This window comes from Squalius cephalus (assembly GCF_949319135.1).
Source record: "Squalius cephalus genome assembly, chromosome: 6".
NCBI classification, from domain to species: domain Eukaryota; kingdom Metazoa; phylum Chordata; class Actinopteri; order Cypriniformes; family Leuciscidae; genus Squalius; species Squalius cephalus.
The window spans coordinates 11,872,732-12,006,955 of NC_137127.1; the positions used below are offsets into that span (position 1 = coordinate 11,872,732).

Sequence of the window (134,224 nt, forward strand, 5' to 3'; positions counted from 1 at the left end):
TCTATAATGAATTGGAAATCATGTTCTGTTCCATTGAAGTCCTGACAAAATATTGCCTGTTTTATCTAATTGTGCTTGCATGGGTTGTTTATTATTTTTAAAGGCATGTGACCATGCCAAAGGAATAGTCTCCAGAAAAATTAAACAGTAGCCCAGATGATAAGAGCCCTTCTGGAAGTAACTCACCTGTGACCCTTACCAAAGTTGATTTCGTATAGGACATCAAATGTCTTGGTTTAACCTCATTCCCCTACACATGCATGATCCTTCATAAATCATTTGAATATGCTGATTTGGTGCAAGAAACTTTTCTTATTATCATAGTTGTGCTGCTTCACATTTTTATGGAAACCTTGACACAATGTCTTTTTTCAGGATTCTTTTTTTTTAAGATTTATTTTTGGTGATATTTGACTTTTTATTGTAATAGGACAGTATAGAGTGGACAGGAAGCTAGGGGGATGGGATCAGGAAAGGTCCACAAGCCGGGACTCGAGCTCGAGCCACCCGAAGCGCAACAGCGCTATATGTTGGCGCGCTGCCCACGAGGCTATTGGCGCTGACTTTTTTCAGGATTCTTTGAGGAACAAAAAGTACATTTATTTGAAACAGAATTAATTTGTAAAGAATGTCTTTAAAGGGTTAGTCATCATTTATTCACCCTCCTGGCATTCCATACCCGTAAGACTTTCGTTCATCTTTGAAATGAAGATATTTTAAATGAAATCTGGGAGATTTCTGTCCCTCCATTGACAGTCCATGCAACTACCGCTGTCGCTTTAAAAACTTTTTTTATGGTCATGTTTAGGTATAAGTTTATAGCTTTATGCTCATCTTCTCATGCTATACTACTTCAACCACTTAGTATAAGGGGTGATTATTTATCTTACTCTTTTTGCACTGCACGGTGTCACTAATCACTGGTGTTTATAAAGCTGTTAGCAAGAGTTTCATTGCCTCTTTATGCGATATGTAGGGCCTTGGGTACAACACTTTTTACACAGTAGTTAAACAAAGAACATTTTCCCTCTCTCTACAATGATTGCTGGTAATCGTAGTAATTGTAACTTCAATATGGAGTCAGATTATTAGTTAAAAATTAGTGAACTGCTTTTCATTCTTAAGTAATAGTTCGAAAGTGCAAGAAGTCATTAAAAGCCTGCCATTACAATTAGACAAGGTATGGTCTGATTCAAGAGAGCCATTACATTACTGGGCTTCCATGGCAACTTATCTCCTTTTCTCTATTATTGGCACACATATGGCTTCCACCTTCTTTGATTAGGCCTGGTGGTAGGGTGCAGTGCTGCTGATTCAGAGAAAAATCCACTAAATGATAGATGATGGGTGCAATGGTGCCAGTGCCGGAAGTCAGCACGTACAGAGACATGATTGGCCATGTCAGGGTTGGAACAGCTCCCTGCTGAGAGACGTGTTAACTGATGTGTCAGGTATTTGCGTCCTGTCTACGAGCTCACATTAGTTCAGCCCCGTCACCCCCAAGAGCCATCCTAAGTCCAAAAAGACAACCCCCTCTGCAGTGCTTTTATGACATTAGCGATTGTGCCAGCATGCTGTTGGGTCTTTGTGGGCTGCTGCTAGCATTTTGTGAGGAGACTTTAATGAAAATAAAAATGAAAACTGTGACAGAATGCCGCCAGGAGCAAACAAATAATGAGAGAGTTTTTTTTTTTTTCTGGGGTGGTGGTGAAGTGTATGTTTACTGGAAGATTAGACTGTCCGCTGTGATCTTGTATATCTCCGTATCTCGCATCAGTGCTGGAATGCACTCTGAATTCAAACAGTTGTAGCATGCTAAAAAACACTGAGCTTTAAATACTATTATTATTCCCAGAATTTCTTCTTATCATCTCTTTATGAACATTTTGAACTGTCAGAGTTTTGGGTGAATAGACTTTCAATGGAGGGACAGAAATATTTCAGATTTCATTAAAAATATCTTCATTTGAGTTCTAAAGATGAACGAAAGTCTTATAGGTTTGGAACGACATGAGGACGAGTAATTGATGACAGAATTACATTTTTTGGGGAACTAGCCCTTTAAATTTTGCATAAAATTTTATTGAGAAAATATGTTAAGATGTTTCTGGGTATTGCCCATTGAATTTATTGGAAATGCCTTTGTTCTTTCAGTCAATTTACTTCTCAAGTGCAGTTTTCCATTGATGGAGACATACTGTTAAATGAATCTGGAGGAAATTGCCCTAAACCTTATCGCAATGAGGAGAGAGAAGTAATTACTGAGTGAAGCCAGAATAAAATTGCTATCTTACACCAAGCACTACCACAAACTCACATTCTTATTCACAAACAGACACAGTTTCTTGTCAATGTTCGTACTGCAGCTGCTGTGAAAGACTTACTTCCTGTGATTTTATGAAGACAACACTAAATGCTGCCATATGAGCAATTCTGCAGCTCTAGGCTCCCACTGGCTGGAATGTCCAGACTTGAGTAGGTCTAATATTCATTTTTCATTTAATTGCTGCTTCATTTGATCGATCCCCATAACGTTTCATAAAGTACAAGGCTGATCTTTTACTCTATGCTATCCTTTTTTATGTCGCTGCGTTCTGTTGAATTAACTTAAGCAAATGCATAGTTTAGGTTAATTTTTTTTCATAATGTACCATGTTGAAAGGTTCCCTATATTCCCTGACATAATTCAGAGCCATGATGAAAGAATACATATTTGTGACCGCAAGTTTGCATTGAGTGTGATGTAATAAAACCCCCTCAAAACTATTTTACACCAAAAGCCAATAAACATGGCACTGAAAGTCAGCTTAAAACTTCAATTCAAAAGGTCACAGGGTTTGATTAAACACTCCACATCTATGTTTGTTGACATTTAGGCAAGCCTCCTTAAAGGAAAAGCCTATGATCTGATGTTGATGCACTATGGTGACTGAAGATCTAACTAATTCATGCATTGCTTTTAGAAAGTTTTGTGGGGGTTTGAAGTTGAGCTGAAAACAGATATCTGCCTATAAAAGCCTATAATCTGATGTGAGTTGATGCACTATGGTGACTGAAGATCTAACTAATTCATGCATTGCTTTTAGAAAGTTTTTTGAGGGTTTGAATTTAAGCTGAAAACAGATATCTGTTACCACCACATCATGACCACACTGTTCAGTAGCAAATAAGTGTTTTTTTGTTGTTGTTTATGGTGTTTTTTTCATCATATCACACAAGGTCAGTTGATCTGAGAGACTTGAACAGCAATGACATTAAAATTAACTCCAATAGCAAAGTAATATGCAAATCAGGCCTCAAAGATCAGAGGAAATTACAGTAGCCAATGACACAAATAGAACAGAAGCATACCAATGCCATTGTTTTGAACTGCAATCTATGCAAGTAGTGAACTAAGTAAAAAAAAAAAAAGAATGTTTTATTCTTCAGGCAAAACCCCATGGCAAGAATTATTTAAAGCAGAGCTCATTAGAAAGCCAGCAAAGATGACAAGACAGCTGCAAGGACATCTACTAACACTGAATATTACTAACACTATAGCTGCTAACGCAGATTTTTCAACTACAGATGTCTTTTTTCCTCTCAGACAAACTCGAATCTGTTCACAGCACCTCCCTGTTCAGCAAATGTGTCTGCAGCAAACAAGCTAACTTGAGGTTTGGAGAAGATAAGTCTACCACCCTCAAGTAAAACGGCTCCCTTTACTTTGTAACCTCATCACAGCAGCGACAGAAAAAATTGCACACTGGGTGGGTAAGTGATCATCATGATTGCTCCTATAGAGTGTTTCACATGGCTGCCTACCATAGCTAATGCTTACTTGACCACCACAGGCGTAGCACAGTGCAATACCGCATTCATCATGTTGACATTTCATGCCAAGTTATGATATAAAATGCTAGACATACTTAACCGCCATTGTTAAATTAAACAAATGGATTAATGTTGAAGCAGTGGTAAACTGTGTAGCGCATGTGCTCATGGGAACGCAGGTTTGAATCTGGACTGAATCAGGTCCTGATCTCTCCTTATCTATGTCATGCAGGTAAAAATTCAGTGAATTAAACTGGATTGATTGCATATTTGGTAAGATGGTTGCGCACATTAATTTTTACATCTGAACATTAACACGTTAACATTTGTAAGATTTATTCCATCTGAATATTTTTTTGAGGTTAAAAATGTACTTTTGTTATTGTATAGTGGTGATCTGTGAATTTTCTTGTTGGATATCAGTTTTATGTCTATTTGTTAATTTGTAGACTCCGTAATTCATTGAGATTTGTACAGGGTTATTTATTTGTTTGTTAGTTTGCTTATTTATTACTGCAGTACCTATTTCAAACACTAGCTGTCAATATTAAATACTGCGCCTTTAATATTTCCATGATCTAGAAGTACATTTGAAACATTTATTTATCATTACCTATGAGCCAGCTGAGTTAAATCATTCATTCTGAATTGCTATTATGTCAATGACTTTCATGAATAATATATGCTTATATGTATTTCACAGAGTAGTGTAATTCATATGTGTTTCTTTGACTTGGATTCTGTCATTGGAATCAAATTAATTCAAACTAAATACTATATATTCTGTAAAGATTTTATAACAGTTGGGAGAATGGAGGTAAATTTTCCTTAATTATTTTTTATTAACTTTTAAATAATATGTTGGATAGCCCTAAATCATTTTTAAATATGCAGTTTAGCAGTAAATGCGCACTCGAGGGGGGCACTTCCATGCTACACTATATAATGGGACCAATTTTATAGTCAATTGCAGTAATAATGTCAAATTATACCCCCTAATTTCTGTGAAAGAGAGAATATTATGTCAGTTTTCATGAAAAATAAAAACATTTGACACAAATATTCAATCAAGTTTTGAACATTATACACAGTCTTTGTGTGTGTCATGTCTCACAAAGCTCTTAAAGCTGTTCATAGCTGATAGAGGGATTTTAATTGCTTTCCGTGTGTTTAATTAGGTCTGTTTGTTTGGATTCAGCTTTGAGAAGACGAAACAAAAGATAGTGCTGGAATTCAGCAAAGAAATGCCATTTTCTCATGTTTGGGTGGGGGTGGGGGTGGGGGGGGGGGGGGGGTTGGGGTAGTGGATTTGGAATAACATGAGGGAAATTTCTATTAGACTTTCTGTCTATCGCTATCAACCTTTCAAGGGCAAAACTCCCATCGTCAGAGAGCATGGGGGCCGCCAGAGCTGCTGTGTTGTCTTGCTTCCTAACTCTGCATGGAAGAAAACAATAGAGTTCAAAGTCAGCTATCATCCTGGGCGAGTCCCATCCATCATGCAAGAGCACACGTGACGTTCACTTTTCTCCATTTCCTCTTGACTGAGCCCTGTCTGTCTACTGTTTATATTAGATCAAGATCATGCTGAAGATGTAGTTCTCAACTGGTTTTGCTTTAGGTCCTAGATTTTACATCAAGTGGCGATCCAACATAGTGCCAACATTTATTTAGCATACAAAAGAACACAAAGGGCCCTATCTTGCACCCAGCGCAATTGACTTTGTACACCGACGCATGTATCATTCCTATTTTGCACCCACGCACAGTGGACTTTTCCCTCCACAGACGCACGTCGGTAAACTAGGGAATGAACTTGCGCTCCCCGGGGTGGTTCAGCGCAAAGAGGAGGCGTGTTCCGGCGCAAACGTTCCCTCATGCTATTTTGCAGGTTTAGAAAACAATTCCGCCACTAACCGGAAAAAAATAGTTTAAAGTCAGTGGTGCATTGCGCATGTTATTCATATGCTATTTTAAGGGCGCATGCGCTTGGCCATAAACAATGTAGCGTGTGCACAACGCGTATACACTTTGATTCTCTAATCTACACATAAGCAGCAGTTTTCATTTTTGCAAATCATACATTATTACAATAGATAGATAGATAGATAGATAGATAGATAGACAGACAATTTATTATAAAAGCATAAATCTAGCTTACACATTTACCCAAATTATCATACGCCTGTTTAACCGAAGTTAATTTGGGTGGGTTTCTCCATCCCTAATGTCACTTCTCTGTGTTTTACGGCCCTGACGAGAACGTCGGTCTCCTCGGCTGTGAACCGCTCCTGGCGTGCGTCTGGCAAATCCGCCGTTACAATACCAATCCGCCATGGAAAAAGCGCGTCTGCTCTTAAAGGGAATGTGAGATGTCGCACTGATTGGTTTATTTCACGTTACGCCCAAACCACACCTATGAATAATGAAGCTACTTCAGACCAACCCATTTTAGATTTGCGTCGGGCGCAAGAGTCATTTATCCCGCCGGTATAATAGCAACAGCGCCCAAGACCCGCCCACAAAGTTACTTGCGTTTTGCGCTTGATACTTGCGTTTCAGATCGTTAAAATAGGGCCCAAAGTCTTATTTAAATCAAACACTGAATTTTATTTCCATGAACACATATAGGCCCAGTAATATGCTAAATTACTACCGTTTTGGCTATTATTAATGCATAAACAACAGCAGTAGTGTGATTTTTATCAGCCTAGCCAACGCTATTCCACGACCAATTCATACGAATTCGTACCGAGTGATAAAAAGGTGGCTTATGAGTGAGGTCGTACGAATTCGTACGATTTGTCTAAACCCACGTGATGGGTAGGTTTAGGGGCGGGGTCAGGGGACCCCGTACGAATTCATACGGATTGGGCAATTCGTAAAATATGTACAATTTAGCAAAAATCGTACGAATTGCCGTGAGATCAGGCTGGCCTAGCACATAGAACAAACTCTGTATTAGCCATATTACCAAGTGACAAAATTAATTTGACGTCAACAGTAAAATATCTAGTTGATAAGCCTATAAATTTAGATATTTTCACTATGGACATTTATATGGTTACTTGCATTTTATTGTTTGCATTTAGCATTGTTTTCCCAACCACTACCAGTTGAGAATCACAGTGCTAGCAGTGCAACACCTTCACAGCATTTATTTCCATTTAATGTCAGTTATACAGACTGAAATAGATGCATAAAGGATATACACCCCCCAACACACACACACACACACACACACACACACACACACACACACACACACACACACACACACACACACACACACACACACATATCTCAAAGGAGATGGTTTAAAAATATCCTATAACAAAGCACAACATAATCTTGAAAGAGACCTGAAAAATCAGCTTAATAATTTCCCATTCTGTTGGATACGACAGAAGGACATAAATGTGAATAACAGGAAAATCTACACAGTTTCCCATGTCTGTTTGTCTCCTCACTCTCCCTTTAGCAGGCCACATACACAGCAGGCAGAGGCAACACTGTCTCTTCTTTTTAACTTCAAAACACCTTACTTCAAAAAGAGAAAGCAAAAAAAAAAAAAAGAAGGTATTTCAGGTTATTTCTTTAAAGATGCTGATACGCATCTCTTTTCTGAGTCTCAGTGAGTCTGTCATGTGAAAAATAGAGAGAAGAAGGGGAAGTTTTGCTTTGATATCTGTAATATTCTTTGAAATTTGAGGAAGATAGTAAAAGAGCTTGAGATGGTGCATAATATTATGTAAATAATGGCCAATCCTCAGAACAACCACACTGTTGTTGTACATTTAACTTCACCACAAGTGAAAAAAACAAGAATGTGCTAAATATTATTAAGGAATCAAAACAGCATGATTGTGAGTATGACATGGCTTATAGCAGACATTAATGTTGATTATACATTTTTGATACAATATTGCAATCTGTTTTTGCTTCACCAAAGCAAAAAGTTCTCAACAAAAAAGCAGCAGATCCTTCATGCTTCATTGAGCAACACAGCGTATACTGTTTCATTCCTGACAGAATCAGTGTTTCTGATTCAATGATTCACACACTTGATTCGTTCCTGAAAGAAATCAGTGTTTTTAAATGAATCAGTTGAATGAGTGAGGCAATGACTCATTCACTCATTTTGTGTTTTTGACTGAAACAGTTGAATGACTCATTTTGTTCATTTTTGGATGAATCGTTTGAATGGGTGTTTCATTGACTCACTTGTTTTTGGATGAATCAATTCTTTTTAAATGAATCTGCCAAACAAATTACTCCCTCATAAAGTCATTTATGTAACTTGCAGAAAGAGTAAACATGCAACTGTAAAACTGTAGAAGTTCTCACCAAACACAGAATTATATAATATATTATATAGTATACTGACATCCTGTGTAAATTTAGAATGAGAAAAAATGAACTATAAAAAATAGTGACGTGTGAGGAAAATTCAGCTGAATTCAGCACACCAATCAATTAGGCAGATAAAATTGCACAGGGTTTATCCAAGAGAGTAGAAACTTAATGACAACAGAGATTTCTGGCAATTAAGACAATTAGTTCATTTGATTTACATTACTGCAGAGCACAGATGGGCATGCTGAATTGGCTTGGGCAACATGGAGTTGAGTCAAGGAACTTTGACAAACAAATATCTGGCATGAAATCGTCCCTGTTGGCGGGAGAGATAAAGTGAGACAAAATAATTTTGATAGTTAGCTTGTTGTTCTAAGTGAGAATGTTATGTGAGTTCACTTCAAAATGAAAAAAAGCAGCAGTCTATCCCATTAGAGACAAATGTGCAAGCAGCAAGATAAGCGTTTGGCTTATTTGTTAGGCACTGTTGTCATTAAACCCTATTTACAGATGTTTCACCTTCATTGTTCTCACTATATATATAATCTCCTAAAGCCTGAACTTCTCATTGCATACATATCTGCAGATTTCCCCATATTGCATCCCTGTTTAATTAATGCTATAGAGAATAAAACTCTAAGCACGCATACTTGGCACTTAGCACGCGTTTGAACTCGGGCTTGTGACTGATCTATATAATGACAAGCAAATGATGGTTCCAGGTCTCTCCTCCACGATTCAATGCAAATGCATTCAGAGAGCATATCAACCTCAAAGGACAAGCGTAAACACTTTAAGAGCGTATCGATCTCCCTGTATCACTGGATTTAATAGGCTTTGTGTTTCTGACCAAATCCTGAAAATTTCTACCTTCATCTTCAAGCCCGCCGAGAACAGGGTTAGATAAACCCGAATCGATGTGACCTAGTACACTCAGATTTTTTTTTAGACCTAAATAAGGATGATGATTCTGCAGAGTCTGTGGTTTGCTACAGCAGAAGTGATCAGCAGTAAAAACTATAACCTCTTTAAAGCAGTTAAGTGCCTATAAATGTACTGCGGTTGTTCACAAGCTAAAACATCCAATAATGTTGTGTTACAACTCCCCCCAATAAAATCCAGCATGAGATCTGTGACATTTTTAGAGAACACACACTGACAGACAATAACATCAGTGAGGTGTCTTGATTGCTGTATAACTGTGATTAGAAAACAAGATTTTCCTTGTAAAGTTAGTGAAAACACTATTTCTCACTCCCTAAAAAATGTTTTCACTGCTTGACTAATTTAAAGCCTCACAGCTCCCCTTGACTGGGTGAAAATGAAGATCTGCATCACTTATAATAAACAACCCCACTTGTCAGAAAATTATGTGTAATTTCGCTTGTCTGTGTGTCACAATTTTCATGTTTTTAAAGTAATTATAGTGCGCATTGTAACATGATACTTCCTCTATCCAGCTGCACCTCTGTGCAAAGCGATGGCTGTGAAGAATCAATACGAGCTGCATATCTCAAATAAAATTGCCCTCTAGTGGGATACGCTCACCACTGTAGGTTTTACGTTCTTAGAGATTTATCATGTATTCATTAGCTTTCTAAATATGCTGGGAAATCCTGCCCAGACAGGCGTATATACAAACACATACCCTTGGGAACATGAGCTCATTGGGTTTGTTGTCATGGAATGTTGTGGACTACAGAGCATCAATGACAATCTCCAAGATGAACTACATAGAGTGCTAAAACCTCTTGGATTCTACTATTATAGCACATATTCACACTCCTTTCAATGGTTTTCCTCTGGGATCAATTCTTTCTGGTTCCTTTACTCTGTCAAGGTTGTGGGTGATGTTTTGAAAGAGCTTTTCAACCTCTGCGTCTTGTTAATTTTAGAAACAGTTGTTATTTTCCTTTTGAGCTGCAGACATATCTGTACCTGAACTTTATAGCTGCACTGTCTCGTAGAACATTCTAGAGTATAAACTGAATCTTGTTCCATTTAACAACACATAAACTGTTAGCTGATCACAAATTAATAGTGTCATCCTTCAGAGTGTACATGTTTTTAAGCTGTATTAGAGGACAAAGGGACTAAACTGAATTAATTTCACTATGACATTGTATAGAGTGATTTGCCATGTGCTTTTGAAGCCACGCATTATGTTAGACAGATAATGTAAACATTTAACATGTTAACATGAGTTGTCATAATTATGATGTACATTTATGAATTATGAAGTTTTGGTTAGTTAATCTGTGACCAAGTGAACAATTAGGAGACACAAACACACTTATGTATGTATACTGTATAAATTACTGAAACTTTTTTTTTAAAGATATTAATCCTTCTATCCAGCTAGGATGCATTAAATTGATCAACAGTCAGGACTGTTGTTTTGCACATTGTTTAAAAAAAATGGTCAGTTTCCACAATAATATTAATCAGTACATGGATCATGTGACACTGAAGATGACTACTGAAAATTCAGCTTTGCCATTTTAAAATGTATTTAAATATTAAAGTTATTTTTAATTGTAATAATATTTCACAATATTAGTATTTTTTACTGTATTTTTGATCAAATAAATGCAGCCTTGATGAAACAGACTTACCAACCCCAACCGGTAGTTTTCAATAGTTCCAGTCTTCAGTGTTTCTGTCGGTATATACGTGTATTTCAATCCAAAAACGAGATGTGTGATGCAGAATGCAAAAAAAACAGGAGCGTACCTCAATTAGAAACCATGGTAAGCAACTAATATATGAACAAGAACTGGGAAAATGATTCAAACTAAACTAAACTGAACATGACAATGAAGCTATTAACAAAACAAGATATGAACACACTACAGTTACACACACTATATAGCATATAAACAGCGCTAGCTTTTTTTCATTATAGTATAAATTTCTCTGTTTTCTGTATAGCAAGTTGGTCTTAAGGAACATTTCTAAAGCAGTTTTGCACGAGTCTGGTTGTTTGTTTTGACAGCAGCATGGTTATCAAAAGCCAAAGGGTTTGTCCTTTGCCTTCCCTTCTCTCTGTAATTTGTAGGCATTGCACAAATAGGCCAATTATCTTCATACCCATGATTTCAGCACAACCTTTGACCCCAACCTTCCCAACACCCATTCCCCGCTGTGGGTGACACGCACAAGTGTACGAGGTGACAAGGGAGCAGTTCGACCTGCTAGCACTGCGGTTACAGTCATTAAAAATGTTGTCTTCATCAACATTAGAGTCATTTGGAGTGCATGGGGTTATTGAAGGATACGAAATGCACAAGCAGATGATGGATGTGCTTTTCCAAATTAAACTTCAGACTTTCAAAAGTTTGAGTCCTTGGTTTACATAATTGGAAAGCAAATTGCAAATTCAGTAGAAAGGCAATGGAAAAGACAATATCCTGGCAATGGTTACAGATCATTAAATACTTAGATTAAAATCGCAAAACTGAACAAAACATACCTGTGTAAAAACAAAGAGGCTGTGATCAAAACATCCCTATAATAATAGCACATTGTTCTCAAGTAGATGAAGAAAATGTTCCAAAAATAAAACCTGCAACAAACTTCTTTTCTTTTAAAAACCCCATTGGGATTAATATGAATTGGGTTTAAATACTCAAGGGACAAAGATACTTTGAACATGGTCTCGTGGGAGAATCCATGCCATTTTTACTTCCCTGACTGTTCGTAAGCAAGTAGAGGTTCAAACATATTCTTTCCATAGCTTTCTGGGCGAATATAAACCAAATCAAGACAACATCAAATAAACAAACAGCAAAGTTTTGCTGAAAAACTCGTGGAAAGGGAACATGGTATTGGAAAGTGGCTTTGAAGCTGATAAAAAATTGTCATAAAAAGAATGTTTATTTTTATCAACTGATAATTTGTTGACTCAAATTATTTCCAGCAAAGCATACTTGCATTCTTAAAATGACCAAAGTTGCCCTATGTTCAGATTATGTACTTGAATTTGAACTTTCAGTGTTATAGTACATTCTTTAGGTGTAGTACTTACTCTGGTGTTGTTAAATAAGCAACAAGGTACAACTTGTATGTTACCTAAAGTGCTTAGACTTGAAAAGAGATGCTCAGCTCACAGTTCTCTGGCATTTTTTTTTTTTTTTGTATTTTTTAAATCTGACAGCTTCTCTACACCTGTGGCCTTATGGGAGAATGGGGGGAATGGGGCCGGGGCCGGGGTGGTGGTGATGGTGGTTTTGGTGGTGGTGGGTTGAGGGTATATCAAACCTCAACATATGCAAACAATTTTGAGTTTTTAGTCTCTTCATATTATGTCTATGATTTCAGAGCATGACAATGTTTATTATCCAGAAGATTATCAATCACTGAGAACGTACTATAATACATTATCACAATGAGGTCATTATGCAAATACATTGTCAATGTACTGCAATATTTGAAAATGAGCTATCAGTTGACAAAACTCCAATCTGAAGCTTATTCTTGCCAAAAACTGCACACTTTGACAGGGAACGCATATATGTTAGCCAACTATCATCTAAAAACAGCAAGAATAAGGTGCTTTGCATTTAAACAAGACTGAGAAAAATTCACGCAATCATAACCAGCAGGGTGGACTACTGCAACGGACTTCTTAGCGGCTTTCCCAAAAAGACAATTAGACATCTGCAGTTCACAACATGCTCTGGTGACATTTTGCTCTGATCTCTGAAATCAACCACAAGTAGTGCAGTTCATCACTTAAACAGTCATGTGACTGAGGACATTCATGTTCCATACAGGGCACACAAAATGAAAACCTTAAAAAAAAAAATGTTTTCAGACAAACATTTCAACACTTTCCAAACATTCATCCGTTTTCGTTGCGCACTTGAAAATACTGCTTCATTTTACTATAATTAATAATAAAGGTTTACAGTTTTACTATAAAATATTAAATTATTATGATACAAATTTGTGATGGTAATTCATAAATGTCTGTCAGGAAATTTTGTGCATTCACTAAGAGAAAAACACCTTTCTGTACTTCTCTACACTGGAGAAAAACTTGTGGATTTGCATATGTTTACTTAAAATTTCTTTAGAGAGAAGTATTATTTTTCTTATTTTTACCCAAAATAGAGTGTTGTTAGCATTATTGTATTATAATCTCTGTTTCATTTATAGGCTACTCGTAGCCAGAGGGCGCCCTCGCGCAGAAAGTCCACAAGTGAGATGCAAAGAATTCATAAAACTTATGACGTTTCAGGAAATTCATAACATATAAGAATAAAGTATATTGAATGCAATGCTAACATAGCCTTTATCACTGTATAGAATACTATAAAAATACAATTTATACCTCATTCTGTGAAATAAAGCCACGTAACAAAATTAAGTTATTATTTTAAACACTCGACTGACCTTGGAGTGAAAACGTCATTAAATGTTCTCTATTGTTTCTCATTTAAGTTTGGAAAGATGTTGCGTGTTGCTTTTTCAAATGCACCACGATCTAAGAGACTCAAACTCAGTGCTTGTATAACAGCATTTTTAGCGAACTGATCTATCTGTTAAGATCACAGTTCTGCGCTTCACCATGAATCACCCAGCCAGCGCATTCTACTTATTTCATTAAAACGTTGGAATTTTTTGATAATCGAACTAAACCAAATCGCAATTTCTGTTAATCGTGCAGCCCTAGATTAACCTCACACGCTACTAATGTAGGCTAAATGTAGCCTATTCATCGCACAGACCAATTTTTTTTTCGTACCAGCGAAATTGTGTCGCACACATCTCTAATAGGCCTATATATATATATATATATATATATATATATATATATATATATATATATATATATATATAGTTTTCCTGTATTTATTCTTTTAAATGATTTTTAAAAAAAATCTTTTACATGTTTAGGCTATTTTTTTTTATTTCTACTCCTTATGTGTAAATCACTTTGAATTAACGCTGTAAATGTGCTCGCCTTTGCCTCACCTTTGAGTATGTAAGTATGCTGTCATGTCACTGGGTGAAACGACCAAACAGCCTGTTGTTTTCAGTATTTCGCTCACTTTATAGTAGGCTCATCACATTGAGTGACTGCTCTAGGCTGCCTCGGGTCGCACCACGATCGAGCATCTCGGCGGCTGGGCTCACATCCTCAGTCGGCATGAGAGGAAGGACACGGCGGCTGCGGAGAACCGACTGCGCCGCGACAATTACAATTCGCACCAGATATCTACCGACGTAGTCAACAGCACCGGTTTTTTTTTTGACGTCAGACTATCTAGTGAGCTGCCTACCTAGACAGATTTTTTTGGGGCATCATACCGCTTTCGTGCGCGCTCCGGGCAGCAGTCATTCACAGTCGCTGTCCACACACACATGTACAGTAGGCTATGTGTGAACGTGCCGAGAAGTTGAAGATGCCACTCTGAATCATTTGTGCTCTTGGATCGACGGTAAGAACACGTATTTATTATGGGAGAATTCAAATACTGTTACCAACTTGATTTTGTTAAGGATAATATAAGGACTCGCACCTACATGTAACCTCTTCCTATCAAAACAATTTACCACATTCTCCGTCGTTTTCACGAGTCTATTGTTGTGTTTCATGCCCAAAGCCTCAAAGTTGTCAGACGTCTTTTCCTCAGCACGCTGTTGACTTCTGGGATATTTTAAGAGAAATAAAAGGTGACTCAACTGGCATAAAGTAAGGACAGATATAACCTACATGTGTCATATTGCCCTCAAGGCATTTGAAGCTTGGTATGGCTAATATGTGAGATTTATTTAGAGAATGGGAACTTAATGGAACGTCGTGGCTCTGTATAGTAGCCTACCGTTTATTTATATCTAATTGCACGTTTTAGATGCTGGAAAGTGTATTTTCTCTTTGTGGAAACTGAAGTGTCAGAGAAGTGCTTGCTTCAGTAATGGATGTTTTAGAAGATTTCAGACAAACATCTGGCTGGGAATGATGTGAATGTGATTTAACAGGGGCTTAACTTCCATGTGGTTAGTTAAAGATTTTACTGAATAGATCAGAAGTTAAAATTACTGTAGTTTGGGTAGTTCGTTTGTCACACTGCAGGACCATTTAAAATGAACTAGTGAAAGCAAAATATTGATGTTGAATAAAAATAAATTCATGGAGATGTTTTACGTGAGCTAGGCTACCCAATTACAGTCTTAAACTTATAATAAACCCGGCTTTCACGGTAGCCTATCTGTAGGTAATGCCCTAACCTCAGATCAGTGTCTGTAATACTTTGAGCCTTTTGGACCAGTAGTTCCTCCCCTAGTGGGGTAAATCATTCATTGCAACAGATACAATCATACCGTGAAGGCTTTCTATATTTGAGTAAATTCAAGATATCTCATGTGTCAGGTATTCTTTTTTAAAAGTACAGTCAATACTTTTAAATTAAATTATGCTACAAGATGTAAGGTAAGCATTTTGCATTTTGACCTTTATATCTAATCATAAAATCTGAAATGATTATTAAGATATTATGATTTGTTTGTAAACATCAGCACTGTGATAAATGATATCATTAAAGGAAAGGATGGGATTCGCAAGACATGTCCTCTGTGGACTCTCAATTCTGTCCTCAGTACTTTTGACCTGTGGGCAGTATTACCAATTCAGACATAAAGAAGCACTCCGTGCACTTTAGATTGGGAACCAGTGCCCATGTTTAATGCATATCTACCCTAGACTGTTGAATGTGGAGAAGTGGCTCAGAGAGAACATTTCTAATGAGAATAGTAGATGCAGTAAAGCCCTTTTGTGAGAGGAAAAGTCTCAGAGAGACTGAGATTAAATAAAAGAAGGGTTTATATAGGGAGTAAATCCCCCCCTGTATTTTATTTTAGACAGAAATATAGCTCACTTTTGTCAAAAAGGTCTATCAAAGCTTCAAAGCCTTTATTAATAGTATACAGTGATGTTGTGTACCAAATTTTATCATTGTTTTATTTATTTTTTTAGATGCTTTTGGATGTGTAACTATAAGTTTTAATGTTCAATATGTGGCATGGAAGTGTGTGGATGGAACTTGTAGGTTATTAATGCCACTGTTACATCCAAAGCCTTTTGAGAAAAAATACTCCATGTATATTTCAGATGTACTTCTGTGTTAAACTCGGGGCCTGTGCTGTACTTTTTGGATTTAAACCTTTAATCATAGCGAATCAGCACATTGAGCTACACAACGATGCTCTAGCTCTTATATATGACGGATTTTCTTTTGCTAAGAGGAACAGTGTTTTCAGGAAAGTCTAAAAAACATACGTATATGATTACCTTGTAGCAAAGTTCAACATTAATTGTACCGGTGGGACTCCTGAGGGAGTTTAATAAACTACTTTTCACGCAGTAAGTGGGACCCGCACCAGCACTTGGCATTAGTGTTTCTCGAAAGGCTTAAGCTGCAGCATCCCGCTTATCAACTCATGAGTGTCTTTTCATGAGTGAGTGAGCCAAGTCAGATATAAGGAGCGTGGGTCGGCATTATTCAACTGACAATTACACGCATTAAGAAAGCTAGAATCCCAACATCCAGCCATGATCCTGCTGAGGTAAATGGTAATTAGCTGTCCTATTTTAATCCACTATAGATGTGCTCTGACATGAGGATGCCAGGCTTTGACTGTGGCAGAGGATTAAGGTGCCCGTGAATAAGTGTAGCAGGTGGAAAAGGTGTGTCAACGTTATCTCACCCTGCTCTCGGGAGTATCCACATTTTTCATCGCTGTTCTAGCACTGACCTCTGATTGGCCACTTCAGTGTTAAGAACGCTCACCTGGAGCAGCTGTTGTCCTGCGACTAAAGGTGCGGTCACATTGGGCTTCGAGCATGCAAATTTGGACCTGAATATCGCCAACATGAGATGATGTCACACTATAGGGCTTCTGTTTGAAATAAAAAATATATCACAAATAATTATATAATTATTAATGCTACTACTACTAATTATTATTCATAATTTGAATTAAGTATAATTATCAGCAACAGACTATTATGTCATGCTCTAGGGCTTCTGTTTTAAATAAATAATAAATCAAATACTACTACTACTAATTATTATTATTGTTCTAATATTATTATCCATTTATGACTACCACTGCTAACAATAATTCATATTATAAATTAATGGTAATTAAAAATGGAGAAATATAACATCTGCTCCACTTTCCTGCAATAATTATCAGCAGAATATGAAGTCATGCTGTAGGACTTCTGTTTTAAATAAATAATAAATCACAAAATATTATATAACTATCTCTCATAATTGTTATTATTAATTCTATAATATTTGAGATTAATAATAAATGAATAATAATAGTAATAAAAATACTAGTAATATTATTATTATTTAATATTATTATTATTTATATGACTACTGCTGACTATGACTTATATGACTACTGTAAAATACTGAATCTACTTTGTCGCAACATTGCAAGCCATGAAGCATGAAGTTATTTTTAGCCTTTTATTTCTTTATTAGATAGTATAGTGTATATGAGACAGGAAGCAATAGGGAGGAGAGAAAGGAGAACACGACAGGCAAAGGAACTCAAGCCAGGACTCGGGTCAGTGCTGCCCACAAGGCTATTGCTCATCAAGTTATGAAGAAAATATATAAACAAAGATCTTTGAGCCAGGAGGTCAGCTGGTGATGTTTGCATCCTGTCATGTTAAAATCTTTTTTTTTTCTATAAAAATTCACATATCAGAATACACCAAACACAGACGAGACTTCCTCGCATGAGCTTGCGATTCTGTTCTCCAGCATATGTGTGTAAATGAAAGTGAAGGGAGCACAAAGTCCAGTTTGACCACAACTTTACTTTTACAGATCACAAATGCGGGTTATCACTCAACGAGGCCTTTATTAAACCTTGAACTGTTTTTCTGTTTAAGAGTGTGATTTAACAAGGTTAAGGTGTTGCTTGGGTGCAAAATGTTCAGTTGAACTGAAAGACTACCGATGTGATGCATGTGCAGGCGCTAATTGTGTCTGTCTTCCACTCTGTGAAAGGTGAAATTACTCTCAGGACAGGTGAATTTAATTTTCCTCGCATGGGGAGGACGAAGCAGGGTTTCGGCTCGGTGGTTTTGATGAATGCAGGCTGAGAGAGGGTGAGGAAGAGGCAGAGTCACTGTATAGTCATAAGAGGAGGAAAGTGGGAGGAATCTGGGCCATCTGTTAGACTTAGCAAGTGATATTTTGTGGGCAATGATGACGTCATTGAACCACACAAACAGGCTTTGTTGTGAAACTTGAAGCCAAAGCCTGATTTGTTAGTGACAGAGGTGCTTTGGCTTCACAATCTGTCTCTGCTTTTTAAGACAAAGTCAGATTTAATCCAGTAACCTGCTTTCTCTGTTTGATTTGCAAGCATAGTGATGATATTGAAATTGTGGCTAATAAGATTAATTATTTGAATGTTTTAGCTGATAACTGGCAGTTACAGCTTAGCCTTGTTGTGGTTGCACCATTAAACTTAGTTGAATTCCAACTGGTGATTAATCGTATTTGACCGTAGTTATTCTGTCTAATCACAATTATTTGAGATAATACCAATTTAAAATTTAAGTTCTTAAAGAAATGGCATCAATTAGCGAGAAAATCATAATCGGCCAGGGAGTAAAGAATAAAGAATATAATTTTTTTTTTTAACACTGTTATAAACTACAAAAATAGTCATAGATCTTTCTTCTTAAGAAATTAAGAATTATGTGTTTAGTCAGACTGCATTATATATACAGTATATTATAAATGCTATTAATTTTTACAGCATTGAAGTTTATCATATGGGCCTATTTTATTATTATTATATATATTATAGGCCTATATAATTCCAAGTAAAAAAATGATGTATTACACTATAAGTGACATGAACAAAACAGAATTAAACCATGAATCACAATTATTTGTATGACAATTAATCGTTAGCACAAAATTCATGATCATGACAGTCCTACATACAGTATTTGATAATGTTAACATTTAATGAGATAAAACTATGAGTGAAGAACTGACTTCTGTGATGATGATACCAATCTAAACACTGCACCTTTTTCATCTAAATTAAAAATTAAAAATATGTCTGTTTTTCCAGTTTGTTTAATATTTATTTATTGCCCCTGATTAATTTTAGATACAGCTCCTGAATATTTATTATTTACATATTTAACTGCATCAATATTTAAACAGACTTTGCAACAGTATTTTTGTTTGCGGATTTGAAGGCTGCTTATTGGATAACTAAATGTAAACATCATCTGCGACTATGTTACTATTATTAGAGCTTATGACCTACAAACTAGGTCTTGCTGTAGGAACAAATGTTGCTGGCAAATTAGGTATAAGGTTAACTGCAAATTAGCTAGCTGCAACTGAGCCACTAATGTGAACTTTGTCGCAATTTAAGACTTGGTTAGTCCCTGGTTAGTTATGCTGTCCTTGAAAACAGGTAACTCTGGTTAGACAGTTAACACCAGTGGATTTTAATGATAAGTTGGGTATTATACAAAATAACATTTGTACTGTTGAGATAAGCACAGCAAATAAGTTTAACGCATGTTAGCTGAAAGGCAACAGAGAGGATAGGTTAAATCATCCACAAATATCTGTTTTCAGGCGATGAATTATGCAGCACTGTAGTTATGTTGTCTTAACCAGTGCAGTTCTTGAATTGGTTTGGTATAGCCTGAAAAAAAAGCTGTGCTTTGTGATGTTTTACAATGTTATTGTTTCTTGAGCATGGGTAATAATTAAGACCTTGATTATTTTGTTAATCATGATTATCTTGTTTTCAGAGTTGAATGCCAACACGAGGGGCAATTATTAAGTGATGATAATGTTTATTTTATTAGTGTAAGGGAATTAATCGTTTTGCACATTAAGGGATCTTGATTAGATCAAATTAGATCTGAGTTAGATTAGAAGTCAGATACTATCGGCTGTCCTAAAGTTAGACAATGGAGAATTGAGGTGGGTGGTAGAATTTTAACCTGGTTTCACTGACACAAATCACGGTAATAAATTATAATATTTTATGGAAGGCTCAGTGCTACAGAAATGTGTTTTATTAAAAGTACACTATGTGACTTTTGCAGTTAATACCTGTAAATAAAACTGCATGCTTCTTGCGAAAGAACATTGTAGCCGGAGCTACTTCTCTCTGTTTTATTTTATTATGTTATTATATTATGTACGAGTCATGCAGGTACATGGGCTACTCCGCCCGGTCTAACATAGTCTGAATATAAACACTTATTATAGGCGTACTGTAGTGATTGAGGATAAGACAAAAACACTGTTTGGAAGATAGATTCATGATGTACTCGCTAATTTGATCAATTTTGAACAAAAAAGTCACATGGTGTACCTTTAAACAATGGAACCAGTTTATTTTAGCACTTTATTTTACAGTCCTGTTCCCCATATACTTAACTGTGTAATAACTAGGTACTATGAACCAACCCCTAAACCTAACCTTAACTCATGTAGTTACCTTATATTACCCAGTACTTTAAGTACACATACGTAAAATAATGTAAAATAAAATGCATCAGTGGCTCTTTCATATGTGGTTTATAGTAAGTGTTGCGGAAGGAAAAAGACAGCCAGATGTTGTGGTCAAACGCTGTAGTGTCCTGCTTTAGGTGACTCATTGTATCTGACTCATCATGACTTATTTTCTGTTGCTCATGTGAGTGACAAGACATGACGTCCCTCTGTTATTGGCTCGTTCGCTATAAGCATTATATCAAATCAACAATCCCTGGTTGGCTGGGTTTATACCTATGTATGCAACTATTTGTTGGCATGGATATACTGTTGACAATTTATTTATTAACTAGCGTATGGGTCAGGGGATAAATAAGCAATTTTGGCAACACTTTACAATATGGTTACATTTGTTAACATTAGTTAACTAAATTGATTAACTAACAATGAGCAATGCATCTACAGCATTTATTATTCTTAGCTAATATTCATTTCTTGATTTACCAATACATTTTTAAAATCAAAAGTTGTATTTGGCATTAGTTAATGCACTATGTGAACTAACATGAACAAACAATAAACCATCATTATATTACTAACATTAAAGGGGTGGTTCAGGATTTTGGACATCGGACCTCATTTCCAAGTTAGCCTGGGTGTTATTTATCAGTGGAGACAGTTTTCAAAAATCTTCACCCAGTCCTCCCAGTTGCATAGTTCGCCGGTGCTAGGCTAGCGCGAGTCAACGGTAACTGCTAGCCTGCCATTAAAACAGTTTTACCCACTCCACAGTACAACAAAAGCAAATAAATTATAACGCCAGACTAAATAATATAACGCCAGAGTAAATGTCTGTTGATAATGTTAGAAATCAAACTACCCTTTCATCGCATTGCAATAGTTATACTTTGTTCCCTGTATTTATTAGCACAGTCTACAGCAGCGGCGGAGTGATATTAAGTTACCTAGGCAACCGAGACTAGTACTAGTTAGCTAGACGTCCCGACTGTAGTCCGCTTCTGTTCTGTGTTTACTTTTCAGCGCAGTACTAACCGGAGCAAAGTAAAATTCCGCCGCTGCTGAGAAACTAGTTCCTGTAAATGTAATGCGATCATTGAGATGCAAGAGTAGTTTGATTTCTAACATTATTCTCTCAACAGACATTTACATCGATAGTCTGGCGTTATAATTTATTTGCTTTTGGTGTACTGTGGAGTGGGTAAAACTGTTTTAATGGCAGGCTAGCAGTTACCGTTGACTCGCGCTAGCCTAGCACCGGCGAACTATGCAACTGGAAGGGCTGGGTGAAAATTTTTGAAAACTGTCTCCACTGATAAATAACACCCAGGCTAACTTGGAAATGAGGTCCGATGTCCAAAATCCTGAACCACCCCTTTAACTCAATTGCTTAATGACAAAATCATTGTTTATATGGTCACATAATATGGCACAAAAGTATCAATGAACTTGTAACTCTTAAAAATGTAAGTCTTAAGAATTTCATCCGAGGTTCGGTATTATAGACCTCTTGTTTTCATCTCAAACATGTACAAAACTTACAATAATCCTCTCATTTTGTGTTACTCGTTTACACTGCATGCTAATGTACAGTATGTTTATGTAGCTCCAGTTTCTAAACGATTTTGCTTTCATTACTGCCTGCATCATGTGAAAATATTTTTATTTGAATGATCAGGAAAAATGTATTCTGACTACAAAAGGTAGCCCATTACAGAGCACATTAATTCCATGCATTACTCTCTCCAGCCTTCAGGGGTTTGGGGTATTGGCACTTGCATGAAAGGAAAAGGTGAGCATGCCCAGAGAGCTCTCTCATTTCCAACCCTCCTGCATCCCAGCATGTGTGCCTGTAGGTAACAGTCAGCAGAAGCGACACAACATATCCCCAAGATGTGCTTGCTTTTTCACTAAAAACTCCTCATCTTGTCAGTACTAAATCAGTAGCCAAATTATTTAAGCTAATGTAATGAAAAACGCTAGTATATCATTTGTCGCACAGAGACATTTCATTACTATTTTATTGCTACTTCATTACCTTCACAAAAACAAGTTAATGCATGTGAATCTGGAGCAGAGAGATGTTCCGAGCGATGGGGACAGTGGAGATTGTAATGTCTGGTAATAGGCAGCCTGTCAGCTTGGAGCCGTCTTCTCAACTGAAAGGAAGCACGCAGAAGTTCTCCATGAAATATGCATCAATCGAAGTGAAAGAAAGAACAAGGGCAAAACTGTGTCTTTGTTGTGGGGGGTGGGATATTGGAAACTGTTATTTAATGAAGAGCCAACTCTCTTGCAACAGCTGTTTAGATTCCAGCACCGTAGACAAGGCTTCGGAAATAAACGCATCATCATGGACAGATGAGAGGCAGGATATAAGTTACCTGAAATGGCGGAGATCCATGTGTCTCCTTCAAGACAGATTTTTTTTTTTTTTTTTTTCTAAAAGAATTTACATTTACAGAAAATAGAGCGTATACACACTACCATTCAAAAGTATGGGGTCAGTAAGATTTTAAAAAAAAAATTAAAAGAAATTAATATACTTTTATTCAGGAGTGATGCGGTCAATTGATCAAAAGTAACAGTAAAGACATTTAAAATGTTACAAAAGATTTCAGTTTCAAGTAAATGCAAATCCTGAAAAAAATTATCAAAAATATTAAGCAGTACAACATTGATACACAGAAGACTGCAGTAATATTGGATCTCTCTCTTTTTACTGATTATTTTTCACTTTATTTTAGCATTTTATTTTACAGTCCAGTTCCCCATGTACTTATTATAGTAATTACAATAACTATGTAATAACTAGTTACTAACTGTAACCTATGTAGTTACCTTATATTTTAGTTTATAATTTTAAATTAATATATATTGTATATCAACTAAATTTTAAGATACTACTATAAACTAAATGTTACTATTGGAACCATTTCTTTTGGATTTAGGACAGTGACAGTATGAAAAGACTGTTCTTTAATTTTGGAAAAAAACATGTTTTTTTTATCATCACTTAATATGTTTCTCACTCAGTATTAATGGCTCTTTTATACATTTAATTATGAAGCTGCCTTCTTAAAGGGTTAGTTCACCCAAAAATGAAAATTCTGTCAGTAATTACTCACCCTCATGTTGTTCCAACCCCGTAAGACCTTCGTTCATCTTCGGAACACAAATTAAGATATTTTTGATTAAATCTGAGAGCTGGATCACTCCTCCATAGGCTTCTAAGGGACTGAAACTTGCTGGCCCAGAAAATGTATTAAAGACGTCGTTAATATAGTCCAAGTGACTCCAGTGGCTCAATCTTAAGTTTATAAAGCGACGAGAATACTTTTTGTGCGCAAAACAACAACAAAAATAACGACTTTATTCCACTATTCATTTCATTCTCTCTGGGCCTCGAGTCTTTTCACGTAGTATAACTGCGTAGCGCATCTGTGTTGTTTGTCACACGTAGGCTCACTATTGGCCGACGCTGGTCATGTGTGTGATGCGTGTGACGTATTCAGTATGTGTTCTACCAAAAGAGATTTATTGATTAATTGATTGTAGTTTGCATGCCTAACTATCAGTCTTCCTCTTCTTTTTATTTAGTTATGATTTGCATGGAAACAAAACATTCAGTGGATAAGTTAACTTTGCACAAGTAAACCGGCTATCTACTTGATGTAGTTTAATGGTTCAAATCTGTAATATTTCTTGTTCAAATTGGCCCTTCATCTCAAAAAGATTGCTGACCCCTATTCTAGACACTCATTTGTCAGTGCTTAAATGAATCCTGTGAATTATTGATATCAATTAGGCACATAGTGTTCAGAGTCTCATCGGGGTTAATTCTAAAATCCACAGGGGCCAGATGAGCACTGTTTCTTTAAGACCACATGAAGTGCTATAGGAGGAAAGCCAATGAAGAGCAGGGCTTACACACATGTCAGAGAGACAGAAAGAGTGCATATTAGAGAGAAAGACGGGGGAGAGAGACCGAGAGAAGAGTGTCTGCTCGCTTCAGCAGGCCATTGCCATTATGATGAATGTTTGCTGCACATTTTTGTGAGCCAATTATCTGCTCCTGTGTGAGTCATGGAGATCATTTAGGCAGGTGTGGAGCTCCACACACACACACACACACACACACACACACACGCACACGTACACGTACACGCACACTCACTCATACAGGAGAGAATATAGATTATAAGCATTCATGTTCCTGTATTCTGACCATTTCATATGTTACCCCCACTCGTTTACTCCATCACTCTGTTTGATACACAAACCCCAGTTCTTGGAAACACTTCTCTCTTTCTTGTTCTCTGTGATGGAATAAATGTTATGGGTTTCCTGTGTGTTCACAGTTCAGGCTGTGATGCTGTTAAGCTCTGAATGGGAAATCTTCCCCTCTCACTTTCACCCATTTCACAGCCTCTCTTCTGCGTTCTTTTTCTGTACTATTTTGCTTAAAGGAACAGTTCAACCAAAAATGTTTCAATTGTTATAACATTTTTTAAATTTACTCTCCCTGATGTCATTTCAGATATTTTCCCCCCGTTGGACACAAAAGGAGAAATTTGAAGAATCAACATGTAGTTCTTTTCCATATTACAACATTGTGACCATGACTGTCAAGCTCCAATAAAGGTACCACAAAAGTAGTTTATATGACTTTTGCACTATATTCTGAATCTTTAGAAGATTTCATGTTCATTTTAACTATACATTTAGATGTATGTGGTGTAACAGCCAGTTGTTGCAAAGTGTGAGCTTTACTCACTGTTAGGTAGCCTACTCTTTAGCTTTAGGTTAGCTGTTTTTAGGCGTGTGGGGGTCCGATGTTGGATCAGGGTGTAGCTGATGGCTGTTATCGGAAATCTGGAGAGATTGATGACACCCGGGGCAAAGCGCTGTCTGCGGGGCAGGCCACCACCATAAATCAGTGAGAAGTGGGTTACGCCAGGTCAGCTTTTCTCCACCTGCCACAATTTTCCACACATCTCTATTTTACACATAGCAGTGAATGCTTAAGAGTGGGGCTGATAAAACTAAAACACACACTCTCAGAAAAAAAGGTACAAAGCTGTCACAGGGCAGTACAAAAGCTAAAAGTTACTAATATGTGCACTTAAGGTACTAATATGTACTTTTACAGTACTAATATGTAACTTTAAGGTAGTATTATGTACCATGTATGGGTAAATAAGGTACAAAGATACCTTTTTGCTTTTGTATACCTACAGTATATGTGTATTTTATTTCAGTCTTTTGATAATTGTCAGTATATATGTCATTATTTGTATATTTCCTCTGAGGTGGCATAGAAATATGATCCATCCCTTAACATAATTTCAACCAATATATGATTTAAAATGTTTATTGCAATATGTAAAATTCTTTTAAATAAACTGCTTTAAAAAATAACAAAGGCATGTTTTCCTATTAAGACTTTTTCACTAAATGAACACAAAGAAGAATATTTACATAACAGAAAAGCAATTTATGTTTCTAAAATAGAATTAAAGCATTGCTTTTTCATGTATTAAACTATTCATTAAATATGCCATTTGAACTAATTCATGAAAATATATTTGGTTTAAGCCAAACCAAAAATACAATAAAATGATCTCAATATTACAAATGTTTAATATCACTTGTAAAACTATCATTGTGTGTATTTAAAATATTGCCACCCTTATCATTTTTTGAATTTTCACTTTTGAAATGGGTTTTATACTTCATTCTTTTGGCCATAGGTATTTAAGACCACCTCTATACATTAACTATAAGTTGCCGTTTTCCATGTACAAAGACATACATTTTGCAGAAGGGAGTGCAAGGGAGTCTTGTTTTCTCTTAATTGGACAGCTGGCAGAATGTCTTTGTCTATGTGAGGAATAGTGTTCATCCCTGGGGTTTGTGAGGTCTAGTGCAGCCTATAGTTTGCTTTCTCTAGTGCTGCTAGTTAAGCAATACTGGACTTCACATTCATTATATATTAAGGCACAGGAAGCCTCTTTTGGTCTGTTTTGCTGACATGTTCTTAAGTAGTTGTCCTTATGGTTGTCCTGGGAATCTTAAATTTGTTACAAAATCTCATCTCTTAAAATATGCAGTAGGCCACGATGTTCTGTGCTAATGTGGATTATAATTACAGTAACTTATTTGTTATTGAACTTTATAGATTCTTTGTTCTAACTGTATCGTCAGCTTTCAGGGAAATGACAACTATAATTTCATGCACCATTGACCATCCATCACGCCTTTCTATATGCTCCTGTGCAAATGGCTTTTCTGAGTTGAGTGCTAACTAATGTGTATTTTTCAGGCTGTATACATCTGATGTAAAATGCAGCTGTTGTGTGGGTGGGTGCGGGGTATAGAGGTCTAAGACATCTCATAGACAGGTTGATATTTGTCTTTCTGTATAACCGAAAACAGCACAGTGAGTGAAAAGAGCAATGACCTTTCAGAGTGAAATGCTAATTTATCTGCGGTATAAAAAGCTTGTACGGTTGCTGAATGCTGAACATGTAAATGTTAGTGGTTCCCACTGACTGGGGCTGTTTACATGTGGATTAGGTACAGTTCAGTGGCCACTAAGCGCATATTTGCTTCAGCCTCTGGTGTTATTTTTCATTTATTGGTGGGTACAGAATATAAATTACACATAAACTCCTTGGGACAGGATATATACTTTCTGGAAATCTTTTTATCCACCAATTTTCCATAACCTTTATATGCACTTTCTATGGTGGTCTGTTTTTGCTTGCATCTTGCTTTATATCCGTTTCATGCTGTAATTCATTGTGTTTCTATCCATCCATCCATCCATCCGTCTGTCTGTAATGACAAATGTTGCTTTTCTAGATATAAGATAGTTATACATTAATATTATAATAATAGTTATTAAAATTCATAGAATTCCTCACATTCAAATTTGAATTGCGATTCTGCGTCATGTTTGTTACCTTATTTAAAATTTAGGAATTGAACTGAAATTTAAAAGGCTTTCACAACCCTGGAGGTTGAGTAGATGATGACAATATTTTCATTTTTGTGAACTGTATCTTTGCAACCATATTTTGGCTTCTATTTACTTTAATGAAACAATGTGCGATAATAATTTATATTTGCTGCATGAATAAATTCTAGATCGGCATGGTGCGCTGATTACATGTAAAATCAAAACGGAACATTAATATATTGAAACTCATCATTGCATGAATTTAATCGTTGTATCATCAGCCATTCTACAGCTTTATTTTAATGCATGAATAAGGCTCAGTTTCTCTGAAACTTGTATTTGTCAGGTGGTTATTTTGGGGCAAGTACATAGTATTAGCAGTGTAACTCCCTGCTGGATAACCTCAGTGAATTGGTTCACCCTGACACAGGTTATCACAGTGGTATTGTATGTGTATGCGTGTGTAAATGCTTTGTAAGTGTATATTGAATTGCACTTGTGAGTGAAAAGTGGTAGGAAATGAAAAATGGTGTGTTTTAAGCTTTTACATTCACAGAACTTGCAGATCAATAGACCTGGATTTTTTTATCAGGTTGTACAATGTATTTGCTGATGTGTAATATATCAGCTGAAACAACCAGCCAATTTCATTCTCAGCAAACACAGTCTTTATGAGAGGAATGTTACACCGGTGAGATATTGATCCCTCTTTCTTAGCCATTTGCAAAAACTTTTTATCTATAGATCTGTTTGGTGGCTGGTAAAAGTTCAAGATTCGCACCTAGTGTCCACTCTGGGAATCTAGAGCTGTGAAAAATCTTTGCTTAAAAGATTTTTACAACATGATTTTTCCCTTCAGATATTTTTATTGTGTATTCTTAAAGGGATAGTCCACCCAAATTATTTACTCACCCGCATTTCGTTCCAAACCGGTATGAATTTTTTCCCGTGGAACACATAAGCAGATATTTTTAAGAATGTTGGGAACCAAAGAGTTTCAGTTCCCATTGACTTCCATTATATGGACAAAAAATACAATGAAAGTCGATGGGAACCGAAACGTATTTGGTTACCAACATTTTTCAAAATATCTGCTTTTGTGTTCCACAGGAAAAAAAGTGATAACAGTTTTGGAACAACATGAGGGTGAGGAAATGATGACAGAATTTAAATTTTATGGTGGACTATTCCTTTAATTTGACCTTTTGGAGTGTTTTTGTGAGGCTGCAGTGTCACAAACCACACAATTCCACTAAACTTTGGCTACAAACTTGTCTAGAGAAAGTGTAGCTGTTTCTCTAGCTCTGTTCCATCTACTTTCGGGTGTACAAGGCTACAGAATTAATGGGCGGGGAATGGGAGGGCCTAGGTGGACCAGAGAGATTAGCTGTAAAATTGACACTGACAAATCTCATACATTATAGCTTCATGGGAGGCAGCCATCGCCACAGGAATTGTTGGAGGAATAGAGGAAAAAAGCGAATCACAATATAAAAGGCCTAAAGTGTCCCATCCAGTTTTGTGGTGGAATTTACAGAGCCTCACCACTCCAAATATAATGTACCACAATCTCATAAGGTCACTTTTTCTCTTTACTTTCAACTCACTTTCAACTTCCTGATTCACATTCTTGGCATATAATGTTACAGGTAACATGCATACACATATTTATGTAAACAAGACAGAATAATTCATATGAGTCACGGCTGCTTAATAAAATGGGCAGAAGTGTTTTGTTTCTCCATGAATTTGGCTTCTGTTTTCCCCCTGTTTGTGCTTATTATTTTAAACCAGCCTGTTAGGGATTTCAAATCTTCTTATTGCGTTCTCTAAATTGGTCTTTGGTGTTTGATGTTTACAGAGGGTGATTTAAAACCCAAATTAATTAATTATTGAAATTAATGGAGAAAATAGGGTAGATTACTAAACTGCAAAGCAATAGCCTTATGTGATTGCACTCATTTCAGCATTCGGGATTTTGTTTAAACTTGATTGCTTTCAAGCCCATGAAATTTGGCATTGGTGATATTCCTAAGAAAATACATTTAAATATTTTTATTAATATTCAGTATACAATACAATAAATGTAATATATATATATATATATATATATATATATATATATATATATATATATATATATATGCACAAACTTTTAATCTTAATGGTTAAAAGCTCTTTTTTTCCCCCCGGTCATACTCAGATGTAATGATATTTGTAATGTACATGTACCAATAGCGTCATATACAGTTTGTTTAATTATATATGGCTTGAATCATTTCATATCACAGACAATTTGAAATGATTCACAAAAATTCACACTTTTTTTTGCTACTGAAGTTTAGACGAGAGACCCTATAAAACACTTTCACGCTTGTGATGCAAAGAAGGGTCATGAAACCTTGTCTTCTGACATGCTCTTTAGAATACTGGTTGAGGCAAACAAGGTATTGACCATGTTTTTTTATCGCAAGAAAATCATTGCGAATATATCATGAATATTCAATATATCACCCAGCCTAGTCAGCCCTATATTGACCTGCATAGTATTTTGCTGCCTTATGTTGTGTTCTAGTTAGAATCTTTCCGTAATGAATGGAGATATATTGCATTTCTTTCATTTCTGAAGTCCTAGCTACAGGGTATTACCTCGCAGGCTTAAAAAAATGCTTATAATCATCCGCTTATTGATCCGAATCCTGTTGCTGAAGCTTTGATAGATACAGCACATAGACTATATGAAACTTAATTGATGCGGCACATAATTATTGCCATTTCATGAGCAGGAGATGGATTAGACATAGAAGGATCTTGAATTTACCCAATGAAATAAACTCGGTTAATGGTTGCCGCTCTCATCTCCGTGTGTGTTTTTCATGCCTAGGGCTCCTTATGCTCAGCTGATGAGAAAAAGATGTATGATTGTCCCATCTGATGAGAATTTTACATAATTGCAGTTCAAATGTGTTCCTGCCCAGCCCCCATATTCATCTACATTGCTAATTTGATTGAAAGCTTGTGTTTTCTTATGATGCACCCAATTACGGAGTGTGGGTTCACCATTACTCGTGTGCTTGTGTATCTTCCTGTTTTGTGTGGTCTAGTAAATGATGGTACATTCCTGTTCTGAAGTCTTTGTGAAAATGATCGATAATACTCTTTTCCATGGACCATTAATAGGATAAAGCTCTTGATGGTTCATCAACAACATGTGCTGTTGAAAATTCTTGACAAATGTAATGCTCTTAAAATATAACTCATTATCACTCTTGGCATCTCCAGAGTTTCTCAGCGCCATTTCACACCCTTCAAGAGGTTCGTGAAGTAAGATCTTTGCCATGTTAACTATGTAGTGTCACATTGCACTTTGGTAGAGATGGGAATTTATTCAGAAGTACATTTAGCCTTTTTAACAGGGGAATTAATGCTGTTTTTGGTATACTGTAGATTTCTTTGAATAATTGTAAGTTCTTTAATATGTCAAATGTAAAATTAACATGGTTTATATTTTCTCAAAAAGAAAAACAACATTGCCACAAATTTGTTTAGAGTGGTTGCCAGTTCGGTGCAGTTCCCTATAGGGAGTTGTTTACTGGCCCAAATCCAAATATCATATCTTATGTAAGAATTTTTTATTCCATTTTTGTCTTCTGTATTTATGTCCGTAGAGTTATACACCTAAGCGCCACTATAATTCATATCTTCATTTTACCCTCACATCAGATTCAACTACATCTACAGGTATTATATGTCTGTGTATGACATCTGAAATACACTACTGTTCAAAAGTTTGATGTTAGTAAGATAAAAAAAAAAACACTTTTATTCAGCAAACATGCATTAAATTAATCAAGAGTGACAGTAAAGACATTTATAATGTTACTAAAGATTTCTTTTTCAAATAAATTGTGTTATTTTAAACTTTTTATTCATCAATAAATCCTGAAAAAAATGCAGCACATCCAAATCTGCATTTTATATTAATAATTTTCTAATAAAAGTCTTTGCAAGCATTTTTTTTACATTACATTACAAAATATTATGCCTGGTTCAGATTACACGATTTTTTTGTCTGTTACGATAGTCACTGTGTCAGATTACATGATTTTGACTCCTAAAAATCTTGTCATGTCGTGGACAAGAAACATGTCAGACTACATGTTGCTTTACGACCAGTCATCGCGAGCCGTCTCACACACACATTCACTCGCACATATATGTACACACGCACGCACTCACATACACGCGCAGACACACACACACACACACGCGCAGACACACACACACACACACACGCACGCACACACACACACACACACACACACACACTCGCTTACTGGCGCACACACACTCTCACTGTTGCTCGCACTCTCACTCACTCGCGCACACTTGACGGAACCCGTCGTGGAGGACCGTTAAAAAATTAAACATGCTAGTCTTTCTGTCGTGATGTCATGAAGCATCGCAGACGCGACGTAGGTTGTCGCCCACTATGACCAGAGCCGTCGCATAGACTGTGCGAACTGTGCAACCGCACAGGGCCTCGTGCCACTAGGGGGCCTCGCAATCCTGCTGTTTTTATTTTATTTTTTTTATTTTTTTACATATTTTTTTTTTGTCCCCACCACTTTTTAAAACATCTCGCGGCACGAATATAATAATTCTACAAATAAAACATCTCCAGTTAACTGGCAGAGCATTCATTTTGTTCGTTTTTTTAAATAAGAGACGATCTAGCGCTGAAATGTTTTTTAAATCAAGTGATCAAAGTGCTCGTTGCCGCTGCGATCAGTGGCGCGGATACAGTGTTTTCTCGTGTGGCTCGCGCACACACCGCACTAACTTCACTCGGACGCGCGCTTCAATCCGTTGTATTCGTTCTGGTGAAATCACCAAACATAATGCACACAAATGTGTCCCTGCTTGATATACAACCACTGATGAACATAATCGGTTTTGATGAGGAAAAAAAACTATACGATAAAAAAAAAAAAAAAAAAACTATACGAGGGCGGATTAACCGAGAACCTTTTACACGATAGGCGAAAGTTCTACCACTGGACCATTAAGAAACACGTTACAATCTTAGGCGGTTTAATCTTAATCTTAATCTTATTTACACTCTAAAAAATGTTGGGTTGTTTCAACCCAAATTCTGGTCAAATATAGACAAACCCTAGCCTGACTACGTCAGACTTCCTACTTCCGCTCAATTTCATTTCGCTTCTGTAGTCAGTCTGAGATAGCAGCGTATCTTTCAGTTAGATGCTGCTGAGCATGCGCATAACACACGCCATAACCAAACGTTATGTGATTGGCTTACGGGTAACCAATGATTTTAAACTTCAGACAAGCGCCCCCCGCGAGAGAGAAAACACTTCTCTATTATGCTATTCCAGACTCTGTCTACGAAGCAAGCAAAGTGAAGTAGCAGAGTCTGGTATTACCAGGCTAGACAAACCCAGCTGTTGGGGTAAATTTTTAAATTAAAATTTTAACCCAACAGTTTTGAATTTGGGTTCAAACAACCCTGCATTTTCTAGAGAGTAGTGACAAACAGGGAGAGAACAGAGGAGAACTGAACCAATTAACAGACTGACAAGACACTAGAACAGAAATGCAAACATGAGTCAAACACTGAACACGTGACAAACAGGCTCAAATGGTGACATAAACAATGAATGACTGCAAATGCTTTTAAGTATTTCCTATAAAACTGAAGAAGTGGACAGAGTGAAGTCATTAAGTATTGATGACACAGATGATGTAAAATGAAAGATATATTGAAGTAATTGTTAATGGGATTAGGGTCAACAAATCACTGGAATTCCCACATGCTTTTGGCACTGCGGTGTGTGTGTGTGTGTATGTGGTCCTAACCCTAGGGCCAATGTTGTGGGGACCAAATCTCCCCACAAAGATAGTAATACCAGTCATTTTTGACATTGTGGGGACATTGTTTTGGTCCCCATGAGGAAAACAGTTTATAAATCATACAGAATGATGCTTTTTGAAAATGTAAAAAAGCAGAAACCCTGTTTGATGGGTAGGTTTAAGGGTACGGTTAAGGTTACGGCATAGGTAGGCTATATACACCTTAGTTTAAAAAATTAACTCTTTATTTAAAGTCCCCATAAAACATGAAAAACCAATTTGTGTGTGTGTTGTGTGTGTGTGTGTTGTGTGTTGTGTGTGTGTGTGTGTGAGAGAGAGAGAGAGAGAGAGAGAGAGAGAGAGAGAGAGGCAGTGGCTCTGTGAGAGGCCGGTGTGAATGTGAAGCCTGTCTGTATGAGGCTGAATGAGTTCTGATATGAGAAGACCGCAGCCTGGAATCTTGCTAATAGTCTGGCACTGGATGAAATAACCACTGAGAGAGCGAGTTAATTTGGAAGTTTCCTTTGCTGTAACATCAAATGTAAAAACTATACTGTTTATTACTTCCTCTTTTACAGTAAAAGTCCAGAAATCTGTGGCCATAAGTGAAATGATTAAATTGATCAGTTTTCTAATTCAATACGATTTTTAATAATATGATAAGCATAGTCATTTGAGTGAACAGTTGAGCTGAAAATGTCACGGATTTCAGAATGGCAGGAGCACTTAAGCTGAGCTCAAGTTAAACCTAATGATCCATGTTATCCAGCATTATTTGAGAATGTTACAAAGAGCATCTTTTGCCTCAGTGGAATAAGGAAATTGCATTCGCACTCCTTTTGTACATGGTCATTGTGACAAATTTACCCATTTGATTAGTTTAAAAATGTTCACATTCCTTTTAAACTTTCAGCTTTTACAGGTTTAAATAGGATTTTAATCCCAGCATTTCAATATGGTCTCCACTGCATGTGTGCGTGTAGGCCTAGAAGGTTTTTTTTTTTTTTTTTTTAAAGAGAGCAATTCATACTTTTATTCAGCAAGGGCACATTAAATAGTTCAAAAGTGACATTAAAGACAGGAGAATTTCAGCTTTGTCATAACAGGAATAAATTATTTTAAGTTATTTTAAATTGTACACATATTACACATTTATTGTTTTTAATGTATTTGTGATCAAGTAAATGCAGCCTTGGTGCGCACAAGAGACTTATTTCAAAAACATAAAAAAAATGTGGTCTTTTGTGGTCAAAAGATTCTAAAGATTCTACTGTATTTTTAAATCTATTGGGCTTTTAGTCATTACAAGAACGTCCTCTACATGCCTGTCTGTTTGTCTCCAGCCTGTTATAATTTGCACTTCTCAGATTGACATGCAGAGTATTAGGAGCTTTTAAATAAATGACTTTTGGAGAAAAATTAGGTGGGATTAATGTAGGGAAAAGTAGCGAGTCCCTAGAGGAATGGCTGTTAAATGATGGCCTCTTTTTAGACAAACGGCTGCTCAGTCATCCAGGACAGTGGGCCCTCAGGGGAATAAAGAAATGTGATGCATATTATAGTCACATGGGAATGCAGCGTCCACACTGGCACTGCCTGGTTTAACACTTCGCCCAGCACTAGAGACCTCTGCTGATGGATATACCCTCAGCCCGGAGAATACGCACACGCTCTGAAGCACCAGGAGGGCTTCCATGGCTCTCGGTCTCTGCGTGCACGAGACAGTCTGCTCAATCGCAGTGGCACCAGCAGTTCCTGGCTGGTGACATGAAAACATTGTCCCCAGGCAATGCCTGAGACAGAATACATTAACAAGGTCTGTTATTTCCACGGTAATATGGCAGATATCACAAACCTTCTGTAGCTTGCGCTGCATAAATTATTGTTGTGATACTTTGTGTTGTCAGTCAGTTTTCTTGACAATACAACCTCTTTTTCTTTTGTCTTCCTGACAGTGTGGCACTTCTCTGTGCAGTTGGTATAATTTATCAACCCACCAGGGCTTCCTGTAAATCATTTTTGGTTTTTATCAGCTTATTATTTTAATCAGGCTTATTGCGTATACTCAACTCAACAGTGTGATTGTTAATTACACACAGGGGTGCGTTCAAATTCACAAGAAGGTCAGGAGTTGTTGGGTAATGTAAATTCTGTCTTAAAGGGACACTATGCAAGTCTGAGTGTTTTTTCTCTACGAGCTCCCCCTAGTGTCTGGTAGTATAATACTTTCAAACACTCTGTCGTAAAAACGAACTGTTGTCCCTCCCCCCTCGCCAAAAGCAACCCAGCTGATCAGCTGTCAACCCAGCTGAGCAGAGGAACCGGCTATTTCAAAACCAGTTATGTCTACCGAGGCAAGTAAAGCAATACTTTCTTTCCAACTGATGGCGATTTTTTTATTTATTGTGTTGTCATGCATACTAGTATTTTTTACCGGGAACGAACGATATGAACGAGGCGAACTACTGCTTTCGTGTTTGTTTGTTTGTTTGTTTTTGGGAGAATGGGCATGAGCATAAAAAAAATATATATATCGGAGGCTAATATTTGTCTAAAGTTATATTAGCAAGGTCTATAAGTTCATCTGGTAGAATGATGGTTTACCTTTGCTTGTCTAAGAAAACATCAGAACGTTTTTTCTAGCTCGATCATGATATGTGCAACATTTTGCGCGTCTGATATTGCCTACTATCAGACGCGTTGACTTAGTGACATAAAATGAAAGTGTAAGTTACACAAATAAAACCGACAGAGGAACGGCCAAACAACTACAGAAATCAAACGTGTTTGCTATGACAATGCTAACATCAAAGTGATAGTATCTAGCGTACTAGTAAGCCCCTAACAGACAGCGATCATAATAAAAACCTTTACAGACAATAGCAAACATCCTGAGGTCACAATTACTTGAAATTTAAATATTAAACACAGTTTATTCCAAAGATACTTAACTTACAAGTGCAACAGCAGGATCAGCATCCGTTTTGCAGGCTTCTGTTTCTCTCAGTTCTCACCATTCTGAAAAAGCCGGTCCGATATATTTACTCGAGTCTGACTTCTTGCTCGGTCAGTCTCCCGTTTCCTCTTTCGTTGGTCCTCCGACAAAGATTTCCTAGCTTTCTGCTTCTTTTTTACAGGCTCAGCCTCAGCCATAACTCAATCTATCGTTGCCCTTTGCTTATAGCTAGCCCGCCGGTGCTTGAATAGGGGCGTGTACGTGTGCAGTGCCGTCAAGCAATTCGTTACATCGCGAGACCTGATATCACGCGATACTTCCTGACACCGACCCGCGTCCCAAAGTTGCAAGTGAGTTTTTTCCGCTCTCGGGCACCAGGGGGGTGCGAAACCACCACCATTCAACCCGAAATAAGTAATATAACCATTCCACTGACTCCGAAGCTGTTCAGTTAAGGTTAAAAAGTTACCTAGAGCACCTTTAACATCAATAGCAATTAATTGGCATTGTTTTTTGTTATTTATTTTAATATTAAAAATATTTCATTTACTTTCTTCCTTTGCACATTAAATCAGTGGTGTGATGGGATGATGTCGGAAAATCTTTTTCACAAATCATTTCTACTACAGTACTAAATAGGTTGTGCACTATTACATTTTAAATGCCAATTCAATAACTTAAAGGTACACTATGTAATTTTAATTTTGTTCAAAATTTAAATATTGGGTCTTCACTAAGCATGCTTATGCACGAATTTGTGTGTGAAATCTGCATACGGACGTCTTCACGAACAAATCATGATTCATCAATAACTTTTGCTCAAATTTATTCTAAATTTACGAAAAATTGTTGGAACAAATGTTTTTCATTTCACATGCAAAGTGGGTGTTTACACTGAAGACTTAAAGGCTCAATAGGAAAAAAAAAAAGTCAGAGAGGGGGTGGATATTAATCATATAAAACTTATAATAAATTGTTAAAGTATGATTGTTGATGTTTTTGGCACAGAATTACTTTTCTGACATTATAAATGGTCCTCAGCTGGAAAAGTTAAATAACAAACAAAAAGGATGATAATTTTATCCTTCTGTCTCACCTCCCCCTCCACCCCCTAGAAACCAGCGGTATCCAAACAGTGGGCAGTCAGTCAATCAGTGCTGTATAACCTCATCCACAAACTGTTATTGGCACATAACTGAGTTTCCATACAGCTCTCCCACACAAAACCCGAAGTCATTTTTCAGTTTAGTCATCACATTGCTCTCTCTCAGCACTTCACACATAAGTTATTTAAGATGTTTATGTGTATATTAACACTCTGTGATGTACTTTAGAAATTTTTCATTTTAAATTGTGTGCTTGCTTTTCTATCAGCCAGTTACTGTTATGGTAATGTCATTTTTCTGCTGAGTCAGGGATTACATGGCATTTGTGGCTCAGATTAGGATTGGACAATAAATGATATCAAATCGAAATCACGATAAAATTGGCATCGATAAAGTTGATAAGCTCTGCACATTTTTTAATTATATGGATTAATCTAACAAACTATCACACAGCAGAAATAAACGTGACACCATCCAGTCAGTGCATGTCGCTGTTGTGCAGCATCTTATCTGACAAAAAAATGTTTTGTTGTAAATTAATTGTTATATTGTCACTTAATTACATTTTAAAAGCTTGACTAAATTGTTAAAGTTTATATAAATATGTATTAAATAATAAAACAGAATTAAAATGAAAAAAATGATTTTCATGGTGCCTTAAATTAAAAGGTAACTACTCTGTGGAGTTTACATTCATTCATTCATTCTCAAGGTCTAAAAAAAAATTGGAAATGAATATCGTGATAAATATAGATATCGTGTGATATAAAAAAACAATATTGTGATAATTTCTTGGCCATATCGCCCAGCACTCAGGTGATTTATTTTATTTATTTAGTTGTTTTTTTACATTTGATTGTAAATATGATTATTCGGTCATTCACTCAATTATTTATTAATAATAATAATGGTTATTTTAATTGATACATTTAAAAAAAAAAAAAAAAAAATTATATATATATACAGTATATATATATATATATATATACTGTATATATTTGTCTTAGTCATTTGTTTGCTTACATTTAATCTTTTCTATTGTAAATAATAATGATTATACATTTTTTGTCATTCATTTAATTATTTATTATTAATAATAATATTTGTTCATGATTTATGTATTTGTATTTGAAAATATAAATCAATCAAAATCAAAATAATTTGAAAATATAAATCAATACATTTGTATTTATTTAAATTGTTCTTTTATTTTAAGTAATAAAAATGATTAATAAATAAATCATTCATTTAAAATATGTATTTATATTATTGTAAATAATAATAATAATACAAATGTAAATATTTTATTTATTTATTTATATTTATTTGATATAAGTAAAAATATGTCTTTGTTTTTTTGTGTCTAGCCTATATTAATGTAAACCATTTTGGAGCCAGTTTTATCCCACTTTTGTCTCCCAAGTTCTCATACAAAGCATCAGGGATCAGTATCTCTCCGTCCCGGTCCCAGTGGGCCTGTTGGTGTCACTGCATGGCTCATTGGCCGCTCCATGCACAGACGCACACGTAACACAGCCTCCCCTGCACCTTCTTATATCTGACTGTGGTGTGATTGAAACAGAAGCGGGGCCGTGTCAAGGCCCCAGTCACCATGTAATTGAATTCTTCCATGTGTCTGGGAGCTGACCAAAGTGGTAGAAAGAAGGTAAATAGACAAAGCTTTGGTCTTCCGTACACACAACAAATCGAGACTTGCAGCTGTTTGCGGAAAGCTAAGCTAATCTTTTTGCAAAGATTTGTGGGAAAGCACTTGTCTGGACATAAATTTTTTGTCGGTGCAGGTTGTGGAGATTACAGCATTTTGTTTTTCCCTTTTCAACATGTGTGCGTGTGTGTACACAAATGTGATTCCGAACTAAAGGGTTTGCAATCACATAAGGAGAAGTGCAGGCAAACAGAAGTCAAGGCTCCCGTTGAGCAGAACTCTGACTGTCTGCTTGCATTCCGACTTCCTCCCACCCACCACGTCTCTACATGTTCAATTTGGCGACCGTTGCTTAGTGACAGTGTGCCGCTGGCCCCCTGCTATGTGGTTTTTGTGTCTTCACCGAAGTGAGTCTATAGATCTCCAGACTCAAGATAGGGTGCTGAAAAAAGTAGCGTCTGTAATTTATCTAAGGTTATTTTGTGATTCAGATATACTGCTCTGGAAGCAGTCGAGCGTTAAATTGCTTTCCTCAGGGAGCAGGTCGCATTGAGGGGTCGACAAAGCAGAGAGATTTCTCTCTCTATCACTTATCTATTGCCCTTTCTCTAGTCCTCTTCCTCTTTGTCTCTCTGTCTTTCTGTCTCGCTCTCTCCCGCCATGTTTAGGAGTGAGAGAACATTTCTTTGAGAACTCATCGCAATGGCAGATATGCTGTAATTAGGAAAGATAATTGCAGGTGCAGTACAGCAGGTCGCAGGGGACACAGTGAGCCCTCAAAGGTCACAATAAGGGGGTAGGGGGTGGGGGTCATTACGGGCCGGGGAGATGAGAACCACTCTCGCTTCACAAAATGAGACTCGTGGAGGAGTAATGGTGTGTGAGCCCAATGAGGGAAAATGACATGAATATAGCTACCTACATTCAAAAAACACACTCACACGCTGCCTATCTAGTAAGAGGTAATAGGAATGTAAAAGGGAAAGAGCAGAAGCTAGAGTGAATAAGTGAGAGAATTTCCACTGCCTGCATGATCAGAGAACATCCCGTCAGTAAAATATATAGTGTCCGTGCTAATTTGGTGGTATGGGCTCTGAATGAATCAAGAAAACGAACCTTTCGTTTCATAACAGTTACTTTGAAATTGCTTGTCAAAGTATTAAAGCTTTAAATAATAATGGAATGTGACAGTCAAGCAACATTAGTAACCTACAAGCTAAAGTTACAATTATAATCCAATTACAGTAGTCTATATAATGTATAATTCAATCCACCATATTTTTATGGATTGTTTTTGATTGAAAGATTCTTTGTATAAAAATCAAATATATACACTACCGTTCAAATGTTTGGGTTCAGTAAGATGTTTTAATGTTCTATACTCACTATTTGAACAAAAATACAGTAAAAATAGTAATATTGTGAAATATTATTACAATTTAAAATAACAATTTTCAATTTTAATATATTTGAAAATGTAATTTATTCCTGTGATGTTAAAGCTGAATATTCAGCATCATTTCTACAGTCTTCAGTGTCACATGATCCTTCAGAAATCATTCTAATATGCTGATTTGCTGCTCAAGAAACATTTGTTATTATTATAAATGTATGAGGATAATTTTGTGGAAATCATGTTTTTTTGGAAACTGTAATAACTGATAATGTAATGTTAATGGCATCGCTATGTTATTGTTTAGGTATTTTCTCCTCTAAACTGCTTTAAAAAAAATAATTCATCCATTTATTTTTATGTTGATTGCTTTGGGAGCCCCATATTAATATGCAGGGATCAATACACATGTTCAGGTTAATTGAATAGGATAATTGAATACAAGATTAGAAAATAAACTGATATTACAGCAATGAACAACAACAGAAATGTCTCTGCATCAAATTCAAATCTCATTGTTAAGTCTTAAACATTCAACATTTGTGCAGAGACTATTGAAGCCACCAGCATTGACAAGGGAGAGGAAGGAGAGAAAAGAAAGGGCTAGAGAAGACGAAATAGTTGGCTATCTTAGGCATGTAGTAGGCCGACTGTAGTTGATTCCTCTGGGATTTTTAGGCTAAGCTGCTCCCCCTTTCCTCTACATAGCCTGTAGTGTTTTCATAGTGCTGCAGTGTAGCATGTGTTCTTCCCCTAAGAGCTCTCGAAACTCTCCAAGAAAAACAGAGCTGAGTGCGAAGAACTGTAAATATCAAGCTTACTAGGGCGATCCTACTGATTCCCCATCAGAATCCGTGCGGCTGGAATAACAGTAAAATAGTGTCAGAAAAGAAAACGAGGTCTCTGGCGGTGCGCTGCTGTACTCAAGCTAGGTATCTGAAAAATCATCCAGTGATATGAAAGGCAATAGAAAAAAGACTTGCTTCGTGTAATTTAAGACGTAAATTAGGCTGTGAGGGTGATTGACTATATTTTCAGGCTGTGAGTGTAATGGAAAGTTTAATTGTCTTGGCATTAGGGTTAAAGCCAAGCCATTAGAGTGTATCATATGTCTCGTAAAGGAGCCAGTATTCATTCTGGAGTGACCTTCAGCTGGGCCGAACGATGGCAGGCAGATAAAAGATTGATTTACACTAGTGATGGGAACAACATCACGTATCTGTGTAAACACCAATTCAGTTCTACGACAGCGCAAAATGTAGTTAAACAGCAAATTCATCCAGGACTGAAGTAGTTAGGAGGATGAGATTCATATAGAAATTAGAAAGTATAGGAAACATGCTTTTAAATGCATTTTTTCATTTAGAACTATAGAAGTGAATCAATACATGAGACAAACCACACGGCTTAATCTTTATTTCCCAGTGGGAATGTTTGTTATATCCAGAACATTTCTTTTTGTATTGGGTAACATTAGGGCTATAAGGTGAAATGTCCATGTATTGAATTTGTGGTAAATTAAGATGAATCCATAAGAGAGAAAGTACCTTTACTCTGGGTAAGAGAAACATTGCACTTCTTAATGGTTTCCAAATCCCATTGATATGCAAACAACATGTTTTTTTCAACTGCCCTGGCGAATAGTGAGAATTTTTCTTCTCCAAGGCTCAAATACCTAACCGTACGTATCCATTAGTACAGAGATGAGCAGGCTTTTTCTATTCATTCAGTTTATAAAGAGAGCTAAGCGGTAGAGGACTGTGGGAGTAAAGCAGACAATGAAAGCATCAAAGCATCAAAAAGTGCACAAAAAACTTTGTTTCAAAATTTGGCATTAGTGATTTCGTGATTTACACTGTTTTAACAGTGATGGATGAAATATATTTACTACATACTACACTTTAAAGGCTGGGTTGACAAGATTTTTTAAATTCTCACCAAGGCCACATCTATTCATTCCAAGTGCGCATCAAAGATATTTCTTTTGTGCTTTTTATTGGGTAGCCGTAATGACACTACGTTCTATTTTGCCCTCTGCTCATCACAATAGATCAGGTTTTCACGCTGTGAATGGACACTTAATGGATTGTTGACTGGAATAAAGCCAGTCTGGGATCCCTGGGCTTTTCCCTTTCCCAGCATGACCAGTCTGAAGCTGGTTCATTTGAGAAAACACAAGACATTTTTATGTATCTCCATTTTAATGAGGGGCCCCTTAAGAAACAGATGGTGCATTAGTTGAGACAAACTCTCGCTGACATTGGTGGAATTCGAACAAACAATACAACATGGCTGGAACAGTGCTGTTCTCTCTGCAGATTATATATAGTCCACATTGTTTCATGAGCAACACTGGAATTTCCCCCTTTTTTATTAAATGGACACAGCGTTTTGTGGCCCCCAAGGAGGAGTGGAATATGAATCCAAAGAAGAGAATTTACAGCTGGCTCTGACTGGTTGGTTTGTTGTGCCAGCAGTAAAGATGCTGACTTGTTTGCTTTGAGCCCCACTTTACGTAAACCCTCAAAGGTGCATCCAAAATGTGCACATGCATGGATTCTTTCACACAAACATTTTTATGTCAACAATATTTATATGCCTACTCACCATTTTGACATTATCAGACTTAGAGGGGTCTTATACATTTTGTTTGAACTCCACTTTTAATTTGGCTTATAGTGACTTGTAATTCATAATTAAGTCATAAGCAATTTTTTTCATTAAAATATTCACTGACCCTTAGAATTCTGTGCCTTTAAGACTTCAGTGTAAACACATTCATTACATGTAAAATAACTTTTTTTGCTGCTCAGGCTGACTACAGATTTGCTGTTGAGTCCACCACCCAACCCAAATGCCCTACAAACCTGTAACATAAACCTGAAATGATAAGGGACCTTGTTTAAAACAAAAAGCTGCTCGTTTCTAATGTTGGGATCCTTCAGGATGACATGCAGAGCCGCTACATACACACATCTAGGAACAGCGCTAGGTTAGTTTGGGAATAATTATATTTTTGATGTCTAGGAATAATACCTTCTATTACTTCAATGTGACTGGGTGGACCAATTTTGTGAGCACCTCACAGACATTGCCGACATGTAGTACAAGTTTCGAAAGTTTGTAATGAGCCAGTTTCACAGCTTAGTTTCTAAGATCTAAAGAAACTATATTTATATATTTTTTCATGTTATGACCCTTTAAAGTTGTTCAATTTCTTACAGTAGTATGATATTCAAAATGTTAAAGCATCTTTTGTTATACAATGCATAATACTATTTCAGCTTAAACCTGCATTGTTTCCTTCCCTTCGCACCTGAATGGAGGTTGACAGCTGTGTGCCTTTAGTCAGGCAAGAGCGCAGCCCGAGTTGGTGCGTAATGACAGTAATTAGCAAGATGAGCAGTGACATGTTTAGCGGTTGCTCTGCGGTAGGTGTGCGAACACTTGAATGTGAAGTACAGTGAGCTGCCCCCAACTGCAGCCGGAGAGCTCAATCAGCGAAATCGCTCTTGGCCCTATTGTACTATTTCATCCATTTCCAATGAGTCAGCCACAATTACTAATGCCATCCTATATATAAATCCCCCACCTGCTTACACAATGCACCCCGATTATGACCTCATGATGTTAATCTAACCCCTTCAAGAGGACGTTTCCCACAAGACATTGAATTAGTATTTATGTTTTTAAAAGCTACTAACTGTCACGATGGAGTAGCCGTTAAGGACGAGGATCGGAAATATTGATGTAGCTGAGTCTGGTTGTACATATGTGCTCACTTGATAAATGGGTCAAAAGAATTGTGCTGAACTGTGACAAACTGAACCGTAATTGTTATTCCGCGCAGCATCTGTTATGCGCTCTGCTGATCGTAGCAATATGTGATGGAGTAACTGGACGCTTTGGTCGTAAAGCACCCCTCACAGGTGCACGTCCCGCATCAGGAGCCATGTGAAATAGATCAACCGCAGACCAACACAGCTGCAGCAACCTCTAGTTTCCTTAAAGCATCCACAGCTGGTTTAGTCAAGAACAACTTTCTCTGAGCAGCGTGAGTGAAAACTTGTTCTGAAGAGCATGGATCTGAATTTTTTATAGGAAGAGATGCTTGGGGCCTGAATACAAAGTTTAAGTGCATTAGGTCACTGGAATAGCCACATAAAACAATGAACAAATAAATTTAAGGTTATGATGATGCTGCTTTTTCATGCTCTGCTGAGACCCTATTGATTTTCAAAGGGATTTTTTATGGGTATCCAGCAGTCTTGCAGGCAGGTGGCAAGACTAAAACCTGTGCATCTGAAAACACAGAAACATTATGCAGAAGACTGAATGTTGGTCATTTTAAATGTAGCACTTCTCAACTGCTTTGTTCCGATAAGGTTGCAAATGGTAGGGAAATAAACAATGCTAAATGCTAATTATAACATGCATGGTTGCGAAGCATGGACAGGAGTGCTGAAGAGAAACAACTACTTGTATTTGAGATGGCAGCACTTAGAAAACTACTTGGCGTCCGTCTCATAGACAAGATGAGAAACGATGACATCAGATAGGCCCTCAATCAGATTGAAACCATCGTGCAAAAAGTACATGAAAGACAACACCAGTGGCTTGGCCATGTGCTTCGTATGGATAAAAACAGGATTGCCAACTTCGCATTGGACGGAAGAGTAGAAGATACCACAAAAAGAGGATGTCCAAAAACAACATGGATGTCATCAGTGCTGGCGAGATACAGCGTTGGACAACAAGCTCTAATTAGAATGGCACAAGATAGAGACAGATGGCCTTTAGCATCGACTCATTTGAGAGCCTACGTTGAAGTGTAATAAACTGCATGGAGATATGGTGAAGAAGAAGATGCAGCTAGCCATAAAATCTTGCATAGTTTGAATAGCAAAATACAGATATTTATGAAATTATTTAGCTTTCATCTGTAGCGTTTTGATGTGATCAAGATGCTCGATTGTGCTTTAGGTTTCGTAAAATTATCCCCCTTTCCATTTTTTTCACACTAAATCACCAGCCCGACTCTAAAAAGTCTAAAGAAAATGGTCGCTAGAAGATTGTTATTGTCACGGGTGGCTGCTAACAGGAAGTGCACGACGAGGGAGAGTTCAGGAATAAATCCACTTTAATAAATCCACACAGGAGAAAAGTTGGAACAGACAAAAAGCATCCACATAAAAATGACGACACCTGACAAAGAACACAGGAAACACTGGGTTTAAATAACAAGGAGAACTAATAAGATAATTAACTAAACAGGTGAACGTAATCAATAATATAACACACTGGAAAATGGGTCACATGAAAAAAACAAAACAATGAAACATAGGAACTCTGACAGTATGACCCCCTCTGGAAAGGCGCGTTCTCGTGCCAGACAAGGTCCAACTGAGGAGGGAGGGCGGGGGCTCTGGAGGGGGACGAGGAACAAGAGAAAAAGAAGAACCGTCCAGGGCAACAATTCAAACAATGGGGGAGTGGAGGGTGGGATGAGCCAGTGGGAAGTCAAGAGCAGGGGGAGCCGGAAGGTGGTCCAGAGACCCCAGGGTGGAGTCGAAGGCGGGAGCAACCATGGTGGAGACTTGAGAGGGGCCACCCTGGGGACGGCCGATGGAGACGCCACCGGAGATGGAGACCCAGCTGACACGGCAAAAGCCCACACGACACTGCTGGCACTGGAGACCAAGATGGAGCTGCAGAGACGGGCATCCGAGGTGGAACACGTGGACCTGAAGACTGCGGCGGAGCCGATGGGACTGAGGACGAAGGCAAAGCCAGCGGGAAGGCGGAGCCAGATGGAACCGAAGGTGCAGACAGGACGACGCCCGACAAAGGGGGAGCCTGTGGGACGAGGTAGCCCGGTGGAGTTGTAAGGATGATGGCTTCCGGTGGAGCTGAGGGAGGGAGGAGCCAAGGCAGAGACAATGCGTCGATAGGCCTTGGTGGAGTGTTGGGTTCAGAGGCTGATGGCGGAGCCAGGGAATAAGCCAGGAATAAATACACTTTAATAAATCCACACAGGATAAACGTAGGAAAAAGCATCCACATAAAAATGACGAAACCATACAAAGAACACAGGAAACACTGGGTTTAAATAACAAGGAGAACTAATGAGATAATTAACTGAACAGGTGAATGTAATCAATAATCAGACACACTGGGAAACTGGGTCACAAGGAAAAAACACAATGAAACATAGGAACTCTGACAGTTATCACCTAAGCTGTCATTGTGTATGCTGACCTGGAAATGCTCCACTCTCTCAAACGTCATATGCATTCCAGAGGGGAGAGAGACAACTGCTCCATCACCAGCCATGTGGTCCAGAAACTATACAAACTGCAATACTCATAGAAAAGGACATTGGCTCCATTTTATCCACAATCAAATTTTGCCCCAACTGTATATAGTATTTTCCTGTGTTGTATGCATATTCCTATATGTACAGTAGTAGTAACTTAGTGTCACTCTGTAAGTCAGGTTAATGAATGTTCAAATGCTGATATCCAGGTTTAAGAATGCATTCACTCACTTTAAAATGAAAATTCTGTCATCATATACTCACCCTCATGTTGTTTCAAACCTGTATGAATTTCTTTCTTCTGCTGAAGAGAAAGGAAGATATTTAGAAGAATGTCAGTAACCAGGCAGTTTCTGGGTCCCATTGACTTCCATAGTAGGAAAAAAAATACTATGGAAGTCAGTGGGACCCAGAAACTGTCTGGTTACTGACATTCTTCTAAATATCTTCCTTTGTGTTCAGCAGAAGAAAGAAATTCATACAGGTTTGAAACAACATGAGGGTGAGTATATGATGAACTATTGCTTTAATATTTTCAGATCCCATCTGTTTGATATTGAAATAATCCACTTCTTGTGTCTTAATTTATGGTGTATATAGTATGTTACTATAAAATGCATCATATTATTTTTACCATACTTTGGTGTAAAACTGGACAAATTCTCCAGACCACCATAAACATGCAAATAAGGTGTGAAGGGAGGACAAAGAAACATTTATTCCACTCGAAACTCGCACCTCTGATTTGCCACTTCACCAAAGATGGGTGTGACTGATAAGGCTTTAAGAGTTCCCGACTAAGAAACATCTTTGCTCATTATATTGTGAGACGAACACTTGCTGACTTTCTGGCAATTTGTTTCAAGTTAACTTCATTCAAATTTCCCATGGACCGAACAGATCTCCCGAAGAATTCAATGAAGCTTTCGCTTTAAGCTTTCAGCAATTGGTTATAACCAGTTATAATATATATATATATAAATATATATATATATATATATATATATATATATATATATATCCCTTTTGAGCTAATTTGCTACACATCCAAAAGTCCTTTCCAATACTCAAGGACCCATTGGCATGAAGTAGCTAAATTTTAATCATGTCTATTCCTATCTGTATACACAGCCACACACTTTGTGTTTCAGATCAAGGTAAAGTTCCGTTCTGATATGAGAGGGACTCCGACGCTGGATGATTATTAAGGTACAGAGATAGGCTCATTCGGACTCTGCCTGAGTGCATGAGGGATGTGAGGACGAGTTGGCTAGTACTGGATTAAAGATCGTATCGCCATCAGAGGCAAAGCATAAGAAATGATTGGCCAGATAGCCACTGAAGCCTTTCCCGCCAGAGATAGCGAGTCTGCGACAATTTATAATAGAGTACAGGAACATATGTGAGCACAGGATCAAGGTGGGTAACTGATATGTCCCTGCAATCAGAAACGTCATTCGTGCCCCCACAGATTTTTGAGTTGAATAGATTTTCGGAGCGCTACTAGTGTGATATTTTTTAAAGCATTTCAGTTTGATTGATTGATTGATTGATTGATTGACTGACAGACAGGGCTGTTGCTGGTACCTGGTATAAAAAAACCATGACACCCGTGCCTGCAGTTTCTTGTTTTTAATGTGTTTTCAGAGGGAAGTTTTTTCTTTAATGGGAATCTTGATCTTTGAAAATATTTTAACCTTAAATTATTCACGGTAATTCAAATTCATTTTACAGCCATTGGAAAGTGCTAATTGATTGTGCCTTTCAATGTTTGACACAGTGAAATGTCAATGACTGGACATTATCATATGCACTCACTCTTAGAAAGATGAGATGTGAGAGGGAAATAAGGGTTGAAACGGCATGTCTTCATGGAGAAGGCCTGCCAGAATCTTTTAGCCTGGCACTCGTCCCTCTCACACTACGCTAATATAGTTGTCGCTGGAGGTTGTTAGTTGACGCGCGCGCGTGTGTGTGTGTGTGTATTCTCTCAGAGCAGTTTTGAACGAGTGGCTGTACAAGTTGATCGGCTTCATTGGAGTGCTGTTCACAGTAGTTCCCATGCTGATCCACTGTTGTTGTCAATTAGGCATTGATCCGTCTTTTCACTCCTCAAAAATCAAAGCCATTTCAGGAAGAGGCTCATCTGCTCTAATAGTAAGCTTTATGATTAGCAATTTTATCACCCAGCAATTTTCTGTCTTGTTCTATGTGCTTGCCGAGTGGAAACTGGCCATTAAATAGAGCCCCAGTCAGGGTGGCTTAGATATATTAAGAATAACAGTGCAAATTAATCCACAAGTCATTGCAGTCATATAATCCACCCACTATGTTAATTACTTGCTGTTTTCAATGGAAAGGGGGTTTATGGGAAGGGTCATTAAATGGCTCAGAGCGATTGACCAGTTTTAGGTTGGTGTGTTTGTGGGCCTCAACTCAGTTCATACCGTTCAAAGCAATCTTAATAGATATATGTGAGTGTTTGTGTACCCATTTGATTTTCTTATTATGCGTAGTAGTTGAAGCACACAAGTGTTTAACCTTTTGATTCTTGTTTTAAACCTCAATAAATTTGTTTAGATTTAGGCTTAAGAAAAGAAAAATAAATAACAAAGATGTTTATTAGTGCATTAGTTCTATTTTTCAAATTTTAGCACTGTTAGTGATAAAGTGTAAAATCCAAGATGACTGCCGTATGGGAGAGTGCAAAATAATCAAAGAATTACAGATATCAACTTAATTTTTAAAATTATTTTTGTTATTTATATCATCGCAAAATGTAAACCATATTATCACACAGCTCTATGTAAAAACGTTAGTTCTGGCAGGTCACGTCAGTCAAGCTCGCATTAGCTGACTCTCAGCTGATCCACGTCTACTCATACGACGCTTATCACAGCATCCATATAAAAGGTCAATCTGTATTATCAGCAGCTTATCACGTTGCTCAGGATATAATCACCCTCGTCCATCCCAAGCTCCTCCTCTCGTCTGGTCAGGACTTGGCCTTCTGATTACCCTTCGAATCAGACTAATTTATCGAATTATATTGTATTGTACATTAATTATTGAATATTAATGATATCGCTCCCTGCTCTTATCCATACTAGGCTGCATGGATGGGCTGGGAGTTCTTGCTCAGAACAGAACCAATCCCCCAATCCAAACTGTATGCTAATTGTCAATCATCTTTGATGATAGTGGTCCTGACAGAAATTCAGCTTTACATACAATATACTCACATGAAGCGAAATATACTATATGGTACAGTAACTATATCATCACCCAGGTCTAATCTGCTAAATGCAACTACAAGGCATGAAGATATTAAAGAGGCCATATGACCTTTTACAAAATTTCGATTTTGTTTTTGGGGTTTACTAGAATAAGGCTATCATGTTTGAATGTTCAAAAAACATAATTGTTCGCATATTTTACATTGTTGCAGCACCTCTTTTTCCAGTCTGTCAGTAATGCTATGTGTGTTTCAACAATGCATCTCACTGATAAACTACCACAGTATGATACATTGTCGGAGAAACTAACCTAACTAACCACCACTGTTTTCTCGAAACCATAGTAACATGGTCGCACCTCTGTTGTTTGAACCACATTGATTCAACAATATACTGTATATGATCTATTAAAGTCCACATGTTATTATAACAAGAATACTCTTAATGCACCCCTGTTTAATTCCCAGTCTCTATGAAGCCCCTCCTTCCGAAAAGTGCTCTGATTGGTCAGCTGGACTTTTTGTGTGTGTATGTGTGTGTGTGTGTGTGCGTGTGCGCCTTCCTGGAAGAAAACTCAAGACTACAATACAAAAATTTTACTCTATTTTTGATTAAATAAATGCAGCCTTGGTTAGCATAAGATTCAGTTTCTTTCAAAAACCTTAAAACATCTTTAATTATTCCAAACTTTTGACCGGTAGTGTGTAGTTTTATAGCAAGCAATATAAAATGATCATTTTGGAATCTTTTCAGAGAGCCTTTCTCTCCAAATATGTGTCTGTATGTGCTGCTATTGTATTTCGAGGCCAAGCGCTGTGTAATATTACAGTCTGAGGTCGCTCCTTACTTTATAGTAACAGTTACAGTGGATTCCCTGAGATTTCCTGGGGAGCAAAGACGTGATAGATGTGAATACCTCTGTCTGTTCTCTACACTAAAAACAGTTCTTTCAAAACAAGTAGTTTACACACTCACACACAGGCACTTAAACTGCAAGTCTCTCACGATTGGGGCATTTCATACCTGTAATAGATGTTTGCTACACACAGAGGGAATCGAGAAGGCAGACGAGTCACATTTGTACATGCAGGCATGAGGCCCGGCAGTAAATGGAGCTCATAATGGCCAGAACATGTTTGGAAGGGCATCTAATGAGAAAGCCCATTAGGTATTAATAGTATTTTAAAGGCCCGGGGAGAGGGATCAGGAGGGATAGGAAAGCTTTGCCTATTGGATACCAGACAGAAACTGAGGCACATTTTTGGGGGTTTATTTAAAATTATGAAATGGTATGAAGTGTAATTACAGTAAAAGTAAATATTAGATGTAGCTTTTGTCCATTCCGGATTAAATGTTTTTTGATTTGACCAGATTTATCTTAATACCACAAAAAACACTAAATGAAATTGCTCCTCCATTATCATTCTGAGATAAAACACCTTTTAAGGTTGATTCATCTAAATCCAGATTAATCAGACAGCAGAAGCTGTGTTTCTCTCAGATAGTCTTCACTGCCAGTGGTCCTCTTTAGTCTTCCATACTGCCTACATCCTTTGAAGCTGCATTAGCTTTCACCCAAGATACTGAAGGTTTTTTTTGCAGCTGGAACGGTGGGTCGAGGTCATAGGTTCGGCTCTTTCTTTCTCTGTAGAAGGGGAAAGAGAGGTTTCTGGATACATCCCCCTCTTTTACTTCCCACCAGACCCAAAGGATGCTGGGAAATGATTAAAGACAAGATTCAGATGAAAGTGATCACTGAAGGTAATAGACTGTAAACTCTCTGCACCGTGGGATGTCCTTTAGAACCGTTTTTTGGTTTTGCTTGCTTTTAATGGAATGTATTAAGGTTGAATGTATAGCAGGGTTGTAGCAAACAGGATGCAGAAATGCAATTTGAATTTGAATGCAGGGAAGTAAAATGAATTGAAATCCAAAGAAAACTGTTTTTTTTTTTTATATAAAAGCAAAGTTTTTCTAGACAAACTTTAATGCTGGCTTGATAAAGTTTATAGGTAAAGTCCTTGTTTGAAAGTGCACAAGAAACATTTCTTATTAGTGTTGCTGCTTAATTTTTTTGTGTGTAAAAAAATGTCAGGATTCTTTGATGAATAGAAAGTTCAAAAGAACAGCATTAATTTGAAATACAAATCTTTCGTAACATTATGTATTTACTGTCACTTTTGTATCTTACTGATCCCAAACGTAGCTTATACATATGGTAGTCCCTTATTTGCCCATTTGCATACAAACATGATCCTGGATTCAGGTTTTCAGACCTGATGTAATTTATTTAAAATTGAATTTTCAAACCCTCAGTTGCTTTCATGACCCAATCACAATGAAATATTTCTTTCACATTTACATTCTCTTGTGCCCCTTTCTCTTAACCTGGGCATTCCTCATTTTTCAGATGTGTGGCAAGGGTCTGAATTTATCATGGCGACCAGCTTTGAAACTAACAAAATCACAAACAAATGAAAGGAGGGATCGATCGCAAATGTCTCCCAGAATGATGAACTGGCACTTCTGTGAAAAATCAATGGCTTCTCTCTCCACAGTTCTGATGTTGTGCCTGTGACTGAGTGCAAGCTCTTGTTGGCCTTAATTCTCCCACCATCTTTTCTCAAATTATGAATTTTAACCATAATGTTTGTCTTTTTTATTCCATTTCTCTTTCAGTCTTAAATGCATGCCAATTTGATTTGTGCAGAAAGCCCCCAACACTGATAGCACATAGGATAAGCCATATAAGTGAATGCAGCTGGATGTATTTACAGTCGTATTGACTTTCGCCTGCCTTTATCTGTCTTGCTTTGTGTGGCACTTGCTCATTGGCTGCATGTCTTAGAACTCTATTGATCTGCTATATTTGTTGCATCTCTGTGGGCAAGCCTTTATTAACAGAATCCATAAAACAGACACATGGCATTCCCACAGTGTGCTCAGATCTCCAGAATCTTTTTTCATATCATTCATAATTCATGTGTAACCCTTTAACCTCAACCTCAGCGTAACGTGAATACATTATTGACTTTGCTTCTTCAACATACTGTAGATTAACATGCTTGCTACTTCTGGGTACAAATATAATTGCACATGAAATGAAAGACATGTTATGTTATGTTATGTTTTTTAATTTTTTTTTAGCTTGTCTGGTAAACCATCTTGATAGTACATCTTGACAGCATGTGCATTGAGTTTATCGGTGGAATATTTTTGTGAGACACAAAAGAAAGGGTCAATGTGGGTTGAAGCTGACAAATAAATGGTTCTGAGAAGATAACATTATGCACCTTTTTCTTTTGTATGGCACTTTAGTAAAGTTCAGTGTTCAGTAATAGCATTTTTCTTTCCTTCCTTCTAAAGGAAATCAGCCTATAGTCCCAATTTGACAGCAGACCTATCTCTGATTTTTGTATTTGTGTGTGCGCACACACGAGAGAATTGAAAGAGAGAGAGAGAGTGAGAGTCTGTAATGACGGTTAGCCTGTCAGTTATGTGAGATAGAGGGAAGTCTTTTGACAGCTTGAGAAAGTTCCTTCAGTTTCATCAGTGGTGGGAAAGCATGCTGTCACAGGGAAATCTACAGGCTGAAACAGGTATCCATCACAGAGAGAAAATTCTGAGCGACACATGTGAAAATGCTATTTCCATCTAAAACAATAGCACAATAGGACAAGAAAGGATTCTCTATTCATCTGTAATATTCCATCTTCCAAACATCCTTTCATTATGATGTTAGAGTTTGTAAAAAAGGAAACAACTATAATTATTAGAAATACCTGGCTTAGTCTGAAGTAGTATTGAGGAGTACCAATGCATTAGCGCTACTAGCTTAAATACATTTTTCAGTTTGGTGACAGCATCTCAGTTATTTTCTAAAAAGCTTTTCCAGTAACAAGCTACCTTATAAATTAAGTAGCAGTGAAGAGCAACCAAATGCTAAATTGTTATTTTTTGTTTTGTTCTTGTTTTTACTCTGACTTACTGTCACATTGTACTGTTAACTATATAGCTGTTCAGTGTGTAGACCTGAAACACAGAAGGGAATTTAGTAAGACTTTATAATACGTATACAGTAATAAAGTACTTACAAGTCATGGACAAGCTATTAGTTTATAGTTTATTCATTGTTTATATATTGTAGTTTCTACATTATTAATATATTAAAAGGTTATATATAATAGTGAGTTCTTCATTCATTGTCACTGTTATTAACACAATTATTAATAATTAGCTCGTAGTAAAGGAACTGTTAATTGGTTATTTGGAGTAAATAGTTCTCATTCTAGATTAGGTCACGGAAAATGGGAAAATGCCATTAATTAAGTGCTTTAAACCAACCTTTATTGGACATTAACTGCATTCATATTCATTGTTAAATAAAATGTTTACAAATATATTAAACCCACACACACACACACACACACTGTGGTTTAAGGGAACTCCATAGTCATAACTCACTATTTGTATTTAGCCTATTAATATAATAACGATGTAGATACTATATAACTTATAATAGATTATAAGTACTTAAAGTTATAGCGGAGGATTTTCTTTTTCCGGGTGGATCATTAAGACTATTGGTCCTCCTAAGTGTCAATCATTCTGGTGATATGTTTACGTAAGGCCGTCGTACGTGCTCGTGCACACGCACACACAACACAGGTTGGGCTTCCCAATGATGCCTCAGTCGCGAAGTTTCTACTTTACAGGTAAAGTTTGGCATGCTATTTGGAGAAATCCATTTAAAATCACTGCTAGTAAAAGTTAATGTAAGCTATGATTAGCTCGCGCATACGTTTAATAGGCGTTCCCTCTCGGGAGCAGGTAGAGTGTTGCGCATGTGCATTTTTTCAAAAAATGGAGAGGGCGGTTCTTTTCTAAAATTCGGGAAAATCCTCCCCTATACCTTTAATTACTGTATACTGTTTATCTCTGGTAACATTAAAGGGATAGTTCATCTAAAATTAAAACTGTCAATTTATTCACCCTCATCTCGTTCCAAACCTGTATGACATTCATTCTTATGTGGAACACAAAAGAAGACATTTGGAAGACGTTTTTTTTTATTTCTGTCCACCCAATGAATCACCCCATTGACTTTCATTTTATGGGGAAAAAAACAAAACAAATGAAACAACAAAAACAAAAAATATTTTCTTTTATATTCCGCAGAGGAAATAAAGTCTTGTGAGGGTGAGTACTGTATAAGATGACCGGATTTCATTTTTGGTTGACCTGTTTCTTTAGACAGCTTAATGTTGGTTGCTACTTTTGTTAGTTGCTTGTTGTGTTGCCAACTTCATTTTAGAGTAGTTGACTGTTGTTACACTTTTAGCGTGGTTGTTGTTTGCCACTGGTCTGTAGATGCAGACATCTCTCACATTGAATTACACTGGGCAAAATATCCACATGGATTTACAAATTCCCTGAAGCAAGGTCCAAAGCTAATTAAAGTCATGCAGTGTGAAAACAAATCAGGGGAAGATGGGTGTGTAAACAGAGGTCAGTGCTTCTTTATCAAACAAAGGCAGTTAATTGGGTCAGAACTGTTCTGCTAACAAGTCACAAAAGTTTTTTCTCATCTTGAACTCAGTGTGAGACTATACAGTGTAAGGAGAAGCATTTCTTTTATTACTGCAGAATGATCTAAAAATAGACTACACTGTACTTGAACCTGCTGTGGAAATATCCTGAAGCCAGTGACTATCAAGTACACCTTCTCTTTTAGGCATTTTAAGGCATCATGCAGTAGGTGGAACATAGACTAAGCAACTTTATGTTACTTCCTAAGGAATATTGTTGTAGCCAATTTTATAATAACCATCCTTCATGGAGAAGATAATCAGAATGCATTATAACATGTTCAGTGAAACAAATAATCTCAAAAGAAATGGATGAGTCAACAGAAAGGACATTACAAAAACATGCACTACCGTTCAAAAGTTTGGGGACGGTAAGATATTTTAATGTTTTTCTCTTAAGTCTTAAGTCTCTTAAGCGTATATAGGCTGCATTTATTTATTTAACTATATACTAAAAATAAAAATATTGTGAAATATTATTACAATGAAATAATAATGTTTCTATTTTATTAGATTATAAAATGTAATTTATTCCTGTGATGGCAAAGCAGAATTTTCAGCATCATTACTCCAGTCTTCAGTGTCACATGATCCTTTATAAATTATTCTAATATGCTGATTTGATCCTCAAGAAACATTTCTTATTATTATCAATGTTAAAAACTGCATAGTATTTTAGTGGAAACCATTATACTTTTTTTCAGGATTCTTCAATGAATAAAAGTTTAAAAGAACAGCATTTATTCTTTTACAATATTAAAAATGTCTTATTTTAAATCCATCCTTGCTGAATAAAAGTATTAATTTCTTAAAAAACAACAAAAAAACCCTCTTTACTGGCTATTGAATGGTAGTGTATTTAATTCTGAAAAGTTTCAATAAAACATAGTTCAGTGCAAATTAAAATGGATTATTCCTCGCAATATTTGTGTGTGCTCTAATTTCAAGTTGCTTAGAGTATTACACCATTAATGTAGCAAAATGCTAACATCAAACATTATTAAAATCACAAAGTTGAGTCTTCTGTGCAGAACCATTCCCAATTGCTCTCTTATGAGGTCTCATGATGGTTGTGTGATTAGACAGCTGCTCACTGTTTTGAAACAGAGCTCTTGTCGTCAAATCACAATATTCATTTCAGTGGTTAAAATGAATGGCATTTCTATCCACTAGCATTGAAATCAGATCATATTTCATTCATTTCTATAGTATTTCTGTGTCTTTTAATAATCGCTTAAAAAGCAATAGGCGGTTTCAGAACATAGTAAATGAGACATAAATTGTAGCTTAATAATCAGCACCATGGACAGCTCCCGTCATCCTCACCGACCATCTTATATTTATTGTCTTACATTATAGTAGGTTTTACTTATATAATAAATACTTACATAAGCTCACACAAAATATTAAAAGTGCATTAAAATATAAACATCCATAGAATCCACCAATTCTCTTATGAAAAAACATCGTTCAACATCTCTCTTTACATCGTTACCACATTCTCAAGTTAAGCTATTTATCCTAGCTAGTGGGAGGTTGCTGTAAGTTTACCTGAGCTCTCATTGTTTAAAATCACCACTCACTCCTCGCGCTCTTATTCACAGTTCGGCTCGTCTGCAGAGCCAACAGTAGCACTTAAACGAGGAACTCTGACCGTGCAGCTCAGGGTTATCTGTGCCTTTCAGCAATCAGCTCCGCGACCTTATTTCCCAGTGCTAGCACACATTTACTCTCGCCGTCACTATTGTATAGGCTTCCTCAATCTCTAGTATAGGCTGACATATGATGTTATTCTGCTAACATGTACGCATATTCCTTTTCAGATCAAACCCTGTTGTGTTAGGAATGTTTCTGTTCTGATTGGCATGGAGGAATACGGGGTTTCATATAGAGATCTGTTTTATAGAAATGCATATAGACATCAAAAGGCCATTAATGGATTGTTTTTCCCCCACAGAAACATGAGCTCAAGGAAAACATGATGCTGTCAAAACAGCATCGTAAATGACACTTGTGATGGATTTTAATAGATAAGATAAACCTTACTTTCCCTTTTAGGTCTAACAATTCTAACACAATGTACTAAGATGTTCTGTTCTTTGGCTACATGTATGTTTCCCCTTTGGCGAAAACTCTTGACTTTGGTTGTGTGAGTGCAAAAATAACAAATATGGGAAATGAAACTAGACAGATGTCTAAACTTGAAACCTTGTGATTATGAAGTAATCAAGAAAACAGAGTTTGTTTCTACCTAGTAACAAGAGGGTTTGCTTATGAAGAACCAATCAAATTGTGGGGAAATTATGTAATGTTTCATGTCATTTTTGCCATACCCCTTTTCTATAAAAACTGTTGTATTCGTGTTCGCTGGTGGGATTCTCTCTGAAATTTGTCTGAGATCCTCCGGCCGTGATTAATTCTTCTTCTTGGGAGAGATTCTCTGAGAACTGCTCGGGAAGATCTCCCAGCCGTGATTAAAGCATTTAGAGGACATTTGCTGCAGTCTGTCTGTGTATTATTGCTGTGCAGCAAGTTAGTTAGGGGAGCAAGTTAGAGTATAGGATTAACACCTAGCCGACATCGATGTGTAGATGTGCTAGGGTATAGGGTTAGACTCGACCGACGTCGACTGTAGACGCGCTAGAGAGTAAATATTACAGGAAACTAACGTCGACTGTAGACGTTCAGGGACGTCGATTGTAGACGAGACCCAGGTACGTAGTTAGGTTTAGGGAAAAATCTACCACACACTGAACCTCATAAGTGACTGATTAGGGACCGCATTAATAGAATTTCTCATGAGAGACTTGACTAGTAGTTCATTTCATTGGAGTTTGACCATATGTTTATTAGCAACATATATGCTGTTAAAAAAATGTTTGAGTGACATAGCTTCTCAAACAAGAAGAAAAACTTGAATTAGCTCCATAGGCAGCTCGCCAGTTCTGCGTCTGGTATTTTATGTATCCATTTGATGCACTGCCTTTTGCATAATATATAATAGTTTAGTACTAAGTATATTCAGATGAAATAGTAGGTTCTAAAACACAGCACTCATCAAAAACATAATTCAGGATTTAAAGAATGTCGGATAACAGATGCTCTAACAAATAACTACTAACAAGTGGCTATAACCCTGGACTCTGTCATGGATGTCCTGACTTGATCAATGACTGTCATCCTGATTACTGTGATTGTGTAACCTCATATATTTTCCCTATGAGACAGTGTTTTTCTATCTTTCCATATGATCCATAATCCATTATAAATCCATAATCCATTATAAAAATGTAATCCAACAATGTATTTGTCAATATAGATGCATAATCCACTGGAATCTTTGCATCACATTCCCGTCACTAGTAATACATGTGCATAATGATGGCCGGTCCACTTTCATCTTAGCACACGAAGCCCAACAGTGAAGTCACAGCTGCTCAGCTTATTAGCTCATTGAATTAGACCAATCATGAGCCAAATGGAGGAAAGGCCGGACAACCACGCAACGCTTATAAATCAGTCTTACACTCTAATGGAACACTGATGTTTCAGCTCTTATTATCCAGCTGATCCGGCCACAGCAAAAGGTTTTCACAGAAATTTTGGCTACAACGGAAGGAAACTGGAGATGATCTCCAAGGCAGGAAGCGCATTTAGTTCCAATTGAGGAATGCAGTCCCTACAAAAAGGGGCCAGCTTACTTTAAGGTGTTTTATCAGAAATGCCAGCTTTCCTTCCGGGGCGGTCGATGACCAACAGAGCAAGCGGTCATCGGAAAGGGTCGTAGTGTTTATCCTGACTCACTACATTCCTGGTGCTGGCTAAAGCAACCCCCCCCCCCCCCCTCCCCCTTTGTCTCACCACTGACTGAGAACACACCATTAACAGAGCCACAGCTTGACAAGAAAAATGAAGAGAGCTATTTTCTGTGGCCTCGAGTGCCAGGCTGAATAATGAGCAGACATTCTTTCTCTCTTCCCCCTCCATGGATTCACTCCTCCTTGTGAAGACCCAGTCAGAGAAGAGTGTTTCTGTCTCTTCCCCCCCCCCCCGTCTCGCTCTCTCTTCCTGTGCCCTCCCTGATCTGTGGCTTCTTTTCCTTGGAAACCAGGGCAGGAACAGACTGTGTGCGCACATTCAAGATCTCTTAGTGGTGAATGAGATAAATGTCTCGTGTTGTCTGGTTTATGGATTTGAAGATCAGATATTTTGCATCCAGAATGGCACAAACATTCATAATGAAATCAAAGTAGGTGTCTTACGAAATAAGAATCTTGTTCAGTGCGTTTTGATCAGGTTAGGGATGTGTGGGCCTGCCCATAGGAAAGAAACATCACAAATGGGATATCTTAAATATCTATGTAATTATTTCTCATAGACAGCAATGACATTAAATTTAGAACAGCTGGAGTTGAAGTCAGGTTCTGAGTAATCCTACTATACAAATTAATCTCAAATTGTGTTCAAATTAGCCATTACACTGAATCAAATTATTCCAGAACTAAGTTACCATCACAGGTAGTTTTGGTTTTGTGTCATGCTCATGTTTCATGTCCTGTAAGTCATGTGATCCTGTCATGTGCTCTCCTCAGCATGTGTTCTACTGTGTTGTTATGTTCTCATTGGGTTATTGTCTTGATTGTGCACAGGTGTCCCTTGTCTTGTCATTAGTAGTCTGTGTATTTAAGCCCTCATGTTTGCCATGTGTCTTTGTCAAGTATTGTTACCTGTAACCACTGTTTGGTGAGTTTTCTGCTTATGTTGAAGTCTAGAGTGCCGTGCCATGCCATGGGATTATTTGAATAAACTGTATTTGGGTTCTCCAAGCTTGCCTTCAGTGGACCTTTCATTACAATTATGTGCGCTATGCATGTTTTATAATTAGAATTACAATTTAGAATTCTATATTAAGGATTTTTTTACAATTTTATTAACATTTCTCGTATTTGTCATGACAACTGTGTTTGTCATAGTTATGGATATGGACGTAGTAATAATGTTGATATGATTGGTCTTGGCGCAATAGATCTGCTACGCTGCTGCTGCTGTTGGTTATTGCTGCTGCTGCAGAGCAAGTACGGGACTTACTACTGCCAATACACACACAACACGCTGCTGTGAGCAAATAAGACATGCTGCTGTGTACAATATAGTGTATATGAATTACTGAAGCAGATCTATACGGTTGGAGCGGGGAGGGAAGGTTTCTGAAAGTGCTAGCAAATGCTGACCAAGTATTTGAAGGTTGAGCAGTGAGCTCATTTACTACTGATACAGCAGGAACCAATCAGCTGTGCCCTATAGAGATCGATGTGATTGCAAGCGCTTTGAGTTAAAGACCTATCAGAATATCTGAATATCTTTTTCATACTGTACCTTATATCATTTTTGTAATCTCTAAATTAACTTTTAAAATGATAGATTTTACATTTATTTTTTAGTATTTTATTTTCATTGATTTTTAAATGGTAAAATTTTACCATCAGCCATTTCAGTTATTAGCCATAACGACAATTTTTTGACTTTTTAGATCAGAATTTTCATATCAGTGAATCCTTATTCTGTGTCTGTAATACATGTCAACAATTGAATCATTCTCCTAAGGAATATGAAGAGAAGCATCTGAGACATAGTTGATGATTTAAATTAAAGGAAAAATTTTCTTCAAGTGAATGAGCAATATTTTTTCCTTTCGGTTGTATTGATGGAGTCTAGTGAGTATATAAGCACCACAAAGGTTACAACACACAAGTTCACGCATACAAACACGAAGAAGAGGGCATTAGTCAGATCCTATATTCTCGAAGTGGCTGTGTTCTCTTCAGACACCTTCCCCAACCCTTGAGTGCTAATAAAATGACGAGAGGACCCGTCTGCTGTGCAGGCAGCGTGAATTCACAGCCAGAGAGCAACGGATGAATCGCCATGGGTGTTTTTTTCTTCACTGTGTTCATTTTAGACCGCATGTACAGATGTCTGAGTGTGTTCAAATGTGAATTTGCTTTAGCGTCTGTGAATCGTGAATGCAGCTGTTCATCTCTTTCTCCTGTGTAAACATGTTGTTTGTGTTAATATTTGTCTCCGAATGAGTTGGGATACGAGCGTGCTCGCATGAGGAAAAGGCAACTGCAGCAGTAATAGTTCAGCTGACTGTTGGCTTGGGCATTGGGTTTGTGATGTATGGTTATGGCCATTCATTGAGAGCCAATTAGGACTCTTCTGTATGTGAGAACTATGGAATCCCATAATGCACTATTCTCTAGAGCACCCACGGTGGCTGCCTCCTCCAAAGAAAAAAATAACAGGAAATAGAATTCTCAAACAGAAGATTCATGTTTACTCACTCATCACACTCACACAAGCTGCAGAAAATGAGCAATGTTCTTCTCTTCTGTCTGTTTCACATAGATAACAAGCCATTTTCTATGGATCCATTGATCGTCGTCTTCTCAAACCACACAGCTCGTTCCTGCAAGCACATCTGAGTCCTGCAAGCAGGTAATGTTTCATTTTTATTTTAGTTTTCATTCTTTTGGAGTCCAAAACTTGTTGAAACCACTTTTAATTGCACCACAACCTTCCTGCTTTAATCTGCCATTGTGATTTACAAAAGCAGGGTGAGAAGAGACCAGAGGATCTGCTGTAATGCAAAACCAAGCACAGGCTTTTATCCTTTCAAATGCAGGCAACAATTGTAATACTGTCTGACCTATTTTCTAATGCTGATTAGTGTGGTATTTGAGCTGACATTAAACATGGTGCTGTAATTATGCTAAAAGGTAACACAGAGGTAAATGCAGGAAAATGGGTTTCTTTGTTCTGATAGACTTTATAAACTCTACCTTTGGGTTAGCTTTCCTGTAGCTCAAACAGTAGAGCGTTGGCGCTAGCAATATCAAGGTCATGGGTTCGATTCAGAGGGAAAGCAAGAACTGATAAGAATGTAAATGTGTACCTTGAAATGCAATGTAAGTTGCTTTGGTTAAAAGCATCTGCCAAATGCATAAATGTAAATGTAAGTGGTGGACTCTACAGATAAGATTTGAGGTAAAGTAAGAAAGCTCCATCTATAGAAGCCATTAACTTTTCCATAAAAGCAGTTTTGTAAGATCTTGTCTAACAGCATTATTACAAAACTTTGCATCAAGTTCAACAGTGCAGCAAATGGCTCAATACCTGGAGCAATTCATTAGCAGTAAATGTGCAGTTATAGCCTGCGTTTTTAAAAGAAGTTGCTGAAATAATCTTGTGTAATCTATGCACCCAAATAAGAAATATTACCTTTATATTACAATTAAAAAATATTACATAATTCCACTGTACTTTTAGCGAACAAATGCAGATTTCAAAACATTAATTTATGCATATAGAAGGTTGCAAATGAGAGAATGCTGTGGTGGGCTAATGAATGATCGGCACTTGAAACTGAAGAACGATGGTACAGATGTTCAGCTGGCAGAGGCAAACACCGATGTGAGTGAACATTAAAGATTCATTCAAACAGCTGTTCCTTATCCAGGACAGCACGATCCACTACCATGTGCTCTGATTCTGAAGCTGAAGAGTATGTGAAGCAAGGGTGAAAATTTTTACTAAAGCTCAGGGTATTACACAAGCAGCGGATCTGTCTGTGCACTGTCTCCAGTGATTGAAGGGTTTACCTCATACTGAAAACATAAAATCCATGGACTAAAAGTTGAAAACTATGACAGCAGCATTTCGCGATTTTGTGCTTGAATTTGACACAGAGAAAAAGTTCAGGCTCAAAAAATAAAGTTGGAGTGTACTGAGAATGAACAGACAGCCCATATTAATGTCTATTTGTATCTCTACAGTTTTTTTACTCTCTCCTCTTTAGAGTTTGATTATTTAGCCAGATATCTGCTGTGAAGTTCAATAAAACACAGCTCCTTAATTATCATTTTATAATGCTGACAACTTCAAAATGACTCTTATGACTAACACTCTGATGTCTCTTGTTGGAAATGCTCAAGTTTTTCAAAAGGTGCTGTTTTTTAGTCATTTAACTGAACAGTATTACTTGCCTTTGGTAAGTGGTCTTGGCCTTATTTAGGTGAGTAAAGGACGTTTGGTCCCACTTGACATTAGGTGGATTTAAAATCAATCATTTTAAACAAAGCACTTATGTACATACATGTTTTTTTTTTACATTGTACATATATTATTATAATTACCTGCATGTAATTACATTTGTACTTAATATCTGTAATTACATCTATAATTGCACTGTGCCTTGCCTTATCTTTTAACTCACACTTGAACCTAACTGTACCACTAAACCTGTCCCTAACCTTTCCCGTATCCCAACTCAATAGCACCATAAGTGTTTTGCAAAACAACATAAACACAATAAGTACATTGTACTTATTTTTTGATGTAAAGACATCTAATATAAAGTGTTGCTGGACATTTTACTTGCTTGTAACCACAAGTTCATTGTCAGTGGGAGAAAGGCAGCAGAACAGAGGCGGCACTGAAAGCTTGCCAAACTAGCAAGCATAGAGATAGAAAGATAGAAAAATTATATTCAGATGTGATTTTATTCATAACAAATAAAACACAATTTAGCTTTTATGTGGTCAAAGAAGATATTTTGAAGATATCTTCATCTGTCATCCAGTGTTGTTTTGAACCACTTACCTGTAAATGGACAAAAACAGTTCCTCAAAATATTTTTTGTGTTCCACCGAAGAAAGAAAGTCATACAGGTTTGTAATGACATGAAGGTGAGTAAATTATGACAGAATTTCCCTTTAATAGCATGAATGGATCTGTAATCTGTTGTGAAAACAATTTTTTTACGTAAAACATTCTAGCTGGAAATGTTCACAAAAATATTGACAGAAATGCTTCTATATGAGCTTTTTTCAACCATGCATTATCAGCTATACTATTTTCATTTTCTTTAGAGTGGTGAAAATACAAACTAACTTTAAAGCATTAGTTAACAGTCGACAGTGAAGTTTGCTCCTCTATGATTTTATTCATAAAAAAATCAGACAGCATTTAGCTGTTATGTGGTTACTTCCTTTCAGAGTAGTCTGTCGCTCTCTATTCCCTTTATAGTTCAAGGCATTCGCTATGATGAACTGAGTAATTTCAGACAAATGTATTAATTTGGTTAGGTTTATTAGCTATCACTCACATCCAACACAGAATACATTATTTACAGTAATAGTCTCATTCAGATCAGCATGTTTTCACTTGTTAGCAGTTAGCAAAATCAATTAGTGTAAGGAAAATGCTTGCACACAAGAGAGGTGAAAAGATCGCTAGCAGAGATAGAATCATGTCATTTGAAACATGTGTTTTTTCTTTACACTTAGCACAGTGGACTGGTTTGCATAGAACGGAAGCTCCAAATTCTCAAAATAAATGTTATTCATAGAGTGTTGTTATTCACAGAAAATCTTGCTTTTCTGCCCTTGACAACAAGAGGGTGAGTAAATGATGACATTTAAATTTTTGGGGTGATCTATCCCTTTAATGGGCTTGCAGAGTTCACCCTCGCAAAATTACAAAATGACAAATTGAGCATCATCTAAAACAATATGCCCCTTTTTGCCGACATAAAACTCACTGATGGCTTTTCTCAGACTTTACCGGATATGATAATTTCCGGGATGAAATATTTTGTCCTTTGTCCCTAGACCTTGGTGAAAGGAAAAGGCTGTTATCTGTCAGCAACACAAAACACGTACCTCCCTTGCAGAATCTCAGCCACGCAAAATAATCAGCCAAACAGGAGAGCTACTCCCGCTGGAAATCACGGTAATAAGCCCACCATCCCCTTTCGAAATAACAGCTGGTTATGTTTTTCTAATGGAGAAGCACCATCACAAGCCGTCGCTTCTCGTTCATCAGCAGCTGTTAGCTGTGACTGGAGGTGCGAAGAGAAATCGGCATAATAATATTTGTGTGCTGTGTGCAGAACCAGATCTTCCAGTGATGAGAGCTGTATAGAGTTAAGGCCATGACCCTGCAGAAATGGTGCTCCTGTCTCGTCACCCTCACACCTGGATTTCGAGACGGGGGCAAGGGGTCCAGGTCGGCTTAATAGTGACAACTCTCACGCTGATGATTCTGGGGTGATACATGTGATACGCACCATCTGCCGAGGGGTCAGTCTGCCCTGACAGGGCCTGTTTGAAACATGAACGTGTGTCTGCATGTGTCAGACCGAGCACTTGCATCCCTCAGGCTAATTTGGAAATGATGGAAGAGAATCAGACGTATTTTCTCCTGCCATTTCTGCTCTATGCAGCTCGGGCAATAAAATACGTTGTTGTTTTTGTCTTCAGGAGAGACAATTTTCCTACACTACATGAAAGAATTTTCATTTTTGGGTAAAATATCTACATTTCCCTCATGTAGTACCAAACATGTATGAGTTTCTTTCTTCTGTGGATCACAAAAGATGATATTTGAAGAATGTCTTTGTTTTTGTCCTTTCAGTGTTGTTTTGGACCCCATTGACTTTCATTGTAGTGACAAAAACATTCTTCAAAATATCTTCTTTTGTGTTCCTCAGAAGAAAGAAAGTCATTTGGAATGACAAGAAGGTGAATAAATTATGAAAGAATTTTCCTTTTAAATCACGAATGTCAGTATTTAATGCTACTTTTTTCTCAAAATTATTGACAGAATTGCTTCTTTACGAGCTTTTCGTTTATAGTACTTTATAGCAGCTACATACCAATCCCATATTCTTCAGTGTTTTGAAAGAATAAGCCAACTTGAAAGTACTAGCGAAAAGTCGACAATGAAGTTTGCTTTCCTCTTTGGGTGATTTGGTAAGTTGCAGGGTGTCTGTCTTCACAATTAAAACTTGGACAAAAGTTAATAAGCAGATTTGTTTTATTGTTTAATCAATGAGGTGTTCATGCTGAAGTCAAGCCTGAGCATCTCCACTCTCATAAATTATTAAATTGTTTAGCACTTCGCAAGGTTTAATGGATTGAAACACGAGGATCCAAGCGATGATCTTTCAGCTCGCATGCAACCGCGCAGGTCAGCGCTAAAACAACCTCCATCCCACTGGAGGCCAGTTTTAGAGCAAACACTCTACATTTTAACAAGAGCTTTGTCTGACCTCGTCCCCCCTGTTGTTTTGCAGCTAGTTTGACTCAGCTCTGCTGATGTCATGGAGTTTTCCTCTAACAAACGAGGCACGGAGAAGACAGGAGGAGACAGCGGAGAAATAAGAAACAAAGAAATCCCACGTGGCATCATTTCACTTTTCAAACCAATGAGCCTTGCTCGCTGCCCTCTGCTTGGAAAGAGTCACAGAAAGTGCAAGATTAATGCAGATCATGTGTCATCACCTGGCAGCTGATCAAAAGATCTCATTGGCAGACAGCATTCGAAAATCCACTGGAGCTTCTTTTTTCTCACTTGGAGCTGTAGAGGCAGTTTCTCAGACACTCGTGCTCTGGGTATTGGCTTTAGGCATGTAGGGAGAAAGGCGTGAAATGGCACTAGCATTCCTTGGAAAATTAAAAGCAAAAAGAGAGTGATGTTGAGACACACTTGTGTTTTGAGACATCAGGGAATACGATTTGTGGCATGCCGGATGTAGATCCCAGAGCAGGGGATTTGGGCAGAATGTGAGTGGGGTACAAGGGGAGAAGAAGGGGATTCTTTTGAAATTGTATTCTTCAGAAGAGCGAGATAGACTCTTGTTCTTTGTTGCGAGAGTTGTACCCCAAGGCTTTTTGGTGTGCTGATGGGGAGGAAGCAGGTCCCTGTGTTGTTGTTGTGCTGCTGTGCTTTCACTCCTTTTTTTGTTGTTTTTTTTGTCTTGTTATGCATTTATATTCAATTTTCTTCTCTTTTTCTTCACCTTTGTGATGAAAATTGCCTAAGCATTTTCCAGGTCACAATTAAAAGTGCATTTCACAGTTCAGTGAATCTTTTAAAAACCAGGTATTTAACATAATTGCCAATTCAGAGATCAGCGCTGGCATTCATCAATGTTTGATTTTAAGAATATATGCTATGGCACATTCTCAAATGCACTAGCATTATGTGTACAACTGTTACAGTAAACTGTTTCTGTTTGCATAAGGCAAGAAATTCCCAGTGCACGTGCATATTTTTGAATAGAATATGAGATGAAATCCTATAGGAATAGTTCCCCTAGAAATAATAATTCTGTCATCATGTTATTCCAAACCAGAATGGAACACACACAAAAAAAAAAGAGGGGAAAAAAAAGAGATATGAATAAAAACACCACAAAAGTGGTCCATACAACTCTATGACAGTTTTGTTTGAGGAAATGTATGAAAGTTAAGCAATTATTCACTGAAAATCACCTTTGCTGTGATTCAGAATTCAAATTTGGCATAGGTTTAAAAACGTGACATTTACTAATGAAAACCCCCAAAATTTAATTGACGTCCAACCTGCTCACAGGCTAGCCTGGTTAAAACCAGACCATTCTCAGTAGTAACTGAATTATGGTCTGGCAAAGCTTCTTTAATAACTCATTTCCAATGGGGCGTCACCAACATACGTCGCTCAAATGCCTCTGGGCGCAATTGGATAGACCTAAAACTCCTAAAACCAATCAGAGCGATCGGCATCGTGTAAAGCCATATGCTGCGTCCCAATTCGCCTAAGTTACACTACGCCATAAAAGTATGTACTCTTTTTGTGAAGAAAATGTATTTACTTTTGAATGTGTAGCAAAAAAGTAGGCAAGCTTTGGGACATACTACTTCGTCATCTTTATCGGACGGATCTGTCGCGTGCATCCTGTCACGTAATCTGCCCTGTCAATCATCTTGTCACAGTTAAAATCCTCTATTAAATCTGATTTAATTTCCTACCGTTTCGGAGAGAAACGTAGTAGCACGTTCATCTGCCAGTGGGTCTTTCATGGAGACTGTCCTCATGTGTTTGCAATTTGAATATAATAATGCATTTAAAAGTTGGTGCTTCACCAACGGAGTGGACGTCGCTCAAATGCCTCTGGGCGCAATTGGATAGACCTCAAACCAATCAGAGCGATCGTCATCGTGTAAAGCCCGCCTCAACGTTTCTGATTGGTGCCGTGATTTCGACGGCATGGAAATGGGCTTGAATGAGCTCTTTGCCAGACTACTTGCAGAGCAAATCTAAATTTGCCAGAAGTTGTCTGGGTTTTCCCAGGCTACTCACAGGCAACATATTTGATTTGAGACTTTTGGTTTGAGGTGATTTTACTAATTACTAATGACTTAAGAGTTTGAGTTTGTTCCTCACAAAATATCAAAATGACTTTTTTTTAGTATTCTACATAAAGAAATAATGGCAAAAAGAAATAATTTTTATAATTTTTGGGGTGAACTGTTTCTTTATCTCATTTTGAGAGGGTTCAAATATTTTCCCTTTCGTTTCTTTTGCGCATATTTGCCTAATGCGTTTCTTTCTCAAATTGAGCCATCTCAGAGGAAACACTGTTTGAAGTCATTTGGCCTAACCTTACACTGACATTCAAATCTGTATGCTGGAAAATGCAGACACCTGACCATTGAGAGTGCCTCGTAAGATGCGACTGCTGCACCCTGTCTCACCTCTATCTGCAAAAGTAATTATGGCAAACCACTGAGCGACTGCACACTGGATTGGAGTGAAGGCAGCCAATAAAGGTCATGAAAATAAACAAATCTCTCTTGCAATGGAGGAGAGGGTACAGTTTCCAGTGGAGTGCTGATGCTCAAGGCCAGGGATTCTCCTTTACCTTGCCAGTCCTCCAGCAGATGCTGTTGCTCTGCGCAAAACCCTAAAATTCCCCTGAGATGAGACATGACACAAAGAGAGAGACCGAGCTTCAGCGAAGATCACGGGGTGAGAGGAAGGTTGCTGAGACATTGTGGAAAGAGCATGGAAGCAAGTGGGAGGTGAGAAAGGGAGAGGGTGAAAGTGTGAGAGAGACTATGTGTATTTTTGTGTGTGTTAGAGTTGAGAAAAGAGACTAACTGTCAGGTTTGGTGGAACAAAAGCTGAATGGGTATGTGCAGCAATGACAGGAGAAGCCCTGAAAATTCTAATAATGATTGTTTATTCAGAATAGTGATTTAATTTAGATGAGCTATTTTGGAGATTCCTACATTCATTGTATTACCTGATTAAAATAGTGTTTCTTAACTGTCGAGGATCCATGGACACCTAGTGTGGCGTAATTGCAAGGGATCTGTAGATATATTTTTTTAAATGTGTAAAAAATCTGATACCATAAATTTCATGAAATATTAGGACAGTGGTTCTCAACCTGGGCCCTCAGCAAGCACCAAAAGGAACCAAAAGATGACTTAAAATACCTAAAATACACCATTAAATTTTACCTCATATTTGTTATTTTAATTTGTCCCCTCAATTACTGTTTTTTTTTAATTGAAGAACAGATTTTTCAGTTTTTTAAACTTCCGGAGTCATGAAATTAATCGCAGTTAAGTGATCCTAGTGGTCTGTGATGTAATTGCAAGGGGTCATTTTATTTTATTTTATAAAATAATAGATCAAATACATGTGGCCAAATGTGTTGAGCAATTAATTGGATGTTTAACACAGGTTGCATGTTTTCTTGTATAACTGGATTTGATTTGATTCAAATTGGTTTAATGACATCAATACACATATTCTTTTTTGCAGTGGCTTGATGATGGTTTGACATGACGGGAGTACTTAAAAAAAAAAAAGAGAGAGAGAGAGATTCATGATTAAAGAACTCTTATATAACCTGAATAAATTTGTCTGTAGTATGAAAGGGCACAAATGGCTTTGAATAATAATGAATATAGTACAATTATTTATTAGGCTGTCAAAAACTTTTCTTCATTGTGTTGATAATTTTAGAAGCAGATTCTGGTCTTGCTAGGCACATAGTCACAGCGAGTCTGTCTCTACTCTGACCTCTGGAATCTACTTGATGTTGACCTCCAGAGTGTGGGGATTGACCGGGCGGGCTGCCCAAAACCATCCGGCTGCTGGCTGGCCCTTACCCAAGGAGACTCGATCCAACGGATTATCCACCCAAGCTCCAGCGCCGGCCAACCCTTCAGATGCACTGACGGGAAAAAAAGAGCCATTTCTTGCTTGTGGGCCAGTCTTAGGGGATTGATTGTTTAAATGAAGTGCTCCCGAGGGTGAGCCTTTGAAAAGTAGGGCTCATGGACTGATGGAAGACACAAATTTAGCCAGCTGCTTAAGAACGGTTATTAACAACTGAAGGTTCTGGAATACGTCAATCAAACGAAGTTTTACACCCACTAATAGAGGGTGTGCATTGACGTCACTTTCCTGCCGGAACACACACCCCTCAGCCAGACTGAGTGGCAAAAGAGCCTGCTGCGTGACTGGATTTAATAGGGGAAACTGCGAAAACACGAGTAAAACAACCGATTAAAAGTTTAAACTAAAGGTTGGACTTGATATAAGTGTTCTTTACAACTTTCCAATGATCAATGAATATTGACATGCAGCCATGAATCGTGTTTCCTGACATTTATGTGCCTGATTTCTAAGCCAGGAAATATAAAGCAAATTTGCCTGTGAACGTTGTATATAAATACAATATAGGTCTAAATCCGGGTGATCACTTAGAGTATATCAGTGTTTTTTTATATATACTGTATATATATATATATATATATATATATTAGTCATATTGTCCAGCTCTAAAACTTGTATAGTTTGTGTCAGTGTTAATTTAAAAACATCCAGTTATGCAGAATATAAGATGGTAAATATTTAATTGATGAATTGTCAATACAATATAGAGGGCATGATTTTACCACAAAATTCAACATATTGACACAAAATGATAACTGCAAATCCACCTTTCACTGCCTGGAGTCCAGCTGTTTCTGTGAATTGCAGCGATCCATTTGCTTCTCTTTTCTGTAACTTTGGTAGTCTGTAATAATATACCTCCGATTTCTTGTCAAATCTATTTGTTCTGTCAATCTCATAGCTCTTTCCCATTTTAGATGTGTTTTTCGTGGCATTCACTCTGAGCCAATGCAGCCAACCAGTCTTTTTGCCACTCAGTGGGCGTAACCGCTGTCACTCCGGCTGACGGTGACGTCATACCCTTTATAAAGGCATAGTTCACCCAAAAATGGAAATTCTGTCATAGTTTACTCGCCTTCATGTTGTTTCAAACCTGTATGACTTTATACTGTGGAACACGAAAGAAGATAGTTTTATATGTCAGTGTTGTTTTAAACCCCAATATCCATCAAAATATGTCGTTTATGTCCCCCAGAAGACATAAAATCAAACAGGTTTGGAACAAAATGAGGCTGAGTAAATGATGACAAAATATTAATTTTTAAATAAACTATCTCTTTAAAGATACTCTCAATATTTTGGGGGGAATAAATAAATCCCAGTTCTAGATAGGTTTGCTGGTCAAGATGACTTTATTCAGATGTAAAAATGTGTAAATGGATTTTAATGGATTTTGAACAAAATATTAATATTTAATTTAGATTAAATGTACTTAGGTTTGCAGTCAGGTAAAAAGGGGCCCTCCAGAAATTATTAGCTTGAGACTCATTAGGGATTATTAATGAGCTACCAAGACCACACTAAAACACTAAAGCCTATCAATCTATAAATTATATCAATTAAAGCCTAAAATTTGCATTTCAAAATCTGTTTTCAATAGCACATTTAGAAACTTCCTTAGATGTGCAAAGCAGCTGATGCTAATAGATTCTGAAGTATATCTAATTAAGATAATGAGAGCTTTGATGTCTCATGTCAGAAAGTACAACTCCGCAGCTGAGCAACTACATAAAAAAATTGGACGATCCATTTCCCCATGAAAACAAGTCCTTGTGCAGCTCTTACCCCCTACCTTCAAGTGAGTTTCTTCAGGGAGAAGGAGAAAGGTTTGTTTCAGAGAAAGAGGTCATGACTACAGCTCCTCTCCATATTCATTTGACCTCTCTTTCTTTATAGCCGACTGGGAGAGCCCTGTTACTGTACAATGAATATGCAACAGCCCTCTCTCACATTCTGCACTGTCCTTCATGGATGATAAACAGACTGCAGAAATTCATTTACATTTGTATTGACAAGAGATTTCTCCAATTTAATCACCTTATTTTCTCATTTGTAGCTTTCCTCAAAGTCAGCCTTCTCTCCACTGTTTTTTCTTTTTCCAGGCTGCCCCATTTCCATTTAAATTGAGTAGGACACACGTCTTGATGTAGCAGATTTTTTTTTTAAATGGCCGTGATGGCTTGAACAAATCTCAGCATCATTGGGAGCTCAGAGGAAATGCTTGCGCCACACTTTATCTATATTTGCTTTGTAATCCGGGTGGTTTAATGTGTTTTCAATGAGCTGAATTGGAATTTCCTGTCAATGGAATGACATATTTTCCTGAAAGTGTCTAGCACTCAAGTGTGGCTGTTTTGACTGTCATGTGCATCATTACCTTAAAAGCTGAAGTTTGTAATTTCTGCATCACTAGCAGTGCCAAGTGCCGATTACCATTGGTCAAGCCAAACAGATAGCCCCTCCCCAAACTCACTGCATTGGTTGAGCCGCTGGCTGCATCCGAAAGCTGAAAAATGCTGCCTTTTGGAGGATAGCACAAGGCAAGGCACCCAAATCCAATGTTAGCTTTTCTTCCTGTCTCCTGAGATGGCAGCATAGATGTATCCTTCTCCGCCATTGATATCCCACAACCCTGTGGGTCCCATTCCATGAATTGGTTGAGCTAAAAAATAAATATGGCATCTGAAAGTTGCGTTTGGTCAGACCTACTTTTTCCACTTTTAATGTTATTTCTGTATTGTAGTAATTAAATAGTGTAGTTATCACCAAAGCTCTCTCTATTTGTAGATCATTAAACCGCGACACTGCCTCAGAAGCTTGTCTGAAATCAGTTTCGTGAGGTACCTTAATGCGCAAACGTTGCCTGCGAAGTCATTGCCTGATAGGGCAGCGAGGCAACAATACACACTTTAGCTTTAACTTTGTGAAATTACAGTATTTATAAACCATTTAGACAATTGCTGCAAAATTGCATACAAGAGTTTTTCACAGTACTCACAGTAGAAAACCTGGAATGCCTTAGACACCTTGATGTTTAATGTAACTTTCATGTTTGGTCATTAATATTTGAATACATAGGCTGACATATGCATGTTAGTTTCATCTGCCAAGCCATTAGTCACATAATGCATTTATTTACAATTCAAATGTCTGGGGTGTCTAAGATTTTTTTTTTTTTTTTTTAAAGAAGTCTCTTATTACAATATAACTTTTTTCTATTTTTATATATTTAAAATGTTATTTATTACTGTGATGGCAAAGCTGAATTTTCAGCAATGTAAAACAAAGTAAAAGTATTTACTTTTGATCAAAATACTGTATTTCCTTGCCCAAACAAAACACATTTTGATCAAAAGTGTATATATATTTCATGACAACTCTCGGAGTGGATACATTTCAACAAGCACTTATTGGCATGGGGCAAGGAATATACATTGATTTTGGTATCTGCTACAAGTATTTGTTCAGCTTAGTCAAAAATAACAAACAATGGAAAGGCTGCTACAAGAAATGGTAGAACCCCCGTACAGATCTCTACAGGTGGCACTGGGGAGGATGAGGGATAACAGAAGCTTTCACAGCGTGCCAATGGTTATGGTGGTTATGTGGATTTATAACCACCTTTTTTTGAATGTTTATATATATATATATATATATATATATATATATATATATATATATATATATATATATACAGTCAAACCAAAATTTATTCAGACACCTTCAACATTTCTCACATTATCACAGTTTATTCGCTATATTAAGAAAATGGTAATAAAATATGTCAGAATCTCAGAGTTATCAAATCAACTGATATTTCACTGGTTTTGGCCATCCTTCTGTTTGACACTCTCACAAATTAATTATGTTGAATAGCTGTCAGCTGTTAAATTTAAGTACACAATTAGATAATACCAATTTAGGTCAACCAATTACCAAGCAATGCTTAATTTTGTTGAGTATGTGGTGTAAAACGGCCGCATTAGCAATTAAAGAAAAAACACTGAAGAAAAACATGGTCAGGTCAAAGTGTCTGAATAATTTTTGGTCACAAATATTTATAAATTCTACTGGTAGCACTGTGTTAAGAATTTTTGGGTATAATATGTCACAGTTTACTTTATTTTGCTATCCTCACTTACATAAGTGGACTATAGTGTCCTGCAACCTCCAGTAAAAAAAAAAAGCCTGAATAATTTTTGGTTTGACTGTATATATACAGACAGACATACACCCTGTTTTAGATGTTCCAGTTGTAGATACGCAAATAGACAGCATTCACTAGAGTGGACCTCCAAGAACCGCATGTGTTTTTGAGGGTGACAGAGCTTTTTATCGTTCCTAAATGTGCCAAAATTAGTCGGAGGGGGAAAAAGGAAGCTGCCTAGCTTTTGAAGAATTAATAAGGCTGTCTCATTTAAATGTGCACAGCGTCTGAGACAGCCTCTGAAAGTCCCAGTTTTACATTTTCTTGACAGTGTCTTTGATGAGCGCTGATAACGTATAGCAGCTCCCAGGGAGCCCACATCTTATAATAAAGAGTGTGGCGGCAGAGACAAACTCCACTGATCCAAGCTATGCATTATTATGTGTCTTCCTAGCAGAAAAGCAGTTCCCATTTATGCCTCCCACTATTTTTACATTGTTATTATGGCTTAACACTATCCGATTGTTCATATGCCAGCCTATACGCACATACTGCTTTTGTTCTGCTGGAATGGTTTATGTGAGCGATTAGTATTTAATGCCATTTGGTATCTGGCTTATTATACGTATAAGATTCACCATATTAGCACCATCTCCTGCGCAAGATTTTCGAGAAACATCCTAAGCGCCTTGCCTTAATGTGAGTGTTTTTTTAACTTGAAAAATTGCCTCTTTTTAAGAGCAGCAGGTCAATAAAGATGGAGTTTTCTGCCTTTTGTGATGGGCTTATCCTGCATTCTCTCCACTCAAACTGCAAACCAGCTCATGTATCAGATGGCTGCACACGGACTAGATAGACAGATATACCCTGTGACCCATTTTTAAAACCTTAGGCCTTAGGCTACCCTATGTATAGATAACATGTATGTTCTCACCTAGGTTACTGCAAGCTTGACTGTGAGGAGAAAGTGTGAAAAAGGAGTACAATCCTAAAGGCTGGTCAGTCACAACCAGGGGTCAGGAATTTTTTTTGTTAGCGCCTCTGCTGGTAGATGTCATAACTACACCATAATGACTTGCCAATTGAAGGCCGTTCAAAAGTAAGCATGTATTTTGACCAGGTTTTCATGTATTTCATTGTATTGTAGTAGATGTTTTACCTGTGACTGATTGTTTTAAGGGCTCTCAAAGAAATAGTTCAAGTTCATTTTATGAAGTATACATAAGTAATGTTCAAGTATATTTTTAAGTATACATTATGGAGTAAGTATACTAATGTCAATATGTACTAGTAGTAAACTTGTAAGTGTACTATTTTAATACCGCTTGGGACTAAATTGGCCCACTTTTAGTATATAAAAGTATAGTGTACTATAAGTGTAACAGTAGTAAACTTTATGTGCACAACTAGTTCATAATCACGTTTTTCATTTGTACTGCAAGTGAACTTATGGGTATACTAGTAGTTTACTATTTTAATACTTATAGCAACTTTGAAGTATACTCTCAGTAAACTACTAGTTTAGTAGTTATATACTACAAGTTTTCTTTAAGTGAACTTAACATTATACTTATAGTTTACTATTTATATATAATTTTTGCACTTGCAGTAGGCCTATGTTCAAATGTTATTTTTTTATACTTGAAAAATACCTTTAACTGTACTTTAATTTAAAGTACAACTGTACTAACTGTACTTTAAAGTACAGTTAAAGGTATTTTTCAAGTATAAAAAAATAACATTTGAACATAGTAGTATAGGCCTACTGCAAGTGCAAAAATTATAAATGATAAAATGATAATCTCATTTTTGTCAAAGACTACGCCTTGATCAGATTCAGAACGATGATCAAAACACAGATGGAGTAGATTGACACCCCCAAAGCTTCACAGTCGTTTTCTCTTCATGGGTTACGCTTCGTTTCATTTGGAAACATTAAGCAGTTTTGATTTACAAGCTTAATGTTTGATGATCATATTATTTTACATTTGAGTGAGCAATCTTCTATCACTTGTTTCAGCTTCTTTTTCTCCTGTGTTTTGATCCGGAGATTCTGTACTAGAAGATGTGTCATAGCGCCCCCTACCGTATAACAGTGAAAAACATGGATAGCTGGAAAATTCAGTCAATGGTGGGGAAAGTGTAAAGTAGAATTAAAGTCCAACTGAAATCAAAATTGACCCTATTTACTTTGTTAGCGCATATTACTAGTCTTGTGGTGAAAAATTAATCCGTGCAAGTTAATACACAGAAAAAAATTGTTTGCCGTCGTAATCTTTAATCAAAGTCTGAAAAGTTACTTCCGGTCTGGAATGGCGTTCCTTCTCTGATGATGTAGGTTTGACGGCTTGGGTTGGGAAACGCTTAACCACTCCCCTCAAACCGTTAGTCTGCTATGAGTGAGAGATGGAGAGGAGGAGCGCTGGAGTAAAACCCTGCCCTCTATTCAATATTCCGTTTCACTTGGAAATACGTCACAACACTGGAGAAAAGTCGTTTGCAACTTCCGGTTCACGCGGACTTTAAAGTAAATTCCTATGTGCACTACCAGTGGACTAGCCTACACAAATTCAGATACGCAGAATTAGAAACATATCTGTTTTACATCAATATTTGAATCAATATTTTCAAACAATGTAAGTTTCATAAGACTGAATATGAAAAACTATGTAAAAAAAGTATTTAATAGGCTACTCGATCAAAAGAGTTAACACAACTACAAGCCAAGTATACTTTGAATAATTCAACTTTTAAGTATATCTCGATCAAAAGATTGAGTACAAGTATAGGCTAAATATACTTGGACTTTTCTTCTCTCAGTATAAGTCAAGCACACTTAAGTGTAATTAAGTATATTTCTGAGAAGTATATAAAATGTAGACTTGAAAGTATGCTTTCTTCTTTTTAGTTGAAAAGAAGTACTAATAGAACACTTGAATAAACTTACTTTTCGTAAGGGAATTTTTATCGCTGTGTACAAGATCAGGTTCAGTTCCATGCTTATTTTATTTACTCTATAAGCTATTCCACCCGAAAGCTTGTTACTATATAAACTTGAACATGTTAGTTTATAAGACAGTGTGTAATATTATGTTTAAAAAAAAAGTATTAAATAAGCTACTCAATCAAAATAAACACAAGTACAAGCCAAGAATACTTAGAATCCTTAATTATACTTTTAAGTATATCTCGATCAACAAGTATAGGCCAAATATGCTTAGACTTTTCTCTCAGTAAGTCAAGTATACTTAAGTGGAATTTGAAGTATATTTCTGAGAAGTACATTAAGTGTATTTCTGAGAAGTACATAAAAGTAGACTGAAAGTATACTTTCTTATTTTTAAATGTTTGACACTTGACATGTTGCACACTTGAATAAACTTCTTTTTTGTAAGGGTGACCAGTCAAATAAATGTTCACATGCTTCCCCATGGTGTTTCTACAGACTGATGTAAAAGGTGCATTTCTGTGACATACTGGAATGTGAAGCACTGGGCTCTCTGGGCTGCCACAATTTTATTGCAAAAATTGCTTATTTAATTTTTTTTTTTTTGCTTGAACTGCATGTACTTTTTTTGCTGATACACTTGGGTGCTTTATTAACCCTCTAGTATTCCTCACTTAGGGGTCACATTTGTGATCCTTGGTGGTCCAAAAGGACCAAAAAGATTTTCTTCTTTAATGAAATGAATGTACTATATTTTTGTTTCAATATTTATTCTTTATAGGGCTGTGTATATTCCCTAGTTGATTATAAGAGTATTTTCAGACATAATTACTTGTGTTTATTAGGTATTGTATATGGATATATATTTAGACATTATCAAAGACTAATTTGTCGATTGTACCCCAGAATTGCTGTGTATTTTCGTATTTTTCTGTATATATCATATATTCATTTTCTGTTGCAGTCATTAATCAACTCAAATATCACAATGGGACAATTTTTTAAGACCATTTAGCCTTTTCTAATCATGTTCACATTTTGTGTGTGTGTGTGCTCATATACAGTAGCAAGGTGCCACAAACGTCACCAAGTTTCTGCACATATTTTTGACCTCCTTGGTCACAGCATCTTTTAAGGAGGCTGCAGTGGAAGCAAAAGGGCAAGAAACCGCCCATTGCTCAGTCAGCAGAACGCAATCAAGTGTATAACAGGAAGCACCACGTTAAATGTGAGAGCTGCCCATAGTGATCTATGTTAAATTACCCTGGACATAAAGAAAAGCCTCCCTTTTTACAGAACCTCAACTATCATGCTGAATTATTAGGCTGTTTGGGTTACTAGGATATTTGTCCTCAACACTGGCTGGGGTAAGTGGAGCTAAATGATAAAGGTAATGATACCAATGTTATACAGGGGTAAACATATTCAGAGGAATACGTTTTACCACTATTGGGGGTTGAAATTAATTTTCTTTCAACGTTCTTCTTATGCTTCCCAGGCAAATAGCTAAAAATAAATGTGAGACTTTGTGGAGAGGGGGAGTTGGAAATGAAATTTTTTTTCAAATGCAGCAGTAGTGGGAAAGACGTGTGTGTGCGTGTGTGTGTGTGTGTTTGTGTGTGTGTTTGTGTGTGTGTGTGTGTGTGTGTGTGTGTGTGTGTGTGTGTGTCTGTCTCACATTTCTCTTTCAGACTGTGCTCCATCCATTGGATCCAGTGTTCTGCTACAGACAGCTAGCTAGCATTTCATAGAGTCTGCAGTTTCTGTCTTGCTAAGGTTGTGTCTTTTATTTTGCAACCCCTCCATTTTTTTATCTACAGCATTCTGAATTTTTTTTTTTCGCTTGGTGTCGAGTTATATTACACTGATGTTGTTTTCCTGAAGTCCTTGACAAACATTGGTTTATTTCCCAACAGATGCTGTAGTTCATACCCCTTCCTCTTGCCAAAGTATCATCATTGCTTCTACCCTCTCTCCCAGGGCTTTTGAATGATAAAAATTGGCATTTAAAGCAAAAAATTTCTTGGACTGCAGATATTGTAACGTACAGATGGCCATTACTCCACTTAGCATTCTAAATGTTTGCATGAATAGACAACTTCTCTCCACACTTAGAGTGCCCAGTGTGGCATTTAATCTCCCCATGCAATCATCACAACTGCTCTTTGATGTAGCTGAAGGGATCAACAGTGTGACGCAAGGCTTCTTTTTGAACCAGCACTTCCCTGGAGTGCTAATGAAACAGCAGGTCTGCTCCACCCCGCCGAACCCTCCGTGGGAGCTCTTTTTGTTCGGTTCTAGGGCTGTGGTAGAATCTAAACCGAAGTGACACTTATAGGCACGGCCAAATGGAGAGATGGAAGAACTGGCTCTCACAAGGAGAGGTAAACCTTTGAATAGGTAGATTGACAGGTAGTGAGCTCTGCAGAAATGGAAAGCGCGTGTACTTTTTTTGTGGCACCGAGGGTCAGGAGTAGAGCGTTGCAGCGTCGGCAGAATGGCCGTGGTTAGATGTGACACACTGTCAAGCGTTTCGTTGCACCCAACGACAGCAAACACAGCTGGCACCTCGCTCAGGATGCTAATTCCTGGAAGCGCGGGGCCTTTGTTCCCAATGTTTGTTTTTATTTGGATGGCATGTTTGACTTAAACAGTAAATGGCAGGGTGGAATTGCTACCACGTTTGTTACTGCATTAACAAGCAGACATTGTAGGAAACACATTCTACATTCATTTCATACAGTGAATCATTCCTGTTACGCAGTACCTTTTGAGCTCTGAAACTCCACAAGTTCACGCTTGCAAATAATCAGACAGAGTAAAGAGTATGTGTGTTTGGTACAACACTGGGATAGGAACCAGCTGAGAGTGAAGAGTTGTTGTGGCGGGGGGATGCAGAAAAACTGTCGAGGAACATAGGTGAGTCGGCCATTTATAAATAAGCCTCCTCTCGTGCTGATTGAATGTGTTGCTCCCGAACTTTGTTAATAAAACATCATAAGATGAAAATGTTTGTGTTGCTAAAGGACATTGTAATATAAAAAAGTATATCAGACTTTTTCTGGTAAAGTTTGGGCACTTAAACTATTTATAACTTGATTTTTATATTAGAACCTAATGGGATGAGCTAAAGTTAGCCTCCATGAAGATATCAGCTGGAAGATCGTATTTTACCATCTTATATATATTTTTTAGCTGTATCTGGAAAGGGATGCACCATATATCTGTACCATATCGGTTATGGTTATTGGTTATTTAATTGTCCATTATCATTTTCCCCCCTTTTTTCCCCATTTAGATTACCTTTGCTGCCATCAAAAGTTTACTTACAGGTAATACAAGTTACAAGTAATACAAGTAACAATTAATTAATTAATAATTAATTAAATGCAATTTTAACAAATATCAAAATATATATAATTGTTACATAATGTGCATTATAATATGCAGTATGAAATTTAATATATATGTGTGTGTAATAAATCCAGTTGTTTTTTTGCATTTCAGTGATTTCGCTTTTTTACTTTAATTTATCCTGACGAAACAGTATAGAATATTTTATCTGCCATTCATCGCTTTTTGGCCATAACACGAAAATAGTCTTGAGCTTATCAGTATGGAATAAAAGAAAACTAATATGATTTTCATCTTTAAGAATTGTGTATATTAATATACTTTATATATCAAGAGATATATGCTATATGATGAGGACATAAAAAAAAAAAACCTTTATATTAGGAATCCAGTTTTTGCCTGAAGGAATTTTTAACTTGCATGTAATAAACATATCATGCAGTTATTCATTTATCTAGAAAGCTTTATTTGTCCGGGACCCCAGCCAAAGCCATTAGGAATCATGAAAGCGTTGTTTTTTTTTTTTTTTTTTTTTTTTTTTTTGCATTTCCACTCATTTAACATTTGGTTATTGATGCCCACAGAGCGGTGTAATACAAACCCATCGCTTTATGCCACATAATCAGTTCTCCTCTGAGATTAATTACTGTGGATGTCCTGATTAATTAAGCATGGAAGAGAAGAATGGTTGTTTGGAAGCAACAATTCAAGGTCAATTATTTGAAATAATTGCGCTGAGGATGACCCAGTGATCGTTAAAGAAGATGCTGGAAATAAAAAAGGAGAGAGATATTGTTTGCACAACAATGCTTCTTGCAGGTTTGTGTTCCTGTAGCTCAATGGGGTATAAAGCATGGTGGTGGCAACGGCCCAGTCACAGGTTCGGTTGAGTTCCCAGCAACGTGCAAACTGAAATAGGTTTGGAAATTGTAAGGCTAAACGCACAAAAATGCACATATGTTGCAAAGGACAAGTGAAAGGATAATACTTCTGAATAGTAAAGCTCTTTTTTTTTTTCATGCCAGAATTGTGCAACGCCTTTAAACATTTTTTTTTCAATTCCTGATTTTGAACTAAGGGAGCAAATAGGATTCAGAATTGCAAATCAGATTCAAATGTAAGGATGTAGGTTAAAATTCTAATTCATTTAAATTCAAATATATTAATTTAACAAATGTTTTAAATATTTATGCCGAGACACAATTTCAATGTTGACGAAGTTAACTTTTGTGGACCAGGGTGGAGAAACACTTAGTTTCCCCAAATTCCTTATGTTGAATTTCTTTAAATTGCAATTCAGTAAATTCCTCTTCCTCTTCCTGTTCCAATTCAACTTGCTGTCAAGCATGGCCACTTTAATTCAAATTCACACTCATGAACTGAAAGGGAGCCAGTTCAATTCTGAATTTTGCCCAACCGTAGCTCATCCTATTTTGATGTGTTACACCCTAATGGCAGACGCAGATGCATTCATAAAATCCGCCACAAGACGACAATTCTGCCACAGTGAAGAATGAGTCATTTATATTTACAAAGCATAGCTAAATACCATCTCTGTTTGCAGCGAGCATGTGTACTCATGCGCTTCTGTGTGTTTTCGAGAGGGCATGGACCTGTCAATGCTCAACACTGTTATCAGTCCAGCTGCCACCAAATAATATTTTCATTCAAATGACAAAATCCATTACCCGGACCTGGGGCTCTAGCGAGTGCATTTAATGGCACAATTAAACTCCAACAGCCTAGTATCTATTGAGCAATTAACCTTTGATAAACCAATTAATGTCTAGCATTTGATGACAGAAGTTGGGCCTGGAGGAGTCATATTTGAGTTTAATGGAATGACTCGCAGTCCTAGATTAGCTTAGCGCAGCTATAAAATTGACAGAATTCCTTGTTTTCTGCCGTATTGATTCTTTTGTGCTGAGCCATCGCTCACTTTTGCAGATGAGAAAATAGAAATTACCGAAAAGCATGCGGGAGAACAGAGGAGCTGTCAGTTATTATAAAGCCAAGTTCGAAGAATTATTGATAGCAGTGTGAACATGTCTCCAGACACTGCTTGATTATTTCCTACATGATGTGCAAATGCTAGTTTCCTTTGATGTGTGATGCTTCATTGTCTCTGGCAACTTCCTCTAAAAATGCTGCCTCTCAGGTCACTATGGAGACCGTCATCACACAGATATAGGCAGACTTGCTGAAATATTGGCTCTCCAGCTGCCATCCTTTAATGTGGTTGTTGTGGCTATAAAATAAGTATAAACACGTCAAGAGGATTTACCACCTGTCTGGAGGGCTGGTTAATGTGCGTTTCCTGAGATCCCAGGGGATCTCAACAGAGGAAACGGTTTGATATCTGTTCTTGCTATCATGCTACCGTTGAATGTTGTCACGTTGTCAACAGAGGCGCACCGCGGGTCATCGTCGGCCTGTCATTCATCATCAGTAACGTGACTCAGACAAACCGGACAGTGCCTGATCCCATTCGCCATTAGCAAAAGCTCCACTCTTGAATTTATCTTCTCTTAGTCTCCAACAATATCATTTTCCCCAGCTTGACAGCCCTCAAGCCTCCCGAATGCAATAATAAAGAATTGATTATATTCTTTATGGAGCGCAGAGGGCCCAAATGTGTTTTGTGTTCCTTCTCCTATCAGCTGTAATGAAAAAGGGAAAAAAAGGGCGGATGTGAGTTGATGAATGTGTGGAAGTGATTGCGAATAGTTTGCGAAAGGTTTACATTACCAGCGAATACCATCAGTCTTCTTGCTGAAATATCCTCACTGACACACACCAAAACACTAGGTGGATTTTGTCACTCGTTCATCGATAAAAACGGAATAGAAAAACATTCGGCCGTACATGTTTTGCACTGTGGCATATAATGAATTGAAAGTCTGGCTGAAAATGTGTTATTGTGGAAGGCCTCTCACGTATTGATGTAGGTTTTAATTTCCTGCTCTCCCCACGTTTGCCATTAGCATCTGATACAAGCGTTTAATGAAAAACACCCCCCTCCCTCCTCCAGACTAAACTGTCACGGCGAAATAATGAAGCACACAAAGCACCAGGAAACTAATAAACCTCATATTTCTTTTGACATCAACATGAAATCATATGAAAATAATACTTGCGAGAACAGACTCTCGCCGTAATGCCTCCTCCGTATTGTATTTCTGAGCGAGATGGCGAAAAAGGATGGTGAGACAGTAAAGGACCTGTATTATCCTTGAAATGAGCTTAATTTTACCTGAGTGTGGGACATTTTATCAGACCTAATGAACAATAGCTGTCATGTGTGTCAGCTACCTCAGTGGTTTAAGATGACATATCATCACTTATATCATTAAGGATGAGATTTGAAGAGGTGGTGTGAATTATGATATTTTGTCAGTTCGTCATAATCATCACACGCTAGAACATTTGTCATCAAAACCCATCCCTTGAAAATCCATGAACCATTTTTATAATTTATGCCAGTTCATTTTTAATAATCCGTCAGTCCTTGAGAACAAATTGAGAAACCTGATTTGGATTTAGTGAGGTGCGATAAATTCAAACGGACTGGGGTGTGATATATGCTCTGAGATCTTGTTAATTTGACGGTAGTCCTTCATGCAGCGCAGACGTTGTGCAGAATCAATAATCGGTGTATGTCAGGTTGTTGAGTGATGTGCATTTGAAGTGAATTCGATTATGGAATGATTTCAGAGAGACAACAATAAAAGAGTTGTAGGTTGTCTTAGCAACTAAAATTAACGAGCATTCAATGGGCGTCATCACGATCATGTTCTGTCAAATGATTACCTCACATTTACGTACAGTAATACCACTTACAGTGCCAAATGCAAATTCAGTGTGAGCTGTATAAAAACATGAGGGGAAATCAAATCAGCTACTATAAAAAAAGTAAAAAAAAAAACACAAGTATAAGATGGATGTTGCTGTCAGCGATATCTGATATTTACACAATTAGATCATGTTTTTGTGACAAAATTTTGTGGCAAATTCCTGGTGTGCCAACATGCAATGGCTAAAAGCTCCCACTCAACATCTTTGCAATCTGGCAGGCTGTCCTGCTTAGGGAACGCTTTTCTGAGCTGTTTAAATCTACCATGTCCTGTTTGGCCAGAAACTCATTATGGGCCACCATCTGCAAGTGATAAACAAAATCCAGATTCTCATCTCCTGGCACCTTCCGTTGGTCCTCTGGGACAGGGAAAGAGTTTAGGCAGACCAAGCTGTGTCTTTTCAATGTGGATTCAGATCTTTTTTTACCAAAGATATGGCATGTTTGCATTATGCATTCTGAAACTGGTAGCGGCTGACACCATAAATGACAAATTCTGCTCATGTAAGGTTGTTTAAGGAGCTCTCGTGGAACAAGCTGGAAGTCGACACTTAGATGGGCCTGTAATGCATGCATCATCATCTGTTTCATACAGTAACATACAGAAGAGTCAAATCCGAAGATAATTTCCCAAACATGTATTTTCATTGGTTGCTTTTAGCAACTGTGTGATATAATTCTCTGCTTTTTTGTCCCCTTGGTTGGTTGCGCTTAGCTGGTGGAACTCGTGGGATTGGACCGTAGAGAGGGACTGGAGGGGAGGACACCCCTCAGCAGATAAGCAGGATTTGTGTCTGGGAAACTGGAGATTGCGGGCCTGTCTCTCTGAGAATTACAACAGCCACTCAATGCAGACCTTACTCAAACCTTTGTACGGATCTGAGGGACTTGAGGCAGTGACGCATTCCAGTGCTGTTATCACAGACATTGGCTTGGGTCAACCACGCTTTTCATGTTATTGCTTTTCTTCTAGAAAGGACACAAGAATCTGAATGAGAAATTCAGAACATAAAAGATTTATGAACATGAACAAAGTAGAAAGTGTAAATACGGTTCTTGTTGTGGAAAGTTAAGCTACTGAACTGAATCTGACGGTACTGATGCATATACTGTACTTACAGTGAAGACTTCAAGCTTTGAAGACTGTTAATATTTTTTACATATTTTAGGCTGACATGTTATTTGTTTTCTGTGTTAGCATCATTGTTGCATCACAGTAACTTTTAATATTCAATAATTGCATCGAATTCGGTCATAATTTACTCATCATCATGTTGTTCCAAACCTGTATGAATTTATTTCTTCTGCTGAAAAACAAAAGAAGATATTTTGAAGAATATGGGTAACCAAGCATTTGATAGGCCCCATTGATTTCCATAGTATGGGAAAACAATACTATGGAAGTCAATGGAGCCCATCAACTGTTTTGGTAACAGACATTATTACAGAATTTTAATTTTTGGGTGAACTATCCCTTTAAGCTCATATATGTATTGTTAATGTTTTCATTGTTTTAATTTTTCCATCAGCATGGAATATGGATATATATACACATTTCACGCTGATGGAAAATTTGTAACATTTTTGAAAAATCCTACCATGTATATATATATATTCATTTCTATCAGCATCAATTTAATGATTTAATTATCATTATCATCATGCTTTTTTTGCATGTTGCCCTTGTTGTTGACGAAAAAAGCAAACCAAACAAAAAATAACCTTTGCTATCAAACATTTTCATGATTTTAGTAAAGATGAGATTGCAACTGTTTGGAAGCACATGAACTGGCCACTGAGCAATAGAGGGCCGGCCGTCTCTTGATATAATATAACCAGCAGAATGGAGTTTGCTGAGGGCCTTTTTTACATTGAGCAGGGTTGTCTTGAGGCAGAGAGGATGTGACAGGGTGCATTAACTTGATCTGTCTCTGTTCTGAAGGATTAAATGGCTATCCTTATACATTAGCCTTGAGCTAAATGGCCATCAACCCGCTCACATATTGTTCAGTCCTCACTGTCAGTGTAACACACGCACATGGACTCCACGCCCGGTAACCGTTCATGGTTTGTTTCTCGACGAATTAAAAAAGAAACAGCTTTCCACACTGTAAATCGATCGTGCCGTGCGGCGGCAAGACCCTCTCAGATGCTAAGGGGGGCGACCGGATCGATCCCTCTCCCTCCGCTCAGCGAAAACAGGGAGACACAAATCTAAATTGAAGTCCAGGGTGATTTACAAAAGGGGAAAAGAAAATGAATCACTGCAGATGTCAGGGCGAACACAGAGATATAATTAAATTACCTAAGTGTGGAATGACATTTGATTTAATCTGAACTATTAATGCCAGTGAGGTCAAGCCAAAAGAAAGGGCACTTGTCTAGTTAGTCGCAATTAGAGTGTAAATCTCAAATGTCTGTAAGGCGGGGGGAAATGTCATTTGCAGAATAACTGGCTAATAACGTGGTTCCCCTCACCTTTGAGTAACCAGGCGGCGCAGAGTGAATCTAAATCATGCAAGACTAACAGTAGAGTCATTCGAGAAATTTGTCCGCCTTTTGTCATGGTTGGATAAGAATTAGTGGGAGCACTCGTTGAGTCGGTACAGAGCGCCGAGCACCCACTAATCCTTGTGAACAAACACTGGGAATTAGGAATCTTGGCAAGGGCTTAGGGAGATGCTATATGCACATTGTCATGTTGTTCCCTTTTCGCCTAATCATCCGTGTCACTTCAGGCATCTTAAAGTGGCAGATCGCTTATAACATCTCAGGTTATATTAAGATTTTGTTGTGGATGATGCGCTGCAGCTAAATGACATCACCATATCAACCTATAATTCCCAGAGGATGTTTGGATAAGTATGCATTATATATGCAGTTTGATTGGTAATTGATTTTGCAGCCGTTTGCTCCGCAAAACAAAACGCGCATTAGACGGCTTTTATTTGCATGCATCAGACTCCATCAGGCACGCTTGTACTGCCACCTCAAACGGGCCCCATGCATGTTATTGTCTTCTATTTTAAGTGACTGCCCACTGGGTGGTGCAGAGAATGAAATGAGGAGAAGTTTGAAGTCGTCGGTCTCCTACAGCGCTGACAGCGCGGGTGTGACTGATATTGTGAATTTAGTTGTCTCTCCAGAAAAAACTCTTCTCCCCCTGCACACACAGCATATCCCCAAATGTCAGATCTGTCACATGTTATGGCAGTTCTCTCCACCAGGGTGAAATACCCTGCAAATTGTGACAGCTTCTTTCACGTTAGTTGGTTATAATTGGCTGTAAACTAACAGATCTGGACTGTGTTTGGGTTTTTTGGGTTTTTTTTTTTTTTGTGCATTTCATAAATTATGCATGATTAGATTCATGGCATCCCGAATTAGTCATCTAGTCTTGTTATTGCTATTTTCTCTACTGGTTGGTGTTGTAAATGACTTCAAGTAGTCAGAAATTGGAATTCACTTCAGCCAGTGATGTGCTGGACATTTGTGGTCCCCATGAGGAAAACAGCTTATAAATCATACTAAGTGATGTTTTTTGAAAATGTAAAAATGCAGATAGTTTTAGTATTTAGGGGTAGTATAAAAATCATTATGTCTATGTAAAGTCACCATAAAATATCTACACACAACAAGTGTCCCGTTTACACATCAACTTACAGTAGCGTCTCGAATACTGTCTGTATGAACGTGCCACAAGAGTCAAGCCTGGATTCTCTTAACAGTAACCATATAGTGACAGTGACCAAAGTAATACCAAAGATGGCGATGTCCATAAAACTAAAGTCTTATCACATTTAACAAGACAAGAGTCCAATTAAGCCCGGAGTTCATCTGTTAAGACAGAAGTTTCAATGTAACAAGTTCTAGCCGGACACCTTTAACCGCTGCATTCGTGTCTCACGTCCTGTGTAGCATCTTGATCATGACACGACATTAGAGTCGCACCAGTCTTTGGTCGTGCATAAAACACAAAACTGACGGGAGCCACTCCGGTGGACAACATTAACTGGATCTAGAACCTTCAAATCATATCTCCGTTGCTGTGAGTTACTGGAAGCAAAACCACACACAAAACCCATTAGCATAGCGGCTCTCTCACACGGTCTGGTCTGACATGACAGACAACTAGTTGTCCACTGCGGTTCCGATCACACAGCGCAGGTTTTCCGGTTGTGAGTTCTGAAAATGTAGGGGTCGGTTATAGAATGCGGTTGTCACTACTGTAAATAACCATACTGTGTGTGAACATAACCGTATTAAAGGTTTAGTTCACCCAAAAATTGTATTTCTATCATTAATTGCTCACCCTCATGTCATTCAAAACCCTTCGTTCATCTTTGGAACTCAAATTAAGATATTTTTGACCTCTGACCTCCCTATAGACAGCAACACCATTACCACTTAGTAAAAGAAAAGGTAGTAAAGACATAGTCCATGTGACTAGAGTGGTTCAACCTTAATGTTATGAAGCGACGAGAATACTTTTTGTGCGCAAAAAACAAACAAAATAACGACTTTATTCAACAATTTCTTCTCTTCAATGTCAGTCTCCTACGCTGTTCACGTTGTAAACAGCGCAACGCTTCCAGGTTCTACGCCAGAACGCCGGCTCATTATTGGCTCGCTCCAGGGTCAGCTGCACACACATGCGTCGTGGTGCTCACGTAAACAGCGTCAGCCAATAATGAGCCGGTGTTCTGTAACGCAGCCCTGTGTTTACTACTAACTAACCCTTTAAGGACTCAAATACAGGACTGACAACTGTATTCTGCTGCTTTGTGAATGTGGCCTACCTGTGGTTCATTCCTTTTTTAATCGAATACTGAAGTTTAGGTGTGAAATGTAACATCACTACTCTTTTATTGCATGTAATTTTCTTTGTAACGTATTTAAGACGGTTTTATTTTTCATATCTCCTCAGCCTGATATCATACTTGGATATTACTTCAAAGAATACATGACCACAATCCCTAATATACAGAAGATATAAATTCTCTCAAAAATGGAAGATTCCCTCAACGTGAATAACAATGGTTCCACTGCACTGCAAATCTCTAGTATCTTTTCTTTGATGTTCCCATCATTAGGCATTGATTCATGCCATGAATCATAGTGACAATACGCAGCCACATCCACCCTCTCTTAAGACTGGGAGGCGTTTTGACAGTGCATACAAAGGGAGAGATGGAGGTCATTCTCACTCATCCTGAACACAGCACAATACTCGCTGATGCGTTCACAATCTATTCCAGAAATAAAGCAACAAGACAAACTGAAAGCCACTGTTATGTGCCCCCTGTGAGGGCAAGTAGCAAAGCTGTCAGTCAGTGAGGCGGTTAGAGATTCAGCCTTATGGTTTTCACAGGGCTGAAAGGGGGCTTTATAGACAACACTGGGCAAGAAGAGCACCAGGAATTTGCTTTGTGAAAGCGATAGTACAATGACGCCTGACACTTATGAAATCAATGCACATGCAGTACACAATTTATGTAAATATGATTTAAATCAATTACAGTAGCACAGACCCCATAGCTTGCACACATACTGATTTACCAATGCTTGCATAGTTTATTTAATTGTTGCTGTTTAATGACAAAAGATATATTCAGACTCATAATTCAAAGGTACAGATAGTGTACATGTAATGTTTCACAATACATCTATGAGCTCCATGTGTCTTATTATGAAGTATGATAGTCTCTAATCGTAAACATGAATAAATGTGATCTTCTTTGCGTTAATGAAGTGTGAAGCATGAGTGTACTAATGATTTGAAAAAATAAATAACAACACATTGTTTAAAATGACAATTCAAGTAGTCATTTAGCTGAATACAGTAGGAGATAATAGATTACAATTCCGCACTGCATTATTAATGCCATTTTATTTTTTATTCACCATCAATTATTTATGCAGAAACAGATGGGACTTGTTTAAAATGTTAAATTAAAGAAATAGTTTATCCTAAACTGATTATAAATAAACCATTATTTACCCTCAGAAGCAATCACATTTGATGAGATGCATTGAAAAGTGTCAAAGTTGATTTAAAAGCTAGAGAGGAGAGCAGTGAATAATGACTTAAACTTGATAGATTTGACCACTATTTGCATTTCATGTGGAAAAAAGCTGTGAAGGTTCCACATAAAAATAACAGCAAATAGGTTTTGAAATGACACGATGTTTAAAAAAAGTAATGCCAACATTTTATTTTTTCTTGGGTGAACTATCCCTTTAACAGCACCAATCATAAGTCAGTGCCTGCTATCAAAATCATTTTCATCGGTATGGTTAAAGACTTCACTCTCATTGCATTCATGTTCATCAGTTTAAGCACTAGTGTTAAGCACTACATTGTATGGGTCATAAAGGAAATGGGCAGGACTGGGCTTCAGTAATCATTGGAGTTGTTTAGTCCATCTGTTCTGAATTCCTCAGGGTGGCTGTTGATTGTAGGGTGAACAAGAGTACTGAAGAAAATGTGATGAAATAAGGCCGTGAGTGACGGCTTGATTGACTATAATCAGTCCCAGGTTGAGCCTTCCACCTCCTGTTGTCTTCGCCTCATGATCTCCTGTAGTTCTGTATCCCCACGACCCCTCTGAGAGAAAGAAAGGCTTTCAAGCTCCATTTTGCACTGCATTTGAACGTTTAATCTGCACAAATTCAGATTAACATAAGTGATATTGCTCTGTGACAGACCTCTAATTGAGCTTTCTGCACACTGAGCTGACTGAAGACACGGGAACCCTCGTCCCCGCACACGGCTTTCAGCTCATCCTTACTGAGAGAAAATAGTTGAGCCCCGTTCAGAATACCCAGACATTCCACCACCCTGGAATGCGGAGAGAAGATTACATCATATTCATCATGTTTTTTTAAAGGAGTCATAGCACAAGGAATCCAATTTTATTTGATCTTTTGAGATAAATTGCTACATATACTATGAAAATATGGGGCAAATTACTAAACAGTTGCACAACCTATTTGTTGCTGTTTCCAGGCACTAAGTGAGCTGAAATAGTGGCTCGAATATTGAAATTAAGTCACTGTGTTTCTTATCAGCACAAACACGCCTCCTTCTGTAAATTAGGCTCATTTAAGACTGTACTTTATTCAAAGAACTATTCGCCAAAGAACTATTTGTCATAGTTTACGTTAACACCGTGGTAGAAGTATATTTTTATTTAAAATAGATGCTTGCCAGATTTTAGTATGACCCCCCTATAACATTCTCAATAAGGTTTACATATTATTATGTGTATTTACAGTATATCTTTATCATAGTCCCCATGGAGCAACCTGAGGGTAAGTACCTTGCTCAAGGTTACATGGTTCATCACTTGCGGGGTTTGAACTTGCAACCTCAGTTGCAACAGCCCATTATGTTTAACCACTAGGTTACAAAACCAATAAATCATCTGAAGTGTCACATGTCGCAGCTCACGTGTCACTCACGGTCTGGAGAATCCCTTTGCGTTGAGCCAAGCATTGACCTCAAAGGGCTGGGATTCATACGTGATGGGCACGGATGAACTTGAGCGCTCCACCCGAAAGTTTCGAGCTGGTGGCTGGGCCTTGTTGTCAGTTATCCTCTTCAGCAGTTCATCATTTACCTCCTTCTGTTGGTTGCGGTCTAGAGAGATAGGCAGAAGAAGCGAGAGAGAGAGAAACAAGCTCTGAGACAGAGACACAGTGAATAAGATTGCCCAAGACAGGAGCAATGAGCTCTGGTGGGAATCTGCAATCTATGTACATAAGAGCACTCTCACACCAAATTCATTTCCCACTTCTCTGCATTTGCTTTTTTTTTGGCAGACACTCCCCACTCTCCATCTCACAGCAAATACGGCAAGCAGATAAGAGGTACGTACTATCTTTATCCCGGGAGGATTTATTCATCTCCAAAACCTCTGCGTGATTTACAGGGCCAGCAGAGGTACCTTTGTAAGGATTCACAGGCTGTAGATGGGGAAAACAGAGGGGCAGAAAAAGAAAGAGTCAATGCCTGCCATGTAAAGTAGGAGAATATATGTGTGCACTTTCCACGTATAAGGTACAAAAAAAGTATTTTTCTATTTTTCCACAAGTGATCTGCAAAAGGAAGTGCTTAACCTTCAGGAAATGGTCTGATATATTATATTAGCCTGTTTCTATTTATTTTCTATGACGTGTGCAATTTTTTCAACCCTGTTAACACATTTTATGACTTGTCTAAATACAGTTTAAAGCTTCAATGTAAAATTCTCACAGTAAACATACAAAAAATTTATAAATTTGTTATGCAATAGAAAAATAAATAAAAATGGGACAAGCCAAAATCACCTGACATCAGTTCATCTAATTTATCTAATAGTTTTCACAGTAACACTTTACAATAGTTTCTTTTGTTAGCATTAGTTAACTACATTAGTTAAAGGAGAACTCCGGTCAATTTTAACATTGAGCTCATTTTTTTGTAAATTTGGAGTGCTGTCAATACAGAGAACAACGACAAAAATCGGTGTTGCCTACACCGTGTTATCCTCTTTTTAAAATTTGCACCCTGTTGACTTCAATGGGGCAATTTTTAAACCTGCTTTTAGCCTCTTAACATCCTTGATGTGTCATTACAAGTGCACAGGTCATGTGAGTGATTCATTCAGAGTGAACACGGGTGAATCTGACTGCAGTAGATGTGAAAGATATGAATAAAAATGATGTTTATTTAGCCAGCGCTCATACCTGTATTTACATCCTGTTTTCGGTCAAAGTCCATAGTAATCGATTGTCGAGTTCACGCGCATGATCATAGGTACTAAACCAATGCGCGCGAACTCGACAATCGATTACTATGGACTTTGACCGAAAACAGGATGTAAATACAGGTATGAGCGCTGGCTAAATAAATATAATTTTTATTCATATCTTTCACATCTACTGCAGTCAGATTGACCCGCGTTCACTCCGAAGGAATCACTCACATGACCTGTGCACTTGTAATGACACATCAAGGATGTTAAGAGGCTAAAAGCAGGTTTAAAACTTGCCCCATTGAAGTCAACAGGGTGCAAATTTTAAAAAGAGGATAACACGGTGTAGGCAACACCGATTTTTGTCGTTGTTCTCTGTATTGACAGCACTCCAAATGTACAAAAAAATTAGCTCAATGTTAAAATTGACCGGAGTTCTCCTTTAACATGAACTAACAATGAACAATACTTCTACAGCATTAAATGATCTTAGTTAACGTTAATTTAAGCATTTAATTACACATTTTTTAAATCAAAATATCTGTTTAACATTATTTAATGCACTATGAACTTGACAATGCAACATGAACAAACAATGAACAATAGTATTTTTTATTAAATAACATTAAATTAAAAAATGTTGTAAAACACATATTGCTCACTGATAGTTCATGTTAGCTAATGTATTAACTAACGTTAACGAATGAGACTTTATTGTAAAGCGTGACAAAAAACATGGCATATGGGACTCTAATGCTTAAACAAAAAGTAATAAGACACTAAAGAATATGTAACATATTCATGAAATGTGCCTTGTAGAATTCAAATTATGAACCAGAATGGTGGGTGAACATTTTGACAGTGAAGTAGCTTAGGCTGCAAGCTAACCTGGCTGTTGAAGAGAGCAGCACGGTTGTACTGTGGCTCCTCTGGTTTGACCTCTTCTAGCACATTACACGGCACGTAGCCTGACTGACCGCTGCGGTTCCTCAGCAGCCACCACTGTTTATTGTTTTCCAAGGCCTAGAAGAACATGAGAGTCTAGTTTTATTAATTGCATGACTGTGCATGGATCAATATTTTTTTCTGTGACATCTATTTTTGAGACTGTTCCTCGTTCATTCAACATGTTGTTTAATTTTAACTAAAAGGTTTTGGTGAAGCGGTTGTGTCATACTGTGTCCCATTGATGCATCCTACCATTGGGATCCTAGAATTAAATCCCAGTGATACCAGGCTCAGGCCGGGCATGTCTAGAAACACGATTATCCGTGTTTCCAGATGGATTAGCCAATCGGGGGTAATCCCTCTTGATCACTTCAGTAGTTCTCATGTAAATAGAGTTCCTCAGGGTTGGAGGCTGTTCTGAGGGAAACTGCAGACATCTGAAAGTGACAGGTTGAAAGGACGCCTTCCTACATGCTGGATTGTTGTGGGTATTGTGCATTTGCAAGGGTTTACTTGTGTTCCAATAATGTGCAGTTGCATAAGATCACATTTTATGCATTATAAAGTAGGCAAAACTAGATTTGTGTGTCTTTGGGCCCTATCATACACCTGGTGCAATGCAATTGTTTTTCGCTAGTTTCAGCCTGACGCAGTTATCATTTTCACGTCTTGCGCCAAGTTGTTTAAATAGCAAATGCAAATGCTGGTATGCTGCGATTTTGAGGCAACTGAAATAGACTGCACCATTGACCAAATGAAACCTGGTCTTAAGTCAACGGTGCAGTATATATTATTTTTCTTTACTTAAAGAGCGCGTTAGTAGTGTGCGCCTATAGGCGGGTGCACAACGCGAGTGCACTCTGCTTATTACACACAGAGAAAATGAGCAGCAGCACACAAACATGTCAATTAATAAAATTAAAAGGATTACAATGTAAAATATTAATATTGTGTACATAAAGGGATGGTGGAATCCGGCTTGCCCGTATATGGTCTGTTCGCACGCTTTAACCTAGTGCACGAGCAGATCCGTTTGCTCTCTAGAGACGAGTTCAGTCTTTCCGCTTGCAAATTCCGCCATGTAAATAGCAAATCTGCCATGGTGCTAGCACAACTGGAATAGGAAATTACACTTTGATTGTTTTTTTGCATGTTACGCCCAAAACAACCCTTTAGACCATGCACTGGGCGCGCCGACCATTTTTCCCGTCGTTTAACTAGCAAAAGTGGATTCGGACACACCCTAACTGCACTTGTGCCATGCGCTTTAGACCATGCGCTTAGATCGTTAAAAATAGGGCCCTATATGTTATAGGTATGCTATGTTCAATCTAGTTTTCCTCAGGTTTCCCTCAAACTTTTTATGTTTTTGTTTTTTATCATTTATGTTCAAACATCGGCCTACAGAGTCTTCTAGACGTTGATCTCTGCATGAGCTGTAGTCGTGTTTTCTCTCCTTCTATCCTCCCACACGCTGTACCTCAGACCTATTCTGCCCTGTTCCCCATCCTCCTCCACCTCCTCACAGTGGGTCATCCGTACCTCCAGCACCTCGCCCTGCTGCACGGAGAGCTCGTTGGCATTGCGCGCCACGAAGTGATAACGGATCCTGACATGTTGGAGATCGCTGTTAGACCTGTGCAGTAGAAATAGCAACACAGCACAATACTTAGAAGTTCATTCATAGGTGAGGCTACAGCTGACTGCAGTTATGTAGTTAACACTTGACAGTAATTTTAGAAGTTAGATTTAGTGTTTTTAGCCTTAGATTTGTTAATGTAGTCTCTGCACCTCCTCATTTTGCTTTTGTATACTTAAAAGTCAATATGAATGCCTGTTTTTAACCCATTCTACTTCTGTAATATGGAGTGTTAAAAGTGAAACTGGGAATTTAATGTGAAACAAAAGTATTAATTTTATCCATCTGCAATTGATTGGATAAAATGTAGGTATTTTACACCAGAATGTAGCCAGGTTTGTGCTAGTTTGATAAAGCATAGCTGTTTGGCTGTTGATTAATATAATCCGTTACACTTTAATTTGATGGTCCCTTTTTTCTATTGAGTATAAGTAATGTTGTACCTACAGTACATGTCAACTAACTCTCAATATTGGAGTATTGGTGGTAGGATTAGGGTTAGTAGAAAAAAAATGCATGTACTTGCAAAGTTACTTGTAGTCAGTAGAATGTCTAAAGGGGACCATCACAATAAAGTCTTAGCAGATATTAAGCAGACGGCATACTAATACTCTACTAATACTCTAATGAGAGTAAGTTGACATGTAGGTGTAATGTTACTTATAGTCAACCTAATGTCTAAAGAGGACCATCAAAATAAAGTGTTACTACATTATCTAATTGCCCGCACAACCTGTCAGTAATAACGTAGTAGTTTAAAGGAAAGAGTTATTTGATTTTAAACTTATTTGGAAAACCTTGCAGCAATGAATTGTTCAAAATAAGACAATGCAAAAAGAAAGCAAGTAAACAGGGTCGATTTGGGTTTCATGTTGACTTTCAAGGAAATCCAGCAGACCAAACAACTTTGTCTAGAGGCCAGTCCATGAACAAACAACTCATTATAACTAACAAGCCAGCATAACAAGCTACTTTGAAAATCCTTGTTTTTTCCCCCTTTAAATCTGTTAGAAATAAAGCAAACTTTTTTGTTTTAATGATATGTTGACAAATTCTGCCACTTTTATTAAAGAAGCAAAATCTTCACAAAGCATCTATATGGATAGAATATATATTATCTCAACAGGTTGCATTTTACTATGAAAAGTATTGTTTCTTACCTTATAAATCTATTTTATGACAAAAACAAGCAATAAAACACTCAAGATGAACACATACATGCAGAAACCGGACTATTATAATGGACAACTTACGACTCAAGCATCCTTTTTCAGAAGAGCCTGCGGTTGCTTTGCTGCAAGCGTGCCGTGAGCCGCTGCAACCTCCGTCAAGGTGGAAAGTAACTTGACGTGCTGCAGCCTGCACATGTGGTGTAGCTCATGCATATTTCAGTGGGCCTGCACAGAGCATGGAGAACTTTAAACTGAACGTACTGGTCCCCATGCATCATTAATGTGCTGGCCTACCTCTCTCCTCATCGTCCAGTGATAGAGCGTTGAGGACAACCGCAGTGGCCCAGTGTCCAGCCTGTGCCAAGACCTTCTTTCTTGAAGCCCATAAATAAATAAACATGCTGAACGCTGGAAACTGGCACTCCACTACACAACAGGCAGATTTGTTTTCGCCTGCAATCGCAATTTGTTTTACACGCTCCAGATAACTGACCATATATTTTAACTGTCTCATAATTGTAGCCATTCAGCATGTCACTCTTAATAAATTGCCTCAGTAAAAGTGTAATTATCAACTTTATATATTTATATACTTCTAAAACAACAGTATAATAAATTATCTTTATACACATTATTAAAGGTTGAAAACCATAATCCATGGCGGTTTAGATGCATACTTTACAGCCTGCATACTTAAAATTGGCATTTAAAGTTTTGTCCATTCTAGTGAACACCATCAGAAGGTAAATATGGCAAAGAAATATGCATAGAAATATTCAGGTTCAGGTTCACGTTGTCAGTGTGACAGTATTTGTGACGTACTGTTGATTACCACAAAAAAAATAAAAATAAACTTTCATATTGTTTGAGCTTTAAAGCTGTTTAAATTACTGTTTTTACACTTAAAATATGTTAACACTATACTGTTTTTCCATAATAAATGCCTTACTGTTTCACAGATTTTTGCTTCTTTTTTTTAAAGAAAAGGTTGAAAAAATGTTTTGCTGCAAGGCACGTTTATTTATATAGCACATTTCATACACTTTAGTAATTCAAAGTGCTTTACACAGAAATTAATTAAAATAATCACAAAATAAAATTAACAGTTATAATGTTATAAGATGAGGAATTAAAAGAGTAAAAAGATGATACATATATGTATAAACAGATAAACTTTCATCTGGCAAAACAGCTGCTTGTTTTACTGTGAGATTTTCCCATGTTGATTGTACTGTGTCTGTGGTGTTTTTAGTTATCTATAATCAACATTATGCCACCAATGCTGTCAATTGGGCTTAATTTGTACTGAATCTGTAATATTCCTTTACATTCTACTACAGTACCTTTTGAGATGGCATGTTGATTGACAGTCTACCAAAAAGGCACTATCAGTACATCAAGCATTTTCTGTAGCACAGAACAGTACACATCTTAGCCTGAAGAATCAGTAACCTTTTCTGAAATCCTTAGTTGTCGACCCAGTCTGTGACCTGTAATAGTATAATAACGTTGGAAGATGTTATCAGCCCAGAGCCGGTCGTGGGAGGACCTTGTTTTCACCTACAATTGGATATCACAAACATGATGACTCCATGCTTCGAGAACATGGACTGGTGTTTCCATTGGTGATGTGTTTGGTTAATTCTGCAGGCTCAGTGTAATCCTTTGCCAAAAGCATCTACTCCCACAAATCCATGTTCATCTTGCTGTACAGCATAGCCTGAATGCCAAACATGTGAATCCATTTTCTCGTTTGAAATGCATTTCTATCTTTATTTACATTTGTTTTTTTCTGAATGCATATGTCATCTGTTTGATAGTGTTAGTCAAGTATTGTTGCTAGCAATTTGTCTCATTTTGTGTAGATTTTAGCATGTGCAGTACTTTTCTAGAGGGTTTATTTCAGACAAAGTGATTGGTTATATTCCAGTAAACAACATTCTATTTACTTTTGCTTTTATGTCATCAAACAAATGAACAATGGTGTTTACCACCTTTGCTAAACTGTCTTTCTTGTACAACATACGCAGTTATTAAAATGGCATCTAATTAGAGGCATTGAGCAGGCGTTTTACATAAGATTAATTGCATTTTTGAGAGCACTTTTTCTTCATTATTATTCTGCCGTGCAAATGGATTCACTGCAACTGTAATGCATATTCATTTTCAGGAAGCTTGGAAATTGTGGGAAATTAGCCAAAGGTGGATCTGGGCTGCTGTGAGGGTACAAGCAGAATGTGTAATACAGGAGCTCTGCTTCTGCTCCCTGAAGTCTGGGCCTCCTTAACTTCCATCCTGAACTATGGTGGGCTTTGCCTCAAGACAGAGCCAGTGCAGGTTGTTATTCTGGGAAATTTAAAGGGGACATATCTTGAAAAAGAATATTTCCTTGCTCTTATGAAGAGTTACGACCTATAATAGCATGCGTTTTTTCATCAATCAGAGAACAACCTTCCAACATTTCAAGACTCTTTAAGCATATTTAATATAATATTTTAAAAATATTCTGAAGCACAGTATAAAAAACTTGAGACATTTGAAAAAGAACAATTAAAATAAAGCATAAACCAGCATATTGTAGTCAATAGTGATAGCATGCACTTTTTTCAACAATTGCTGAAAGAGAATTAATTCAACCACATTCGAGAGCCAATTGCCTAACTAAAAGTCACATAATAAAACATTAAATCACCATTATGGAAGGAAACTCGAAGGAGAGTGGACCAAGAACACAACAGAGAAATGTGAGAATCATCTAGATTACGTATGTAACCCCGGTTCCCTTACGAGGGAACTCCACGCTGCGTTGAATGATGCTATGGGGACACGTCCCACAGTACCCAGTGTTACATTCGCCACCTCCAGTGGAGGGGCGCCTAATACTGTCCAGTTAGCAACCAACCGCAGCTCTTTTGGGCTTTATTTTCTGCGAATGCCGAAAAGTCCAGAGGGCGAGACAGGGGCATCGAGGATGGTCTTGTCACACTCTTAGACGACAAATTGAGCAGGCTGCCTGCTAGGTGGCACGGAGGGCTAGATCTGTTGCCATACGCAGCTCTGCCACCACTTCGGGGATAATCCCTTGCCCTGATCCAGGTCTTTTAATAGGTCTGCTGGTAGGCTTGCAATACAGCCATCATATGTAAAGTACCACCAGCCTGTCCTGCCGCTGCATATGCTCTTCCAACCAGCTATGATGTTGTTTGACATGGCTTCAATAGAATAACGGCAGCCTTTAATGATGAGGATACCCCTGAGGAGAGCTAGGTCGCTGAGATCCCTTCAACCCAAGGTATCTTCCCATTCCCCTGCTCGTGTTGTGGCAAATTCAAAGTTCTTTTTGGTTCAGGTCTCAAAGAAGTTTCTCAGGGTCGTGGTTCCAGGTCAGAAGAATTAACTTTATTGTACAAACAATAAAGGAGAAGCCAGCTGGTCATTCTGAAGTTACAATATCCAGCACTCATTTTTTATACCTTTTTCATATCACCAAGTCTCCAATGGATACCCTCAAAGCTATCTTTTCCCCTCTGTCACGCCTGGTGACCCTGACACAGTTAGACATGTCTTCTCAATTGGTCAAACCTCACATAATGGTGCTTTGTTTCATACTGTATTTTGACACACTGCATTTCTGAGTATTTTTCCATTCTCTCATCTTTTTCAGACCTATTTTTTCATGCTTGTCATTTTCATTGCATCATACTTAGACATGAATCAAGGGAAAATTCTCCAAAACTCGCAGGGCCCTCTACGTTTGAATATCTCGAGGATGCATTCGTCACCCAAGCAGAATATAGGTGTCTCCAAGACCCTGCCACCTTAGTGTGCAAATCCGAGAGAAAAGGAAGGCTCACTGGATCTGGACACTTAAGACCTCATAGGTATCGCTCATCCAAACGGCCACTTGCGATCTCGTGGTTCAGGTTGCGCAAGTCATAAGGTCCAAAAGCTCATTATACGCAGAGCTTTGCTGTGTGGAGCATTTTTGAAACATCTGTCTCAACTGACTCCACATCTAGTTCATCTGAACTGGTGGTGAGCAGCATGTCCTCGTCCATATTGGGAGAACCCGCTGGGCGGGCTCCCGAATCAGACACTAGAACCACAGAGCCAGAAGGAGAAGCAAGGTGGTCACCCTCAAAACCCATCGAACCCATGAGAACCCCAGGATCTCAGCCTGCAGCCTTGGCAGACATGGAGCCAGAGCCGCAGGGTTCAGATGCTTGGCTCCCTTCACTCGTGAAGAGAGCCAGTCGGGAGCTTCTTCAATGAGAATTTATCACAGCGCGCACATCCAACTCCCTCGAGGGCTGAACGTGGGTACTCCGCTCCTAGGCAAATCACACAGAGCGTGTGTCCGTCATTCCCGAAATCTAAGCTGTTGTAGTTATTGTCTGATAAAACATTAAAAACTGTCTGTGAAGGTTGAGTCATTCTACAAAGATACCATAGGCGCGAATTTAAATGCATTGATAAGCGAGCGCAAGTTACAGCAGCCGCGAGGACAGTGAATGTGATGGCTGATGTCGGGTTACACAAAGCAAATCATCTACACAATTATTTCGTTTTCTTATTTAATGACCGACAATTTAGTTGTAATAATAATTTTGGCATAAGGCTTATTAGCGTTAGGCTATAGCCTGAAAGGTCTGATTTACGCACTGTTACAACAGTCATTGTTTTTGTTTTTTTTCACAATGACATTTGAGTTCATGATTTTAATGTTGTTGTTTTTTTGTGGCAGACTACAGACTAATGATAGACTGTTGATCTTTGAATAAAAATATGTTTGGTTCAGGTTTGAAGTTCATTATATTTTATTATAGGCTATGTAGTCTAATATCATAGTAGCCTACCCCTAAAATAAAAATTCTACAAGAGTCAAGACAATGGCAACTTGAACATGTACAATATAAAAGAACAGTGAAATGAGAGCTAGAGAGGAAGAATCATAAAGAAAGGAGTGAATGTGTATTGTGTGCATGAGAGTGTCTAAATACAACAAGCGGTTATCTCCTCCTTCCAATTCTTTTCTGTTATCATCAATAATGAAAGAACCTTTGCTTTTACAGCTATCTGATTCAATATTCTGTTGTGCTCACAATAGAACAGGCCATTGTTCTTCTATTCCACCATGTGGAAGAGCAGTTCTGAAAGGCTGGAAGACTATGCACCAAATTGATTCTTAGAGCAACCGGGGAACATGTGCTGCGTGTGCTAAACATCAGAAAGATGCCAAGTGTGAGCTCTTCCTCTGGTTTGAAACTGCTGAAAGTTTACCTTTGTTAAGTAAGAAAAAAAGTTTGCCGTTTTATTTTACCTCAGGCTTGCTGGGAAACTTCAAAGCCGACAGAGAGACTGCAAGCCAAAAGAAGAGGCAGCAGCAGGTTTATTCTGAAATTTTTGTTTATTCTTTTCTCTCTTTTTTTCAAGAAACTTGCAGTGTTACAATTCACCACAGTGTCATTGACAACACATCCATTTCAACCTCCCTACAATATATGCATATCAAACATTGACTGATTGGTTTTAATCATTATATGAGCAAATTTAAAGGCAACGCTTCCAAAAGTTGTAAGGTTAAAATTGTTTTACTTATACCTTTCTGGTTAGATTAGTTCACTGCAAATGCACAAACTATCCTGGAGTTTTGTTACATTTATTTTAGCCTTCCCCTGCAGAAATAAGTAAAAAATGAGCTGCTGCATTGTTTTGGACCATTTATACTGCAGTCGAAAAGTTGTCTTAAGACCAGACTAGCGATTAATGATGGTCTTGCCTTGTAACGACCATGACTTTTTGTGTAAGGTTGTGATGTGACTGTTCATTTTAAAAGTGTGATTGGGGAATTTAACTGTAAATGGCTGAACTATTGTGTGTTGGTCAGAAAGTTATTCCGCACAGCTACAAGCATAAATGTCAGTGAACAGAGTTGTGCTCGTTAATTAAGTACTGATTGCGTTACAAATGGCTTAGAGCCTCATTTGACTCCATATGAACATCTCCCTAAGCTGAAGGAGATCAAATTTATATTTCTACAGGGGTGGAAAGTTGTATGTTGCAGTTTGTGCAATATAAGCCTATATCCTATATTCCAATTTCCTTTTATTTCCATCACTCACACAATCAAAATGAAATTAAATGAAAACCATCAACGTTCTTTTAAATAAGTTATTGAGAAAAATGTTATGTAAATAATGAAAAGTAATGGATTAGTATGAATAATTATGTTGCATAAAGCTAGGTCATAATTCAGGTATGTGGAGAATGAATACTAAATGAATTCCCACTGTGATGTGAAGATGTTTTTCTAACCAGTTCATTTGGTTCAGCAGCTGAAAAAGCTTCCTGAGCTAATAAGAACTTTACCTATTCATTTGTGTCCAGATTTATGCTAATTTCAATTTAATTAGTCACTTTATGCTAATGACTTCAGCCATCATAGATTTTACCTGCAAGCAACATAACACATAATTGGAGTTATGTAAAAACACAGCTCTTTTATACAGTTGTACTATCGAGCGTTCACACAGCAGCAGAATGTGATTGTGTGTCCTTTATTGATTTATGCTTAGTCACTCGCAGTTCGATTATTCATGAGAGTTCTGCATTCTAAAACTCTTGCGATTTTGATTGGTCAAATGTAGGACCCAGCAGTCTGATATTTCCAAATACTCACCGTTGAATCAAACTGAAAGCACTTTCGTATTTCTGGTAGCATACATATGCAAATAACTGCATCTCAGTCATTGATTATATTGAAATCCCCTCAGAGAACATCAGTATTAATATTACTGTAATATTGCCGTATTTATCTTTTGTACGTTGTATTGGACTATTTTTTTACTGGAAGTTTTTTTTTCACATACAGGTACTGCAGCCATAGATCCATAAATGAAATCAATATTTTTCTTGTTCACATATATATTTATATAGTAACCCCGCTCTGTGTCTGGGGTAAATACTCACCTGCTTGTGTTTATACTGTTGTAAACTTACCATTGTAACAGTACCCCTGTTCCTCTCGTTTCTGTGTCTGTGCTATTTCCTGACCGTGTCAGGGTTTATTTTACAATAACTGTATATTAACTGTACATTATTCATGTTACAGTTCCATTTAATGTTTACACATTTTCCAGGTTAATGGTCATATTTTTTACTCTGATGTGTATTACATCTATAAATGTCATGAGAATGTTGGCTGCTTACACATGGCACATATTTTGCTTTTGAGTTTGTAAATTAAAATTTTCAAGAGGGTCTACTTAGACCTTCCTTTTTGCAAATGAATCGTGCCAAAGAGGAAACAGCATTGTTGAGCCCCTTTAGAGCATTTCTTTTGATTTTGATGCACAGTATCTATTGTAATAAATAAACAATGAACTGTCCATCATTTCAGAGAGAGAGACAGAGAGCAAGAAACAGTTTTGGTTTCGAATGCATTGGATTTTCTTCTTCGCAAAAAAATGTGCTGAGAGGAGATAGTGCTTTCTCATGTTATCTGCTACTGGACGCACACCCCACAGCCATTTTCCCATTTCTCACTTGTGACCCAGCGGTCACCTTGGCTCTTTACAGAGCTTTTAGGAAAGAGTGCTGTCCCACCATTCCTCTCTCATAAATGGAGAGGGAGGGGAGTTTTGCACAATGGTTTGGCTTTCACAGTCATTCTCCCCTTGGAGCCAACGGATCAAGCACCTTGTGATGTCAAGATGTAGCCTGGAAAAAAAAAAAAAGCAGAAAAGAAAGCATGTAATCCCCTTAGGTTTGAATGATAATTTACGTTAGTTTTTAAAGGTTCATCTTCGTATCTGCAGCCTTCATGACACCTGTGGTGTTTACTGTGGATTTGTTGTCTAATGGTCCAAAAAGAAGGTGAGCTTTAATCAAAATAGCCATACAAACATATTGTACACTGGAATTGGAACATGAATTTATGCTGGACTAAAAACTCCAATTCTCATTTCAGAGGTCCACATGGCACTCACCACACACATACTGTTTTTAGTGGCCAGGATCTTTTATGTTTAAGGGAAAGGAGAAACGGTGCAGTTTGGTTTGAGTGTGCTTGAGGAAAATGGAAGCGAAGCGAGGAAGACAAGGAAGAAAGTGGAAGCGGGTAAAAGTAAATGATAATATTGAACAAAAGAATAAGAAAGATTGTACTGTGTATTTGTGCTTATTATACTGGTCACAGGAAAGTTATATCGCTGAGGTCCATCTCCAGAGCTCCCCTTTGAGGTTTGGGTTGGTGCTATAATCTGGGTCAAAGTGCTAACTGCTAAGAGGCGCCTGTGAGAGGCTCGCTCGCACATGAATCATTTCTCATGCCTCTCTTCCTCATTACACTCTCTGCTGATAGAATTTCAAAGGCCTCTGTGTCTTCGACTGACCTTAAAGGTAAAATTCTGCCTTACGGCAATGACAGAGCCTTGTTCAACAGGCTAACCTTGTAAGATGCACCACATAACTAAAGGCACAGAGAGCTAGAGATTCGAGTAAGCATTAGTCACTCGTATTAAGCAAGAAGCCATACTGTGATTTTAAAAACGTGTGAATGTCAGACAACGTAGACCAGAATAGTTTGCACATATTGCGAGGTCAGTGGCTTAGTTCCAAAATTTACATTAAAAGGCATCACTGATATGCTCACAACGCAAAAGCTGCTCCACAAGCATAATTACGCTGCCTCTTTAACCTTGTTGTTCAACACGGATGGAAGTTGTTTCCTGAGAATGTGGGAGACTTCTGATTCATTAGCCACCCATAGGTAAATGTGTTTATGATTATGAAAGTACAATAAATGTATCTTCCGCAGATAAGACAATCCCAGAATGCATTGTGCCGAGCTTAGTGAAATAAAATCCATTCAAGATGATGGACAAGATTAGAGAAATGTGCCCAATTTTTTTTATTTTTAAATCATGCTTTTTTACTGACACTAAGTATTAAGTATATTTATTATAAATACATGTACACGTATCAATTAAAACGTTTGAAATATGAATAAAAAATTATGCACAGTAATATAATCGTATTTGCGCTTGATGAATTTTTATACTTGAATTGTTTTGGAGTCATTAAAGGAATAGTTCACTTAAAAATGAAAATTCTGTCATCATTTACAAACCTGTATGAATTTCTTTCTTCTGCTGAACACAGAAGAAAATATTTTGAAGAATGTCGGTAACCAGACAGATGATAGTCCCCATTGACTTCCATAGTAGGAAAAAAAAAATACTATGGAAGTCTATGGGGACCATCAACTGTTTGGTTACCGACATTCTTCAAAATATCTTCTTTTGTTTTTCATCAGAAGAAAGAAATTCATACAGGTTTGAAACAACTTGAGGGTGAGTAAATGATGACAGAATTTAATTTTTTAAGTGAACTATTCCTTTAACGTGAACTAGAAAGTGATTGATTTATGGATTGATTGATTTACATTTACATAACATTTATTTCTTGAAGAATCTATTTCTATTCTTTCAGAAGCAAAAAGCTTGTAATGCAACGGAAAGGGAATAAGGAATCATGCAATCTCTCCCTTTTGCTCAGTAATGCAATTCTATTCTATTCTAGCATTTTTGGCTCCCTTATTGTTACAATCACGGAAACTGGCATGTGTAAGCCATTATAGAATATGCTTTGTATTCAGCATCAATCCAGCTCTTCACACAGCTTCCAACTTGAAGCTAAGCCACCTGTACAGCTGGTGCCTGCTGCAGCCTGATGGACTGCGCCCAAATCCAAGCGGGGTGCTGGATTTATTCATACATCAAAACATAGAGACATTCGGCAGATCCTCACAGTAAAGCACCACCACGGCTTCTGTGCAGGAGAGGCGCTAAAAATAGGCTGCCACCAAGACTTGGGACGAGGGTATAAACAAATATCATCTTTTATCTCACAGGAACTTGATAAAATGAAACTTCATGCAAAACGGAAAAATGTCACGTACTTTAGATGAAGGTTTGAGGCCCAGATGTGGGGAGAGAGATCCTTCTTTGTGTTGTCATCAGGTTTTAGACAACAAGTGTCCGCACTGTTTTTGTCACTTGCACATTGTTCTAGCGGAAACAGATATCCCACCTCAGCTTTCCCAGCCTTCTGTGAAGGAACAAAAGAATTAGTTTAACTAAGCAGGGTTTGGTGACTTGATACTTCTTGTCTACTAGATAGAAAAGGGGGAATTGTGCATGTGTGTGGCTCTCTGAGTGTGTTTTGTGTCTGAAAGTGTCAGCAGTTGAACAATGTTTTTCATGTGTTTTAGTGAAGATTCTGCAGTTACATGCTTGCAATCCCTCCAGTGAAGTATCTTATTATGCCTTAAAAATGTGTTGAGCTAAAACCGATGTCAGGAGTTGCCATTTCAGCAGCATGTACAAACACTGGAATACGCACAGGCACAACCCTAAGAGATTTACCAGCAGTCAGACTACTGAGATACGAAGATGCGCTGTGTTAGACAGTGCTATAATAGGAGAATGCTGACATACTGCTAAAGATGTGGATTTCTTTTGTATTTCAGCAATTTTTGTTTAGTTAATTAACAGAAATGTATTTTTTAACAAATTAGTTTTTATTTAACAGATGTTTAACCGAACTCTGAATATCTTTTTTTACAAAGTAAATTGATTTGGCCAAAGTTCACTACATTAGTGGATATTCAGATATTCAGACTTTGTAGAAAGTAGTTAGCTTGTATTGCTGGCTTGCTATTAATTAGTCAAAATCAAACTCGGAATATAGTGAACATTGGTAAAATCAATTTGCTTTGTAATGAAAAAAAAAAATCTGATATTCATTGTTTGGCGTTGGTTTAATCTAGTAGCAAATATAATCAGGACAGAGGATACAATTGTTAGTACTTTTGTTTTCTTTTTGTACAGCTTTTTTTTTCTATAAAACTGTTGGCATTATTAAACTTTTTTTTTGATCATTGTGGTAATATGTTTATAAACAATATATTTATTCAGAATACATTTTAGATAAACCTGTTCTAAACAGCACACTAGAAGAAAACAAGCTATCACTGGTCACTTTATGTTGGTCAGATGGTCTGAATACACAATTCATATATGAACTTTATTAAGCAACCTACTTTTGCCTTTTTACTTTGATTAACCATATGTGAGATTAATCTGACCTGCAACTTTTAAGATAGCATTCGAGATTTTTAACCATTAGCCTGGTAATTTACTATGTTGTGAACGTGTATGTCGTGAATAGCCAGTCAATAAAATATAATCTATTCAGTTCTTCTAACATCTTGACACTGTAATAATTTACAGAATAAATTTAGATCAGTTTGCACATTTTAATTTTCATTATCAAAATAGAATATACTCTTGATTAATTTGTATTTTTAGCTATCATTATTTTAATTCGGTAATTTGTACTCATAAGGGGTTAACAGTGAACTGTATAGAATCACAATTATAGCTTTAATTGCACTTCCATTTGTTTATTTAGAACTAATAAAATGATTAATAAGTGTTTTAATATAAGCAGTCAAATACAGATAAATCATAACCAGGCATAATTTGTTTTGTGGATTGCACATTTTTTCAGAGATCTATTATCATTTACATAATTGTTTTTATATATATTTATATTGTACTATACATTTTTTTTTTTTTTTTTTTTTTATGCCTAATGGCAAATTTCAATAAACAAGACCGCAGTGCACAAATTGATTAACACAAAAAAATTGATTTAATTAAGAAAAGTTCATTCACAGAGCTGAGGCCCACAGCACAGTGTTCATCTATAGGCAGTGTTTCTTATCGTCTTCAGCCGGTACTCTTTTTTCTGCTTTTCAACCCTTTTGTTGAGGAGAAAAATCTATTTAAGTGGCTGAAGCTCTGACACAAAGCAAGAGCAGAAAGCTGTAGAATCTGCTGGCTTAATTGATTATTTGCGCAGAGCTGTATATCAGCGAGGTGCAGCATACCCTTGGGAAATAATGTAAAACAGATAACAAGATCAAATGTGGAAGAATTGCTTTCTACTGCCAGCTTTATTAATCTGTTTCTCTCTTAGTCAAAATGGCTTTTTTCCCTCTCCTCTATGCAGGTTTTCGCATTAAGGAAAGGTACGCCTCTGCGTCCCAAGTAGCATATAAAAGCTACAACTGACGAGGTTTTATGAAGCGGTTTTGATTTCAAAGAATATGGGCGGCTCACGATTTCAACATTAGCTTAGCATTCGAGTTTCAAGCGTCTGTGTTGCAGGGAAATTGAAAGGGTTTAGCTTCGTTTTGGCTTGCTTTTTAAGAATTAGAATTGGAATTATTCAGCGACAAGATGCTTTAGAGACTTAATTTACTTCAAAACGGAGCAGTAAGGAAATTTGCTGACTTACACGTGTTTGTATTTTGGCCTTAAAGAATCAGGCTTTTTAGAAGATACACAAGACTTGCTCGCTTGCTCGCTTCAGTAAATCTTTGATTGCAGATTTACACCAATGAAACCCAATATGAATGGCCTTGTAGATTCACTCTTTAGTCGAATTGCTGTTGAATGCTGGCAGTGTTTGTATAAAATCCAAATCAAACCAAGAGTTCTCTAATTCCACATTCTCTCATAGTGCATTTACATAATAAAAATTGCATAGCAGTCTCCCAATCTACTAGACATCCTTCCTCAAACATCTCTCTAAGCCATTTCCAACTCTGTAAACTGATTTGTTTTTCTTATTCATGGGGTCTTGCGGCACATCAGACATGACTGTAATTGCCTTCTTCTCACCAGGGAGCTTCTTGTTTCCCATTCTGAAGTTTATTCTCTATTTCATGTCACTAAGGCAGAGAGAGAGAGATGGCACCCTGGGAGAAATGACACTCCCTCCGTCACCGAGAGGAGAGTGAAAAGATAAGAACGTTAGATAAATATCTGCAAATGCGCAGCTCAAAATGATGCTAGCACAATGTCCTCGCTTTGAAATGAATGGGTGTTTATAAGTATACTTCCTATGAGTGTGGCAGTCTGCATTAATACACGCAAAGTAATGCACAAACAAGCTGATGTTAGACAGAGGGACCATCTGGATTTTCTGTGTTTTTATGAAATCAGCTCTTTGGATTACTTCTCTCGTTCTCTAATTGAGCAGTTTGGTTTAGCACGGCGGTAACGCTCTAAATGCCCAGTTTATATTGACTGCTAAAAAGGCTGCTCTCCCCGGGAGGTGATGATCTACAGAGCGACAGGAAGTGGGAATGAACCTCAGGTTATTTACGTCAGCACTCCCTCAAATGAGACCTCTGCAAAAGCGAGATCCCTGGCAGCTGTACGCGGCTCTGCCGTCTGCCTGTAATTTCAGCTCTTCCAGAATCAGACCCTGTCAGGTGTAATTACGCAACATATGAAGGTACCAGGCTGGTGGTTTTCCCTTTTTACAAACTAAATCTGCGGCTTTAGTCTGGGAAGAAATGCAGTCATTATTAAATCTTTGTTTTTCAACCATTTTTGAGGAGTTTTGGGTTTCAAAGCTCAGAATTGATTTTGTGTGTGTCAACAAGCGCCGCTCTCTGAATTCATGAAAGGAGGAGGGATAATGTCAGCTCAGCTTAATACATTTTCTAATGGATGTTTTATTTTCAGCCTGAGGGTGCGTCTGAAGTGTTTGGACACTTGGAGATTTAAGGGGGTGGAAGAATACCTGGCAATTGTAGGCAGTCGCAAGATATTTGAAACATTTATAATGCTATTTTAACTTTCTCTCTGCTTCATTCTTTCTTTTTATATGAGCTCATAAATGGTACTTGTAAGGTATGCTACTGAAAATCAAAGGAAAAAATTCACCTTAAAATTCAACGATTCTGTTTTTCATTTACTCTCGTCATTACAAAATCTGCATGAAAGAACATGTTTTAAAAAATGTCTTTTGTTTTTTGTCCGTACAATGAAAGTCAATGGGGTCTACAGTTGTTTAGTCCCCAACATTCTTCAAAATATCTTCATTTGTGTTCTGTAGAAGAAAGAAAGTCATAAGGATGACAGTTTTCATTTTGGGGTCAACAACCCTTTTAATTCATCTTTAAGAGGGCATTACAGTATTGGCTCAGCCTCACTGTGTTTCAGAATTGTCATTCATAACATTTTTATTTTAAGCCTTTTGGTAGCTAAATTCAGATGTGATCACATCCAGTCAGTTTGCAAGTTTTAGAATTAGGTACCGTGTGATGTAAACCAAAACCATCAGTGGTCTCCTCACTTCACCGCCAGTGAAGGATGAAGCAGGTTTTGTAGGCTGAATCAATCCAGCATTGCTATTATCCTGCATTAACATTACATGAGTCCACCTGCATGTATCAAAATGCAAAATGGTTTGAACTAGAAAATGTAAAAGCCAGCCACTTGTGTAATTAAATGCCCAAGAAAATTGAATGTGCAGTATGGATATCGGTTTGGCAATATGATTTTTCTGCTGTCTACATCCTGTTGTCTTATGATAGTTTAAAAAAGGTTGAAGTTTTTTCTGAATGATAAGTACATATTATGTAGGAACTGACATTTTCTGCAATCGATGGTACTGTAGTTGCAGTATTTGTACAAGCACCAAGAATTCAATGTGTCATTGTGAATGTAAGACACTATCCAATGAAATATATTAAAGTGTGTATTAAAAAAGTACCTCTGATGTACAATGCCATTAAAACTTTGGGGTCTGTAAAAAAATGTATTAATGTTTGTGAAAGAAGTCTCTTATGCTCACCAAGGCTGCGTGGTCTCACTGTTTCCACTACTTTTTAAGTACAAGCAAGAGCTCATACAATATCGACCTGACAATCCCCAATTGAAACAGGTTGGCAGTGGGCAGAATCGATACACATCTGGTCAAGGGATCCTCTGTAAAGGTATTTTGTATTCCATTAGTGGTCTAAGGTGCTTACAAGGAGCCATCAAAAAGGCTGTTACACGTAAGCTTTCCAAAACACTTGCGTCCTTCGTTATATTCTTAGATGACTGTGTAATTTGAGGTAAAAAATAAAAGAACGCCTGGGGCCTATTTCATGGACATAGCTGAACTCTTTTTTTTTTCTATTTCAAAGACAGCCACTCCAGCTATGCATCATCAGATGAAGATAGCTGAAATCGAAATGCCCTTTTGCAGTATAGCTTTTAAGAATCATACTTTGTACTTGACGCACAGACCTAAAAATGGGCAAAACAAAAGGACTTAAAGGCACAGAGTTCTGTATGTACTTTGCTAATGCCTGGTGAGTAGGGTCGGGATATTAACCTCACAGCGTGTTCTTCAGCTGAAGTCTGCATTATACCTACATCGTTGTCGAGTTAATTACTGGGCTTAGAAGCACACAAAGCTTCCACTTCTTTTAAGTATGACCTTATAGTGAATGTCCTGTCTTTTATACAAAAAGAAGTGCTTCTCTGATGGCTGCACAGCAAGAAATTGGTGGCAGCTACTCCTGAATAATAAAGACATCATAATTTTAGTGAGCTCTTTCTGTGCAATTTCTGTGCACTCTTAATGTTCTTGGGGTCTATCTATCTATCTATCTATCTATCTATGATTATATATACAAATCTATCTATCTAAACTTAAAGGCTTTTCAAAACTTTCACAATTTATCAAGCCAACACTTGGATTTTGCTGCTGACTTGCTTTTTTAGTTAAAAATTAGTTATGTGAATTTCAGTTCATTTTAAATCTACAAAATCCTCCTTACATTGCAATTATTATGCATATTAATTATGCATCCTCAATTAAATTCAAATTCAGGAGTTTAAATTCCCCCGTAGTCAATCATTTTATCCCTTAAAACTCATCTTTGATCACCAAAATGACATAATTATGACATATGACATATTAATGACATATTAATATTAATTATTATTGTTTTTTTCTTTCAAAAAAATTCTCCATGCCTTAAAATAGCTTGAATGTAACTCTACACCCTTGCCTCATTTGCATTGAATATGCAAATTAGCCCCGCCTCCACTCAAGCACACCAGCTCAGAGATCCACTCGTTGACAATCACACGTTGACTTGATTGGTTACAAGGTATTTTGTGACGCCAGAAACACCAGCGATTTCAAAGCGCGTTTTTGAGACTGTCTTTGGTTCACTGCAGTTTTAAAGAGAAAATACTTAACAATGGTGTCGACTTTTTGAATTTGCAAATGGTTTGTCTTAAAGCATATTAAAAACACCACATACATATAAGCAACATTAAAAGCTTGATTTTCACCACGTGGGGACTTTTCGATTCAGTTTTGAATGGTGCAACCCTGACTTCACTGCTTTTATTTTTTGCTACATGTTTTATTTAGGCTTTGTATAAGACGATTATGACTATTAAGCTCCAAAAAGCGCAATAAATTAACAATACGTATTCCATGCTCCACCTCTTGCCCTTTATCTATCAAATGTAGTGTATCAATGCTACATCCTGATGCAGTATTTTCTCTTTGTTTTCTATCAGATCACACCAGTAGTATTTCCATCATGAGACTGGTGTTAAAGTACCTGGACAAGATGAGGTGTTTCCGGAAACGTTCCACCATTCCTTTTCTGGTGGCTCTCATTACTTTCCTGCTCTTCATAAACCTCTACATGGAAGATGGCTACGTGCTGGTGAGTTTGTTTACCTGTTGAAATCCAGCAGGTAAATTACAGAGGTCAATTTATTTACAACATCAGTGGAGCAGATAACAAGACAATAGTGGGCTTCACAACAACTTGACTACTGTTGTTGCATGTGATTTAGCATTAATTATCTCCTTGCTGAAAAGTTATTTTGTTTATATGCTTTAATTACCAAATGTTGCGTGTAAGGCTGCCGGTGCTGTGTTATGCATGTATAATTATCAGAGCTCGCGATGCAGCCTATTTAAAATTTCATGATGTAGAGGCAGTCCAAATGCAAGAGACACATTTATTATTCATGAGGCCAACTTCATGATCAAAACTTTGTGATCATAACATGTCGTGTGTTTGTCTGTTGAATTATTCAAAAGTTGTACCCATTTTGAATAAATGACTTTTCTAAATAACCCCCATTTAATTGAAAAACAAACACCATCATGGGCAGCAAAGATTTAGTAAAGTGTGAACAATTCATGTGTGGTAAAAAGACATTGAAGCATAGCAACAATGCTATCATTTTAATACTAGATTATATAAATTTGAGCGAGTAAAATTGTGTGTGCAATTAATTTTTCAAAGGCCTTTACAATTTAATTAAATTATACAAGAGTGTGCAAGCATATTACCAAATCAAAAAATAATGACCTGCATTGCTAACATTTAAACATGGCAAGTCGTGTTTACAGGGTCAGGTGCGTTCAAGTCACTTTCGTGATGAAGATGGCAGTGTACCTTCTTTTAATTAACTACACAAGGTTTTTAAACACTACTTCTAGAAAATGAAGAACAAAGAATGTGCATCAGATGTGTTTTGCTTTTTAACGGGTTTTTTTATTCATTTATGAAGCCACTGTAAACTTTATTGTATAGTGTTGTATTACAATGCTATTATATTTTGTGCAGGGAATTAGCTTATTTTGTTGTAAATAAAAAAGCCTGACAATTACTAGCCTTAAAGGCGCATAGCGAATGCTGTGGCAAACTTGGACTTATAGACTTGGCTGTCTTGGATGTTATGTGTTTCAGGAGGAAGACAAACGTCAGTTGCGGGAAACCTCAATGCATCCGCTGAACTCGGAGCGATATGTTCATACCTTTAAAGATATCACCAATTTTTCTGGAACAATCAATGTGACTTATCGGTACCTTGCTGGAACACCTTTACCTCGAAAGAGTAAGACTTTCCTTTGTACACTTAGTATCAGCAGTATACACCGGTGTAAAAGATTTCTAAACAAATAAGTAAATAATGTAACTGCACAACTCTATCTCAAATTCTATTCAAGTTGTGCATTCAATATACATTGTTTATGGATTTCATTTCACATATTTTAACAGAATATAAGATAGTGTTCACGTTATAAACAATGCAGTTCAAATCAGACATTTTGATTCACTTCATGATTTTCCATGTTATTTTGTAGAGTATCTCACTATTGGATTGTCATCTGTGAAAAGAAAACGAGGAAACTACCTGTTGGAGACCATCAAGTCCATTTTTGACCAATCGAGCTACGAGGAGCTCAAGGAGATTGTTGTGGTTGTCCACCTGGCAGACTTCGACCTGGCATGGTGCGAGAGCCTAGTTCAGGAAATCTCAAGGAAATTCGGCCACCATATCATTGCAGGACGGCTGCTAGTTATCCATGCACCTGAGGAGTACTACCCATCCCTGGATGGGTTGAAGAGAAATTATAATGATCCAGAGGATAGGGTACGCTTCCGCTCCAAACAGAATGTAGATTATGCGTTTCTGCTCAACTTCTGCACCAACCTGTCAGACTTCTACATGATGTTGGAGGATGATGTGCGCTGCTCCCGAAACTTCCTCACTGCCTTGAAGAAAGTAGTGTCATCTAGGGAGGGATCATATTGGGTGATGCTGGAATTCTCCAAACTGGGCTACATAGGGAAGCTGTACCACTCACGAGACCTTCCCAGACTTGCACATTTCCTGCTCATGTTCTATCAGGAGATGCCTTGCGATTGGCTTCTTATCCATTTCCGAGGCCTACTGGCCCAGAAGGATGCGATTCGCTTCAAGCCATCCCTTTTCCAACACATGGGCTACTATTCCTCTTATAAGGGTGCAGAAAACAAACTTAAGGATGATGACTTTGAGGAAGACTCCCTTGATATCCCAGACAATCCACCTGCCAGTTTGTACACAAACATAAATGTGTTTGAGAGCTATGATGCTGCCAAAGCTTACAGTAGCGTGGACGAGTACTTTTGGGGCAAGGCCCCGTCCACCGGGGACTTTTATGTTATAGTGTTCAACAAGGCAACAAAAATCAGCAAAATCAAGATCGTCACAGGAACAGATGATCGCCAGAATGACATTTTGCATCATGGAGCTCTGGAAGTGGGAGAGAAATTAATAGGAACCAAAAAAGGAAGGCAGTGCTCCTCCTATATAACTTTAGGGGAGTTTAAAAATGGAAACATTGAGGTTTATGATGTGGACCACAAGATCGCGTTTGATATCGAGTGTGTTCGCATTGTGGTGACGGCAAGTCAGAAAGAATGGCTTATCATTAGAAGCATAAGCCTCTGGACTACACAAGCTGCCAGTCAATGAGAACTTTTTTTAACCATAGCTTAAGGCACAAGTATCTGTTTATTTATCTATTTATTTATTTATTTATGCAATTATTTATTCATAAAGGAACATTTAAAGGCAGAATAAGATTTCACACATCAGAGTTGAGTTGACTTTTACCATTATTACTCCGAAATGTGTGCTCCTCATCGAAAAGCTTTGTCTCAGTTGTTTTTGCCTTATTTTCCAGTGAAGATTCCTAGACATCTTTAAAATCAGATTTATTTATTCGAGAAACAAAATTAATATATTTTTTAATCCAAACTTTTTCTTACTTGAATCATAAATCTATTAATGTGTGGTGGGTTTATACTTAAAATAAGAAAAAAAAATATTGCCAGTGCAAGAAAATAAACTTATTTGAGATGTTCTTTAAAAACAACTCTTAGTACCTTGCATCAATGTTTCTTTACTAAATGTGTCATGTTTTTAAGAATGTTTAGATATTTTAACTGGAAAACAAGTCAAATACAGTTTAAGTAAGTGATTTTTTTGCAGACACATTAGTGTAGTCGTTTAAAAAGTTGCTTGAAGCTGAATTGTAAGCATTTCATTTGGGTAAAGTTTTTTATTTTTAATTATTTTCTTTGATACGTCTAAAAAATTGCTTACCCTTCTCTCCTTTCCGCCAACACAGGGTCAATATTGCCTTGAATATACAATGTATTGTGGCATGAATCTACTCAGCAACATTTCATACTATCTCCCCGCTGAATGATAACAGAAATGTTATTCAATCAACCTTGGGACAAAAAAGATGGTGTTGTATTGGTTTGTTTGTGCATTTCTTCAAAGGCATGAACTGGAACAGTGTGGGTATTCGCCCATCTTCTGAAGTGTTGTGATTGGACAGTATAGTGAAAAATGAGGTAAACCTCCTTCCCCTTTCCAGTATTTTTCTCCTATCTTTTGCTCAGCGCAATTTTACCAGGGTAAATTGGATTTTGTTTGGCTCATTCCCCCATAAAATTACACCAGCAACAACCACCCTAGTGAAGACCGTTCTCATAGCAAACCCCTGGCTGGAATTGTTAGACGCTCCATCTAAATGAAGTTTAATGTCATTGTGTAGGTCTACGCACAATAGACTATATCTATCAGTATGAGAATTTGTTTACTCTTTGTTTTGAGAGACGTTAAACCGTTTCACAACCATCTAATTACGCCGCTACACTGAACATGTCACATAAACAATGCAATAATAAGACAACTGTTTACATGACTCTGTAATGTTGTAGAATGTGTTCATCTCCTGTTTTTATTTATTCATCTTTCACTTTATTATCATAATGCAGTTCATGTGTAGTAGTTCATACAAACCTAAAATCATAAAAATACTCTGTACTTTGCATGATTCTTGCAGTCGTCTTTGCCAACACCCTAGATACAAAATTGATGTTAATTAAGAAGTGCTTTGCACCAACATATTATGTCAAAATTTGAATTTGCCATGATTATCAAGAAGCCATTAGCACTATTTCTCAGGCTAGAAATGTGTTAAATTGCTGTATACATTTATTTTTTATCCCAGGTCAGAACTGCACTGTTTCCTTGTCAGTTTTTTTAATTTAGTTTATTAGAAGTGAATACCTCTTGCCCAATTGTATTTGTGAATGGTCTTTTGGATGCATTTCTGACTTCTATGGCTATTTAATGTCACAGTATGTTTTCAATAGTTTTGTAATGCTTTCTTGTGAGCAAAGCACAGGTCCTTTTTTTAAACAGCCAGCTACATTTTAGGGCTGGCTGTGTAATAAAATGTTACAAACGAAAATATTGGAAGGTTTTGTCTTCCTAATAAAACAATTAAATACATAATTGTTCATGCATGAGCTAAGAAAGAATGCCGTCGTGTTAGTACGCCTGTCGGTTTTAGGCTTTGACTTGTTTCCAAGTGTCTACTCTGAACTTGACTGGCATTGTACTGTACTTGATTTGTAATTTAACTGTACTAATACTACATTGCAACAATGGACATCTCACATATTGTGCTGCATAGGTGAAGAGAATGTGTTATGATGTAGAGTTATGTTGTATTTCTCCCACACTGTTTGTCACATGGTACTGTATCTATATTGTAAAATGACATATATTTTTTTACATTTATCATTAGAACTGTTTGCCTTGTATATTGTACCTAAATATACTTTGACTCAAGTGCTGAGTTGACAAAAATGAATGCCATTTCATCATTGGAAATCCAGAGATTGTAAAGTAAAACACATTTGGGGAAAAAAATATTTTTAAATATTATTCTAAAAACACAAATACACACACTGGCTGGACACACATTAGCCAGCATGGATCCACCTGAATATTCTCTGCCTTATATGTTCACAGGCCTGCGTTTGTATATAGTACAGATTCAAACAATCCACACTAGATATTCTTCACTGGTTTGGAAATAAACATTAGCTTGTGTGCTAAAGCAGTTTTGAAATGATCACATATGTCATTGGATTCTATATAACCATGGCCCAAAGCAGTGGCTGCTTCATGCAGTATTTGTTTATTCATATGCTTTGTCATGTTAATACATTCATAATGAATTTACAGCGTAGGTTATTTGTGTGGGTTTTCCATTTCTAGCTTACTATATTTTGTGGAAAAAACACAGTATATTATTTTCTCTTGAAATGATTCTGGTTGTTGCACAAGTTAAAAAAGAATGGCAAAAATAATCAAATATATAAATTATACGCACATTGCAACAAATATTTCCCTGAGGCTGTGCAATTGCTGTTTTCCCTCCGAGTAAGTCTTGAAGTGAAGCTATAAGGATGCACTGATGATGAGTGTCAAGGATTTTGCAACAAAATTGCTGATAAATTTTAGATTTTTCATGGCTGTGATTGTGCAGTTCTTAGGTTGCAGAAATTGGGTTGCTGGTCTGTTTGAAGGTCAGTGAAAAAAATTATATTATGCAACTAACTGTATAATTCTGCACAGGAAACTTAGGATAACAAAATAAATGGCACATAATTTAAAAAGGAGAAAATACTTTTCATATATAGGCTATTTGTTTTTGATATTAAATTTGACATAAAAAAAAAACATGTATAAGTTGCATGATATTTTCGAAAACCATGAAAAAAAAACTCGTCGATGGAGTCACAACCTTCATAAAAATATATACTTCCTTCTTGTATTTAAAAAAAATGTTAGCCTCACTTCCTGTCTCCTGAGATGCCTTCATCTGAGCGATTTTTAAAGCCAGCATAGATGTGTGTGTATATGGCTTGATAAAATATATATCAGTGTATGTCTCCTAGTTACCTCCTGTTCAGCCTTTATTGTTACATCTGTCCAGTTCAGTGGTAATACAGCTCAATTTTTATTTTTGTGCGTTTTAAAATGATTGATTGTATGACAGACCATTTTGTGAAATTTGGGTCTTGATACAAAACCAGTTAAGATTTATTTTGTGCACTTCATAGATAATGGTGGAATATTCTGCAGTAATTCTTACTTTTTCATTCCCCCATTCCCAAAATATTTTTGAATATCTCTGAAAAAGCATAAGCTTGGTAAAATACCAGTCGGTCTAATAAACGCTACTCTGAATCACCCCACCAGCGAAGCAGGCTTTCAATAAGTAATGCACATTTTATAGAGATTTCACCAACGTTATTACTTTTTACGATCTCATTTTGATCAAGTGCTACAATACAGGCATTGGTTTTTGAAAGTCAAAGGAAAGAAAGGAAGCTAAACTGAAAACAGTTTTGACAGCTCTTAGCAAATTCTTTCTTGTGTAATAAAATTATTTTTACCATGATAAATGTTGGATACAGTAGGATAGACTGCATGCACTTGTAATACACTCAACGTCTTCAATCACAAATAAACCAGAGTGATGAAACATATTCAGCACATAATCTGTACAATTCTCTTTCTCAAAAACTTTCAAATGTGTTTTGTTCATATATTTTTTTCAGTGGATGCTGTTGAATTTACCCTTTATTATTATTATATAATAATTCCCTTTTTATTGCTTGTGGGCCTGTTATTTATTTTTATTTTTTTATTGTTTTACTGTTAAAATTACCTTTGGAACATATAAATGTTTCTTATAGCAAAAGGTAAATTTGCAATAATCTGTGCTTTATGAAGGACCGCACTACAGTTATCTTCCTTTATAATTCATCTTTCCATACAGCAGAGCAAAGGTCATACTAAACCTTGCCATATTTCATATACTTGCATCGTCATTAACACATACTCAGGTTATTAACATTAACTGAAATGACAGATCATTACATTCATTAGATAAACACACATACAGAGACAGGATATTTTTATTGCAGACCCAGCGATTTCCACATTTTCAGTGCAGGTAGAGAAAAGCTGAGGCCACAGCAGCACTGCCCTTCAAAGTGGAGTGGAACTAATGCTGAGGTGAGTCCATATGGCAGGCGAGATATGTGGGAAAGCGTAGCTAATGTGCATTTTAAAAGGTGTCAGAATGGTCCAGAAAAACCAATATACCGTAATAACTCCTGGCCCCGCACGGAGCATCACCCAATCGATTCGAGTTTCCATGGCAGCCAGTCTGCGTAAATAAGGGAGCAAACCATACAATCAGATGATGTGAATCCGAGGCGGAGAGGCTTCTCTTATCCTATTCCCAAATGATCCGCCGCGCTCAGGATATCTCACACCATCTGATTCCCAAGAAAAATCATTATGGATGTTAATACCTTCAGAGAGGCAGGCAGAAGATAATAGGCAGGGAGTGGGAACCAATCGATTGTTTTTTACTCAAAAAGTTCTCCCAAGTTTCATATGAAAGTAATTCCGCTTCGATCTGTTTCAAACTGCAAACTGATTAAGCCTGAGAGCAATACAGCGAAACTATAGATGTATCTGTACCTCAATATTACACCGTTAATGTGACAGCATGGGGGTTGAATTTGCAACGAAAGCAACAGAACTTTAGCCTGAAATATAAATATGTCACTTACAGAAGTAAGACTGCATTTGCCTCAGGGACATCACAGTAGAGGAGCTAATAAAAGCTTTAAATAGTTGACCCCTTTAGGGATTATAAAAGCATGTAAGTCAAAGCACCTAAACATTTGTGATTGAGCTATAAGGAGGACAGTAACTCTGCAATGCATTGTTGGAAATTGATAACCAAACATTCCTGTATGCATGGAATCATTAAACACATTCTTAGTGTGTTACTGCAATTGCCTTAATGCACATTTTAGATGGATTTTATGTAATATGCTGCAATATAAAACTGTGAATGACAACAAAAAGAGTATTAAACAGTTTGACTGCTTTAATAGCATTTCCAAGTAAAACACCTGCAGTGTCTGAGGTTTACTATTGCTTGCCAGCCAGAAATCTTCTCAAATACTGTGGTGGAAAAAAATAGATTGAAACATGTGTGAATTGTGTGTTTTTATTGAATCTCTCAAGTGGCTTGGATTACCACCAATCTGTGAATATTGTTATTTATTTATTACAATGGCAGCCGCAGTAAATCAGAGTTTATATATTAACAAATGAAGTAACACTTACTATATGCTTGAAAAATATATACTGTATATACAGACCCTTTCCAAAAAAATAGAATATCATGGAAAAGTTTATTTATTTCCATAATTCCATTCAAAACGTTAAACTTCCATAGATTATAGATTCAGGGCCCACAACTTAAACGATTTCAAGTATTTAGTTGTTTATTTGTACATAATTTGGGCTTCCAGCTCATAAAACCCACGAAAACAGGATTTCAAAAAATTTGAATATTTGAAAATTTGAATATCACACAGTAATTACACAGTGATACCATGGTCATTGAACCAGGTTTTGGTTATTTTGGCAGTGTGGGCAGGTGCAAATCCTGCTGGAAAATGAAGTCAGCATCTCCATCAAGCTTGTCTGCTGAAGGAAGCATGAAGTGCTCTGAAAATGTCCTGGTAGACGACTGCGTTGAGTGGACAGCACAGTGGACCAACACCAGCCGATGACACGGCTCCCCAAACCAACACAGACTGTGGAACTTGGAACACACTGGACTTCAAGCATCTGGGTGCCAGGCATCAAGCATCAAGACTCTGGGACCTTGGTTTCCAAATGAGATGCAAAATTTGCTCTCATCAGAAAAGAGGACTTTGGTCCACTGTGCTTTATTAAATCCAGAGTCAACGCAGCCGTCTACCAGGACATTTCCAGAGCACTTCATGCTTCCTTCATTTTCCAGCAGGATTTGCACCTGCCCACACTGCCAAAAGAACCAAAACCTGGTTCAATGACCATGGTATCACTGTGTAATTACTGTGTGATTTCATGTAATATTCTCTTTTTTTTTTAAATCCTGTTTTTCGTGGGTTTTATGAGCTGGAAGCCCAAATTATGTACAAATAAACAACTAAATACTTGAAATCGTTTAAGTTGTGGGCCCTGAATCTATAATCTATGGAAGTTTAATGTTTTGAATGGAATTATGGAAATAAATAAACTTTTCCATGACATTCTAATTTTTTGGAAAGGGTCTGTATTATATATATATATATATATATATATATATATATATATATATATATATATATATATATATATATATATATATATATATATATATATATATATATATTAGTGGTGGGCCGTTATCGGCGTTAACGCGCTGCGTTAACGCGAGACTCTTATCGCGCGATAAAAAAAATATCGCCGTTAATCTATTCTCCAAATTGGGTTGGGAGCTGGCTCAAGCTACACAAGCTATGATGACGCAATCTACCCGCGGCCGCGAGGAGGAACACCCGGCTGCAACGCATCATATTCGTCGTCATCTTAAGTAAACACGGCTGAAAGTGAAAGCTGGTGTAAAAGATCCGTGCAACATCCATTATTTGGACTAGGTTCGGATTTAAGCCGTCCGGCGTAGACTGTGTGGTGTAACAGTTCGGTAAGTTAACACACGACTAATCCGTTCTACCACCTCAAATTCAAAACGAAACATATCACTGAATACCAGCGCGCGTATTATTCCCAATATATCTTAGTGAGTGGTGTAGCACATAATCTCTTTTTATTAAAAGCGCCCGATTTTAAGAATCGTTGTTGTGTTTCTTTTTAACTGAAAAGACATCAGTTAGACAATATTCTCATTTTAAATTTGGGGTTTCATAAGCTCCAAGCCATAATAAACATTAGACCTAAAAGTCTCTGCAGCTAGTGTACTTAAATTTTATTTATCTGCAAAATTATGTTGTATACTTACAGTTTTGCACAATATATGTTCTCAAAACTACATACACCCTTTCAAAAAAAAAAAAAAAAAAAAAAACATTTAGCAGTTGTTTAGCAGGGTCTGTGTAACCTGTTCTGAAATGGTTTTATTATAATATCGTTATCGCAAGAGGCTGCAATGTATATCACAATATGGATTTTAGGCCATATCGCCCATCCCTAATTGATAGCCTATAGTAGTTGATAATAACATAGGCCTACCTAATGTTGCCTACGTACGGTAACAGTACAGTAGTAACCTTTTACAGTCTATGAGTAGAACAGCTTTCTCAAGCAGTTTGTGATGCATTTTGGAAACAGGAGATGAGCCCCTGGTCTAATGTGCCACCTGGCTTGAGAAACCCGTTCTCAAAGACTTACTTTTATAGTCATTATTTGGGTAGCACACATATTCTGAATGCCTTCGGCAGAATTCAAATGAGCCATTTTAATCTAGATTAATCTAGATTAATTTCAAAATTAATCTAGATTAATCTAGATTAAAAAAATTAATCTATGCCCACCTCTAATATATATTAAATCTGGTGGCCCTTAACTTTAATATAGCAAGTTTAATATTTTACAGTCCTGATTTTGAAGTCCAAAAAAAATGCATCTATCCTTTTTTATGCATCTATCCGGTTTTCTGAAGCAAAGCGATGGGTTTTTGTAGGGAAAATATATTTATTTGAAATCGGGTGGCCCTTAACTTTAACATAGCAAGTCTGTAAAATATAGTCTCCGCTTAATAGCTGTCCTGCCTCTAGAAGAGCAATCAAGGCATGATTGTATTTGATCTGTTTTGTGGTGCAACATCCAAAACCAACAAAGGAACTTACTGGCATGTATATGGGTTTTTGAATGGTTTAAGGGCCTGGTGATATGGATGTCAGGGAAAGGCGTGATGAAGAGGATGGAAAAGAAAAGCATGAACAGATTGATGGGTAAACAAAGGGCCGTAAAAAGCTGTTCCCCAAGGAGCAGAGGAGCTCAAAACAGAGATGTGGGTGATGAATGGCTTGTAATAAGCCGGCGACTGTCTGACGGCCACTGATCTAAGGTCCCTTTGCGATTAGACGCTCTCACGCTCACGGGGAGGCTGCGATGACAAGGATGTGATCTGTGTGTTGATGTGTTTGTGGGCGGGTGTGTCAATGTGAAATAAACAGTCACTGAGACAGAAGGGCCACGTTTCGTCAAACCACCTCTGCAAACTGTTTTTAAGAACAAACATGTGCTACATAGACTTGATGGAACGATAAAGACATCTGGGCCTTTCAGAAACATGTTGATGTCGGCATGAAATGAAAAATCACCCTATCTATTTTCTAAAAGCATGTTATGGAACTTGTCTGTGTCGGTGAAAATGACTAACTTTTCTCTGGTGATGTACGTATGCAGGGTACCTGTAATCATTTAATCCGCTTAAACTTTATCACCACATCTCAAAATCCAAACAACAACTTATGCATTGAACCAAATCCAAGAATACATTTTCTCTTTTTCAATAAGCCATTACACTTGGATAAACGTCAAAATATGGAAGAAAAGATCTGTCGCTATTTCAGTTACTTTAAGTCTGGTGTAGGAACACCAAGTCAGTGCTGTGTGCTAAAAGAAATGTTAAAAGGTTAAATCAAAATTGACCATTCTTGATTTTTTTTTCTATGGAATATTGCAGTATTTATTATAAATTATTTATCTGTACACATAATGTTTTTACAAATTCATGTGCCCTCTTTAGTCAAAATAACTCCCCCTCCCTCTTGCTGCAACATCTCTGATGATTTTTATTTGCGTATGGGCGGGAAAACCAAACCACAACAAACCCACATGCATTCAATTCCCGATTAACAAAATCAAGCCCGCCTTACATTTTTTCTTGTTTGAGAAGCTGTTATACTCACAATACTGTCACAATTGGGAAGAAAAGACTATCGCAACTACCATTTCATGCTGACTTCTATTGATTTTTTGATGGCCAATGCCGACAGGGAGCAAGGTGAGAGAGCTTAGTTTGATATCAAGGATTAAAAAATTGTCGAAATTAAATGTTTATTAGATATTTAAAGACATATAATCATATTTAAATCATATAAATATTTGCTGAATGCTAACTGTAGATGAGAAAGTAGGCTATTAGGTAGCATTTGCCTTTCTATTGGACAATTAATAATAGAAGAGAAAATGCTACCTTTTTATACCGTTTATTTTCTTTGTTTAACAGTAATTATTTATTAGACAGAACTGTTAAACAGCTAATAAGGATAGAGAATGCGAGCTCAGATGCTGGTGTTCTTAACGCTGTCAAAATAAAAGCCCCATGCACTGTCAGACTCAGAACACAAACCCCCTGTTTCATAGACAAGGCTTAAAGGGATAGTTCAACCAAAAATTACCCCATGATTTACTCACCCTCAAGCCATCTTAGGTTTATATGACTTTCTTCTTTCAGACGAACACAATCAGAGTTATATTAAAAAAAGTCATTGCTCTTCCAAGCTTTATAATGGTAGTGAATGATTTTGAAGTCCAAAAAACGCATCCATCCATCATAAAAGTAATCCATTCGACTCCAGGGGGTTAATAAAGGTCTTCTGAAGCAAAGCGAGAGGTTTTTGTAAGAAAATATCCATATTTAACTTTATAAACTAAAATAACTAGCTTCCAACAGGCGGCCATACGCATTGATTTACGCGAAAGATTAAAGGCTGATTTATACTTCTGCGTTGGACCTATATGCCGCTGTAAGCTACGGTTTTCATTTATACTTCTGCGTCGTTGTCCGCGTTGACGTGAAATTACTCATGCAGAGGGAGCATGTGAAACCCGAGGGAGGGGTTCTAGCAGACTAATCACAGCGCTTAGTTCGCATAGAATTGACATTTTGTTACATTTTTGGAGAAGTGCACGTCAGGGTATGCCAGCTACCCTACGACGTAGCTACGGCGTGAGTTTGACGCAGAAGTAAAAAAAGGGCTTAACCCCTTACCTGACGAATGACGTATTGACGAACGCGGAAGCACAGAGGATAGAGCAAAACAAAACACCAGTCACAAATTTGAAGTCTAAAATGGTCATTTTTAAAGAGAAATGTCATATGATTTCGATATAAAAGAAGAGGAGCCTGAGTTTGTTGCCCAGCCCTTGTTTGAACCGAGATGTCAAAGCTTACGCTTATCCTACATTCTACGTCATACATCGTGTCTGACAGTCAGTCATATAGGATGTCTTGAGGGTGACTAATCATGGGATCATTTTCATTTTTGGGTAAACTAACCCTTTATGGCGACGAGGCCGAGGCCCGTGAGAGAACGGCGCAAGGCCAGTGGCGTGATTAATGATGAGCGACACCTGCGCGACGCACCGGTCTCATATCTCTCTCACTGAGGAGCGGAGCAATAAAAGGAGGAGCGACGACAGTGAAGGACGAGAGAGGCCAGGCCTGGATTTATGTTGTGTTTTGTTTATGTTTTATTATGTCTTTACTTTCGTTTTGTTTTTGTTTATTTATTTATTTATGGATTAAAGTTGTTGAATGTTCGCTGGTTCCCGCCTACTTCTTCCCATAACATCTAACTTCATTACACCCTTTAAACCTTGTCCTCCTAGGCTAAAATGCATGTTTGAGCTGTTTTAACAGAAAACAACTTGCACTGACATATCTTAAAATATGTCAGTGCCATTGTTTTGTCTCAAGATGCACACCTGTAATGTTTTTTATAAGGCAAATTTATAAAAGCTTCCTTACTGTAAATGCCCTAATAAGGCCTAATCCTGCATGGCTAAATGTAAGCCCTGTTTTTTTTTATCCGGGCCATAATGTATCAGGCCGATGCCAATAATTAAAAATATATTGGTCTACCACTATATTTTACCCACCTTACAGGTATAGTTCACTTTGAAATAAAATTTTGGTATGTTTTAGCTTACCTCAAGGGCATCCTTGACAGACGCTGGGTAGACACAAGGGTGTCTTTGTTTCCGCAGTAGTTTAAATTTTGATATTTTTAGGTCAAACCGTTCTTGTCTGTCAGTCCTATAATGCAGGTCTATGGTCACTGTCTCAAAGAGCATGCACAGAGTCCAAATTAAAACAATTCCCCATCGTCCAAATTAAACAATTCCCCATCGTAAGTACACATTGATGGCCTAAGACACGAAATGAGCGGTTTGTGTGAGAAAACGAACAGTATTTATATCGTTTTTTAACTCTTGTACACAGCCACGTCCAAGTGATCTGAGACTGGTGCATAGATATATATACACTAGAATAGATGCCGCCTTGCCTACGGCATTCGTTCCAGTGAACTGCCGTTGCCAATGCGACATCTAGTGTATATGCACCAGTCTGCGCACACGTCACACACCAGGATGCGCGCGCGCCCTCAGATCACTTGGACGTGGCTGTGTACAAGAGTTAAAAAACAATATAAATACTGTTCGTTTTCTCACACAAACCGCTCGTTTCGTGTCTTAGGCCATCAATGTGTACTTACGATGGGGAATTGTTTAATTTGGACGATGGGGAATTGTTTTAATTTTTACTCTGTGCATGCTCTTTGAGACAGTGACCATAGACCTGCATTATAGGACTGACAGACAAGAATGGTTTGACCTAAAAATATCAAAATTGAAACTACTGCGGAAAAAAAGACACCTACATCTTGGATGCCCTTGAGGTAAGCTAAAACATACCAAAATTTAATTTCAAAGTGAACTATCCCTTTAATGTCATTCTAAACCTGTACTTATTTTCTACTGAGAAACATAGATATTCTGTAGAACTTTTTTATACCTTCTTTTGTGTTCCACAAACAAGTTCGGCGCGACATGAGGGTGAGTAAATGATGGCATGATGTTCATTTTTTAATGTACTATCCCTTTAAAATGTACCTGCAGAATTACATATTCATGTTTCACTGACAAAGCACTGCAACAGAGCTGTGCCATTTTTTTTTTTTTTTTTACTAAGAAAGTCCTGAGTCAATTACAGCATGGATGCAAGTGGTTTAGATGAATCCAGAGGGGAGGAGGACAAACCTGGAATAAAATAAGACCTGTAGTCCCTGTCCGATAAGAACATAAGCAGGTGTTTATCTGTGGACCCCGAGACACAATGCCACAGGTGTTGGAATGGACCATTTCTGGCTATGCTTACTTTCCATTGGGCCACCGTGGTTTAATATCCCATCACTGCAATGCACCAAGGTGGAGACACACATCTGGCTTTTCTCAGCTGCTGTCACATATCATGCTAGGGGCGCTGGAACCGGATCTACCCTCATACAATAATTAGTCTCATTTATCCTGCTGTTCCCCTCGGAGTGTTGCTCTGGGCTCCTGCCTGCTCCTCTACGCAGCTTTCATCAGTAAACTATTAAAGTTTCATAAGTATTAACTACTGTCTGATGACACTCTCCCTCATTGGACCAGCTTTATGAAACTGATGGTGCCCATCACTCTGCAGCAGTTGATAGATCCGGTGCCAGAGAGAGACACTTTGACACGAGAAAGAGTGGGAAGATATGTGATAGTTGAAATTGCATATGGACACTTCAAAATTAAGGTCTTGTTGTTTGATGTGTTAGGAGAAACTTAATTGGAGGAGCATTGTGGCTGAGGGAATACCCACAATCCTTTGCACTTAAATGGTGTTATAATGTGTTTTGGTCTATACGAGAATATAAGAATAATTTTAGCTCTATTTAGTGTTTTTAATTGTTTTAAAAGTTATGGTGTTAGAGTGAGTTGTGTTCCTTTTAGTGATGTTTCTTCCTTTTGGTTAGTTAGTCCAATACTCTAGAATGGTTGTTGCATTTTGTTTGTAGAAATCAAGGTGTAATAAGCTTAAAACATCTTGATCTTGATCCAAACACTTGATTTACATTATATGTACAATATATCGCAATACAAAAATGCAACAATATGTATCGTGGATAGTGACAAATTATGTTTTTATTAACAAAGTTCGGGAGGAGCACGTTCAGATAATTAACACGAGAGGAGAGCACTCAGCAATCAACGATAAGAGGTGTATATATATTCAGCAGTCTCACCTCAATTCGTTGACAGTTTAGCAGCATCCCTCCACCACCCCTTCTCCACACTTCTAGTCCTAACCACTTACATACGGGGGGAGTACTCTGGGTTCGAGCCGAACTCCGAGCTTGGAGCCCTCCCCCCGGACAGCACGCCAAATACGCATTAAACTTTACTCCCTCTAATTGTATGTAAGTGTGAACTCGTGAATCTGTATTGTGAATAGTTCACTCGGTGTCCATGTGTGTCCAGGTGCCCGTGCCGGTGTCCCTTACCATGCCGGTGCTGGTGTCCATGCTGGTGTGTTCCGTGTCCGTGCCGGTGTCCATGTCTTTGTGCTCGTTTCGGCATGTCCGTGTCCATGCCGGTGTCTCCGTGCCGGTGCTGGTTTCCGTACCGGTGTATCCATGTCCGTGCCGGTGTGTCCGCTGGGTGTGTTTATTCATGTCCGTGCCGGCGTCCGTGTCTGTGTGTCCGTGTCGGTGTGTCCGTGTTTACTGTATTCTGTTCATTAAAAGACCAACTTTAAGTTGATGTAACTAATATGCTCTTAGTTTAGTAAACTCTGTGCCTTATTTTAAGTTGAGATGACCTTTATTTCTTTACAGTTATGATGTTAATCTGTTCTTTTACATGCAACTTTAAGGCAGAATAAAGAGTGTTAAGGATCAATTTGCAAGCATTGGGCCATTAGGCAAGATATTAATCCATGTTCTCCTGTGAGGGTGTGATCAATACACCAAACACATGGAAATATTACACATCCATTATAGATGCAACCCCGTAATACATCAATATTTGGGAAAGTTCAATACGCTGTATAACAATAGTAAAATGATCTCTCTTGCTGAAGAGACATGGGTCCTCTTCAAAGTCTGTTAGATGATGAGAGGACGTGTTTTTGATGATGGTTGAATGAGCTGATACTAATGTACTCATACGCTGTCTGTCTCCTGTTGTTATAGCAGACCTCTTTGCTCTCTCTCTCCTATTACTGCAGTGTCCCTCTCCATTGTAACAGCCTTAATTAAAGATTAATGGAAGGGTTTTCCCTGCGTGTAGAGTGGAGATAGCTCATTTCCCAAGGCTCTTCTTTAAAAGCACTGCACTGTTGGGAGAGCTAAAAACGGGAGAGACTGCGGTGTTGCGGAGAACAAAGGCACTCTGGCCTATCCCCTCTCCCTCTTTCCCACTGCAGGCCATGTAATAACCGAGCGAGGCTAGGAAAATAGAGGTGCGACGTTGCGGGTAGTCATTTCAATTTTGGCAACCAAAGAGATGCAATCAGCTCATTTAAAAGCCTGCGTAGTGGCTACCTTTCTTTCCTCCCGTGTGACAATTACTGCCGCCGTCTCCATCAGGCTCTTTAATGGCTCTGCTTGGAGCCTGTCGAAGACCATCAGGCTCTAGTGGGAACTTTAAAAAGAGCCAACAGAGGAGAGGAACAAATTGGATAAGGTTGCTTTTTTTGTTTCTTTGCTTTTAGGGTAGTGTCGAAGGGATGGTTTTAATATTTCTTTGTAGAATATGTCACTACTTTAAAGTATATTTCTGTGAAAGTTCTAGCTATCCAGACTTTTGACAAGACCTTTTCTTATTGTGGCCAAGAACTGCCTACTTAGTTTAAAGAGACTGTCTGACCTAAGAAAAAAGTTTAAATGTGTTGACTTTTTAATCAGAATTTATTTACATTCAAAAGTAATAGATGCATATTATTTCATAGACATATAGCAAAAAAAAAAAAAAGCAGATTGTGCAGTTTTATTTGCTACTGTACGCTCTTAAAAATACAGTTCTTCATTGTGATGTGGTTCCATGAAGAACCTTTAACCAGAGGAGACAGAAACAAAGTACATTGTACTTTTTGAGTATCTGTACTTTACTTGAGTATTATTTTTTCTGGAAACTTTTTACTTTAAATTCACTACATTTGAAAGACAAATATCATACTTTTTACTCCACTACAGTTCTGTCAAGGTCCTTGAGTAGAAAATAGTAATGTCAGTCAGGGGATGATTTTGGTTGCAGGGGTTGCATTTTGGTTGGAAAATAAAGTCGGTTTGACGTCAGAACCCAGCGTCGGATTGACGTCACCATCCACCGGCGGACAGACGTTGGATTTTGGTTGGAAATGAAAGTCGGTTTCACTGATGTTGGCTTCTGACGTCAACCTGATTTTCATTTTCAACGTTGGGTTTGGTCTTCTAAATGCGAATTGTGTCATTGTTTTGGAGCACTCTAGCTTATAGATAACAGTAAGGCTAACATATTCATACTAAAAGCCAAACAACTTTAAGAGTGAACACACCAATACAAAACTCTGATTATATTTTAAATGTTTGATGGAAAACTGTGTCCTGTGGTTTGTTAGGCCACCAGGCCATTCATTTTGAAGTAATAAGTGTAGCTTGTTTTCTTGAGAACTCTTGATGAGGACCTGTTTTTGCTTTGGAGGAGGTCATTTCAATTTGGTTCATTTCAAGAAGACAGTAAGTTCGATTAGTTCAGTCTCTCCTGTTAGAGGCTGTCACTTCTGAGCTGGGTAATACTGCCCATATGCAGGCCCTAATTATTTACTCTGCAGGCAGAGAACAAGGTCATGCTTGTTATACCATCATCCAATTCACACAATCAGATTCAATCCACACAATCAGAGATCTCACAAAGAACTAATCTCGTTCTTTCACAAGCAATTATCTTGATGTAACCTGGTAGGAGATGCTCCGCCAAGCCCAGATGAAGGCAATGACTTTCATTTTGCATCAGGCCCAGGATGCAGCAGAGATCCGTGGCTAAGTTAAACTGTCAATCTGTGCTTCTATTGGAAAATTTGAGCTAAATTAAAGAGAGCTCCAGCACTGGATTGTGGCCAAAACAATTAAGGAGCACTAGCATGGACACAACAGATGATGCAGGAGGACTGCATTTCCCCAGTGTCCATTCACAATCCATGACCTTTTTCAAAGAATTGTGACATTTTTTTGCATGAGTAAAGACAGACTGTTTACTGAAACGGACAGCAATAGAATTCACTGCGTGTAATATATTTTACATAATACATTATATACTAAATATTATAGTATATGTTTATATAGTAATGTTGGATAGATTGACAGTTGTCGCTTTGGTCAGATATCAAACACATTGCAGCATATACCAGCAACCATCAAATAATCAGTGTTCTGTAAATACAGAGATACGTGGCTGTCTTCCTGTCTGTATTGTGTGGGACCTTGTCGAAGGACACGGCTGTTTTTCCCTAGACTTCAGCAGCAGGCAATAAAGTGAGTGACAAACAAGACAAGCAGCCATATGCGATCAATGCCTGCAGAAATGGTAAAAAAAAAAAAAAGAGAGAGAGAGACAGAGAAAAGCACTCTCTAAACAGGATTACACAGATGTGCATCAATAAAAACATTCCAATTCCTACATAGACAGTGATACATAAGATGTACACTATCTGAAAACATCGTCTTATTGATGAGAAAAAAAAAAAAAAAAAAAAAAAAAAAACTTTCCCTTTATCACATTTAGATTATTTAGGTTGAAAGAGCCAACTTTATTAACTTTCTGCAGAATGACAAATTATTATTCCTCTCTATATAAATGGCATATTCCTCTGAGTGCTTTAATGCTTATAAGATTAACATAACCGAAAGATTTATTTTGGCACTACTGAATCATAGAATTTATAGTAATGATTCTTAGTCTCTTCATCTTCATCTTCATATAATTTCCCAATGAACTACACAATTGCACTGCTATATAAAATAAAAAACGGCATCTATATGTTGTTTGATATTTGAAATGAAAAATAATCTAGATCACTTGTAAGGTATCTTAACTTGCTGCCTTTTCAAGGTCAGAATTGCATTAGACTGTACTGCCATCTACTGGTGAACAGGCTCTGATTATTTACTGGATTATCTGTAAAATACACAACCATTTTTGCTTTTGTTTATATTTGTCATTTTTGTTGATATATATATACATCTACAGTGAATTTGGAGTTCGAATCATTAATTGTATCAGGATCATTACCACCG

The 134,224-nt window shown here is 37.4% G+C and overlaps 2 protein-coding genes across 4 annotated transcripts; one reads left to right on the forward strand and one right to left on the reverse strand.

The window, feature by feature from the left end:
* Positions 1-14,174: 14,174 nt before the first annotated feature.
* Positions 14,175-119,094, forward strand: mgat4c (mgat4 family member C). 3 transcript variants are annotated; one of them, XM_079873533.1, is made up of 6 exons: positions 14,175-14,615; positions 25,243-25,346; positions 62,210-62,299; positions 114,129-114,280; positions 115,319-115,466; positions 115,717-119,094. In XM_079873533.1, the coding sequence occupies exons 4-6, from the start codon at positions 114,152-114,154 to the stop codon at positions 116,871-116,873; spliced, it is 1,434 nt and encodes a 477-aa protein (XP_079729659.1). In that variant the 5' UTR covers positions 14,175-14,615; positions 25,243-25,346; positions 62,210-62,299; positions 114,129-114,151; the 3' UTR covers positions 116,874-119,094. The 3 variants fall into 3 exon arrangements, with proteins under 3 accessions (XP_079729659.1, XP_079729660.1, XP_079729658.1); XM_079873534.1 differs by lacking the exon at positions 25,243-25,346 and adding an exon at positions 93,005-93,052; XM_079873532.1 differs by lacking the exon at positions 14,175-14,615 and adding an exon at positions 93,005-93,052 and having other exon boundaries at positions 25,252-25,346.
* On the reverse strand, positions 91,412-97,834 carry eps8b (epidermal growth factor receptor pathway substrate 8b). Its single transcript, XM_079873535.1, has 7 exons — positions 97,759-97,834; positions 96,409-96,502; positions 94,807-94,941; positions 93,061-93,148; positions 92,645-92,822; positions 91,889-92,021; positions 91,412-91,787 (listed from the first exon to the last, which is right to left on the reverse strand). The coding sequence occupies exons 1-7, from the start codon at positions 97,767-97,769 to the stop codon at positions 91,710-91,712; spliced, it is 717 nt and encodes a 238-aa protein (XP_079729661.1). The 5' UTR covers positions 97,770-97,834; the 3' UTR covers positions 91,412-91,709.
* Positions 119,095-134,224: the final 15,130 nt, after the last annotated feature.

Coding starts and splice junctions, on each gene's coding strand:
- eps8b (XM_079873535.1), bottom strand. Junction 93,149..94,806: donor CTGCTCTCTTCAACAGCCAG/GTTAGCTTGCAG, acceptor CCCCATCTACAG/CCTGTGAATCCTTACAAAGG. Junction 92,823..93,060: donor ATCCTCCCGGGATAAAGATA/GTACGTACCTCT, acceptor CTATCTCTCTAG/ACCGCAACCAACAGAAGGAG.
- mgat4c (XM_079873533.1), top strand. CDS start 114,152: ATGAGACTGGTGTTAAAGTACCTGGACAAGATGAGGTGTTTCCGGAAA. Junction 114,281..115,318: donor TGGAAGATGGCTACGTGCTG/GTGAGTTTGTTT, acceptor TATGTGTTTCAG/GAGGAAGACAAACGTCAGTT. Junction 115,467..115,716: donor AACACCTTTACCTCGAAAGA/GTAAGACTTTCC, acceptor GTTATTTTGTAG/AGTATCTCACTATTGGATTG.